At 45.7% G+C, this 143668-nt stretch overlaps 2 protein-coding genes across 4 annotated transcripts; one reads left to right on the top strand and one right to left on the bottom strand.

Moving 5' to 3' along the window:
• The first annotated feature begins 45374 nt into the window (after positions 1–45374).
• PFKP (phosphofructokinase, platelet) lies at positions 45375–103803 on the top strand. Of its 3 annotated transcripts, XM_058669538.1 has the most exons (23): positions 45376–45647; positions 61889–61962; positions 74709–74786; positions 77074–77263; positions 78259–78424; positions 79610–79654; positions 79868–79976; positions 82448–82543; positions 84538–84630; positions 85205–85330; positions 86869–86933; positions 87404–87473; positions 87701–87847; positions 89270–89340; positions 90589–90676; positions 91439–91591; positions 96310–96462; positions 99476–99640; positions 100428–100489; positions 101374–101485; positions 102349–102448; positions 102924–103026; positions 103343–103803. In XM_058669538.1, the coding sequence occupies exons 1-23, from the start codon at positions 45536–45538 to the stop codon at positions 103491–103493; spliced, it is 2529 nt and encodes an 842-aa protein (XP_058525521.1). In that variant the 5' UTR covers positions 45376–45535; the 3' UTR covers positions 103494–103803. The 3 variants fall into 3 exon arrangements, with proteins under 3 accessions (XP_058525520.1, XP_058525521.1, XP_058525519.1); XM_058669537.1 differs by lacking the exon at positions 96310–96462 and having other exon boundaries at positions 45375–45647; XM_058669536.1 differs by lacking the exon at positions 91439–91591 and having other exon boundaries at positions 45383–45647.
• A 1412-nt stretch (positions 103804–105215) lies between these two features.
• PITRM1 (pitrilysin metallopeptidase 1) lies at positions 105216–136775 on the bottom strand. The gene is made up of 27 exons (XM_058669535.1): positions 136718–136775; positions 134406–134508; positions 132344–132450; positions 131885–132036; positions 130790–130904; positions 130613–130709; positions 128141–128301; positions 126179–126305; positions 125824–125912; positions 124751–124879; positions 124113–124226; positions 123815–123911; positions 123145–123279; positions 121965–122103; positions 118057–118173; positions 116072–116204; positions 113826–113946; positions 113624–113700; positions 113187–113352; positions 112794–112894; positions 110949–111069; positions 110396–110467; positions 109858–109970; positions 107369–107494; positions 106393–106538; positions 105745–105847; positions 105216–105648 (listed from the first exon to the last, which is right to left on the bottom strand). The coding sequence occupies exons 1-27, from the start codon at positions 136771–136773 to the stop codon at positions 105555–105557; spliced, it is 3111 nt and encodes a 1036-aa protein (XP_058525518.1). The 5' UTR covers positions 136774–136775; the 3' UTR covers positions 105216–105554.
• Positions 136776–143668: the final 6893 nt, after the last annotated feature.

Raw genomic sequence — 143668 nt, 5'->3', positions numbered from 1 at the left:
ATTCCAAAACTCAGAATTGATACACGAGCATGTACCAGGGTGGCATGAGTAGCAGCAGGGAATGCAGCTAAGGGCACATGGTATGGGCTCAGACAACCTTGCGCCTGCCACTCCTGGTTCTATTACAGTATTCTAGTAAATAAGAATCCAAGTAGGACTTTCTTTATGAGATCACTAGGATAAGTATATGAACTAGAAATGCGTAAATAGTTTTAAACAGTCCAATGTCACAACACTTGAGGGAAAAAAATCCTTCGAGAAAACAGAAAGCTCGATACGACATACTCAAATTGAAATATATACACATTACTGAGATCTAATATTTGCCAGTTCTAATGTAAGATCCTCAGTATTGTTGTGAATCATATTACATCATTGTATTGTACTACAATCATATTAGGCTCTACACATTATCTTTGATACCACTTGCAAACCTTATCAATATGAGCTTGTCTGTATCTTCTACAATAGATGAAGTCTATGATTCCCACTGCATGCACAAACATTTTGTAAACAGAGACTTTAAGGATATAAATTCCTTTCTAGAAAAGAGTTTCAATGATCAAAAGGTCAAATATTTCAGGTGTCTTTGCTCAACAAAGTGGATGGTACAAACCAGTTGGACTATGACTGGAAGTTCTTTTTTGTCACTGTGTGATCTGAAGACAGCTTTGTTTAAGTAGAGAATTCAAGGAATCTGAAGGAGTCACCTGAATCAAAATGACCCTGTTTCTCATGATTAGGAAATTCCTGCTTCAGGAAAAACAGTGAAGATAACTAACTCCCTAATCACTTCGGTTCAACCCTGAATTCCATTTTATCACTAAGTTTACAATTGCAGAATGGTGACATTCTCAGGTTCCCTTTCTAAAAGGGAAAAAAAAAAAAGGTATTTTAAAACTAATCAATATCCCTTAATGATGACATTAAATCCTGGTTATTCCATTAAAAGTTAAATTGGATTGTCCTTAAAACTTTGGACTTTGAGTTGTAAGTTTGAAGTAAGTATTTCTCTTATTTGTCTTTTTCTGTTTTTCTACCTTCATAATTAATCAGCCCAATTTGTCTATAAACAAAGAACCTTCATATCCAGAGGGAGTTCTCAGTACGAAAAGATATTAATCATTTCCAGCATCATCTTAAAGAGTTTGTTCAAGGAGCTTAGAGTAATAATTCACATCTCTCCAAAGCAAGCATTGGCTTCGTTAGATGAAAAGAAACACTTAGTATGGAGTGATGATGGTTATGAAAAACAATGCAATATCCCTGTATACCACAGGACTTCACTCAACGACCATCTTCTAAAGGATCAGATTCCTGAAGGAGCGTTTAACTTAATGTCTTATACTGTTTTTTTCTATATATATAATTTTTATACTTTTATTATTATTATCATTTTATGATACATTTCCATAGCCCCTGAGATTTTTTTTACCCCCTCCCCAAGTCCTTCCCCCCTCACTGAGTTCCCCTACATTGTTACCATAGTATAGTTCTTCATAAACAGTCATATGTACATCATTGCAAGCATGGACAATGGCAGAGACTCCAGCATCCTAGCAGACAGTTTCATTGGGAGTTCATCTTTGATCTGGAGGTAGAGATGCATACTGCATTGCATCCTCACATCTGGATATGATAGTCTCCATTACCATACCTTTGCTTAATTGAAAAGCCACAATATAAAATCAACAACAGGAGGAAAAATAGAAATTTACAACACCATGAAGCTCTCAAGAGGTTTTGACAGTTCAACAGTCCTGAACTCTTGTTGATCCCGCCACTCCAATTGCAATGAGAGGTCTCCAGAACCCACTGGCTGCTGCGGTCCAACTTATACTTTCCATCTGCCCTGGTATTCACTGCTGATGGATGTTTGGTTGGAGTAGTTGATCAATTTGTTCTGTCTTTTCTCCTCTGTCATAGTACCAGGTGACCTCTGGAGGCTTCAATGTACTGCCATATGCTCCATTTGCTTTTGGATAGCTGTCCACTGCTCCGTCTGAGCCACTGAGGAGGCCCAGCTCTGACACATGCACTGACAATCAGACCTTGGAATCTGCAGTTCTCTCCATGGTTGGAGTTCTGAGTATAGCAGTTTAATTGGTAGGAAATCTACAAAAGAGCCTCATCTGAGGTCGTCCTGATTCTTGTGTGTGTTTGCCAATACAGGATCCAGCACAGCCTGTCACCCAAATTAGCCTGTGCACATACTACCATTCCCTGGCCCGCCTCCTTCCAAAACCAAACCATACACTTGCCAAAGGATGAGGCTACTTTGCCCAGCTTGCCCGACCCTTTGTTCTGGACCATATGGGAGCTATGACCCCGTAGGTGAGTTTCCCAGTTCCTCCACTCATGCCACTCCCAGAACCAGATCTCACATGTGCCAGCAGGTGCTAGGCCCTTGCCCGGCATAGCCTGGCCTGGCCCGGCCCACACCCTGTTTTAGGATGCACATAGAGGTGCTGTAACTTAGACCTGCCCAGCCTATTCTTGGCCCCAATACCTGTGAGCATTGGTGGGTTCGTGTTCACACCTAGTTCAGCCCATCACCACCCCAACTCTTTCATTTTTTTAATCCAAAAATTATTTTAATTTTTTTTATAATCTTACATAGTTGATTAGGGCACAAAGGGCCAAGGGCTACAGGGAAGTGGGTAAGACCATTGTTTCCACAGTAATATCATCATTTTCCCCTGTATCTGGGGTCAGGGGAGAAATAGCCTCCCACCCATCCCAGGTCCCCGATGTGGGGCACACTCCGAGGGTCCTGCTCAAGCAGTTTTGATAGTTGAACAGTTCTGAATTACTGCCAATATTGCTGTACCAATCACGATGTAATCTATTCAGAATCCACTGGCTGACATAGTCTCTTCATGGTTGGGGTTCTGAGATCAGCAGTTCAGTTGTAGGGATCTCCAAAGAAATTTTGTCTGAGGTGATCCCAGACCTGATTCTTGTGTGAATTTGTCAGTACAGGGTCCAGCACAGTCCGATGCCCCAATCAGCTTATAAACATGCTGATCGTTGCAATTGCTGGGTCAGTTGTTTCCAGCCCTGTCTTCCACATGAACCAATGGGTTCCTGCTCACTTCATACTTGGCCCTCACATAAACCAGTGGGAGCTGCAGCCTAGTTGGGGCTACTCCCCATAACCCCCACCAGGCCTGTCCCCTACCGGGTTCCCTTGCTTGCCAGTATGTACTGCAGACTTATTCAGTCTGTTCCACATCCCATTTAGCTCTCGTACATGTCAATGAGCATTGAAGCCTAGTTCAACCAAACCAACCCTACTAACCAGCCCACATACATAGTGGCAGGTGCTTTTCTGTCTTGCCACCCCTGCCCCTGTCCTGGTTTTCATGTTCTCCAGTGGGAGTGGTAACCTAAGAGGGAGGTGTCCACTATCTCCCTCCTAGGCCACTCCCACTCCTGGATTATGCACTGTCCAAGTGGTTCTGGAGTTTAACTTGACAGATTTAGCCCCCAGTGTCACTTACTGCCAGCTGATGCTGCGGCTAAGCCCAACCAACCCTCACCCACTCTAATTTTTGCTTGCACCAGTCGGAACAGTCAGCCCAACCTGGATTTTCCCTGATATAGCTCACATGAGGCCCACAGGTGGTGTAGCCCTGCCTGGTCTGGTCTGCTCCCATTCCAACTCATGCTCTCCAGTGAGAGTGAGCTCCAGCAGGGGAGCCTAAATTCCCCCTGCTGGCTTTGCCCCCTTCCTCCCTGGTTCTCATGTGTGCTGTTTGGGCGCTGCAACCACATCTGGTACAGCTCACCCTGCCTTGGCATTCCTTAATGTGCACTGATTTGTGTCGTGACCGAACCTACCCCGACCCAAACTCTGTTCTAGTGCTCGGATTCGCCAGCAGGTGATGTGAACGGGTTCAGCCTGGTCTGCTCCCGATCTATGCCAAATGTATGCCCATGGGTATCTTTCTCTGGCCTGGTCTGGGTTACTCCTTATCATGGTTCTTGCGCTATCACCCCAACTCTTGAGTTAATCAGCGGGACTTATATTTCCACAGGGTTGGGCCCACTTATCCCCCACCAGGTTCTACCCCTGGACCTAGTTCTTTTGTGTGCTGGTTAGTGTCATGGCCCTGCCTAATGTGAGCCATCCCCTGTTCCAACACTCAGTTTGGTGCTGGGATCCAGCTGCTTGACATGCCCCCAGCCATAGCTTTTGTGTGGAGTGGCGGGTGGTGGTCAGTGATGCTCTGAGCTAACAAGCCCACCTCAGGACTCCCATGTGGGCTGGTGAGTCAGTCTGATCCATAGAAATCTTTCAATCTCTTGTCTCAAAATCACCAGTTAGGGTCCTGCACTGTGGCCTAGTGGCTAAAGTCTTCGCCTTGAACGTGCACCGGGATCCCATATGGGCGTCAATTCTGGTCCCAGCTTCTCCACTTCCCATACAGCTCCCTGCTTGTGACCTGAGAAAGCAGTCGAGGACAGCCCAAAGCCTTGGGACTCTGCACCTGCATGGGAGACCCAGAAGAGGATCTGGGCTCCTGGCTTCGGATCAGCGCAGCACTGGCTATTGTGGTTGCTTGGGGAGTGAATCATCAGACGGAGGATCTTCTCCTCTGTCTCTCCTCTTCTCTGTATATCTGACTTTATAATAAATAAATCTTAAAAGAAAAACAGTTCTCAGTCCCCTCACTTACCTACAAGTACAGTAGTTTTGTCATTGAGTCCCCGTCATGATTCATTCCTCACCTACACATACAGTGGCCTTATCCATGGATGTCTCTAGGCAGTAATTGATACTCCCAAGACCCCAGAGCTCACTCCCGGGTGACCAGCAGGCAGAGCCCAGTGCCACTTGGAGCACGGGCTGCCCACAAGCCCCAAACCCTCCCACTACCCAGGAGAAGTAGCTAGAGCGCTAGGGTCCCCAGCAGGCAGCCTGGCGTGGCACAGGTTCTCCCGTCCAGTCACATAACTGGGAGAGTAAGTACCCACTGCACCGCTCAGACTTACCTGGGCTCTGCCCACTGATGTCTTGTATTCTTTTGACATCAGATTCTTCTCTACCTACTGATGTCAACATAGCACACATAAAGTAATTTGCTGAAGTGGGGCTTCCTGAAAACAAAGCAAGAGCAAACCACTTACAGTACACAACAGAATAGAAGCTTTATGGTTGCGGAATAGACTATGAGTGTATGTGCTCCCTGCTTCTCAGTGAAGGAGGAGTGACAACCGTGGTCTTCAAGCACTGCTGGGCCATCTCTGCTGGAAAAGACGCCTGAAGATTACACTGCGTCCATATCCTCTTCATTCCCTGGCTTCATCCACACTAAAAGTCTATTTCCTTTTTCAGTGTTCATTTCAGAGTTGAGTCTTGGGCTCATTCACTTGCTCAAAGTACTGTCTGAATAAATACCCCCTATTTTATAAATTGTGTTTCTCTCTCGCAGGTTTTAGAACATTTTGAACAGAGTTTATATGAATTCTGGATCTCTGGCCTGGGCATAGTGTTATGTCTTCTGTATCCTTTCTAAGGAAGTTGCTTCCCTCTGTCTACTACGGCAAGGAGGGTAGGGTTTTAGACTCACTTTCACAAAGAAAGTCACTTCCTACTGAGAAGAACTGAAAACAAATCCTTGGGTGGAGTAACACCATGCTATGTGTTATGGAATAACACCAGACTTTCTTCTGTGTGTGTAGCTCTTTTGTTTCCTCTGCCTCTTTGTATTCTCATTCACATCTCCCTTATCTCTTCATCTCTGTCTGTGTGTCTCTCTCTTTCTGTCTCTCCCTCTCTCCCTCTCTCTCTGTCTCTCTCTCTCTCTCTCTCTGTCTCTCCAGCACATTCTCTCCTTTTCTTTCTCTGCCTCTTTTATTTCACACACACTCGTATCAGTGTTAATCAGGCCCATCACGGTTCAGTCATCTCACTCTCAATGTCATGTAGGTTAAACGTGACGATAAAACGGTTAGAACTTCATGATTGTCTGTGTATGTCAGCTGGCCAGATGTATAATAGGAACCATTCAGTAATATTATTGCTTAATAATATAAAAGAGACTTTCAATCTACAGCATGGCAAATCACTCCTTTAATTTTCATAGTGCACCACCATCTGTGCTGAGAGCTGGTCCCATTTCAGAGTCACACAGATTTTTCTGCAAATTTGCTGTTCAAGATTGTGAAGGAAAGCAGTGTTTTATATTTACAAATGGCTAATACTATCAGGTCTTATAAATGAAGTCATGGCTGTGTGAGTTATTCTCTGACAGAGAAAAAAATATTTTGTATACACAGATCATGTTAAGCACTGATCAAAAGTGAGTCAATTTATGCTCAAAGTCCATATCTTTTTTTAAAATATTTTTTATTGGAAAGTCAGAAATACAGACAGGAGGAGAGACTGAGAGGAAGATCTTTCTTCCATCTGCTGATTCACTCCCCAAGTGGCTGCAACAGCCAGAACTGAGCTGATCCGGGGGCTTCTTCCAGGTCTCCCACGCAGGTGCAGGGTCCCAAGGGTTTGGGCCATTCTTGACTGCTTTCCCAGGCTACAAGCAGGGAGCTGGAGGGGAAGTGGAGCACCTGGGACGTGAACTGGCTCCCACATGGGATCCCGGCACATGCAAGGCGAGGACTTTAGCCGCTAGGCCACCGCTCCAGGCCCCAAAGTCCATATCATTTAAAGTATTGTTGATTATTTTGCTTGTTTGAGAGATGGAGAGGGGAGACACAGATACAGAGAGGTCCCATTCACTGGTCCACGCCTCCTATGCCTGTAAAGGTTGGGGCTGGGCCAGACCAAACCAGGAGCTGTAAACACACCCTGAGTCATCCAGGAGCCATTACCTGCTGCCTCCACGGATATGCACTATCAGCAAGTTGGAATCTGATGCAGAGCAAGACCTGTACCCAGGCATTGTATTTTATGCAACACAAGTTTCCAATATGGCATCTTAGCGGTTGGAAAAGACCTACCCTGTCATAACAAATATCTTTTTAAAAAGGAGAGAGATTTATTTATTTTCTTGGAAAGCAAGATTTTCAGAGAGAAGGAGAGACAGAGAGAAAGATCTTCCATCTGCTAATTTACTTCCCAAGTGGCAGCAATGGTCAGATCTGAGCTGCCAGTCTAAAACCAGGAGCCAAGAGATTTTTCTGATTCTTCCATGCAGGTGCAGAGTCCCAAGGCTGTGGTCCATTCCCCACTGCTTTCCCAAGTCACAAGCAAAAAGCTGGGTCAGAAATGAGCAGCCAAGACATGAACCAGTGCTCATATGGGCTACTGGCACTTGCAGGCAGAGGATTAGCCAATTGAGTCATTGTGCTAGGGCTATAACAAATATCTTAAAAACACAAAACACAGTAACGTAGTTTGAAACACTTAAACATTCCTGTCTACTTCCATCAGCCAGGAAAGATTGAACACAATTCAGTGTACATTCAAAGGGATATTCTTTAGTAATAACGGAAATGAAGCATTTTTAAGATTTATTTACTTATTTTTATTGAAAAGTCAGATATGCATACAGGAGGAGAGACAGACAGGAAAATCCTCCGTCTGATGATTCACTCCCCAAGTGATCACACCGCCCAGTGCTGCGACGATCCGAAGCCAGAAGCCAGGAACTTCCTCCAGGTCTCCCACACAGGTGCAGGGTCCCAAAGCTTTGGGCAGTCCTCATCTGCTTTCCCAGGCCACAAGCAGGGAGCTGGATGGGAAGTGGAGCTGCCGGGATTAGAACCGGCGCCCATATGGGATCCCTGGGCGTTCAAGGCGAGAACTTTAGCCACTAGGCTACGTCGCTGGGCCCAGGAAACGAAGCATTAATATATGCTGTAGCAAGGATTAGATTCAAAAACATGCTAAATCAAACAAGCAATGCTTCTTAGGGAAAAACAAATGTACATTGCATCTTTTCATTATAAGAACCGTCAAGAAATGGTGAACCTACAGAGATGGAAAAAGCAGATCAGTAATTTCCTTGTGCACTTAGGACATCTTTTTTAGGGTGACGTAAGTGTTCTACAATTAGACTATGGTGACAGTTGTCAAACTCTAAGTTTATTTAAAAATCATTAAGTGGCAAAATAAATTCTGCCTGAATTTGATAGTTCACAGAGAACATGGTGTGCATCATGTCAAAAGGGAGTTCACACATTGTTCCAATTTGGTTTGCAAATGTTTCCCTTATAGAGAAAGAATGAGGGCCCAATGCAGTAGCCCAGCGGCTGAAGGCCTCACCTTGCATGTGCCAAGATGCGATACGGACACCAGTTCATATCCCGACTATTCCATTTCCCTCCCAACTTTCTGCTTGTAACCTGGGAAAGCAGAAGAGGATGGCCCAAAGCCTTGGGACCCTGTGCCCGCATGCTTAGAGGAGGCTCCAAGCTCCTGGTTTCAGACTGGCTCAGCTTCAGCCATTGTGGTCATTTGGGGAGTGAATCAGCAGACGGAAGATCTCTCTGTGTCTCTGTCTCTGTCTCTGTAAATGTGACTTTTCAATAAAAATAAGTGTATCTTAAAAAAGAAAGAAAACGTTTCTGGAGAAATGTCTTCAAAATGGATCTTCTACTATTCTGGGATAATGAATCCGGTTGATGAGAAGGAGTGCCTAATGAGTGTCACACTTCACAGGACAGAGAACAAACCAAGGAATGGTGAGCCTCCTAGAAAACCGTGAGGATCTGCTACGGCAGAAGGGGCAAAGGGAACATGAATAAGAGACTCTTATCCAGGCTTTCTGGGAAGTCAGGAGGTGGGGCGGAATTCCCGGGTTTGTGGTGGGATGGTTTGAATAGTTTCTGTGCACACTAGGGAATAGGCCCGTCTCTGGTACTCGGCCTGATTCCTGGCTCCAGGAAGACTCCAGGCAGATGGGAGCCTAACACCCTGGCAAATGGTACATTTCAGAGTCTTACTGCTGGATTTATTGCTTTGTACATGAAAGCCACATTCCAGGGGCGAGTTGCTTGCTATCTCTAGTGATTAACCAGTACCGGAGGTACAGTCCCTACAGGGTCAGGAAAGTCCCAAGATGTGAAAGCATCACAGTAAAAAGGCCAAGATTGCTATAGCAAGGAGAGTGTAGCAGACCCTCTTATGGTGATTCTAGAATCTCACACATGTGAAGAACATGTCTTCAAGAGAGTGAAAATTGAATTTTAGTGAATGACTTACATGAATAAATTATACCTAAGCTCACAGCTTAAGAGATATTGCAGGAAGAGAACATTGATACAACACTCTGAAATGAAGCCATCCTTTTCTAACAACAAAGCTGATACAACCCTCCAGTGGTGAAGAGATCAGCCTAATGAGAAAAGGGGCATGGTCAGGGTAAACAGACTGGTCCAAAAGCAAAGCCTATGGTGCGACAAGGTATGAGCCCATGAAGTGGACAGTATGGATATGCCTCAGTACTGGCAATTTTACAGTCACTGGAGTCCATGAATTGAAGGAGATCTGATTACAACTAAGAACCAAAACACACAACAACAGTGAAATTCAAAGCCATGGTCGTATCTGCCTACCAAAACCTAAAGATGTATTTGGTAGCATTTAGGCGCAGAAATAGTCACTGTTGGCTGAAGGAATTCTGCTCATTCATAAAGCCAAACAATGTCCCACCTGTGGTGCTGTTATAGCCAGGCAGGCCAATACAGAGAAGTGCCGCACAAGGATTAAGATTTGAAAGTCCGTTGTTGCCAGTGGTGTAGAGGGGCTCAAATCCAACAATCTCTAGACCTCAAACTACAGAATAGCAGGGTTTATTTTTTTTTAAAGATTTATTCATTTTATTACAGCCAGATATACACAGAGGAGGAGACACAGAGAGGAAGATCTTCCATCCGATGATTCACTCCCCAAGTGAGCCGCAACGGGCCAATGCGTGCCGATCCAAAGCCGGGAATCTGGAACCTCTTCCGGGTCTCCCACGCGGGTGCAGGGTCCCAATGCCTGGGCCGTCCTTGACTGCTTTCCCAGGCCACAAGCAGGGAGCTGGATGGGAAGTGGAGCTGCCGGGATTAGAACCGGCGCCCATATAGGATCCCGGGGCTTTCAAGGAGAGGACTTCAGCCGCTAGGCCACGCCGCCGGACCCCAAGTAGCAGGGTTTATAAAGGCAAAATCCACAAACTGGGAGGGGATCACTGAGCTAATGCAGAACTCTTGGGAATGAAACAATTACGAACTTTGAAGCCTTTGTTGCTGTATTAGGTGAAATTCATTCTTTCCCTAGTCATGCTTGAATAGCCTTCCCGAAAACTGAAGCATTCTTGTCTTTCTCGCCAGGGATAGTGTCTCACGGTGAGGGTACCTCCCCCAGCTCAACACACTGACCCTCATGTCGAGGCCATTACTTCAGCACTGCCATCATTAAGTGTCCCTTATCATTCTAATTTTCTAAAATCAACATTTTTATTCAAAATTTCAAAGTTTCTAGCATTTTAGTATTTCCATCTAGAAAAACATCCTACAATCAGACATGATTTTTCTCTCAGATTGGTATTTAAACTAGTGGTATGTCAGAGTAGATGGAATGTCAGAGTTAAGAAAAAGCAGTTTTACTGACATAACCCCCACAAATGAACAAAACTAATTGAGAAGAACACACCAAGTAAACTAAAACTGCAGCCAAATTTCCTTAGAATGCTTTAATGCAACAGGTTCAAAACATGATGCGATCCAGTTTCAGAAAGGAACAAGGTGATGACTCATGCTCCCCTCTTCCAGGATTTACTTTAAATGCCAAAATCATCAATAAAATGCAGTGCTGTGGCGATGATCAAAACAACGATCCAAAGCAGAAGGCACGGAAATAGATTCACACTCACAGGATTCACTGTTTCCAACAAAGTGGGAAGGAGATTTAGAAGCCAAAGAAGACTCGTTTCAACCAATGGTTCTGGAATAGTGCAGCATGTGAATAGGAAAAGAAGATGAGAGTCAACTCCTACTTCATAGGATACTTAAAACTGGAGGTTGGAGAACTGGTACATACCCCTCATCCCAAATAGCAGTTTCCTGCTTCTGTGCATGCACCCTGAGGAGCAGCAGATAGTTGACTCACAGCAGGTGTCTCTGCCACCATGTGGGAAACCCGGATGGCATTCTTGGTTTCAAGCTTCATCCTGGCCAGCAGATAAAAACTTGACTTGTCTCTTGCTTCTCTTTCTTATGAACAAATACCTGTTGGAGAAATGTCTTAGGGCCAGAGCTGTGGTATGATGAGCTAGGCATCCACCTGTGGAGACAATTCACATGCTGGCTGCTCCACTTCAGATCCAGCTCCATGCTATGGCCTGCAAAAGCAGCAGAGCATGGCCAAAGTCTTTGGGCCCCTGCACCCACATGGAAGGCCTAGAAGAAGCTCCCGGCTCCTGGCTTTGGATCAACTCAGCTCCGGCTGTTGTGGTCACTTGGAGGGTGAACCAGAGTTATACCAGCAGATGCTTTCTGTCTCTCCTTTTTTAACATTGCCTTTCAAATAAAAATAAAATAAATCTTGAAAAAAATGGATATTTTACGATTAATCAGGGAGACTAGGTCCAATAGATGAGAAGGACATCTCCTTGTAAAAAGAGCATTACTTACTGTTTACAGGAGGAGAAAGCAAAGCACACGGTGATGAGCCATACAGGGAAGCAGCAGGCTCTGTTGAGGCAGAGGGGCGAGGGGAAACGGGTAAGAGGCTTCAGTGAGGTTTTTCAGGAAGTAACATGCGAGGTGGGGTTCCTGGGAATATGATGGGATAATTTAAATAGTTTAGGCGGACTCCAGGAAATAGGAGCTGTTCCTAGTACTCGACGACTCTGTGTGTTTGTATGTGCATGTGTGCGCACCTGGAAACACTTACACGTTCATACATGCATAATAGACTTTGTCTAGAGCCAAAGCATTTTTTAAATCACCAGTCTAAAGACTGGGAGAGGGCCCAGCACAGTAGCTTAGTAGTTAAAGTCTTTGCCTTGCATGCGCACCAGGATCCCATATGAGTGCCGATTCTAATCCTAGTGGCCCCACTTCCCATCCAGCTCCTTGCTTGTGGCCTGGAAAAGGATGGCCCAAAGCCTCGGGAGCCTGTACTCCCATGGGAGACCCTTGGGAAACTCCTGGCTCCTGACTGAATTGGCTCAGCTCCAACCACTGTGGCCACTGGGGAGTGAACCAGCAGATGGAAAATCTGTATCTCCTTTTTTCTTTAGATCTGTGTTTCCAATAAATAAATGAACCTTAAAAAAAAAAGTGAGTGGAGGCTTGATGCGATGGCTCAATTGGCCAAATCCTTACCTTGCTTGCACTGGGATCCAATATATGTGCCAGTTCATGTCCCAGCTGCTCCACTTCTGATCCAGCCCCATGCTTATGGCCTGAGAAAGCAGCGGAAGGTGGCCGAATGCCTTGAGACTCTACACTCATGTGGAAGGCCTAGAAGAAGCTCCTGGTTCCCGATTTCAGACTGATTCAGGTCCAGTTGTTCTCTCTGTAAATCTGCTTTTCAAATGAAAATAAATCAGTCTTTTTTAAAATGTTTATTTCAAAATCATGACAGGGGAACACGGCGGGGTGGGGGAAGGAAAGAAGTAGGAGGAGAAAAAGAGATCAATGATCACAACAGGTGCATTAGCCAGGAGCTAGATGGGAAGCAGTGTAACCAGGATTAAATATGGTGCTCCAATGTGGGATGCCAGCATTCAATAAGGCCAACTATATTAAATTGTATCTCTTTGGGGTCAGCACTGTGATGCCACTAAAGATTAAAATCCACCTGAGATGCCTAAGGTTTTGGGTTATTCTCCACTGCTTCACCAGCCCACAAACAGGGAGCTGGATAAGAAGTAGAGCAGTCAAGACCACAAACTAGCACACATTTGGGAACCCAGCACATACAAGGCAATGATTTAGCCACAGCCCAGCTTTGCTGTTTTCCCAGGCTACAGCTCCCCCTATGGTATGTGAGGGCAGAGTGTGTGTTGGACAGGGCTGAATTGGGCTGCAGCACCCATTGGTTTGCTGAAGATGGAGGGCAGAACAAACTGATCAACTACTCCAATGAAACTTGACAGCCAATTTCTGGGCCAATGGAGACTTGGAGGTGGACTATGACAACCAACTGACCTCAGAAAGATTTCCTCATCCTTGGAGCAGCGCTATCAGTAGCATCTAAGAACTATCGAAAACACATGAACAGAACTCTCAGAAAATGCTCCAGATTGGGAAGGATATTGGGTGACAGTTCCCCATCCCCTGTGTAATGCTGCGATTCGGAAGCTGGGCATGGTTTCTGCTCCTGTAGCCTTTCCCCCATATACAGGAAGAAGAAAGGGAAGCTGTGCAAACAAGTCTCACCCACGGCCCCCAATCCTCAACCGTTCCCACTCTGATCAACTACATAAACATAATAACAAAAATTTTAAAAACAGGGCCTGGTGCTATAGCCTAGCAGTTAAAGTCCTCGCCTTGAATGTGCGAAGATCCCATATGGATGCTGGTTCTAATCCAGGCCATCCCGCTTCCCACCCAGCTCCCTGCCTGTGGCCTGGGAAAACAATGGGTGCCTTGGGACAGTGCACCCATGTGGGAGACCCGAAAGAAGCTCCGGGCTGCTGGCTTCGGATCAGCGCAGCTCCAGCCATTGCAGCCACTTGGGGAGTGAACCAGCAGACAGAAGATCTTCCTTTCTGTCTCACCTTCTTTCTATATATCTGACTTTGCAATTAAAAAAAAAAATCTTTAAAAAACATTTTAGAGCCCGGCAGGATAGCCTGGTGGCTAGAGTCCTCACCTTGATGCACCAGGATCCCATGTGGGTGCTGGTTCTAGTCCTGGCAGTCCTGCTTCCCATCCGGCTCCCTGCTTGTGGCCTGGGAAAGCAGTCGAGGATGATCTAAGGCCTTGAGACCCTACACCTGTGTGGGAGACCGAGAAGAAGCTTCTAGCTCCTGGCTCCTGGCTTCGATTGGCTAACCTCCAGCTGTTGTGGCCACTGGGGGAGTGAACCAGCATATAGATCTGTCTCTCCTTCGCTCTGTAAATCAGCCTTTCCAATAGAAGTAAATAATATCTTTTTTTAAAAAAAAAAAAAAAGAGTAAGTAAAAGTGAAATAACGGTAACAGAGCCCGCACAGCGGCCTAGCAAGCTTACCCCATGCCTGTGGTGCTGGCGTTTCATATGGCACCAGTTCTAGTCCCAGCCACTCCATTTCCAATGCAGCTCCATGCTTATGATCTGGCAAAGCAGTAGAGAATGGCAAAGTCCTTGTGTTGCTGCCCTCACAGAGGAGACCTGGGAAAAGCTTCTGGCTCCTGGGTTCAGATCAGCTAAACTCCAGCCATTGCAGCCATTTGGTGAGAAAACCAGAAGATGGAAGGCCTAATACACCTTTCATATGAATAATAAATAAATAGTTTAAAATATATTTTAAAAAGAGAAATGGCTGCTTACTCCCAGGCAAAGACTTGGTCAAGACCCTAAGAAACATTGCAATTGTGTTAGAAACACCTGGAAACACCTCTATTATCCATAGCAGCAAGATGGGTGAGCCAATCATGATATATCTGCACAATGGAAGACTTTATTGCCCAGCAATAAGGGGGAAAAGATCACTCATGCATGCTACATGGCTGCATCTCAAAGGCACCATGATGCTGAGTGAGACACTGCCAAGAGTGCAGAAAATATCTTATTCCAGCTTACAAAGTACTAGAAAATGCAAAACTATCTTCAGTGAAAGGAATTAGATCTTTCAGTTGTATGGGAGTGAAGTGCAGGGTACAGGAAAACATTGGGGGTACAGGAAAACATTGGGGGGTGTTATATGTTTCTCTTCTTGATTGTGTTCCAAGAGCCAATGGTACCGGTATATGTCTAATTGCATCAGCGCCTAAGTTGTTTTTTTTTTATGTTTAATGCAGTTTTACTTATAATGGTCTTATATTGTGAGCCACCTAAGAGCAAATCAGCAAAAGTCAAAAAAAAATTTGTCATACTTAGTCCTCAAAACTAGAAAGCCTTTTTAAATTTGAAGATAGATTTATTCTAAAACGCTGAGCTCAGGGATGGTTCTGTAAGACTTGATGTCGCAAGCAAAGTAACATCTTCTAATAAGTTAGTGGCAATGTAAACCCATAAACACAGATGAATGTCAGGAAATTCCTGGGAAAGCATTCCAAGCTACTCTGTGATGGAATTCATTCTTTGGTTAGCTCTTAATCCAGGAATCAACATGACTATTTTTGTGTTTAGTAAGGCTCTGGGGCCATCATGTGGTGACAAAAGAAATAAAGGCACAAGTGTCAGACACCTGTTTTTTCTTTATTAGAGAAAGAATAGAACACACACACATACACACACACACACACATAGACACACATGGCTGCCAATTAGGATCTTCTTTAAAAGCTTTGGTCAATTCACAATCAATAATCCAGATGTGATTAAAGGGCTTCTCAAATTTCTCTGGGAAATTGAATTTCAAGTAAGATCAAGATTTATCAAGTCTCTGAGAGGGGCTTAAATGCTTTCCTGTCTCGTTTCCACCTGGGGATGCTTCATGCAATCCATGCTCAGACAAAAGGAGCTTTGAATGCAGTAAAGAGTTGGAAATTTCTTCCTAAGGGAGGATGTTAATATTATAAGCTAAATCTAAAGGATAACATAACAGTATACTATATTGCACACACACACACACACACACACACAATTTTCCTGATGACAAGAAGGACCTGTGGGCCTATCAGGTGTGAGGATGGCTGGACACAGAAATCTGAATGTCCCCTGCTGAAACTAGCAGGTTTACCTAATAGGAAGCTTACAACACTCTCCCAAAGTTTATAAATCCCTGTGTCTGCTTGATCGGGATTTTATTTTCTCCATATTCCAAGATTGGTAACGCTGAAGCAAAACTTATATGTTTGAAGTCACTTTAAATGGCTATCTGATTAAAATTCCTTTTTGCATTTGCATAAATCTTTTAATCCTAAATTTAGATGGCTAGCCAGGAATACAGCAAAGAGCGTTGTTAGTTCTCTTCCAATAAAAGCAGGACTGTGCATCAAACAGTCAACCTTGGAAGACATTCATGAGTGAGGCAGATATGGGGTGTGTTTCCAAAAAGTCATTTTCATGAAATCTTGTGAAGTTGGTTCACAGAGGAATGGAGTATTTCACTCTCCACACGTCATACTTACAAACTGTTGTTTATCTCTTTGGGGCCTTGTCCTTCCCATAAAGAAATAACAAGGAGGGCCCGGCGGCGTGGCCTAGCAGCTAAAGTCCTCGCCTTGAAAGCCCCGGATCCCATATGGGCGCCGGTTCTAATCCCGGCAGCTCCACTTCCCATCCAGCTCCCTGCTTGTAGCCTGGGAAAGCAGTCGAGGACGACCCAATGCATTGGGACCCTGCACCCGCGTGGGAGACCCGGAAGAGGTTCCTGGTTCCCGGCTTCGGATCGGCGCGCACCGGCCCGTTGCGGCTCACTTGGGGAGTGAATCATCGGACGTAGGATCTTCCTCTCTGTCTCTCCTCCTCTCTGTATATCTGGCTGTAATAAAATGAATAAAATCTTTTAATAAATAAATAAATAAGTAAAATCTAAAAAAAAAAGAAATAACAAGGAGCCATTCTGGCAGGAAAAGAAAGGGGAAGAAGGAGAGGGGGGTGGGGAAAAAGGGAAGGAGTAAGAGGAGGAAGCAAGACAGAAATAGGCGAATCATTTCCTAAATCACTAAGGAACTTGCAGAATCATTTTTCAACACTTTTGTTAGAATGCACATCCAACTTTTAAAAAATTAAATCACACAATGAGATGAATCTTAATTGTTCTCCACACAGCTGTGAAAACTAGTTTCATGGAACAAGCTACTTTGGATGTTTGCTATTCTAGTTCACTGTGATTGAATCAAGAATGCTATTGCTATCAACTGATTCCACATCCCAGTAATGCAGGGGTACTGAAGGGCTACAGTTAACTTACCCACTACTCACCCCGGTAGCAAGCATAAGTCCAGCTTTTGCAATGGAAGTGGGGGAGGATAGAGGTTATTTTAAGCCCCTTTTTCTTTCCTTCCCCTGAAGGAATGGAGCGGGTAGTCAGTACTGTTCATTGGAATCTGCCCAAGTGAGGCCACACAGACACAGGAGCTGCAAGCGGTCAGGACGTCAGGGAGCACCGTCCCCCTGTTCTGTTCCTCTGACCATACAAGGAAGTCCAGACCTCCGCCCCGTTGACTCAGCTACTGATCTGTGGCAGCGGGAGGGTTGGCTCTGGGCAAAAGCTGGCCTCTCCCTGTCAGCCAGCTGTCTTTACCACCGTAGCCCTGATAGGTCCCTGCTTTGCAGTCTGTACTCCCTGTAACAAATAAAGGCAGCCCTGAGAACTGGAGAGCAAGGAGTCTGACTGATTGATTGACGTCAGCTCCAACACCCAGGCACCACATTCAGAGCCCCGGTCTGTCCTGGCATCCCTGGCACTGCCAACAGAGTACTAGGATCTGATGCTTCCCAGCGCCCATGTCTGACTTGACCCCTTTGTCCTCCAGGCAAAATGTAAAGTGGAAACTCACAAGGCGCTTCTGGGATGGGACAGCTACTCAGCTATCAACCTGCTCCCTCCATTTCTACACCGTCCTCAGCATCTGCTCCCTCTCTGCCCTCTCCACCTTCTCACTTGTCCCATCTCATCTTTCTTTCTCTTTTCATTTTTTTTTAAAGATTTATTTTACTTTTATTTGAAAGTCATTTTTTTAATATTTAAATTTTTTAGTGGTGTTTACATAGTTGAGAAGCATGCATGCCCATGTGGGTCACTGAGTAGGGTTGGAAGGGTAAAGCTATGGGTGAAAGTAGATAAGACCATTGTTTCAAATTTTTTTTTTCTTCCTGTGTGTCTGGGGGAAGAGAGGGGAGAAAGGGAGAAGCCGCACCCAGCATTTTAACTCCTTCAGTACCCAGGGATGGCGGAGAGCCACTAACATCACCCAGGGTCACCAATGTGGAGCATGTTCCAAGGGCACTGCTCAAATGGTTTTGATAGTTCTGAAATGCTGTTAATTTTATTGCGCCAAAGGTGAGGAAATCCTACCAAGGTCCATTGGCTGACACAGTTTATCCTACAGTCTCTGTTTGCCTAGATACTTGCCATCAAAACTAGGCTAGCAGAGTTGTTCAGTTTGTCCTGCCCTCCATCCTCTGCCATGGTACTAGATGTCCTCTGCAGGCCCTCAACAAACTGTTATATCCCCCATGTGCATCTGGGCATGCCATCCATTGCACTGTCTTCAGCAACTGACGAGTCCAAGTTCTGACACAGGCACTCCATGATTAGAGTATAGATCCTGTGATTTTCCCAGTGGTTGAAGTTCTGAGTCAGGCGGTTCACTTGGGAGAGTCCCCAAAGAAATCTCAACTGAGGTGATCCCAGACTTTACTCATGTTTGTGCCGCCCAATACAGGGTCCTGCTCACTCCATCACCTACATCAGCCTACACATACACACTGGTGGTCAGTTACTGAGTCAGTTCTCTCTCTAGCCCCATCTCTTGCACAAACCAATAGATGCTGTGACCCAGCCCAACCTAGCCCTACCCTGCCCACCACACGCTAGGCCCTCAGTTACACCGGTGAGAACTGCAGCAACCCTCAAACACCCCTCCACCAGGCCCACCATCAGCATTGATTCCTGCACATGCCGGTATATACGGAAGACTGATCCAGTCTGTCCTTCACCCCATTCAGCTTTTGTACACAGCAATGGATGTTACAGCACAGCTCAGCCCAACCGACCCCACTACCCTGCCTGCACTTATGCCGGTGGGTGCTACCACCTGTCCAGCCAGGTCCACCCTCATCCCTGGTTCTCACACTCACAAGTGGGAGCTGCAGCTCATTGGAGAGGGGGTGCCCACAGTTTCCCTAATAAGCTCACTCCCAGCCACTGATGTTGTACTTTCCAGGTGGCTCTGCACTCTCGCTTGACAGGATTTGCCCCCATTCCCAGCACTTGCCAGTTGATGCTGTGGCAAAGCCCAATCGATGTGCACCAACTACAGTTCATGCATGTGCTGCTGGATATGATTGCTTAGCCCCGCCTGGTTCTCTCCCTAACCCACCACACCTGCAGGCCACCAGGTGTTCTAGCTCTGCCCAATTTGGTCTACCCCCAGTGTCAATTCTCTCACTCACCAGCAGGACCAGTGGCCCAGCAGAGGAGCCCATGGCAAACCCTCTACTGGGCTTGCTCCTTTTCCCTGAGTGTTATGTGTGCTGGTGGGTGCTGTGGCCCAGTGTGGTGTGTTTCATCTCACCTCAGCATTTACCAGTGGTTGCTGTAGCCTGGACCAGCCTGCCCTGTCCCTAGTCCTGACCCTGATGTGAACTGGTTGGTGTTGCAGCCCAACCCAGCCTGTCTTACACTCTATTCTGGTTTTCACATCTACCAGTGGGTGCTACAACCTGGCCCAGGCTGACCTGCACCCAGATCTGACCCACACATATGCCATCAAGTACTATAGCCTGGGTTGGTCTGGGCTGCTCCCAGCCTTGGTTCTTGGGCTCACCTGAAGGGACTGCATCCTGAAAGAGAAGTCCCCCAAGCTCCTCTGTCAGGTCACCTCTCAGTGGCAAATCTTGTGCACACAGTGAGTGCTTGGTGCAGCCTGACTTAGCCCACTTCCTGTGCTGGCAGGAACAATAGCCTTGCTCAACTGGCCCACACCTATTCTGGCTCTTACTGTTGGTGCTACAGCCCAGCCATGCTTGGTTCACCCCCAGACCTAGCTCTTATGTGGTACAGCATGTGCCAAGAGCCAGCCCAGCCTGTTCTACACCTACGCTGGCTCTCACAAGAACCAGAAGGTACTGGAGCTTAACCCAATCTAGCACATCCCAGACCCAGTCCACACCCAAACTGAGGTATACTAAAATCATGTCTAGCCCAGTTCGCCACCCTCAATCCAGTTCTCTTATTCACCAGTGGGAACCACAGCCCAGTTGGGGTGTCCCCTTAGCCCTCAATCAGGCCTGTTCCCAGCCACAGATCTTGTGCATGCTGGTGGTTGCTCTGACCCAACCTGGCACAGTCCATTCCCTGTCTTAGTCTTTCCCATCAGATGCTGCAGTCTGGCCTGGCACAGCCCATCTTCAGTCCCAACTCTCGCAGGTGGGTACTGTAGCCTACCCCTGCCCAGCCGACTTCCACCCCTAGCTTTCATACAAACAGATAGTTGTGATAGCCTAGACTAGCCCAACATAGCCTATAACCCATCCTGGTCCTGCACATGCCAGTAGATTACAGTTTGGCCCTGGTTGTCCCCCTGAGAACCAACCCACACACTTGCTAACAAGTGAAACGACCTTGCTGGCCAGCAGGAGCTACAGCCCACCATAAGATTGCCCCAAGTTTCGGGCCCGGCGGCGTGGCCTAGTGGCTAAAGTCCTCGCCTTGAACGCCCCGGGATCCCATATGGGCGCCGGTTCTAATCCCGACAGCTCCACTTCCCATCCAGCTCCCTGCTTGTGGCCTAGGAAAGCAGTCGAGGATGGCCCAAAGCTTTGGAACCCTGCACCTGCGTGGGAGACCTGAAAAGGTTCCTGGTTCCCGGCTTCGGATCAGCGTAGCACCGGCTGTTGCGGCTCACTTGGGGAGTGAATCATCAGATGAAAGATCTTCCTCTCTGTCTCTCCTTTCTGTATATCTGACTTTGTAATGAAAATAAATAAATCTTAAAAAAAAAAAAGATTCCCCAAGTTTCCCCACTAGGCGCACTGACAGACCCAGATGTCATACATACCAGCAGGTGGTAGGCCCTTACCTGACATAGCCTGCCTCCCTCCAAGTTTTGGCCTTTGTATATGCTGGTGGATGTTGCAGCCCCAGGCACAATTTTTCAGTGCACCTGCGTGGGCTACAACCTGGTCAATCCAGCCTGTTTCCAACCCCAGGACCCATGAGTGTTGCTGAGTTCCATGGTCACACTTAGCTCAGCCTATCACACCCTCGTCATTGAGCAAACCAGCAGATAGTGCAGTCCCAGGGGGATGAGCCCACAAACCCCCCACAGAATCTGCCCCTAGGCCTGGTTCTCTCACATGCTGGTTAGTGTCATGGCCCAGTCTAACAAGACCCATCCACTGTTTTGACATCCACAATGTAATTTAGCCTTGCCGGGTTAGCCCCCAGTCCCAGCTCAGGTCTCCCACGTGGGTGGGTGCATCAGTCTACCCCAGAAAGGGGCAGCCTCTAGCTTTTCTCCTCCAAACCACTCGGCCTCAGCCCCTTTGCTTACCTGCAAGTACAATGGCCTTGTCAGCCAAAGATCCCCCAGAAGTTATTCCTCATTTGTAATGTACGCCTTCAGGGGTCTCCCCTCCCACATATCCTATACCCCCTTCAAGCATGTTGACAAGTCCCCAAGCGCCTTCCACCAGCACATCATGCCAGTATGCCAGTCTGTAGTCCTAGCATCTTCCCTCCTCCCGCCTCAGACCCAAACCTGTGCCAGCGTTCCTAAGTTCACTCAGCTCCACTAGCTCCCCATGCAAGTGGAAGTGAGGCACCTCAGGATTTATTTATTTGTATTAGAAAGGCATATTTACAAGGAGAGACAAAGATCTTCCATCCACTGGCTACTCCCCAAATGGTCCCCTAAGCTGAAGCCAGGAACCAGGAGCCTCTTCTGGATCTCCTACATAGGTGCAGGGCCACAAGGAATTGGACAATCCTTCACTTTTATCCCAGGCCACAGGCAGGGAACTGGATAAAAAGTGAAGCAGCCAGGACACAAACTGACACCTCTATAAGATCCCAGCGTTTGAAGGGGAATGTTGTGACAGGGCCCTTCTTTCTATTTGTTCTCCACCTGTACTCTATCCACTCTTTCTCCACCTCTCCCCCTCTGCTTGATCTCTTTGCACCTGCTCCCTCTCTATTGCCTCTAGCTTTTTCCTGTCCACGTCCTCTCTCCATCTGTCTCCTCTCTTCTAGTTCCCTCCATCCATCCTCTCTCTACCTTCCAGAAATACTGAAGGCTCTAAGTTTCACAAGATGCTCCTAATACCCGCAGAGAATTGAGACAATAGATAAGAAGGAACCAATAAAAGGGGAAAAATAATCAATCTTGAATAAGAATCTCAGGAATGCACGAACACTAACTGCAATTAGCCATCCCTGGCAAAAGTTCCCTAAGAAATGAGTCCCTCCATAGAGGGAGATTAGAGGGCCAATTCTTAAGAAAACTAAAGTCAGTCCTGAAACATCACCAGGAGAGGACAGAAAAACAAGCTCTAACCATAAAAGCTGTATTTTAACAAATGGAGAATAAGAGTGTAACAACCAAAGAATGGTTATCTTCCAGGAAAAAAAAAAATCTGCAGTGCCAAGACACACTAAAAGACACACTCTCTCCAAAACACTTCTATGGAAAAATATTCAGACTCAATACCATCTATGGTTCTTTGGGCAAAAGTGATTAATTGTGGTTTTCTCATATTCTCTTTTCCCATCATCATCTGACACCTTCTTGGGAAATACCCTAAGAATATCCAAAATTGAGGGCCAACATGGTGGTATCTTTGGCCTGCAAGCATTGGCAATGCATGCGGGCACTGATTTGTGTCTCAGCTGCTCCGCTTCCAATCCAGCGCTCCATTTACAGCCTGGAAAAGTAGTGGAGGATGGCCCAAGACTTTGAGTCCCTGCACCATGTGGGAGATCCAAAAGAAGCTTCTAGATCTTGGCTTTGACCTGGCTTCACCCTGGCCATTGCAGACATTTGAGTCATAAATCAGAACATGGAAAATCTCTCCTTCTCTTGGGCTCTCATTTTTCAAATATTGTTTTAAGAAATATCCAACATTTATTTGTACTTATCCCTTGTATCCCAGTTTATGATTTTTACTTGTTTGTGCTTATTCTTCTCACCTAGAAAAACTCACAGTGCTAGAAAGCATACTAGTGGATTATTGCTGTAACTCAAAACTCTGCAGAAATTAATAAAGATATACATAGAAACCCATTAGGCCTTACAGAGAAGCTCAGTATCTCCTTCCCCCCCCCACCCCCATGCTATTCTCCCTCATTTTTCTTCTGTGTTTAGGTCTGAATCTTGGCACAATCCTGACTTGGCAGAGTATATGTGCATTCTACTGCATCCACTGACGTTTGCGTTTGCATGGGATGTGCCCTGTTTTATATTTATCCTTTATGGTAGTGGTGGCTATTGCCTGGCATATAAAGCTATAGAATCCCCAACTAAGGTTGCCATCTTCGAGTCAGGCCTGGAGTCACTGTTAGTTATTTAAAAAGATGTAGAGTTCATAAGAATTTACAATATTATTACGTACGATATTACGATATTCTTACACACAGCTAATTCCTGCAACCTGGTTCCTTACCGTGAGCTGAAAACACCAGACGCAGCGAGGTATCTTAGCAGGTTTATTCCAGCGGGGCAGAAACAGGGTGGAGGGGAAGGGGTGGGGGGAAGGGAGGCCGGAGGAAGAGGGGAGAGCAAAGAGAAGAGGAAGAGAGCCGCACCTGGGGGCCTTGTTGTCTGCCAGGTGTGGGGATGGGGACTGGGAGGGTTTGAGGGCAGGCCCCAGGGGATTGGCAACTGCAGGTGAATGCCTGGGGATGATTGGCGAGTGGGCGGAGTTGGGAAGAGGCTGGAAGATTGGGGGTGGGAGTCTCAGGTGAAATGCCAGGTTACATCTGATTGGTGAATGGCTGGACTGGTGTGAATTTCGTGAGCTGTGAGGAAGAAGAAATGGCGCGGGGTCCAGGGTAGGATATTCGAATAACTCCTTACAGTCACCATGGCCAAGACTCTGTCAGCAAGTGGAGGGGAAACAAGGACGTCTTAGTGCAGCCTGGCTGATGAGAACATTTGGAAAGCAACTGTGTCTTAGCCAAAGACACAGAGGTCAAGTGAGGAAATGACATAAAACAGGGCTTGTTCCTGCCCAGCCTCATGAGTAGGAAAACCAGAGCCAGCATGCTCCAGTCTCCTCTCAGGAGACTCCAACCAGCAGGGAGCTGCAATATAGAGCTGGCCTTCCTCCTCATGTCCGCAGAGATGCTGAAAATGCATTTCTCCTATGTGGTCCTAAGGTATTACACTTGCTGGTTATGAGCAACATTGGTACTTAGCTGAACTTCATTAACTTTAATGGTTCATCAAAAGATTTTATTATTGCTTTTTCAATTGTATTTTTATTTAATTGTTAACGTTCACTACAAAGGTGAGAAAATTGCAGACCTGTGTGAGTCACTTGCAGGGATGGAGGCAGATGGCGAAATGTGTCCGAGGCAGGACTTGGGGGGATTGAGGGAGGAGAGGGTGTACCACTCCTTGTTCTCAGATGACATTAGTGCTGCAGATGGAGTTCTCTTGATATCTGCTAGAGGCCCTCACGGGGGGGGAGGGGAATGTCCTGGGGGTGTTACTTGATTGATAGATAGGTAAGACTGATAGAGAGGGGTGCGGAAAGGTGTGACCTCCTGCCTGTTGCCCTAAGCTGTTTGCATAGTTGTTCAATTCTGACTCCCATTTAGTGAATCCTTATCGCTTGACACTTCTACAAAGGTGACTCTGGCTGTGTCCCATGCATCACCTTGGTTGCTGTAAGACATTATTGGCTTTGTTGTGTAAGAGGTGACATATTCCATCTGCCCTCACATGGGCTCTTCATTGTTCTCTCTGTGTAAATTCTAAGGAAGAGATGTTACTATTTTTAAGTAATTAATTGTTCTTACTATCAGAAATAATTAGCAGTTCTTCAATATGTGTGTTGCCTCTCTGTACATAGACACATTTGGTAATCATTCTCACCTTCATATTAAAGCCTCCCTCTTCCTTTCTCTTTCCACCCATCCTCCCTTCTCAAATAAAACAACTAAAACTAACACACTCACACATAGACACACACGTAAAAGGAAAAAAGAGAATGCTCATTTGGTTTCTAATTAAGGAAGTCTAAGTCATCTCCTCTTCGTTTATCTTGCTTGACAGAGGAGGGGTGATTCTTTAGGATAATGCAAATAAGTTAGACAGTCATTTTAGGAACTGTATTAGGAGACGTCTGTGTTATGGCCATCATTTATAAGGACTTTCCAGCCATAGGATTTCATTGAAGCATCTTTAAAGATGTTAAACTGAAAGCCTCCGCCCCCTCTTTTTTTTCCTATGTAAGATCTTTTGTTTTTTTTTTGTTTGTTTGTTTTTTCTTTTTTGCTTCTTTTTAATCAGAGTGACACTTGGAGAGAGACAGTTCTAACAGCCAGGGCTTGTCCAGGGTAGAAGCCCGGAGCCTGACACTTCATCTGATTCTCTCACGTGGGTGTCAGGGACCCAGACTCTTAGGCCATTTTCTGCGGATTTTCCAACACCACTATCAGGGAACTAGATGGTAACTGGGCAGCCAGAACGCAAAGCAGTGCCTGTAAGAGATGCTGTTGTCACAGCACGCAGCATCATCCACTATCCACAGTACTGATTCCATCCCTTGACTATTCTTTTAAGCTAATAAGAAAAGTCCGAAAAGGAAGGAATAGGATTTTCTAACTAAGATTAACTGTCCAGATGCTCCTAAGTGTTGTGTTAGGTAGATTTGTCTCTGCCACAAAGACCCCTCCTCTCTTACCTTTAGTTTCTTTTTTAGATTTATTGTTTTTTATTTGAAAAACAGATTTTCAGAGAGTGAGATTCCCTATTCACTGGTTCACTTCCCAGATGGCTGCAATGGCCAGAGCTGAGCCAACCCAAAGCCAGCACCCAGGAAACAGGAGCTTCCTCTAGGTTTTCACAAGGATTCAGGGGCTCAAGGGCTTGACCCATCCTCTGCTGCTTTCTCGGGCATAAGCAGGCACCTGGATTGGAAGTGAAGTTGCTGGGACTAGAACTTCTGCTCATATGCAATGCCGGAATTGCAGAGGAGGATTAACCTATGTACCACTGTGCTGACCCCTTACCTCCAGTTTCTTCAATGTGTAAGGTCATGATGCATTGCGGGAGCTGAGAATTGGGATATGGCAGGATATGTGACTGCAACTGCATGTTCTTCAACACCTGCAGGATGCAGAGCCACAGGAAGCAGCACATGCACCTGTTCAATGGGAGTGCTTCCCTTCTCTCGAAGGACCAGGTTTCTGAACAGCCATCTCTCCCAGCAGCATGACCCCAGCATCACTAGTGTCTGTCACAGAGGAACTGCTGCCAAACATCTGAAGCATATATACCCAATAGGAAAGAGAGAGAGAGAGAGAGAGAACTCATGGGGGCCCATAGCCTGGTGGCTAAAGTCCTTGCATGCACTGGGATCCCATATGGACATCAGTTCTAATCCCGGCGGACCAGCTCACTGTTTGTGGCCTGGGAAAGCAGTAGAGGATGGCCCAAAGCCTTGGGACCCTTCACCCGCATGGGAGATCTGGAAGAGGCTCTGGGATCCTGGCGAATCAGTGGATAGAAGATCTTTGTCTCTCCTCCTCTGTATATCCAACTTTCCAATTAAATAAATAAATAAATAAATATTTTTTTTTAAAAAGTGTCCATAAGCATGTGTAAATTGCTTATTAAGTTTCCACAGGCTAGACTCCCAATGCCAGCCTATACAATTTAGAACTTTGTAAGAGATACATCAAGAGGTTAGAATTTGTGACAAAAGGTATAAAAGGTAACTTCTGGTATATTCATTGCTCCTTTTGGAGACCCTGTTGTGTAACTACAAGGAATAAGGACAGGTGTCAAACATGAATGTAACTCCTCTCTGTAAATCTTGTCCTCCACACTGTGGATTGAGACTTATACATTGACACCCATGAGTCCCTGGAACTGTAAGAAAATTGTGTTCTTGTGGATGTTTTCTAGTAAGAATGGAATTTTCAGATAAGGCTCTAACTCAACCATCAGGGCTGTAGATGGCAACACTCCACATCACAGAGTGCGGCTATCAGAATCCCTGCACGCCTGGCTTTTTGTTTTGTTTTCAAAATTTGTTTATTTTTACTGGAAAGTCAGATATACAGAGAGGAGGAGAGACAGAGAGGAAGATCTTTCATCCAATGATTCATTTTCCAACTGACCTCAGTGGCCGGAGCTGAGCTGATCTGAAGCCAGGAGCCATGAGCTTCTTCTGGGTCTCCCACGAAGGTGCAGGGTCCCAAGGTTTTGGGCTGTTATCCACTGCTTTTCCAGTTCAAAAGTAGGAAGCTTGATGGGAAGCGAGGCCACTGGGACACAAACCGGCGCCTATATTGTATTCCAGGCACATTCAAGGAAAGGATTTTAGCCACTAGGCTACTGGATCAGGCCCTCCTGGCAGTCTTCCACTGCAGAGCAACATGTCCTACTCATCTATGTTGGCCTGAGGGATACAGGATGCCCAGCTCCTGAAGTGATCATGCAGACACTCCGGGGACTTCAACTCTTGACACTTACTAAAGGGTCGAGAACAGGACACCTCATTTCTCCCCATAACTGCCCCTCTTTGCCAACAGATCCCTGGGGAAATTCTGTCAGTCGTAAAAATATGCATGTTTATCTCTGCTGTGGATTGAACTGTGCCCACTAAAACCTCCTTTGTTGAAGGTTTAAACTCCAAAGTGATGGGTTTTCTCCTTTCAGAGCCTTAACTTTTAGAAAGTATTCAACTTAAATGACGTCATCAGAGTGCCACAGCAATCTGATAAGATTGGCATTTTTAAACTGGGAGGACCCTCCCTTGTGTTGTGTTGGTGTGTTTCTCTTTTCATTGCCCCACCCAAACTCCCACCTCCTATCAAGCCCCCAGAAGAGTGAAAAACAAAGATCTAATTTAAGCCACTCAGTCTGGAATTCTGTTATGACAACCTGAGCTGATTAACACAGGCCTCGTTTTCCAAGTAGGGAGAAACATTCATCTCTGTTAGACAAACAAAAAAAGGAAAGGACACAAAATCAAACCCAGCTCTTTGGCTAACGGAGGTGGTTCACAGCAGAATCAACTTCAAATTCCAGCTTTGGGGTCCGGCGCGATGGCTTAGCAGCTGAAGTCCTAGCCTTGAATGTGCACAGAATCCCATATGGGCACCGGTTCTAATCCCGGCAGACCTGCTTCCCATCCAGCTCCCTGCTTGTGGCCTCGGAAAGCAGTTGAGGATGGCCCAAAGCCTTGGAACCCTGCACCCGCATGGGAGATCTGGAAGAGCTGCTGGCTCCTGGCTTCGGATCGGCTCAGCTCCAGCCATTGCAGTCACTTGGGGAGTGAATCATCGGACAGAAGATGTTCCTCTGTCTCTCCTCCTCTCTGTATATCTGGCTTTGCAATAAAAATAAAATAAAATAAATAAATAAAGAAGAAAAAAAAGAGGCTTTGATCAAATGGCATTTCCAAGGGTGGTTGGACCTGCAGAGAAAGAGGCAGAACTCATGACACCTGTCCATGTTGCACAGGAACGATGGAGTGTCCCTAGCCCGACGTCTCTTCCGGCCTTATTACATTGGCTTCTGTGCACTCACTCTCCAAAAATGGAGAAAAGACAGTAAAATAATAATAGATATAAGCTTTTAAATTCTATCACATAAAACTGGAATTTTAAAAGAAAGGTCATCCCCAGCCTTAGGCAATTGTTTAGGCTCCTTTGTACGCAGGCAACCGATATACTACTGGGACAAAAACTGTTAATTGCTGGCTGGCATTCTGGGCCTGGATAATGCCAGATTTGTGCTAAAATTATGCTACTATGCCAGCAGATGTCTGTTCTATTCCTTTCCTTCTTCTTGTTCTTTTTTAAAGATTTGTTCATTTTTATTGCAAAGTCAGATATACAGAAAGAAGGAGAGTCAGAGAGAAGGATCTTCTGTTCGATTGTTCACTCCCCAAGCGGATGCAATGGCTGGGGCTGAACCAATTCGAAGCCAGGAGCCCAGAGCCTCTTCCAGGTCTCCCATGCAGGAGCAGAGTCCCAAGGCTTTGGGCCATCCTCAACTGTTTTCCTAGGCCACAAGCAGGGAGCTGGATGGGAAGCAGATCCACCAGGATTAGAACCGGCACCCATATGGGATCCTGGTGCGTTCAAGGTGAGAATTTTAGCTGCTAGGCTACCCTGCCAGGACCTCTTCTTCTTCTTCTTCACCCTCCACCTCCTCCTCTTCTTCTTTTTCGTCTTCATCTTCATCTTCTTTATTTTCTTTTTTTAAGATAAATGAGCAAAGCAGGGAACTTTGGGCTGAACATGCCACCCCAGCCCCCAAGCAAAGTTGCTGCACATTGCCCGGGGAAGGGGTCTGGGCTACACTGGAGTGGGAGCACCTGAGGGCATGGTTGACAGATGAGGAGTGACTTCTAGGGTCTTCAAGGGACTGGGCCATTAAACACACAGGTAGGCAAGGGAGCTGAGATGGAGTGGTTTAGAGGGAGTGCCATGTCTGGGTCAGACCAAGGCAGCCATCCACATGGGAGACCTGGGCTGCGTTAAGTAGAATTGTCTTCCCCCTACTGGCATACACGGAATTGGGGGATTGGGGGCATTGTTGGCTGGTCTAGGCCCTAGTTTCCACTCACCAGTGTCAGAGCAGATGGGCCACATAATGCTAGGCTGCAGTACCCATCAGAATGCTAGAGAACAGGATCTGGGGGCAGATTCTGTAGAGAATTTGTGGGCTCACCTCTGTGGGACTCCAGAATCTACCGCTTTACATGGAGAGCTGCTGATGGGCCAAGCCAGCTGGACCACAGAACTCACCTGACAACCCAGCAGACAGTTGCTGAAGTTGGGATTGAGAGAAGGCCAGGTTGGGACAGCTGGACCAGACTGTAGCACCCATCGGCACATGAAGGAAGACCATTCCAAGCAGTGCCACTGCACCTGCTATAAGTGTAAGATTCACAATTGGGAGCAGGCCTGATAGGTGACTTGGGGAACTCCCCTACTAGGCCGCAGCTCCCACTGGGAGCACAAGAACTGAGACTGGGGTTCGGTCATGCCAGACAAGGCTGTAGTACTCCTAAACATTTGTGAGGGCCGGGTCTCTGGGGGAAGGCTGGACGGGGTCAGGATGCAGCACCCACTGACATGCATGAGAGCCAGAAAGGATATGGGCTGTGCCTGGCTGGGCTAGTCTACAACACCTGCCAGAGAGAGCTGACACTGGAAGCATGCCAGGCTGCGTTGAAATATCCCCCAACACATGCAGTCCTGGGGCTGGGAGCAGACCTGGTAAGGGAACTCTGGGGACTTCCCTGCCAGTCTACACCTCCCACTGGTGAGCATAAGAGCTGCAGCTGTGTGCAGATCAGGCTGAGCAAGGCTGCAGCATCCATCAGCATGCATGTGAGCTGGATCTGAGGATAGGCCAAACTGGGCTAGGCTCCGTTACTTTCTGACACTTACTAGAGCCAGAATGGGTGTGGGCCCATCGGGCTAAGTCACAGCACCCACCAGTGAATGCCAGGACTGCCAGCTGGCCATGTCAATCTGAGCAGAAGCATCCACCAACACATGCAAAATCCTTTACTAGAGTCTGACCTGGTAGAGGAACTTGGGGAACTCTCCTGCTAGGCCTCAGCTCCCACTGGTGAGTCCGAGAGCTGAAGTGGGGAGCAAACCAGACCAGACCAGACCAGTCCAGGCTGGGCTACCATACCCATGGCACATGTGTGAGCCAGGTCTGGGGACACACCAGGCTGGGCCATTCTACAGCATACACTAGCTAGAGTAAATGCCAGGACAGGATGCAGGCTAAGCCAGGATGGACCACAACACCTGCCGGTTCACATGAGGGGTGATGCTGGGAGTGGGTATGACTAGTCTAGGCTGTAATACCTTCTGTCAAATGCCAAGCTTGGGTGCAGGCATCTCAGACTGAGCTGTAGTATCCACTGGCACGTGCAAGACCCAGAACTGGCAGCAGACCTAGTAGGTGAGCCTCCGGGACTCCCCTGTTGGGTCACTGCTTCTACGGATGAATATGAAAACTGAATATGAATATGAAGGCTGGGCTAGACTATAACAGGCACTGGTATGAAAAAGAGCCGTAATTGGTGCGGGACATTCCGGCTAAGCTGCAGCTCCAGCTGGAAAGTGCTAAGAGTCAGTGCAAGTATGTCAGGCTGGATCTCATTACCCCTTGGCAGATGCAGGATGCAGAGCTGGAAGTATGCCTGGCATGGTAACTCTAAGCACTCTTTTGCTAGGTTCCTGGTGGTCAGCGTGAGAGACAGGGCTTGGGGCCCAGTCTGGTCAAGGTAGCAGTACCAATCGGCATATATGTAGGCTAGGTCTGGGGGCAGGGTGGGCTGAGTTGAGCCATAATACTCATGGGTACACACGAGAACCAAACGGATGCAGGTTGGGCCGGGCTAAACTACAGCAGAGGCTGGCATGTGCAAAAACTGGATCTCAGGGTTGACCTGGTAGGGGTATTTGGGGTCACCCCAGCTAGGCTGTGGCACCTGCTGGTTTGCATGAGATATGGGGCGGGGCTGGAACTGACAAGGTAGCTGCATCCATTAGTATGTGCATTGGCTGGTGACAGACCGACCCTGACCCTGAATTGGCTCAAGTACACAAAAGTGAAGTTTGAGGTCATCCCAAGTAAGGTTTCTTGTGGGACTCCCCAGCTAGACCACTGGACTCAGACCCCAGTCACAGGGAAAACTACAATATATGTGGTCATACCTTGCATGTATCAGGACTGGGCCTCCTCAGTTGCTGATGTCTGTGCATTGAACAGCATGCCCAGATGCACACCAGAGACATGACAGCCAGATTATTTAGGCCAATAGGGGATATCAATTTCCTTGTCAGAGGATGGAAAGCAGAGCTAGTTGGACTACTCTCCTGGTCAAGCTTGGCAGCATGTTTCTGGGCCTGGGGATGCACTAAGATAGACTTGGTTTGCCAACAGACCTTGGAAAGATGTTCTCAGCCCTGGTGTAACAAAATCGACAACATCTCAGAAATATTAAAACCACTCAGGTACCACCACCCTTGGTGTAGTGGGTTAATGAGCTAATTAACACTCCTTAAGCGGAGCACTCAGGAATTGGGCCTGCGGCTATAGCACCTGGTCTAATGGCGCCCTAATGGGCTGAGGGAAAGAGTATATATAGGGGTAATAAAGAGAGGCTGGGAAGAGACTTCTCCCACCATCACTGGTCTCCCTGTGTCGGTGCTTGACCCCCAGACCTTCGGCTGACTCCCGGACCTCCACCTGACCCCCGGACCTTCGCCGTGCCCACATTGCCGGCTCTGCTGGCCACGACACCTTGGTATGTATACTTTTCTCCACATCAGGGTCTCAAAGGTGCCATTAAATGACTGCCCCCATCCTTGGGTGCTGATGTTATTTGACAACAAAGAGTAGATCCCTTCCCCTCCTCCCCTGCAAACACAGGAGGAAAAAAAAACGGAAACATTTGTCCCACCTACCTTTATCCATGCCTGAGCCTCTGCACTCTAATTAGAGGCCCACTTGGACATGCATCCCTCTCGACTATGTGAACAATATTAAAAAATAAACAAATATTTTTTAAAAAATGAAATAGGGGCCTCTCGCGGTAGACTAGTGTCTAAAGTCTAAAGTCCTTGCCTTACATGTGCCAGGATCCCATATGGGTACAGGTTCACATCCTGGCTGCTTCACTTCCTGTCCAGATCCCTGCTAGTGTGCCTGAGAAAACAGTGGAAGATGGCCCACATCCTTAGGCCATTGTATCCACCTGGGAGACCAGAAGTCCTGGCTCCTGGCTCCTGGCTCCAAGCTCCAGATTAACCCAGCTCCAGGCATTGCAGCTATTTGGAGAGTGAACCAGAGGATGGAAGACCTCTCTGTCTTTCTCTCTGTCTTTCTCTCTCTCACTCACTCTCTCCCTGGATCTTTCAAATATACAAATAAATGAAGGAAGAGGAGGGAAGGGGAGAGGAGGGGAAGGGAAGGGAAGGGAGGGGAGGGGAAGGGAAGGGAAGGAAGGGGAGGGGAAGGGAGGGGAAGGGAAGGGAAGGGAAGGGAAGGGAAGGGAAGGGAAGGGAAGGGAAGGGAAGGGAAAAGAGGGGCCAGCATGGTGGTGTTTCAGGCTAATCCTCTGGCCTGTGCTGTTGGCATCCAATCCCGTGTGGGCACTGGTCCATGTCCACTTCCAATCTAGCTCTCTACCTATGACCTGGGGAAGCAGCACAAGATGGTCCAAAGCCTTGGGACCCTGCATCCTTATGAAAGGGTCAGAAGATGTCCCTGGCTTCAGTTTTAGATCAACTCAGCTCTGGTTGTAGTGGCCATTTGAGGAGTGAACCAGTGGATGGAAGACCTTCTTTCTCTACCTATCCTCCTGGCTTCTTCCTGGCCCAGCACTGCCTGTTGCAGCCATATGGAGTTTGAACCAAAGGACAGAAGACCTCTCTCTCTCTCTCTCTTTGTGTATGTGTGTGTGTCCCTATTTCTTTGTAATTCTGAATTTTAAATGAATAAATAAATATTTCCACAAATACGAAAGAAAAGTCTCTAGAATTTAACTTATTAGCATGGAAAGCAGAAAATGGGCCAACAGAAACAGAAATTAATTGGTACCTAGTAATAGCAACATAGTAAACTCTGTCATTCTACCAAGTGACATTACAGGGTGGGAGTGGCTCTAGGTCTCAGAGCATTTTCACCTTTTATTTCACTTGATGAGTCAACAGTCTTCTGTCTGTTCCTTCATGGCAGCTGCTGATCTGGGTAGTCTGAGTGACTCAGAACTCAGCAGGACGCCGAGCACTTGGAAGAGGAAGCGCCTCTTCGGATGAAGGTTTGCCGGCTCAGTGAGAATACACCATGCACCTTGAAATATTTGTGAGTCACTGCAGAAGGGCAAGGAGTCCAGAGGGAAGAGGCCACCCCTCTTCTCACAGAAGTCATCACTGAGAACTTCAGTTGGGTAGAATCCCATTTCAGGACAATGGCCTCCCAGCCAAGGTCAAGGCTGTTTCTGTGCATCTGAAACCCTGGCTGACACCCACAAGTCAGTGTGTTTGGATCCCCTTTCTAAGACTGTGTTGAGTCTTTCAATACCTTGAAACAGGCAAGTGCACACTTCAATATCAGTCTTCCCTAATCAATTCCAATGTAAGGGCAATAAGCAATACAGAGTGAGTCATAGAATTCTGGGACTGAACACCCAGTTCATCGCTTAAATGTATCCAAAGACACTCTCTTTAGCGTAAGGCTAAGAAACAAGTGTGAAATCTTAGCTAGCAAGCTCCCTGCTGTGGCCTTTGTCCTGTTTTATCAGATCAGCACCGATGTACAAGCCTCTTCCAGCTCTCCGTTTCTGGTAGAACACAGTTATCTAAGAGTTCAGACAAAGTATCATGAAACTCAAGACTAAGCAAGGTGTGTGCTGCTTACTGTTAGGCTTGCTTGTGTAGCTTTTGTCTCTCTTCACAATAAGGGAGTGTGAAGATGAGAATCTTAAACTATGCAGTGGTCCTGCAAGCTTCATCAGAGAGCCAAGCTCCTATTGTTCCCTCTGCCACTTTTGTTTATTTTTAAATAGAATTCATTTTTTATTTATTTGAAAGGTGGAGTTAAACCCAGGCAGAGAGATAAAGAATCTTTAGCCTTTAGCTCACTCTCCAAACCACCACAATTGTTGGAGCGTGGCCAGCCTGGAGGCAGGGGCCTTACTCAGCCTTCCCACATGAGCGGCAGGGACCAGGCACTTACGCTGTTTTCTGCTGGATTTCTCAGGTCATCTCAGAGAGTTGCATCTGAACTGCTGCCCAGTAAAGATACAGACATCACAGTCAGCGGCTTTACCCACTACACTACAATGCCAATCCCATTCCTCTCCCACTTTCTTGGATGATATTTTATCTTCTACATCATTCCATGTTGCAAGATGCCACTTTAAAAAAATTTTATTGTTGTTGTTTATTTGAAAGGGATATTTAGAAATATATATTTATTTGTTTTTAATTGGAAAGGAAGATTCACAGAGAGGAGAGGTAGAAAGATCTTCCATCTGCAGGTTCATTCCCCAGATGGCTGCAAAGGCCGGAGCTGAGCTGAGCTGATCTGAAGCCAGGAGCCAGGAGCTTCCTCCAGATCTCTCATGTGGGTGTAGGGCCCATAACTTTAGATCATCTTCTACTGCTTTCTCAGTCTCCAAGCAGGGAGCTGGATGAGAAGGGCAGCAACTGTGATACATAACGGTGCTCATACATGTTGCCCAGTGCTTGTAGCTGGAGGATTAGGTAATTGAATTATTGTACCAGCCTCTTGAAAGGCGGATTTATACAAAGAAGGAAAGACACACAAAGAGAGAACTTCTATCTGCTGATTCACTCCCCAAATGGCTACAATAGCCAAAGCTGAGCTGATCTGAAGCTGGGAGCCAGGAGCTTCTGGGTCTCCCACATGGGTGCAAGGATCTATGGACTTGAGCCATCCTCTGCTGTTTTACCAGATCATAAGTAGGGAGCTGGATCAGAAGTGGTGCAGCTAGGATTTGAAACAGTGTCCATATGGGATGCAGGCTCTGGCAAAGGGGGAGGACTAGTTTATTATACCACTGAGTTGGCCCCTAGTATTTCTGCACTTTCAAAGAAGTCTTTCTGCAAGTCCTTTACTCAATAAGTCTACTTCCTTCTTACGGGTGGAAAGAGTGACATGGTTATACTTATCTGCACAGAAGGTCAGGAAGTAGGTCCTCTGATAGGACACATTTGGTTAGCAAAGGAGGGGAGTGGACATTGAACTGTAACAGATGGTGTTTTAGCTGTGAACTATTCTTGGGCAGACTGGGAGAATAATGGAGCAGGTGCAGAGACAATAAAGGAGGGGGTGAATTTGCTGGCCATTAAAAGATTCATTGCAAAGTCTTCCCAGGAAAGACTCCAATGTTTCCATATTCTTTTTTTTTTCTTGAATTTGAAAGATTTTTATGTCAGTTACATCTAATTATAGGAGATTGTCTTCGCGGAGGTGATTAGAAAATATGGCTGTTAAGGGTTGGAGTTATTGCTCAGTGGGCTAAGCTGCTGTTTCCACAATACTGTCATCTCATATAACACTGGCTCAGGTCTTGGCTGTTCCACTTTCGATCCCCCTTTCTGTTAATGTTCCTGGAAAGGTAGTGGAGGGCAGCCTAAGCAGCTGGGCCTCTGTCATACAAGTGGGAATCCTAGCGTCCTGACTTTGTCTAGACCCAACTTTAGCCACGAAGGCCGTTTGGAGAGTAAACCTGTGTTTGCCGTTGAAAGATCTCTTCCTCTCTCTGTGTCTTACCCCATCCTGCCATTCAATTTTTTTTTTTTTTTTAAAGTCAGGGGAATGGGAAGAAAAACACAAGATCCCAGTGGAACAAGTTTTAAGGTTCTTACAAAATAGCCTTGGAAAGAATTACCGGAAAAAGCATCCGCTGGTCTTGAAATGGTTCTCTTGGGCCTGTTAGGAAAGTGAAAGCTGTGCTTCTTCAAGTTGATGGCTGTGCTCTGAAAGCTCTTCCAGGAAATTGTCGTCATGAGCTGGGGTAAGCCTCAGTTGCCAGGTTTTGGGAAAGACCTTTGTTTTCGTTGCCCAGCAGGCACTTACATGTGACAGGTTGCATGGGGCTAATCCAGAATGTTTCCCACACGTGTTTTTGTTGTTGTTTGTTTCAGAAATGTCTGGAGCATAGGCAAGAGCAGTCAATAATTCAGGGTCATAAAACTGCAAAATAAACCACAATATGAAGCTGGAAGGAGAAGCCCTGAAATTCATGCCAATAATTCAGCATTTTATCTTCCACAGAGCCAATCTAAGTGAGAAATTTTTCACTGCAACTGTGAGGAAAGGAATTTTAAAATATTGCTTAGTGGGTAAGAAATGGCTTTTAAAAAATCAGTTATGTGGTGTTCATCACTAAACATTCATGAAATGTCTTTGACATTATCTTTACAGAAACTAGAATATTTGTAGCCTAAGTCCGTGTTAAGTCACACACACACACACACACACACACACACTCACACACACAAAATACAACCAACAGAGAAAGTTTTTGGAGGGAAGTAATAGGAAACAGCATCATAAAACAGAAAAAATGAGAAATAAGAAGAAGTGCAGTAAGTTTTGAAAAAGTGTTTTTATTTATCATTATTTGGAAGGTCAAGTGTCAAAATTCCAGGGAATAATTTCAGACAAGTTAGAACAGAAAAGACAGATTTGAGAGGGGGGTTTAAGTAACAGGACATCGAGCAAGATGTGGCACAAAGAACCCACAACTTCAGAATATTTGGGGTGCTGAGGCAGACAGCTTAGCGGTTACAACATCCACACCCTACAGAGGAGAATGCACGTTTGAGTCCCATCGGCTCTTCATTGCAGCTTTCCACCAATTCAGACCTGGAGCAACAACAATGATGCTTCAAATAATTGGGCTTGTGCCATCCACGTGGGCAGCCTGGATTTCATTCCTGGCCCCTTGTTTCAGCCCAATACTGCCACAGCAGGTATTAAGCAAGTAGACTACCCAACAAATGGAATCAATCAACCTCTATCTTTTCTCTCCCGCAGTAAACAAACATTTCTGGTGTTTATTCAAAGTGCAGAAATAGAATGACAACTACAGTGAGAAAAAAACGGAGGAAATGCTGTATTTTGCTCTGTCTCACAGATCTTTTTGGCTGCCTTGGTTGAATTGATTTGACCTGCTGTGCAAATGACCCCAGAAATCATTTTTCCCATCAGCTCCTGGAGTAGCAAGGAACCAGTCGAACCTGCCTTCAGCCTGTGTCTATTCCTGACCAGAGGCAGACAGCAGCAGCCCCCTAGTCAGCCAGGGGGTCTTAAACAGCACACGCAATGAAGGAACAGGAGTTCAAGAAAGGGGTGGCTCCTATGGCAGATGGCATGCTAAATGACAAAAGTAATTGGTGCTTGGTCTGTTTCAGCAAAAGTGCAAACTGGGAAACGAGCTTTTAAAAAATGTCTCATTCAGTCAGAAGATTTTTTAGGCAACACCATTTTATGCCCCTAATAGTGCTTTAATGATCATCTTTTAAGTCACAGTAACAGCCAGAGCCATTTCTCAAATAGAATAGGGTGAAAAGTCAGGGAGGCAAGGTGAGGCAAGGGGTGAAAAAACAGAGCAAGAAGCAATACCCAGTTCACAAATTCAGGATTGAGGTCTTCTACTTCTTGTCCTGGTAAGTAGCTGCTTATTTTCTGGGATCCTAGGTTTGGCTACATAAGATAAGAGGGACAAGAGCTGCATTGAAGAAACCAGGGAGGCCCAATCCCCTGACCTGAAAACATAGCCCTGCCCTTGCTCTTGACCTTGTCCTACAGGTGGACTCAGCCACCAGCTTGTCATTTCTCTTGAAGTAGGAGAGGCATAGTCGGTGGTCATGTGTTACAGTGCTTGGGGCTAGAGAAGAGATCTGTGGTAACACCCAAGTCTTGTAAGTTTGCACCAAGCAAGATGCAAACTCCTGCTGGCGCCTGGCATGTGCAGCTCAAAGGGATACGGCGTGGGTACATATGTCTGGAAGCTGAAATTTTTGTTCCTAGCTTTGGTTTCAAATATTCCAGCTGGTTTGTTCTTGAATATCTCAGGAATGAAGCAGCTTTGAGATAGAAATGCTTTGTATTTAAAATACAAAAATTTATACCTTATAGTGTATAATGTGATATGCATGATACGTGATTAAATTTTATTGCAGATCATGCTGCATCATGCTGTAACATGTCCTGTTATACGACTAAATCACATGATTATGTGTGAAACAATATGTTTGGTTGATATATGATTAAAGCAGCCTACTTATCATATTTAGCACCTCCTAACTTTAGTTTTTTGTCCTGAGAAGAATGAAAATCCACGGTGTTAACTTGCAAGCATGCAACACATTGTTATTATCATTGGACTTTATTTCAAAGGCAGTTAGAAAAACGGAGGAGAGACAAGGAGAGCTCTTCCATCCTCCTACTCCCAAAGTCACTGCGATGAGCAGGGCTGGGCTGGACCAAAGCCAGCAGCCTGACTGCCATCTGGTTCTCCTACATTGTTGGCAGGGTCCAAGCACATGGGTCATCTTCTACTGCTTTCCCTGGCACATAAGCAGGGAGTTGCATTGGAAGAGGATAGCGGGCCCTTGCACTCATACGGGATACAGACAATGCAGGTAGTGGCTTAGTCCCCTTTGAACCACGTTGCCGGCCCCCATTACTATTAATTGTGTGTTCCATGTTGTATAACAGATCTCTGGAGCACTCCTCCTAGCTTAGGGGATCTTTGCACATTCTGATCAACATCTCTGTGTTTCCCCATCTTCTAGACTCTTAGGAACCACTAGGTAAATCTGCAACGACGACTGAATTTTTTGTTTTTTGACTCCATATATAAGTAAGCTCATATATTTGTCTTTCTGTTTCTTTGTCTTTCCGTAATGTTCTCTGGATTCATCCATTTCAAATTACACTATTTCATTCTTTTCTTATGGCTGAAGAGTATTCCATAGTTTATATACACCATATATTTCTCTGTCCATTCATCTCAAGATGGATACTTAGATTGACTTCATACCTTGGCTATTGTGAATAGTGCTGCATATATGGTGTAGTCAGTAAGATTTCTGGGTCAAATGGTAGTCCTGTTTTAATTATATGAGGAAACCACCTCACAGTTTTTCATAACAGCTGAACAAATTTGCACTCCACTAATAATCGCGTACAGGGTATTCCTTTCCAAGGGGGCTGAGGGAACCTGTAATGATAAATTCAAACACCAACATCCAGAGGTCAGAGGTCTACATGCTGGCATATGCAAAAACAATAATTCAGATTTAGCATTTTACAATGAGTGTACGGGACATATTTTGCCAACTGTGATGCTGCTGAATCTGTGGTTTCTCTAACCAGGAAGTGACATCACAGTTTTTCTATGGAGAGAGGTGTCTCCTTGCTCTCTGAAGCAGCACTAGCAGCTAGGGAGATGTTTTAGCCATGTTCCTCAAAGAACATGTCAGTTTCCTCCGCTGTAACACCAGGTAATAAGCCACATGCCCACTGCTGCCTTCTTATTTCATGAGAAGTGTTGGGGGATGAGGAGGTCTTTGCTCATCAACTTCTATCACAATATTAAGAAGGAAACAGAGTCGTGTGCAAGAGGCCTCAGCGCATACCATTGCTGAAAAGTTCCACAAGAGTTAAAATTCACACTGATTTTTTTTTTCTATCTGCCACATATTAACTTGCGTTGTCTCAGGGCAGCTTGATTTTGTCCCGGAGTTTTGGAAATCAGCCAACGGTTTTATATACAATGTGACTGCTAGACGTGAAACAAAAGTATTCCAAAGGACAAAGAATTTGAAGGAAACTGGAGCAAGAGGTGCTCACTGAAAACAGCACTCCCTAGTCCAGCAAACAGTTTCGCTTATTCTTTGACTTTCCAAAATCACAGAGGGGAGGGGAAGGAGTACGAGGAGAAGGTTGGGAGGAAGCATCAGAGAAGGGAGGCTGCCTGCACCTCTGTGGTTGTAGATTCGTCCAAGGCTGCTCAGTGGTGAGAAGGATGCTGTCCAGATGGAGGGTAGGTCAACAGAGCCTTGGTTCTGGGCCAGTCTGTGTCCCCAGGTGGTGAAGACAGTGCAAGGAACCGAGGGGTTTCTCTTTAGCACCCACAGCCTTTTACACCATTTACCCTTGACCTTGTTTTTAGGGGGAAATCCTGAGCCTAAGGAACTATCACATGAAAAATATAAATTAAAAAAAAAATCTTGTTTTTGTGCAAGTTTGCTATGTCAACGTTTTGTAGATAGCTGAACCAAACTGTCCAGGCTAATCCAACTAGAGAGGAGAATGAGGATGGGAGGAGGGGGCAGTGACTCCAGGGCCCCAATTTCAACGTGTAGCTCAGATTTCCACACAATTCTGTAAGTAATTTTGAATTAAAATGATGGCCAAATAGGAGAATCTGGTGGTATTGGAGTATGAGTGTAGGCTTCTATGTGCTTAAAATGAAAGCAAGAAATGGATCTGAATTGATTAAAACACTGCATGCAAAAATAAAACTGGTCGTAATAACTGATTAGGGACCACTCTGATGAGGGTGGATTGTTTCAGGCTGTATGACAATGGGATATGCACAGAGGCCAAGCATAAAGTGAGTATACCTTGCCATATTCATGAGCTCTTCCTCAGCTGAGGTTCATCCGATCAGTGAGAGGAGTTTCAGGTTAGTTATGTTCCATGGTTCATTCATTCATCCTTTCTGTAAAGTGTCCACTGTGCTCCAGGCTCTGTGTGCATCCTGGGACTGCGGCAACAAACACTGACCTCTGGATTTTTAATACCTAAGACGCCAGTGGGTGAAACCTGCCGAGAAACTTAGTCATCAGGTGACATTTGGTGCACCTGAGATGCTAAATCTTTGGGAGGAAAAAATGGGACTGAAATGAGAGATTGTCGGTCCAAAAAGGGTGAGCTAAGATGGCCTCACCATGAAGGCAACTTCTATGAATGCACTATGCAAGACAGGCAGAAGTGACTGTGGAGGCTCAGAAAAGGGAGAGGGGCTTTGAGATTAAAGTAACTGGGATAAGACAGCCTGGTGTTTGGGGACCCTGGATGCCTTCCTGGTGGGGGGTTCATTACCCTCCATGAATAGGGGTCTGTGGAGGAGAGAAGGGCTCTGGATTTCCATTCAGTAAGCTGACCATGGATTTCACAGCCCTGGAGCTGGGGATGGAGGCAGCAGCAAAGCAGGGAGATGTGGCAGACACCTGTCATTGCATGTCTCATGAGACACAAGGTGATGGAGCGACCCAAGAGAGCATGCCAGCACAACTTTGCAATGGATTTAAACATCAGGGCCAACAGTCACCGGCAGTTTCAGCCAGAGCAGCCAGAAGGAAGGACTCCCCATAAAAGCATCTGAGGAAGACACAAGGGGTACGTGTTCTGGGGCTGCAGAGACCCGAGTTCAATTATGATTACACCAGGTCGGAGGTGCTGAGTCCACACACATGGAAACCACTGTGGGAAGAGGAACAGGCTCAGACTCACAGAGACCCAGCCACCTGGGACGGGCAGATGGACGACCGAGTCCACCGCGGGCACCGTGAGTTACCGTGCCCTACTGGCTGTGGATTGTTTTAGGATCTCAGACTTTGAGAGACACACTGGTGGCTTGTATGGTGCCTGCAGGTAGGAAGTGTCAGGGACATTTTCCACCCACTCATGTTCTATTTCAGCCTGTCCTAGGCGATCCCTTGAAATGGTTCGGACCATTTATCCTTGACCTTGAAAGCTTGACCTCGTCATTTTTTCCTAACAAGTCAGACTGGGCAAAGAGGTTACAGGCTTCTTCCTAGATGAGGTTAAGAAGGCTGTTGTCCACTGTGGAGGCCTTGTTACATTGTAATATTGATGGTGTGGCATTTAGGAAGAGCAGAGGGCATCCTGCAGCCAACATAAGAGAGGAGCTGAAGCCTTGAGCTGACTTCAAGGGAGGGAATCCTCTCACCAGAAGAGTTGGGTCAGGAGCAGCTCGCACTCTGTCGAGCCTTCTGGTAACACTCCAGGCCTGAACTGACACCTACTGAGAGGGCTCCCTGATTTCCTGGCCCACAGCACAACTGCTCCCACGGAGTGCGTGCGTGTGCGTGTGTGGTGGTATTTGGGAGATAATCTTTCAGACAACACTGAAGAACACACAAATTATATTTTACTGTTAAGTTGCTTGGTCCACGTGGAATGTGATTTCCTCCTAATAAATTAGAAGATTTCTAAGGCCAGAATTATAAAACATTCTGTCTGTTGAAGAACTGCTAAAATCTAAGTCTTGCAAAGGGGAGAAAAGAATGGAGTGATGGCTGTTTCTTTTTCCCCATCTTGGCTCATTGTTTCTGGCTGATACTCGGATGCATACAGCCATGAGTCAAAGCTCATTACAACAGCTGTGTGAGAACGGATCTACTTGATTAAGACCGCTCCATAGGTGTAGGCTGCGGTTTTTCAATAATGTGTGTTACTTGGGGGTCTGAAAACTATGAATTTTATTGTTTTTAGACAAGCTATGTTAATGGAAAAAAAACCCACGTTTACTGAAGTAAAAAAAAAAAAAAAAAAAAAAACATAACAGGGCCCAGTGCAGTAGCCTAGCGACTAAAGTCCTTGCCTTGCACGTCTGGGATTCCATATGCGTCCTGGTTTTAATCCTGGTGGCCCCGCTTCCCATCCAGCTCCCTGCTTGTGGCCTGGGAAAGCAGTCGAGGACGGCCCAAAGCCTTGGGACCCTGTACCCACATGGGGAACCCAGAAGAGTCTCCTGGCTCCTTGCTCAGATTGGCTCAGTTCCAGCCACTGCATCCACTTGGGGATTGAATCATCAGATGGAAGATCTTCCTTTCTGTCTCTCCTCTTCTCTGTATATATCTGACCTTCCAATAAAAATAAAATAAATCTTAAAAAAAAAAACCCAAACCATAATAGGCAAAATAAGTAAAAATATTTAGGTTTAGAGCTAAAGGTACCCATCTGTAAACATACAAGCATGTACATTATTTCAAAGTCTGGCTACTCACTCATTTATATGCAAGCTTACCTCAAAAATTGTGGAAAACAGAATTAAAATATATATTTATGTTGGTGCAAATCAATTTTCAAATCTACACATAGCGTGCTTCAAAAAGATCTGCGATGTGGGAGGCTTGTCAGTGATCTGCCTCTCAATGACTCCAAGAGCAGTGGAATATTTTAGTGTCTATTACATTTTATCATAATCTGACACATTGTCACATTCGGATAGATTGTGGTTAGCATTTTCTATAGCACAGCCAATTTGACAGCAGATGACCAATTCTCTTACAAAAGTAATGATATGGGGCTGGCACTGTGGTTCAATAGGCTAATCCTCTACCTGCCAGTGCTGCCGTCCCATCTGGTGCCAGTCCTAGTCCCATCTGCTCCACTTTCATTCCAGCTCCCTGCTGATGGGCTGGGAAAGCAGTGGAGGATGGGTTGCATATTCTTGGGCCCTTGCATGAATGTGGGAGACCCAGCAGTTCCTGGTGCCTGGCTTTACGTTGGCCCAGCTCCAGCCTTGTGCCTGTTTGGGGAGTGAACCATCAGACAGATCTCCTTTCTACAACTCTCAAATAAAAGAAATCTTCAAAAGTATTGTTACAAGAAAGAAGCACACTTAGAAGATTATTCAATGTGCACTATCATTTTTGAACTGCAGTTCAGGTTAGAAAGTCATGGCTATGTTACCTTACTGCACACATCCTGCTTGGGCGGGGAGCGGCTATAGAGACCCCTGTTGGGGAGCTGCTTGGGGCCATGCCTCTCCTGGCGTCTACAAAACACCCACAATCAGCTCAGGCTCAGTCCAGGAAAGCAGCTGCTCTCCAACTTCCCCAGGCATCAGAATAAGCTAGAGAATTTGTGACAAACACATACTCCCTGGAGGCACTGCAGGAACCTGGACCTCATGGCCAGGGGGCCTGGTAACTAATCTGGTTTTGAAAATCGCTCCACCCTCCACCATTCCTGGCCCAAGGCACAGCTCAGACCGTCCAGTCTGCCCACATCTTGGTACTCAGAAAGATGAGCAGCAGGAGGAGGCAAAGAGCCAACACAAACCTTGAGTATCACCATCTTTCAGCAACGTAAACAGCTGATGTAGGATACCTTTCCAGGCCTTCATTCCTTCTATATTCGCTCGACAAACCCCCATTGCGCTGGAAGGTAGCCCCCATTGCGCTGGAAGGCTACCACGCCCCTACTGGTGCAGTCCTTTATCGAGCTGTGTTGTTCAGGGTACACCACTCTCTGTGTCTCCAGTCCTGAGTGTAATAGCTTAAAGACCTCCTTCCCTGTCCTCTCTCCCCTCCGCTGTCTCGGCCGGGGGTCAGTGTGACTCTGTAGGGCCTAAATGCCTTAAAGACTCACTGGTGACTGGGGAAGAAGTTTCCTAACGGCCCAGTTAGCGACAGCCACGGCTTCCTCCTGCCAACCACAGGATTGGCACTTACATCCTTCCACCCAGACCTCTAGCTCGAGGAAAAAAACCTAGAGGGAGAGGCTGGGACGGCCCCCTCCTGGGGTGTCACGCGGGAAGCGGGACTCGCGCCAGTCTTGTGGCTGGCTCTTCTCAACCGCCAGAACGGCTCCCGGCCCGTTATACGAGGTTCTTGCCCAGATGGGGACTGGCAGACCCAAGGTCCCACCTGCGGCGTTCCTCCCTCCAGATGCGAATCCGCCCACCTGCGGAACTCCCGCCCATCTGCCGTCTCCTCCCCTCCCCCTCATCTCCTCCAACTCGCAGCCGCAGCGCTTCCCGCTCCTCCCCCCACTCCACCTGCAGTGCTCTCAGCGGCGCTGCATCACTTCCCACCCCCGGCCCTGCCTGGGGACAGGCCGCGGTCCCCGGCAGCCCCGAGCAGGCCCCGCCCGCCCGCTGGAGCTCCGCCCGCCGCCGCCCATTGGCGCACGAGCCGGGGCGCAGGCGGGGCGGCGGTTCCGAGGCGGGCGCGCGTGGGCCGGGTCCTCACTGCCTGCTGCGCACCCGAGCGAGCCGCTGTCCCTCGGCCTCCTCGCCATGGACGTCAAAGTCTCTTCGACCCCTCGGGGCTCCTATCGGAAGTTCTTGGAGCAGCTCTCCGGGGCCGGCAAAGCCATTGGTGTGCTGACCAGCGGTGGGGATGCCCAAGGTGTGTGCGCTTGGTTTTGGGGAGGTGTGGGGATGGCGGCGGCTGTGGCGGCGGAGGCAGCCGAGGGATGGTGGCAGGGGTGGTTTTCTTGGAGAACCTAGAGCGGCGAGGAGGGAGGAATGCCAGGGAGCTGGGAGGAGGAGGTTCCGTAGAGACGCGCTGGGAAAAGCCACCTGGGAGGAAGCGGTGACTGGAGGCACGGCGACGCCTCGCGGGCCCAGCAACGTGAGGGATTTGGGTGGGGCGGAGTCGGGAAAGGGGTATGGCTGTAGGATCTTCCATGGGGAAGCTCAATGAATTTTCCACCTACAGGTTCATGTATTAAGACTGGCGATAGGACCGCTTCCAACACCCTCCTCATGGGTCGTTGTGCGTGAGTGGCCCACGGTGGGGGCCGGGCGACTCCGTTAAAGCTTGATGGACACAGGACTACCTCTCCTGTGTGCCCAGCCCTACCCTCCTGACTCACCGGAACCCCTGAAATACTGTAGATAACCTAGCCGGGTCCTCAGGCGCGAGTTGCGCCCCCGCGGGAGGTGCACGTGGGATCCCCACTGCTGCATTGCGGGACCCCGCTCGGGACGCCCGCCCGGGACGTTCCCACCTAGTGTTTCTCTGGTAACACCTTAGATGACTCCTGGGAGATTTTTTTTTTTTAATTAAAGATGTTTCCTCGCTCGCGTCGCCTTCCGGCTCGTGACAAAACTGAAAACAAAAATGGGTCACTGTGCCCTCCCTCCGCGCCAACCTCCCTGTGGCCAGGAAAGACCAGGAAACGGGGATTCCGAGACGTCACCCGCGCGCCTTCTCCCCAACGTGGAAACAGACCTCAAAGCTTGTGGGAGCCGGAGGCTGGGTGTGGGGGAGGGGTCCCTAGCCCTGGGCCAAAGAGCAAGGCAGGGCTTGGAGATCATTTAACATTTCAAAGGGCCCGGCGGAGCTCCGGGCTGGGCGGGTTAAGCTGAGGCGGAGCCGGAATCTCCGGACAGACGCTGCGGGGTTCCAGGTTCCTGTGAATTCCTGGTTAAGACGGAGCCTACCATTAAAAAGTAGAGGCAGGCTTCTCAGACGAATTCACCCTTGGAGCCTCGCGGCTCGTCCGGGCTGGAGTCACGCTCCCGGAGCTGGCTTTGATTTTTAAATTTTTCTTCGTGTATTCTCCGTTTCCTTATGCTTCAAATGCGTCGCCCCGCATTGGTGGCCTAATTTCGTAGCTTTTTCACTAGTCGAGGAGGGATGTTCAGAGGCCGGGCTCGGTGCCCTCTTGCCCTTGGCCCACCCATCCCGCGACCTTTCCTTCGTCCTTGGGCGGGGCCGGCGCGGCGGGGCAGGTTGGGGCGCTCTGGGCACCGCCCCGGCCGTGCGCGCGGGTGCCTACGTGATGCCCAGTCCGTCGCCGCCCGTGCGCCTGCGGCCCCCCGACGCCCCACGCGTGACGCAGCATCCCTGCAGCCCAGGGCTTGTGCGGCTCGAGCAGGCGAAGCCAGCCCTGCCAGGTGTGGGGCCGGACAAAAGGGCAGACTGGGATGCTGTTTCCATTACCAGGGGCCTGCCTTCCTGCTCCGCAGGAAGCTAGGTTGTTGTCGAATAGGTATTCTAGTAAAGCAATGCGCCGACGTAAAACGCTGGGATTTAACAAATGCTAACTGATGGAGGAGTAGGAGAGAAGATGACAGGGACCCACAGCACGTCAGCATATGAAGATAGGCATGTAGGTATGGGGTTGGCGTGGAGCCTAGCCTGAGTGGCTTCCTCTGGCGAAAAACTTCGAAAGCACGCTAGTTCCGGGGACATCCGCTAGGAACAATTTAAGAAGTGAGTCTTTTACCTTAACCCGCCGGAAAGAGCTTCCGGCACAGGAAGGGGAACTGATGTATCTGTGGCTACCAGGGCTGTGCGGTCAGAGTTTCAAGGTTGTATCGGAATGAAGATGCTGTAGCTGTTGAAAAATGCATTATGGACCATGCCCCATGTCCCCCCCCCCCCTTTTAAAGAAAATTTTGAAGGGTGTAGTGGCACAGAGAGATCTTCTGTCATTTAGTTCATTTCTCAAATGTCCCAAAGGAAGAAGTTGGACCAGACAGCAATCAGGAGCCAGGAACTCCAGCCAGGAGCCCCACATAGGTGGCAGGGGCCCAGATACGTGGGCCATCTTCCACTGCCTTCTTAGGCACATTAGAAGGGAGCTGAATGGGAAATGGAGTGGCTGGGACTTGAACCCATTCTCCCACGTGGAAGGCTGGTGTTGCAAGCAGTTGCTTGCTGTGCTACATCAGTCCCTAAGGGCAGTTCCTGTGAACACCATGACCAAAAGTATGCTGAAATACTTGACATTCTGTGTGCAGTGTACAAGACAATAGTGCCATTGGCAGAATTGGCATTTTTCTTTTTACTGAACCAGCAGCATCTGCCATGTGTGGGGAGTTACACATATTAAAAATACTAAGTTTATCCCTGTTCACATGAGCGGAAAAGGATGCTGACACCATAAGTGTATGAGAATTGGACCCGGAGTGGTAGCCTAGCAGCTAACATCCTTGCCTTGCATGCACTGGGATCCCATATGGACACCAGTTCTAATCCTGGCAGCCCCGCTTCCCATCAATCTCTGCTTGTGGCCTAGGAAAGCAGTGGAGGACGACCCAAGGACTTGGGACCCTGTACCCAAATGGGAGACCCAGAAGAGGCTCTGGGCTCCTGGGTGCAGATCGGCTCAGCTCCAGCTGTTGTGGCCACTTGGGGAGTGAGTCATCTGACGGAAGATCTTCGTCTCTGTCTCTCCTCCTCTTTGTATATCTGCCTTTCCAATAAAAGCAAAATCAATCTTTTAAAAAGTTGTGTGAGAACATTGCTCATTTGGTATCGTGTCAGGTTAATGGGAGTCTGCCCGCAACCTGGCACGTGATGCCAGATAGCACCTGCTGCCACCTGGACTGCCCCTGGTAAAGTTCACCAACCACCACCCCTGCCTGAGAGCCCTCCCTCTTCAGAACAGAGGTGACTTCCTCGCCTTTTCTGAGACTGTATAAATAGCTAGGTTCGGGCCCGGCAGCGTGGCCTAGTGGCTAAAGTCCTCGCCTTGAAAGCCCCGGGATCCCATATGGGCGCCGGTTCTAATCCCGGAAGCTCCACTTCCCATCCAGCTCCCTGCTTGTGTCCTAGGAAAACAGTCGAGGACGGCCCAATGCTTTGGGAGACCTGGAAGAGGTTCCAGATTCCCGGCTTCGGACCGGCGCGCACCGGCCCGTTGCGGTCACCTGGGGAGTGAATCATCGGACGGAGGATCTTCCTTTCTGTCTCTCATCCTCTCTGTATATCTGACTTTGTAATAAATAAATAAATCTTAAAAAAAAAAAAATAGCTAGGTTCTACCTTGATAGTAGTGGCTTGCACCTGTTTGAAAGTTTGAGATCCAGTTCTTTCCTAGAAAGGTCTGAGATGTACTGGGATGGGGCAGAAATAGATTTACAAACCCTTAGAGTAAGTTGCTCCTTGAGACGTGATAGATGAGAATTCTAATCTTTGGTCATTTTGTCTTTGAGTTATATCCGTACTTGGTTTTTTTTTTTTTTTTGAGACTGTGAATTTTGCTTGTAGCTGGAAATCAGGGAGATGCATTTAAAATCTTAGGGTGGTTTTCTAGTAAGTGTGCAATTCCACGCTGAGAGGGTTGTAGCTCCTGTTTATCGGACACATTTTCTGCAGTTTTATCTCCAGGCATAATTGCATGGCTCCAGGGTATGTATGGATTCTTTTTTTTTTTTAGGGAAAAAATGATACACAAAGTAATAAGTAGCTTAGGTAAGCTTATACATAGTAATGGCATGATTTAAAGTAAAGCTCAGTGAGATCCTAGCCTCAAATTTCCTCCACCAGTTCGTTTTTTTTTTTTCTTTTCTCTTTAAAATTTGTTTATTTGAGAGGCGGAGTTAGGAGAGACAGAGATCTTTCATGTGCTTGTTCATTCCCGGGATTGCTGTGACAGGGCTGGACCTGTTGAAGCCATAACGCAGGACCTTCGTCCCCACAGGGAGCACGGTCCACGTACTTGGCCATCTTCTGCTATCACAGGTGCATTGGCAGAGGGCTGGATCCGAAGTGGAGCAGCTGGCGGTTGTATAAGCATCCTTATGGGATGCAGGTTTAGCCCCTGGATCACGTTCTTTTTTTAAAAAAAATTGTTTGTTTTTTTTTTTATCAGAAAGGTAGATTTACAGAGAGAATAAATGACATATATGCTCCATCTGCTGGTTTCCTCCAAAAATGGCCACAATGACAGTCCAAAGCAAGAACCCAGGATTTGCTTCTGGATCTCCCATGCAGGTGCAGGATCCCAAGGCTTTGGACCATCCTCTACTATTTTCCCAGGCCATAAGCAGGGAGCTGGATTGGAAGTGAGCAGCCAGGAACCCTGCAGACAGAGCCAGTAGAGCTGTGGCACCTATGCCCTCTCCCAGAGCCCTCACTGAGGAGCAGTTTTTTTCTGTGGACCTTTCTCAGTCCTCATCTGAATCAATGTGTTGTTATCAAGAATGCTAAGATTAAATTGATTTTCACTTTAACCTGAAATCGGCTCCGCATTGTTGGACAGATAGGCTAACCATAACAAGTACCCACCCTCAAACAATATTTTGTCACATACCAGAGATGACTAATTGTCTTGGACACCGGCTGTGGCTTCCGGAGGGCCTGGCATATGGTGGAGTGGGGAATGCTGAGAAGTTCCTGTGCATTCTTAGGATGGGGTAGTATGACGAGACGGTCCGTTTTGGCCTTTGGAAAGGTGAATATCAATGCAACAGTTGCAGAAAGTCCTCATGCATTTGCATATGTGTAATTGTCGTGAGAATTGCATTTTGTGACCGCTTGTTGTTCATGAAAACTAATGTTATCCTGCAGGAGCCAGGGAAAAAGTTTGAGATGAGCCGTCTTCGTGGCATTTGCAGAGCTAAGTGGTAGAGTCCGGCCCTGTGTCTGCAGTGAGAAGGAGCCAGACTGGGGTGTGAATGTGTCTGAACCAGGATAGCTCCAGTGTGTTGCAGCTTGTGTGGCAGGTGGCAAGTATCCTTCACTGCCTTCCGCCTGGACTTTCCACTGAGGACGTGGGAAATGACTTGGAGTTCTAGCTGTCTTCCCTGTTCATGAGGTTGTTATGGATGAACAGCTAATCGAAGGTACCCTTTTGGAGACAAGGCCGTGTGTTTCAGTGAGCACGTGAAAGCTTTCATTCATAAATTTGAGGTGCCAATAGACCGGACCCAATGCTGCATTTGTAGAGTTGTCCAGCCTCAGATTAGAAAATATTTGCGGGGGGCCTGGCGTGATAGTGTAGTGGCTAAAGGCCTCACCTTGAACGTGCCGGGATCCCATATGGGCTCAGGTTCTAATCCCGGAGACCCTGCTTCTCATCCACCTCCCTGCCTATGGCCTGGAAAAGCAGTCAAGGACAGCCCAAAGCCTTGGGACTCTGCACCCATGTGGGAGACCCGGAAGAAGAACCTCCTGGCTCCTGGCTTCAGGTTGACTCAGCTCCAGCTCTTGTGGCTACTTGGGGAGTGAACCAGCAGACAGAAGATCTTGCTCTCTGTCTGTCCTCCTCTCTGTGTATCCGCCTTTCTGATAAAAATACGGAGAGGAGGAGAGACAGTTCTTTTTATTGGAAAGGCGAATATACAGAGATGAGGAGAGGCAGAGAGCAAGATCTTCTGCCTATGACTCACTCCCCAAGTGAGCGCAGTGGCCGGCACTGCCGATTTGAAGCCAGGAGCTCTTCCAGGTCTCCCACATTGATGCAGGGTCCCAGGCCTTGGGCCATCTCCGACTGCTTTCCCAGGTCACAAGCAGGGAGCTGGCTGGGAAACTGGCCCGCTGGAATTAGAACGGGCGCCCGTATGGGATCCCGGGCATGTTCAAGGCGAGGACTTGAACCACTACGCTAGCGTGCAGTGCCCAAAATAAATAAATCTTTAAAAAATATATATTTGCGGGAACATTGCATCTGTTCTCATAAAATATGCCCTTTATGATTATTTCCTCAAGAAAATACAGCACAACAGTCATTTGTACAGTATTCTACATAGTATTTGATATTGCAAGCAAAGAGGAGGATTTAAATTAGAAGTATGTACATAGTTTGTATTCAAGTACCTGGCCAGGTTATGTAAGGGCTTCAGTACCTCTGAGAGCCCAGTTAGATATAGAATGGAAACAGAACAGTGGACGTCTTGCCCCCCCCACCATAGTTCTGGGGGAACTACCAGTCCTGAAACTCTTTAATATAGATTTATTATTTAGTAGAATCTCTTTAGTTGAAAATTAATTTAGCAAAAACCAGTAATTTAGCAACAATTGTTGGGTCTAGGGATCTGCGCAGGCATTACCATGCAGTTTCATTATATAATGGAATGTGTCCAATTGCTTCAGTGTTTATGAATGCAAATATTTTGTGTGACAAATTCAGATTCTTATTAGGAGCTAGATGTTTCATCCTCTTGCAAGAAAAGCCTGTTGTCCTCCGGGGGTTGCAGAAAATCAAAGGCTTTTCCTAGAGAACTCAAACCTATTATCTGGTTGAATTGGGGCCATTTAAATAAAGCCTATCAATGTGCTAGACTATCAGCAGCAACTTACATTAGAACTGTAAGAGGTAGCTGAGAGTGACAGGATTCACAACTGTGCATCTACTGCATATGCAGTTATGCTAGACAGGGGCCTGTGGATAAGGAACAGATGGCTGCATGGTCAGGAAATAGTTGAGTCACTTTCTGAGTTGCTCTTCCACAAGCTTTGCCTGGTGCTGGATTTCTTGTGTTTTACAAAGCATCTGCGGGCAGCCAAGCTCTCCCTCACTCCTCAACTGGTCTTCGCATCCCCACTGCCGTGCCCGTGGTTGGGAGTTGCAGTGGTTGTGCTGTCAGGGTAAAGGGCGCAGCAAAACGTGGTCCAGCAACAGTCTGGTCTGGTCCCTGGCTAACTTATCTACGTGTGGTGGCATAGGTTCCTGTGTTACCAGAATCGAATCACTCACTCTGTCTTATCTCTCTCTCTTAAATATGCGTTTAATTTTATTGTAAAGTCAGATAGACAGGAGTAGAGACAGAGAGGAAGATCTTCCATTGTTGATTCGCTCCCCAAGTGGCCAGCGGCTGGAGTTGCGCCGATCCAAAGCCACAAGGCTGGAGCTTCTTCCAGGTCTCCCACGTGGGTGCATGGTCCCAAAGCTTTGGGCCATCCTCGAGTGCTTTCCCAGGCCACAAGCAGGGAAGTGCATGGGAAGTGGGGCTGCCGGGATTAGAACTGGTGCCCAGTTGGGATCCTGGTGTGTTCACGGCGAGAACTTTAGCTGTTAGGCTACCGGGCAGGGCCTCTCCCCTCCCGCCCCCCTCCACCCCCGGCCTTTAAATCCTTGTTCCAACCTCAGTGAAAGTCTGGAGGCCGCAAAGGATACAGAGAAAAGGCAGCATTGTTCTGGCTCTAGTCAACCCTCCCCCAGAGCCCATTAGCTACCTGCTAGGAGCCTGGTGTTGGCCACCTGGGGATCCTGTGAAGACTAGAATGTGTGGATGGAGTCTGAGATTCACACTTGGGAGTTGTGGGGTTGGTGATGCAACTGGTTCCTAGGATGGGGGTGGGGTGTGGAACTCACCCAGTCTGGAAGGGGGGGCAGTTTGCAAACCCAGGCAGATTAGTTTTTGAGAGATGCCCCCCCCAAACAAGAACACTCAAGTAGTTTTGTGAGTGCTTAAGATTCATTAATAGAGGACAGCTTTTCTAAAAATGTGTGCGCATGTGATCTATTACAGGCTTTCCAACTAGATGATTAAAAGGCTATTAGGTATTAACTTAGAGAAGTCATTCTTGTTATAATTGTCATCTGTGGTTTAACACAGCTCCTTTCTGGGAACTCTAGCTCCCCTGGGTGGCGGGGGGCAGGGGCAGAGGGCCCAGCTGCAGACAGTTGAGAAGGAAGCCTGGATTCTGGAGGGCTGCCTCCAAGCCTGGGGGTGGGGACCTTTGACCTGACCTGAAGGAGAGGGAGGGGCCAGCCAAAGGCTGCCTGGAAAGGAAGTTGGGCCTCTGGGGGGATGGGAGAAAGTGGACTGTATTCTATAGGCCACCTGGTGAGGACTTTGGTTTTATGTTGTGCCACCTGGGAAGCCAATGTGAAGATTACTGGAGGCAGCTGATAAGGGTACATTTGTGGAATTCTCATGAAGGGAATCTGGAGTCTCATAAGGAGCTGTATCAGACCTTAGACAAGGCGAGGGGACAAGGGTGGGGCCCACGGTAGGGCACCGGAGTACCTATGGGCTTGTTCGCATGGAAGGGATGTTGTGTCTGAGCAGGGGCTGGGTAGGAACTCGTCCACTCCCGCAAGAAAGACATTGTGAGCAGCAGTAAGTACCAGGTCAGAAAGAGGATACTCTTTATAACAGTGCTGGTAATAGCAACACATGGGAAGCTCAGTAGCAACAAACTGTCAGTGGGAAGCTCCCTGCATTGTGGCACTTGGAATGGCATTTTCTTGAAACTTTGATTGAGTAGCTTTGTGATGCTCGATATGCCATACAACAGGCATTAAAGAAGAGATGGTGTGTGCAAGCTCAAGTGACCTACCTGTCAATAGTGAAGAAAAAGAAATAGGTGAAAATTCATGTGAATAGTAATTGTTCTTTAACCTAGGCTTTCAATGGCTTCTGTTACTGTATTGATTATTCGTATGATAGCTTGCAGTCTTGTTTTCCACACTAAATCTAGGGTAACTGACAACTTATGACCCGTGGTTATTTTTCTGGCCAGTGTGATTACAAAGCAGGGGAGAACGGAGAGTTCAGAGTTCAGGAGAGTTCAGAGCAGACCCTGGAATGCAGTCAATCTCCCGCCTCAGGCCCCCTTTTCCTTCTCTGACCTTGTCTGCCCTTCTTTAGTTCTTTCCCCAGGCGTCACCTGTCTGGGAGGCCCCTCTTAGCTAATGACTGCCTGACTGTCAGGGCAGCCCCTCCAGGCAGGCAGGCAGGCAGACATCCTCGAGGCAACATTCCATCCCATCTTTCTCCACTGGCTCTTTTTCTCCTTAGCGCTTACTGTTCCCCAGTGGGTGCAGTGTGTTTTACTACTGCCTGTAGGTCTCTCCCAAGTGGGACAGGCGCCATCAGAGGAATCTCTTTTGTTTTATAAGTGATGGATCTGACAAAAGACTAAACTGTCCATGTGATTGATGGGTGGGATGGCAATCAGGTGACTGAAGACCCTATTCAGATTTATCTCATACATACACGTAACACTGTGGATCGGGTACCCTGTGGGATGGAGGGGCTCCTGGCTTCATGGCTTGAGATCACTGTAGTATTTCCAAAACCTGTAACTCCGTTCCTAAAGGAGGCTTGGTGGGCAACTGCAGTGGTTAGAATGGGGCACTTTTTTTTGTTTTAAGGAGGAAGCCTCGTGACTTTATTTCTTAAAAATGAATTTTAAGTGTTGAAATGACTCAGTTATCAGTGGGAAAGGTGCTGGAAAAGTGGTACAAGTGTGGTAAAGAGGAGAGAGATTATTCCAGGATGAATCCACATGCTTTTATTATAATCAGTATAATCCTTGTTCCTTTAAAAGAAATCACTGGCTATTTAATTTTAATCAGAAGAGAATTTCAGGAAGCCTTTATAAACAAACCTCTACCCCAAGTAACAATACAAGAGCCTTGGCTCTGGCCTTGCTGACTGGCCCCCTGCTGTGACTCCTTGAAGGGCTGTCTGCCCTCCAGGAAGGCGCTGTCCAGTTGCTAGTTCAACTGCAGGACAGTTCAGTAAGAAACTGTGACAATGCTAATCACATTCACATGTGCTTTCCGCCCACCCATTCCCTGTTCCCTCCTTGGCTCAAAACTCTCACATTTTGGTTCTTGTAGCTAGGCCATACCTTCTCAGGTCTCAGTAGGGGTTTCTGCAAATTATGAAGAGTGACTTCTCAAGTACTGAGATTCGTGCGTCGTAACAGGATTACATTTTTTTTGCACAGAAAAACTTAACCAGCCTTGTTTGGATTCCCAGGTAAAGCATTCAAAACAAATGCAAAGCGCGATGATCGCAGCCATGCCTAAACTATAAACACAGTAAGAGTATGAAGTGATAAACTCAGGCCCTGGGGATAGGGAGTGGAGGGAGGGAAGGGGGTATTTGTGGCATGGTAGGGTAAGCCTCTGCCTGCAGCAATGGTAAGCTAAATGGGTGCTGGTTCATACCTCAGCTGCTCCATTCCCATCCAGTTCCCTGCATATGCCCTGTGAAAAGCAGCAGAGGATGGCTCAAGTCTTTGGGTCTCTGGACCCCAGTGGGAGGCCTGAAGTAAACTCCTGGTGTCAGATCAGCCCAGCTCTGGTCATAGCAGCCATTTGGGGAGTGAACTAGCTAACAGGAGATTCACTCTCTCCTCTTTTTTTTTTTTTTTTTAAGATTTATTCATTTTATTACAGCCAGATATACACAGAGGAGGAGAGACAGAGAGGAAGATCCTCCGTCTGATGATTCACTCCCCAAGTGAGCTGCAACGGGCCGGTGCGCGCCGATCCGAAGCCGGGAACCTGGAACCTCTTCCAGGTCTCCCACGCGGGTGCAATGTCCCAAAGCATTGGGCCGTCCTCAGCTGCTTTCCCAGGCCACAAGCAGGGAGCTGGATGGGAAGTGGAGCTGCCGGGATTAGAACCGGCGCCCATATGGGATCCCGGGGCTTTCAAGGCGAGGACTTTAGCCGCTAGGCCACGCTGCCGGGCCCTTTCCTTCTCTTTGCTAACTCTACCTTTCAAATAAAATTAGATCTGAAAAAAAAAAAAAAGGAAAAGAAAAGAAAAACTGAGAAAGTCCGAGGAAAGCTTGGAGCAAAATAAAAAAAACAGGACATGTTTACTAAGGAGACTGGCCCTTCTTGGCTTTGTTTTCATCCTTCTCCCTTTGGTTTTTGTGCTCTGGTGCTAACCTTAGAAATTTCCCGAGACCCTGTTTCACAGGCCTCACTCTGCAGTGCTGAGCAGGAGCCCTGGTTTTGCACTAATTCAGGAGAGTTTAATGAGTCAACAAGACCTGCCCCTCAGCAACTAAATTAGAATCTGGTCCCAGCAGGTTTGTGTTTTTTTTTTTCCCTGTTAAAATACCCTTTGGAGAATCTGAGATCTGGTCATTGTAGCAGAAGGAATTAGGGCATATTTTAAATTAAAACAAGAGAATGGTTTAAATTGCATTTGTGAATTTTATTGCTTTAGGCTAACCAAGTTATCTTGTCATTGCCTCCCCTTGCTGGAAGGATCAGGCCCTCGGCAGACTTCCGGGAAGATTGAACCCAGCCTGCCTTCTCTTGGCTGCGATGTTCTCCCAGTAGGGTGTGTGGTCCCGCCTGAGCGCTCTCTACTGGCTGCTGAGTTGTAGAGGGCAGCAACAGGGACAGCTCCAGTGGTCTGCTAAGCTGCTTCTCCCGCTGCAGCACCGGCATCCCACACAGGCACCAGTCACAGCTGCTTCCCTTCCAATCTAGCTCCCTCACATGGCCTGGAAAAGCCGCAGGGGTGACATGTGGGTCCCTACACCTGCATCGCAGACCTGGAGGAAGCTCCTGGCTTTGGATCAGCTCAGTTCCGGCTGCTGTGGCCATTTGGAGAATGAAGCAGTGGACAGAAGATCTCTTTTTCTGTCTCTCTTCTGTAAATCTTGCAGACGAAAGCAAATCTTATTTAAAAAAAAAAAAAGAAAGGAAGTCAGGAGCACTGTGTTTGGTGGGAAGGCAAGCTGCAGATGAGTAAAAGCCTGTTGGGCTTGGGCTTGGGCTTGGCCGCCCTGCCTCTCAAAGCTGGAATCCCACATTACCGGGGAACTTGGCAGATTCCCCCTCGACCTGAGAAAGCTTGGGGTGAACCCAGCAGCACACATGATCCCTGTCTTCACCAGACTCAAGGTGAACCAAACCAGGTGCTGCTCCTTCCCAAGCAGGTGTAGGCCAACCTGGAAGAGGCTTGGGGAGATCCAAGGGCTGTGTGTTAGCGGGGAAGTGGTGAGGTTGGCAAACTGCCTGGGACCCAGGTGAGTGTCAGGACATGGGAGTCCCTTGGGGAGTCACTTTCTCTAGCACGTCTGGCTTTGAATACATGTGTGTCTTTGTGCTGTGACTTTTCCATCGTGTCTTTATCAAGGACCCTTAGAAAATGAAGTCATTAGAAGAGTGGGGACAGGATCCAGTGGCTAAATCCTTGGCTTGCAAGTTCTGGGACCCGATATGGGCACTGGTTCGTATCCCAGCTGCTCTACTTCCCATCCAGCTCCCTGCTTGTGGCCTGGGAAAGCAGTAGAGGTTGATCCACAGACTTGGGACCCTGCACCTGCATGGGAGACCCGGAAGAAGCTCCTGCCTCCTGGTTGTGGATTGGCTCAGCTCTGGCAGTTGCGGCCATTTGAGGAATGAACCATCAGATGGAAGATCTTTCTTTCTGTGTGAACTTATCTCTGTAAAGCTTATCTACCTTTCCAGTAAAAATAAATCTTTTTTAAACCGTCCCCCACAACCCCAGAAAAAAACCCAAGAAAGATGGGGATGTAGAGGGGGAAAGGGCCCGAGCAAGGCACTGGTTGTGTTTCTTTGCCATTCAGTTGCCAGTGCTGGTGTGGTGTCAGCGTCTGCTGCTGAACTCATCTGTTAGTGTCCAAGTAGAAAACCCTGGAACCTCCGGTTCTGTCAACAGGTACCAGGAAGGGCTGCTTTTAAATAAGATATGTAGCATAAGAGTTGAAGCACACTTCAACTTGGCCACTGGAAGGTGGCCCAGGTAGGCACACAGGTATGGTGGTGTACCACAGGGGTACGGGCAAGGAGCAGGCAGGAGTCAAGCAGAAGTTGGAAAATTGTCCTGGAAGGAGAAGATGAGCAAGCGATGAGGTGGGGCGGACATAGGTTCAAGCGTGGGAGCCTCCAGGTGCCACAGAGCAGGTAGGAGAGCTTCCATGACCGGGCCTGAGAGCTCTCCGCGAGGAGCTGGGCTGTCCTCCCATAGAACTCGGGGATGCAGGCCAGCAACATGGATACTGACACAGGAAACATCTCAGACCTGTTGTTGAGTGCGAGAAGAAGCAAGTATCAGAATGATGTAGGCAGCCCCATAGCAAGTTTTCCAGTGAAGGAGACCTTACATATGTGGGTTTTGATAACAAGAATGTACTGTAAATTAGCTGCATGGAAACAAAAGAGGAAAAGCTGCTTAAATGATTCTGGCTGTGCCTTGGGTGATGTTAAAGAAGGAAGCGTTAGCGGGGAGAGGCCGGTATAATGGGCAGGTGCTTCAAGAGTAGTCATCATTTCTGTGTTGAGTCACAGAGAAGAAAGTTGTGCTGCTCAGCAAAGAGAATACGGGGGTGGAGACCATTATCAGGGCAGAAATAGGACTTGTCGCATTTGGAAACACTGAGTAAGATAGTCATGAGAAAGAACTATTGGTTAATCGGCAGGTCATAAAAATTCGTTGTAAATAACCACGTTTGAATATGAAGTAGTAAAGCTATGTGTGTGTTTGTGTGTAGAAAGAGATTAAAAATATGTTTATATGCAAGACAAGTACCGCAAAGGTTTTTCAACTAAATGGAAGTTGCTATTCAGAATTGTTTTTGAGGTAATAGAAGAGCCCCTGGATTACAAACCTGCTATGAGAAAATTTAAGATTCAAAAAAATGTTATTTCCGTGTTATGTGAAAGGCAGGAGACAGAGCTACCATCCATCTTATGTTTCATTACCCAAATGTCCACAACAGCTAGGAGCAGGCCAGGACAAAGCAAGCAGCTCAGAACTCCAACCAGGTGTCTCATAAGTTTACCAAGAACCTAAGTATCTCAGCCATCTACCTGCTGTCTCCCAGGATGCAGATTAACGAGGAAACGTGCAGGAGGCCTGGGACTCCAAGCAAGCCCTCAGATATAGGACATAGGCATCGCAGAGGGCATCTTAGCTGCTGAACCAAATGCTTGCCTCTACGTCAAGGTGGTTAACCCTCTTTCTGAGCCAGTTTATCATTCGAGTGTTCACAAATTCACTCTCCTTGTTTGCCAAGGTACACTCCTATAGGACCAGAGTTTTTAAAATTTATTTGCCAGAAGTGTCACTTGGTCTCCCACTGCCCCTAATGTCTTTACGAGGAGGGAGGTTGAAAGTGATGGATGTCTAGGAGTTATTTAGCTGGAAACTCCAGGGTGGTTGCCTTTGAAGGGCACAGGCCTGCCTCTTTCTGGTCTCATCCCTTACGCTTTTTCGCTCCTCTGCTGATTGATCTTAGCTTTTTAGTCTAGATGATGGCCCCAGGCCTATTCAAGCCAGTGTCAGCTTCCCCAGATAGAATCTTTTTTTTTTTTAAAGATTTATTCATTTTTATTACAAAGTCAGATATACACAGAGGAGGAGAGACAAGAGAGGAAGATCCTCCATCCGATGATTCACTCCCCAAGTGAGCCGCAACGGGCCGGTGCGCGCCTATCCGAAGCCGGGAACCTGGAACCTCCTCCGGGTCTCCCACGCAGGTGCAGGGTCCCAATGCATTGGGCCGTCCTCAACTGCTTTCCCAGGCCACAAGCAGGGAGCTGGATGGGAAGTGGAGCTGCTGGGATTAGAACCAGCGCCCATATGGGATCCCAGGGCTTTCAAGGCGAGGACTTTAGCCGCTAGGCCACGCCGCTGGGCCCCAGATAGAATCTTTTTTTTTTTAAAGATTTATTGATTTTATTACAGCCAGATATACACAGAGGAGGAGCGACAGAGAGGAAGATCTTCCATCCGATGATTCACTCCCCAAGTGAGCCGCAACGGACCAGTGTGCGCCGATCTGAAGCCGGGAACCTGGAACCTCTTCCAGGTCTCCCACGCGGGTGCAGGGTCCCAATGCATTGGGCCGTCCTCAGCTGCTTTCCCAGGCCACAAGCAGGGAGCTGGATGGGAAGTGGAGCTGCCGGGATTAGAACCAGCGCCCATATGGGATCCCGGGGCTTTCAAGGCGAGGACTTTAGCCGCTAGGCCACGCCGCTGGGCCCCAGATAGAATCTTAATCGAGAGAAGTCTTGAGTCTAAATGTTCTTACATGATGTTCGCTGTTCGCTCACGTAACCGGCTCCTCATTTCTTTTAACTGAAGTGTCAAAAAATATCCTTGCTTCATACCAGTTTAACTTTTTAGCTAGTAAAATTGCAGGATTTGTTTTTTATTTAAAGTCTTTTCCTAATTTTTGGTTTTATTTGAAAGACATATTTACAGAGAGAGAGAGAGAGAGAGAGAGAGAGAAATCTTTTATCTGTTGCCTCACGTCTCTAATTGCTCCTGAAGCCAGGAGCCTGGAGCTTCTGGGTCTGCCATGAGCGAGGGTGCAGGAGCCCAAGGTGTTGGGCCATCCTCTGCTACTTTCTCAGGCACATTATTAGCAGGAAGTTGGACTGAAAGTGAAATTGCTGGGATATGAACAGGTGCCCGTAAGGGATGCCTATACTGTAGACAGAGCCTTAACCTACTATACTACAGTGCCTGCCCCTTTTTCCTTAATTTTTAATTTTTACATTGGTAGCTGGTGATGAAATAGTTTTTCTAAGATTCTTTTTTTTTTTTTTTAATTTTAAAGATTTGATCGGGGAGGATCTTTGATCTTCTGGTTCACTTCCCAAATGGCTGCCGGGGCCCAGTCATGAGCCAGGAGCCTCATCCTGGTCTTCCATACAGGTGGCAGGGGTCCAAGGACTTGGCTCCAACACAGGCCATTAGCAAGGAACTAGGTCAGAAGAGGAGCATCTGGGACCCGAACTAGCATCCAAACAGGATCCTGGCATTGCAGCTAAGGGCTTTATCCTCCTATCCCACCAGGTCAAGCCCTGAAATAATGTTTTATTTCTTGCACAGATCATAGCGCAATTACTCAGCTCAGTATTAACATCTTGGAATTGGCTAATCGTAAATAAAGACCTATCCTGTCTGTTGGATGGTGATTGGATGGAATGCCCTGCACGTGGAGGCAGTGGTGTTCAGGATCGGAATACCCTGGGCTCCTCAGGGTATGTTGTGGTCTATGCTCGTGTGCTGTGTCTTTCTGAACCTCACAGTAGTTCTGGAGAGTGTGTGGAACCCATTTCCAGGCACTGGGGCCTGGGAGAGGCACGTGGGTCACTGGCGCTGGGCACATTTGTAGTAGAGCCAGAGTTCTTCCTGGGTTCAGTACTAACGGCTGCTACTGTTCTTTCTGCAGGAATGAACGCTGCTGTCCGCGCGGTGGTGCGCATGGGAATATACGTGGGGGCCAAAGTGTACTTCATCTATGAGGTTAGTGTTTCGCTGCCCGTTCCTTGTTTCTCAGAGCCTGGGAATTCAGAGGCCTGCAGTGGCTGAGCACCTCTGCAAAGGGCTGAGCCGGTGGTCTCAACTCCCCAGCCTTTCAAATAAAAAGAAACACATCTTTCCAGAAAACGAGAAGAGAATAGTTTTTTGAAAGAAATTCATTCCTCTCCATTTATGATTAGTATCTTAATCTGATTCCTTCAAGTATTATCTGTCTACATTAAAATTATGAGAATATTTGATATGCTGTTTCTTTTCCTATCATGCCTGTTTTCTGTTTGGCAAGTAACATTCCACAACTGTTGCCTGAACTTGATATCTCGTTGCTTGCCCTTGACTGAGTCCTTCCTGTGCTTGTGTCCTGTGTAGGTTAATTTCCATTTTTCAACTGTCCCAGCCCTGTAAGAGCTGTATAAATGCTTTGAGGTATTCACTGTGTGGTGTCATTACCTCTGTCTCTGGATGCGGCACTGGCTGAGTTAAAAGGGAGGGCATGGTTGATCGTGGCTTGCAGTGTGTCTTGCCAGAGGGATTTCTGTCGCTTGTTCCAGCGTTCGCATGCTTGGGCCATGTCAGGAGCAGAGGAGGTGCCCGGTCACTTGCCAGGGTGTTGAGCCGCATCCCTCAGACTCTTGAGCTGGCACGAGCTTGCAGGTCTCCGCGCCGAATCATTGTCCGCTTTTGTGAAATGGCCGCTGATAGGCTTTGCTCATTGCTCTGTAAGATTGTCGTCACTGACTCCAAAGAAGTTGTGTTTTTTTTTCCTTTTAAATGCTGTGTGTTGATTTCCTTTTTTTAAAACTGTGACAGTTTTTTGATTTGTTATGTCCGCTGGTTGGGCAATTTTAAAACACTGCCTCTAACCATCATGGTTCTAGGTTATTGCCTTACAGTTTTCTAGCTGGATCTTTTTAAGGTCATATTGCCCTGGTGAGTTTCCATCCCTGGGCTCTGGTCCTGCTGGCTGCTGTCCTCTGCTCACTAGTGTGGAAGGCGCGCTTTAGGCTCAGGGCCACCCTCAGGGGCCTTTCCCCCCTCCGCTTTTTACCCATGCTCACATGCAGATGTCGGAGGCAGCCTCTCAGCTGGAACTGTGAACTGATTTTCCACCTTTGTAAAACCTGCCTGGGCTTACTGCATTCCTTTCTTTGTGCAGCGTGGCTTGACAAACGTCTTTGGGGACCAGAGGAGCACCCTTTAAAGATGTTTTTCTTTCCTGTTACTGTTAAACTTAGCTAATTTTTCTTTTCCTTTTTTTTTCAAGATTTATTTATTTTTATTGGAAAGGAAGATTTTACACAGAAGAGACAGAAGGATCTTCCAACTGCTGATTCACTCCTCAAGCGGCCGCAATGGCCGGAGCTGAGCTAATCCGAAGCCAGGAGCCCAGAGCCTCTCTTGGGTCTCCCACATGAGTGCAGGGTCCTAAGGCTTTAGGCTCGCCTTGACTGCTTTCCCAGGCCACAAGCAAGGAGCTGGATGGCAAGTGGAGCAACCAGGATTAGAACCAGCACCCACATGGGATCCCGGTGTGTGCAAAGCAAGGACTTCAAATCACTAGGCCACCATGTCGGGCCTAGCTAATTTTTCTTTCTTTTTTTTTTTTTCAAATTCACTAAAGGATTAAAGTTTATAGACCATTACCATAAGTAACCTGTTTTACATGTACTGGACAGTCCTGCCTGCCTCCATAATGTTGAAGTGATGTGCTAACTGAAGTCCCTTGGGACGCTGGCTACCTTATCTTCGCAGGGGCTTTGGGTGCCAGAGGAAAGGAAGGAATTTATTTCATTTTGTAGTTGAGCAAGCGACTTGTCTTAGATAACTTACTTCCTCTGTGTCACCTGCATGGAGAAGCACATTTGGTCTCTGACTCATGGCCCTCGGGTAGGGGCAGGAATTTTACCTCTAGGGACATTTGATGTTTCCAAACTTTTTTATTAGCCAATTATTGGAGTACAGAATTTATTTCTTAATAAGTTTTTTTTTTTTAATTTTATTTATGGGCCAAGCGTGGCTAAAGTCCTTGTCTTGCACGCAACGGGATCCCATATGGGCGCTGGTTCATATCCTGGCTGTTCTGCTTCCCATCCAGCTCCCTGCTTGTGGCCTGGGAAAGCAGTCGAGGCGAGCCCAAAGCCTTAGGACCCTGCATTGGTGTGGGAGACCAGGAGGAGGAAGCTCCAGGCCATTGTGACCACTTGGGGAGTGAACCAGCGGATCTTTCTCTCTGTCTTTCCTTCTCTCTGTAAATCTGACTTTCCAATAAGAATAAATACATCTTTTGGGTCCTGCGCCATGGTCTAGTGGCTGAAGTCCTCGCCTTAAATGTGCCGGGATCCCATATGGGTGCCGGTTCTAATGCCGGCAGCTCCACTTCCCATCCAGCTCCCTGCTTGTGACCTGGGAAAGCAGTGAAGGATGGCCCAAAGCCTTGGGACCCTGTACCAGCATGGGAGACCTGGAAGAGGTTCCTGGTTCCTGGCTTCGGATCGGCGCAGCACTGGCCGTTGCAGTCACTTGGGGAGTGAATCATCGGACAAAAGATCTTCCTCTCTCTCTCTCCTCCTCTCTCTGTATATCTGACTTTGTAATAAAAATTAATAAATCTAAAAAAAAAGAATAAATACATCTTTTAAAAAAGGTATATTTATTTTTATTGGAAAGGCAGATTTACAGAGAAAAAGAGACAGAACCATCTTCCATCTGCTGTTTACTCCCAAGTGGCAACAACAGCTGGAGCTTAACTGATCTGAAGCCAGGAGCCAGGAGCTTCTTTGGGGTCCCTCACGCAGGTGCAGGAACCCAAGGACTGGAGCCATGCTCTACTGCTTTCCCAGACTATTAGCAGGAAACTGGATGGGAACTGGAACAACCGGGACTTGAACCAGTGCTCTTTTTGGGATGCCAGTGCCACAGGTGGAGACAGCCTACTTAAGCCATGGCCACAGCCCCAGAGTGTGGAATTTCTGTTGACCTCTGGTGTGTAGAGACCAGAGATGCTGACCAATAGTGTGAGGTGGGCAGGAAAATCCCCACCACAAAGTCTTTGGAATTCTCTGGTCCCAGATGTCAGCCTTACAAAGGTTGAGAACCCTTGCAGTTTAAGCCAGGAGCGGGATCTGTAATGGATTGGAATGCTGCTAGTTCTGGGGTAGGAAGATAAGGCTGATGGGTGTGGAAGTACTTGTAATCTTTGTGATAACTGATCAACTCTTAAGTTTCCTAAGTCTTGTGATGGTTGTTTGCAGCTTTTTTTTTTGTTTTGTTTCAATTGGTTACTGTGCCCTGTAGTTGTCAGTCTGTTTTCTCTTGCAGTGCTCAGAGCTAGATCTGTCAGACCTGGCACATTTCAATGTTAAGGCAGTGGTAGGAAACGTGTCTTCCCTGAGATCATCTGCGCTTGCTTTCCAAGTCAACCAGACTTACTCTGTCCCTTGTCAGCTGGGAACAACATGCCCCTGTAGTCTGTTGCTCTCAATAGGCGGTGCAGGTGGTCATTCCTGGCCGTCCCCGGGTGGGCGGCCACCGGCAGCATGGGCTAGGCGTGAACACCACCTCCTGTTCTTTCCCTCAGTGGGGAGCGAGGGAATCCTGAGTGGTCAGATCTTAACTATCTTTTGGGAAGTACATGGAATTCTGCAGCTCGTGCCCCGGGATATTGCTGAAGAGAATTGTTCGCAGATGGCGCTTCAGGACGCAAGCGGTGTTAGTAGAAACTGGTAGCTGGTGGCGGGTGTCTCTGTGGGTGAGCGCTGGACCCCAGAGGATGCCCAGGCCTTCGCACTCCTGACTTAACTGCAGGGACAGGGGAACACTCTAAGTATCAGTTTAGTGGGTCAGAAATTGCTGTACTTCTCTCTCTCAGTCCCCCAAAAGAGACATTCTAACCAGCAATTCCTAACATACCTCCTAGAGGATGACCCAGGGGGACATTGCTCAACATGCAGGTTATTCGCTCAGTTGACAGCAAATATTCTGCAATTGAATTGCGTGAGTTTGGTGTATCATCCTCTCTCTACTTAAGACTGAAGAACCCTAAAACCTGTAGGCTCATTACTCACCTGTAATGAGCCTGGCTGTAACCTTTGCCTGCCTGGCTTGCCGTCACTGCTTGGACCTTTCTCAGTGGAGGTGGCGTTAAGCCGAGCGTGCCCCTGAGAGCCCCAGCTTACCTGTGTGGCAATGTTTGTATTGCTTTTTAGATTCCAGAGCCTTCTGAATCCTGGCTTACTTCCTACTTCACAGGGATTGGGGAGGGAATGGTGGATCTACAGCTCAACTGCTGTGGATGAGTAAATTATGATGTTGGTTCCAGGTCTTCGCCTATCCAATGAAAATAGTAATTGCCCAGCTACCACAACGGGAGGGTGGACCTGGAAAAGCTCTCTGCACTAACGGAGCAAGGAAGCAGTTTGCTGCTCAGGGGGCAGGTTGTGCATGTGCTCGGGTCCATTGGTTTGTGGCCAGGCACAGCGTCCTGGGATACATTCATTTCTTCCTAGACCCTAGGGGAACTGTGCAAGTCCAGTTGTCTCCTTGTCGTGCTCTTGGGCTATAGCCACAGGACCTGGGCAGGATGGCACATGGGGGTGCATGCCTGACTTCCCCCATTGGATGCCAGGGGCAGCCTTCTTCCTGTAGTTGTGACAGAAACATCTCCCGACTTGCAAAATCAAAATTCCTTGGCAGGAATCACTGTTCTAGACCTGTGTGGATTTGGATGTAGAAGATGCCTGACTTTGTAACATGAACAACACGATCTTTTCGATAGTTTCTCGGTTTACCTGGAACACTTTGGGTTACTTGCGGTCTAAACAAGTTGTGACTATCTAAGACTTCTATTTTTCATGTAGAGAGTGTGTGCAAAGGATATGCGTCTGAAAACACTGGTATTTTCTGCTAACCATCTGGCCCCTGGTGATGCTGCGCTGTGCCGTCTGGCTGCTGCTAGCACGCCTCTATCTGGGGCAAGCCTACGTGTGGCGCATGCCAAGCCCCTGGGCTCCGCTCTGCAGAGATGGGAGGGCTGTGCAGATGAACTTGTTCTTTTCTGTACCTGGCGAGCCAACTGCTGAGGATTTTTTCCTCCCTTTTAAGCTGTTTTGTTTTGCTTTGCTTTTCCTTAGAAGCTTCTTTGAGATAGTAAGGACACCAGATGCCTTCTTCAGAAGACTGGCCAGCATCAACTCTCCTGGGTAGGCGTGTCACTCTGGCTGCCACGAACAGTTTACTAGTTGCATTTAGTTTAATATATGGGTTTCATATCCTGTTTTGAAAATTAATTAATTAATTAATTAATGTTTATTGGAAAGTCAGGTTTGTAGAGTGAACGAGAGAAGGAGAGAAAGATCTTCTATTTGCTGGTTCACTCCCCAAGTAACCACAGCAGCCAGAGCTGAGCTGATCCGAAGCAAGGAGCCAGGAGCTTCTTTGGGGTCTCCCACAGGTGCGGAGTCCCAAGGCTTTGGACTGTCCTCGACTGCTTTCCCAGGCCACAAGCAGGGAGCTGGATGGGAAGCAGAGCAGCCAGGATTAGAACCGGCGCCCATATGGGATCTCGCTGCGTTCAAGGCGAGGACTTTGGCCGCTAGGTTATAACACCTGGCCCTCATTCTATTGTTGACAGTTACTCTGTATATTTAAAAAATCTCATAACTACCCACGATAAACTTAACAAACCTCTCCTCAGGACTTTTGCCTGTTTCCTACGATGCTGGACAGCCCTTTGCAAATCTGATTATTAGAGCTCATCTTTGTCATCTTGTACACATGAAAAAAAAAAGCTAGGGAGGACTTCTTCACTTGCGTCATCTCATTATGAAAAGCAATACGTTCCAGAAGTGTCAGCCAGGGTTCCTAGTTGTGAAGACTGAGGGAGATGAGGCCAGCGTGGCAGTTGCTATGTGGTCTGCACAGATGGGCCTGCCTCGCTGTGGCAGCAGCTGCAGGTACTGTGTGGGAAGCCTTAAAGAGCCAGTACTTTGCTCTAGGGGTCCCCAGCCTCACCCCTGGCTGAGTGCCTCTTCCGAGCTGGAGTTGGAAGTGATCTTAACTTTGCTGGTTTGGCCCCCCCCAAGTATTGTGGCTGGACTGAATACACTAACTCACAGGCCTTCGCTTCTCTCCCCAGTAGAAAGAAACCCACTGTTTGCCAAAAAGCACTCCTGCCTCCAGCCTGAACTGGGTGATTTGGCGCTGGAGCCAGAGATGTGGAGGTGATTTCTCGGCAGAAACTTCACAATCCACACACTGCAGGCAAAGGAGGAGGGGAGACAGGAGCTACTTTGTAAGAACAGGCTAGAATATGAGTGCTGACATTTTGGAGACCTGTGTGATATGTTATATATATATATATTAAATATTTGCTTTGTTTGAAAAGCATGGTGACAAAGGGAAGAGGAGACTGGAGGAGTAAGAAGTGTTCTGTCTGCTGTTTCACCCCCTAGATGGGTACAACAGCTGGGGCTGGGCCAGGCCAAAGCCAGGAGCCCAGAACTCCATTCAGGTCTCCCAGTTGGTGGCAGAGTCCCTAGTATTTGGACTGCTCCCCGCTACTTTCCCAAGTGCATTAGAAGGGAGCTGGATTGGAAGTGGAGCTGGCTGTATCACAGGCCGTGCTTAACTTGCTGCTCTGTGACGTCAGGCTGTATTAGTTTTGTTTGTGTTGTTTTCTGTCTTGCCTCTTCTCTCTGTCTCTGGACTTCTTTCCCCAACACTTTAGTAAAGGGCCAAACAAGGCCATGACATTACGCTGAGTCACATCTCTGAGATTTTTTTTTTTTAAAGATTTATTTATTTTCATTACAAAGTCAGATACACAGAGAGGAGGAGAGAGAGAGGAAGATCTCTGATGATTCACTCCCCAACTGACCGCAACGGCCCGTGCTGCGCTGATCCGAAGCCGGGAACCAGGAACCTCTTCTGGGTCTCCCCCGCGGGTGCAATGTCCCAAAGCCTTGGGCCGTCCTTGACTGCTTTCCTAGGCCACAAGCAGGGAGCTGGATGGGAAGTGGAGCTTCCGGGATTAGAACCGGCGCCCATATGGGATTCTGGCGCGTTCAAGGCGAGGACTTTAGCCACTAGGCCACGCCGCCGGGCCCACATCTCTGAGATTTTAAAACATAACTGCTTCGGTATTTCAAACCCCTTCACGTCAGGACTGCTTAGCCACTGCATATCTGTCTGAAAGTAAGAATGTTGATGCTTGACGGTCTAGTGGAGTGTATCGCTGTGCAGTGTCTGGCCCTTTCACTATTGCATATTTACCGCATTGGTAGAAACTCAGTCTGTTCACTCAAAGGCCATTCCTGTGACCTCCGTCTGCCCTGCGAGCTCTGTCTTTTCACTGGAAGGTAGCTACAGGAATGAGCATTATCATTTGCTGAGCATTTTCTCTATGTCGGATCTTATACACACTTCTTCCTGTGTGACGGCCAGCTTAATCCCTGCAGCCGATAACATGCTCCCAGCTTCAGACAGTGCCTCCGCGGTGAACAGTTTCAACTTGTGCAAGGAGTGTGATCTCTACTTGCCATTTGCTGCTTCCTCTGCTGTTGCCAGGGGGAAAAGTAGTTGGCTAGCTGAGCCCCTAGTGAGGAGCTGGGCGTGAAAAACCACCGTACGTATTGCTGGGAGCTGTTCCGAAGGTGGAGAGAGGTGGCTTGCCTGGCTTTCTGCCGTAGCTGTTGAGTTTATAACTTACCCGGAACTGGGTACTGTTAGTTTTGGCTTAAAGAAAGCTGGAGGGCTAAATAGATGATGTTGGCTTAGTATTGGTTTTCCAGTGCCCCAAGGACATGACCATACAATGACTAGTCAGGTTCTAACTTATTTTAGACTGCAACTCATTAAGGACAAATCCTAAAGCTGCTCTATAGGAATTTTCCATGAAGTAATTAAATCTGTGAGCATGATTTTAATCAGGTGGCTGTTAGGTTCTCTGGGTGAGAGCCTGCCTTTAGCTGGGATTTCCCTTTGCTGGGATTTCGACACCTTTTTTTTTTCTTTGCACCAAAAGAAATGTTATCTGTCAGTTCCCATTTCTTTAGGAACCATACACTTAAGACACCTTCAACAAGTGCCTAAAAAGACTATTCAAAATCACTTCTTGGCACACTAGGATCTTCCAAAAGTTCATGGAGAAACTTTGCCTGGATTTCAAATTATTGACACCAAAATATACTTGCTTTTAAAATTCCCCTTTGCCAGGAACTTTTTGCGGTCACGTCATGTAGAACAATGAAGAGGCTGTTTTCATTAACTTGGACCTGGCTCCAAGCAGTTTGAAGCGAAAGTTAAAGTGACTTCAGAGCTAATGGTGTGTTCCAAGATGTGATCAAATGACTTGATGTCAGCCAGAGGATGGCTTGAACACAACCAACTAAGGATGTCTTAGGTTTATCTTGTGAGTTTGGAACAACAAAACGGACAGTGTTGCATTGGTCAAGACCTGAGCATAGCCATAAAAGTTTTATGGTTTGCTTTTCTTAACGTGAGTCATAAAACTGGCTCGGAAGGCAGATTCCAAAAGGCAAATGCTTAGTGCTTTGGTTATGTTAAAACAAACATTCAGCCTTCCTAGGAGAGGCTTCGGTAAAAGGAAACTCATCTGAAATTATATATTATAGTACACTGGGCTAGAATTAATCTTCCTAATTTAGGAACATCTTCCTTGTTGAAAAAGACAGCTTCACACAGCTTTTGATAGTTGTTTTTGAAATGTTGCATTGGCTTAATGACTTTGCAAATTAAAGAATGAGTCATTTCCTAGAAACTTAGCACAGGAGCTTAATAAAGAAGGCACTTGGAAGCCTGTATTGGTGAAATCAACTTTTGGGGGGTAGCATTTCTTAAAAACATTCATTTGCTCATTTGAAAGACAGTGACACACACACACACACACACACACACACACACACACACATATACATGCTGTGGCCTTTGCGCAGCAGCAGAGAGAGGCAGATTATCCATCTACTGTTCCATTCCCCAGTTAGTTGCAACAGCAGAGCTGGGCCAGGCTGAAGCCAGAAGCAAGAAGCTCCATCCAGGTCTCCCAGATGAGTGACAGGAGCCCTAAGCACTTGAGCCCTCATCGCCTGCCTCCCACATGCATTCACAGAAGCTACTTGAGAAGCATATTAGCAGGCACTCCAATGTGAGATGCAGGTATAAGAAGTGGCTAAGGTCCTCCCCTTGCATGTGCCCGGATCCCATATCGACATCAGTTCTAATCCAAGAGGCCCCGCTTCTCATCCAGCTCCCTGCTTGCGCCCAGGGAAAGCAGTCGAGGACAGTCCAAAGCCTTGGGACTCTGCACCGACGTGGGAGACCTGGAAGTGGCTCCTGGCTCCTGACTTTGGATCAGCTCAGCTCTAGCTGTTGTGGCTGTTTGGCGAGTGAATCATCGGATGGAAGATATTCCTCTATCTCTCCTCCTCTTTGTATATCTGACTTTCCAATAATAATAAAAAAAGGGCATACCATATTCTTTATTTTCAATTGCTTGCTTTTTTAGACGTATCTGTGCTACATAAAATAATCAAATTATCTTGGAAAACTTTAGTTTTTAAAATGCGTGTCACGCTTTTGGATCAGTTTCTAGAAGCAAAAAAAAATTGTTTAAAAAATCAGTACTTGATTGTTTAAATCAGTACTTAAATATTGAGAAATACTAAGGGGAAAGCAAAGTTTTCTGTTCCCAATATGGATGTGAGCTAACGAAATGGCAAGCAAGGGCTGGCTGCCTGAAGGACAGTGTGAGGATCAGGTTGTCAGGAATAATGCGAAAGTTGCTCCTAAGAGATGCGCACAGCCGTGGTCCAAAGACAAGCTTGCATTACTTTCTTGGCCTCAGTTTCTTGCTCTTCATCTGGGCCATGCCTGAAAGTGATGGTTTGGTCTGTCTTTGCCTCTTTTTGTCAAAGCCTTATGGTTGGCCCAAAACTACATTCTGCTCTTCCCAAGATGGTCCTGCTTATCTCTGATGTTCTGGGCTCATCCTTTAGTGATATTTTCTGTCCATCTCAGATGTGTGTAAGCCTGGGTAACACATCATTGGTCTACGTAGTGTCTGATTTGGCCACATGGCCTGTCTCACTCCTTGTCATTTCCTTGCCTCCCAGTCTCTGTAGAAATGAACCTCTCAAAGGCAGCATTTCTGTAAATGGTAGTTTATTCATTGTTGTTCTCAGTTCCTAAGCATGGCAGGTTGTTGTGCATGCTGGGTGCTGCGAAATTCTTAGTAATTGGGAGTGGGGTCGATGAAGGTTCTTACGACGGCAGCCATAAGTCTGCCTGGGGAGCTGCCTGTCTTCCTTCCACCCTTCCATTCATCGATCCATTTATCCCAGCCTTTTGTCCTTCCTGTAGCCATCCACACTCTGACCTTATCCATCTACTTATTTTTGATATTCTGTAGAAATAAGACCTGAAGTGAGGATAGGGCATGATTTCGCCTTTACTGAAGCCCCTGTGCACAGACAGCTCACGTCCCAGGATGCAGCATCAGTAACGCTTCTGATGAAAGATTTACAAGGCCCAGATCAGATCTCATTCTTGCTTTTCATCCTCACCCTTCAGGTGGTCAGGTGCACCTGGGATCCATGTACTTCACGTGAAAGAACAAAGTAAAAAGGTGCATACATCGTGTGAGGTTTTCAGCCAGAGAGAGGAGAGCCATAACAACATTTGAAGTGATCCTTAAAGTTAAACCAGTGTGTGCTTAGTGCCACCTCTTTGAGGTAAAGACCATGGGCCAGTTACAGACAGTCTTTTTGTTTAAGGTCTAAGAAGAACATGGTGGACAAGTGGCCAGGGGGATTGGGACCCTCTGCTAAGCACAGATGAGTAGAATGCTTGTCAGCACTGACATAAACCTGCCTAACTTTTCCTTGTTTTATCCCTTCTGTGCTGATTTTTTTCCTTCCTGTTTGTCATGCACAGGGCTGGGGCACTGGATTACAGAGACACAAATGCATATAGAGGTAGCTGAGCGTGCTTCAGCAAGTTCATAGAAACGGAGGATTAAGATTTTTAAAAAAATTATGGAGAAAATATGCATGGATTTTAAAAAAATTGTACTAAAGATAAATCTTTTATTTCCACTTATCACACAGTCTATATTTTTGATAGAAATTTGCATTTATAGATAAAAATATGTATTCGTCAGCCATACAGATATCTGCTACTGATTTTATTTTTAGGAAATGAAAAATGCAGAGATCATTTAAAAAAAAAAAAGAATGAGAGTTGGAGTTGCAGTGGATTAAACCGACACCTACAGCGCTGGCATCCCATGTGGGTGCCAGTTTGAGTCGGCTGTTCGACTTTTGGTCCGGTTATCTGCTAATGTGCCTGGGAAAGCAGCAGAAGATGGCCGAGTTCTGGAGTTGCTGACCCCAACTGGGAAACCTGAATAAAACTCTTGCCTTTAACCTCATCCAGCCCTGGCCATGGAAGCAATCTGGAGAGTGACCCAGCAGAGCCAAGATTTCTTTCTCTCTCTCTCTCACTTTCTCTCTCTCTCTCTCTTTCTCTCTCCCTCTCTGTAATTTTGATTTCCAAATAAATTGGTCTTGGGTGGAAACAAGTATCTACAAGGAATAAGCTTTTCAAACAGGCTTTAAAAATGAAAGTAATTTAAAAAAAATTTTTTTAAAAGATTTTTATTGTTATCGGAAAGCCGGATATACACAGAGGAGGAGAGACAGAGAGGAAGATCTTGCATCCGATGTTTCACTCCCCAAGTGAGCCGCAATGGGCCGGTGCTGCGCCGATCCATGCTGGGAACCAGGAACCTCTTCCGGGTCTCCCACACGGGTGCAGGGTCCCAAGGCATTGGGCTGTCCTCAACTGCTTTCCCAGGCCACAAGCAGGGAGCTGGATGGGAAGTGGAGCTGCCGGGATTAGAACCGGCGCCCATATGGGATCCTGGTGCGTTCAAAGCGAGGACTTTAGCTGCTAGGCCACGCCACCGAACCCAAAAATGAAAGTAATTTTTAAAAATTAAATGCTTTGACTAGTGACCCATGTATATAAAGATGCAAAAATGAACATATTTGTGTTTTTTTCCTTTTCAGATTTGTTTATTATTTGAAAGGCAGATTTTACAGAGTAGCCAGGTCTTGATCCGGAGCTCCTAAGGGATGCCAGTGCTGCATTTGGCAGCTTAATACACTATGCCACAGCTCCAGCTTCCTTTTTTGTGTTTCTTGACCTTGTATATTCTGTAGGAAATAAGTAAGGTCTACTAAAAATGGAGAGGTAATTATCCTTGACTGTTAGGAAAAGTGACAAATCCTCATCACAAAAATGTCCCCTCAGTTGTTACTAATTGGAAGGTAAGGCAGATTAAGTGATTAACCAGCTGCTCTTTATGAAAATTAAATGCATATCTAAAGCAATCTGAATTGCCTTGGCTTCTGTGTATGCAGTATGACTGACAACACGTTTGCACTTGTGTATGTGAAGTTTATAGGTGTTTTACCTTAAACACATTATCCATTTTCAGTCTCAGAAATTATTAGACAATAGGCAGAGTACTCTTGAGTGAGTCTCAGTTTTCACTATGAGAAATTCAGGAGACTTTGCCACAACCTGATACTTCCGTGTTTTGCTCTCTGTTCTAACCATTGGACACTGACACACTTGGATTTATTGCCATTTGTGCTTACCATCACAGCAAAGTTCAGACCCTTTTAAAACAGGTTTTGATTTTTCACCTCCAGGGTTACCAAGGCATGGTGGATGGAGGCTCCAACATTGTAGAAGCCAACTGGGAGAGCGTCTCCAGCATTCTGCAAGTGGTGAGTCCTAGCATGCTGTTGATGTAAGGACAGCTTCTGGTTTTAAACGTTACTCTGAGCGCATGGATGCTGACTGGCATTCTTCTTGGCTGCTTGCATGAAAGAAAGCACCTTGCACTTCAACGATTGCAATGAAAATCTCTGCGTTATGTAGACTTGGGAAGTATCCTTGCGGTACAAAGTTGTTAAGTTTTGGGACATTAGATTTGGCCTTTGCCTGGGTGTAATGACTTCCTTTGGCTCCTGCCTGGCTCTAGTTTCCTGCGAATGCAGATTCAGCTCTGATGGCTTGAGTATTCAGATCCTTGTCTCCATGTGGGAGACGGGGATTCAGTTTCTGCCTTTGGCGTAGCTCTGGCTATTCAGGCTGTTAGGGAGTGAACCACTATCTGGGAATGCTAGCTGTCTGTCAAAAATGAACTTGTTAAAGTTATGTGCTATAGCCAGGGTTCATTATGGTACTTTCAGTAGGGGAATGTTTGTCTTTTTAGAGCAGAGTAATGTGGGGGCCACTTGGGCTGGCTCTTGCTGGGTATGTGGCAAATAACCGTGTCTGTTGAGTTGATGCACATGCCTTGGAGTTAAGCTTAAGAAAGCCTGGGAAAGATTCCATGTGGCAGCCTTCGAGGGCTATGGATCTGTTGGGATCACTGCATCCCATGTTGGTCTGAATCAGACAGGGTTAATTTCCTTGGTGTGTACAGAAGTGAAGCAACTGCCACTTACAGGTGCTTGCTTGGAATTTAATGGGAAGCTGCCCAAGGATTTTTATGCCCGGTCAATTCTAGTGACACTTGGTGAAGGATCTAAAACTGGAAGAAGTACTGAGATGAGGTGGAAAGAATGGACTTCTTTAGAAGCCCTTATGATTTGACCTCTTATAGCATATGTATTAATTTTTACTTCATTTTGAATGCTTTCTAACAGAAAATCAAATTGATTCATTCACTCTGAATATGCTAGTGTTGTTTCCATGTTAGACACAGACTCTGCACTTGGTGGGAGAGATTGAAGGAAACTTTGACAAACGTCAGTCATTAGGTTGGACAATGGCAAATCAAAGTCCGGAGAACAAGGGTATCCATTCTTTTTTTTTTTATTATTCATTAATTACATTGTATTATGTGACACAGTTTCATAGGTACTGGGATTCTCCCCACCCCTCCCCAAACCCTCCCACCATGGTGGATTCCTCCACCTTGTTGCATAACAACAGTTCAAGTTCAGTTGAGATTCCCTCATTGCAAGCATATACCAAACATAGAGTCCAGCATCTTATTGTCCAGTCAAGTTCAATGGCTTCTTAGGTATACCCTGTCTGGTCTGAAGACAGAGCCAGCAGAGTATCATCCTGATCAATTAAAAGCTCCAACATAACATCAGTAAAAATTTATATCATTATGGAATTAATTGACATAGTAATGAGGAGCCAATATGTTAAAAATAAATGTTAGTTCTTAACCACCTTCTGTGAACACCTCATTGACATTTCAATTTTAGTTTAAACACAACATATAACATACATAACATAACATGTTATACATAGCATCATATGGTATCCATTCTTTATACTCACCCTGATCTGCTTGTTTCTTTTTCCTTTGTGATGCCACCTGATTACTGTGTCCTAGTCACATGTGCTAGATAGAGGGTGGGCATTCCTAATGTAAAATCTGAAGTGCTCTGTGATCTGAAACTCTCTGAGCATTGACATGAAATTATAAGTAGGAAAATTCTTACATGCATTGCTTAGACATATTATCTGGTATCTTGGTTGAGCTGCTGCTTGGGCTGTCTGTCGCCCAAATCCAAGTTCCTGCTCATGTTCAGCACTGGGTAATGGCCTTGCAACCCCATGGTAGCTCGAGATCAAGTTCCAAGCCCCTGGCTTCTGCCTGACCCAGCCCTGGCTGGTGCACACATTTGGGAGAGGGAATCAAAATGTAAGAAAGCACTTTTGCACCACCCCTCTTTAGTATTAGTAGTATTGGAAAGATATACAGAGAAGAGGAGAGAGAGTGAGGAAGATCTTCTCTCTTCTCAAGGGCTCTTTTGCGCTCTGTTTATGTGATGGTTGTCCACTGTCTTTGCATATACTACGTGGCCATTCGTGAGCATGTGTCTTACGCCATGGAAATCCAGGATGGGTCCAGTAATGGGGAAATCACAGACTTGCTCGCTGGCTGATGTAAGCAATGGAAGTGAGGAGGCCTGCGTTCATCTTTTAGCCTAGGCACAGGCTGACGACCTGGCTTTCTGCAAGTGAACGTGTTTGCTTCTCTTCCAGGGCGGGACGATTATCGGCAGCGCACGCTGCAAGGCCTTCAGGACGCGGGAAGGCCGCCTCAAAGCTGCCAGCAACCTGGTCCATCGGGGCATCACAAACCTGTGTGTCATTGGGGGTGACGGAAGTCTCACCGGGGCCAACATCTTTCGGAAGGAGTGGAGCAGCTTACTGGAGGAGCTGGCCCGGGATGGTACTAGTCCACTTCCCCTGGGGCCATACTGTGGGTTCCTTGTTCCTTGTTGGTCTTCCCTTGCTTTCAAGGAAGTTCTGGAACCCACACATCTGCTAACATCTGTTAGCAGTTACAGAAGTAGCAGTGCTTATTGTTGCAGCAGATCTTAAAGAGTTCACTGTCTCGGGCCTGGCATGGTAGCCTAGTGGCTAAAGTCCTTGCCCTGCATGTGCCATGGTCCTGTATGGATGCCAGTTCAGATCCCGCCTGTTCCACTTCCCATCCAGCTCTCTTCTTGTGGCCTGGGAAAGCAGTGGAGGATGGCCCAAAGCGTTGGGGCCCTGCACACCTGTATTGGAGACCTGGAGGAATTCCTGGCTCCTGGCTTCAGATCCGTGCAGCTCTGGCTGTTGTAATTACTTGGGGAGTGAGCCAGCAAATTGAAGATCTTTCTCTCCTCCTCCTCTGTATATCTGACTTTCCATTAAAATAAATAACTCTTTAAAAAAATCAGAGGTTTTTGTGCCTCAAATGATGACAGTAATGTAGTTAAGATGAATAATGATTTAGTGACAGTAACAGCAATTCAGGATAATACTTATTTAACATCACTATCTGTGAGTCACTGCTCGAGGGTTTATTATTTTTTAAATTTATTTCTGTTTACCTGAAAGTTCTTCCATCTGCTGGCTCACACCTCGAATGGCCATAATGGCTGGGTCTGGGTTGGTTCAAAGCTAGGATCCTTTAGCTTTCTTAAAGCAATTGCTTGATAAAACAGTATTTTTTTTTTTTTGCTCCCCTATGACAGATCGTGTTTTAGGTCATGACTTTGACCTTTGTCTGGTTTTTCTGTCCTTTACTACCAGGTAGTGTCTACCATTCTGAGAAAGTAAAATGATGACTAGAGAACAGAAGTTTAGGGTAACTGAGGTCTCCATCCCTGGCCCTTGTGGCTCACAGCCGGCAGTTGTGGCTGGCTACGTGACATTGTTGCTTTGTTCCCGATGCAGGCAAGATTGATCATGAAGCCGTGCAGAAGTACGCTTACCTCAACGTGGTGGGCATGGTGGGCTCCATCGACAACGACTTCTGCGGCACCGACATGACCATCGGCACCGACTCGGCTTTGCACAGAATCATTGAAGTTGTCGATGCCATCATGACCACTGCTCAGAGGTGAAAGGACAGTGAGCCGCCAGTGGGGTCGAGTCCATGTTCTGCTAGCTCTAGGAGGTGTCACAGGAGGGGGTCCCTGCTAGAAGTTTTGTAACCGGAGTCTTAGAAATAAGTACAAACAAACTGGTATTTTTTCAATGTTTTCTTTAAAAAAAAAATTGCGATTTAAATTCATTAGTATATAGAGAACATATTTACATGAATTTCATTGGTATATGATTCCAACTGGAGAGTTGGGTATGATATGTTTTCCTTATTTTTCTGGTTCCAAACAAACGCTGTGTTTATGGGAGAGGAAATAGAAAACAGAAGGATAAAAATCTAGTTACCTAGAGGCTCACTGAAAGGTCTTCTGGAGGAACGAATGGCAAAAAGGATAAAATCAGTGTGTGTGTTGCCACATTACTCAGTAGAAACGGGAGCATTGTGGGCGGAGCGGCGCTGTTGTGTCCGAGGTGTTAGCGGACTTAAGATGGACCAGTATGCGGCACTCCTACTGTGGCACCAAGAGTGCCTGGAGACTTCTTGTGACAACCCTATGAAAGCGTAAAACAAAGCCAGTGTCTCCCATTTTGAAGGTGAAGGTCTTGAGACTAGACGTACCGGTACACATCCCTGGAGAGCGGGACTTCCTGGGTCCTCCTTTTGTGTTTTTCCCATTCGCCATACCGCCAGGCTGGTTCTCTCCGCCTGTGCGTGTGTACTCCAGGTGCCACTAGCAAACCACATCATCTCAGAGTTGCATGAATGTGTCTGAGTAGTGGGATTTTTCTATTTCCTGTTCACTGACCATTCACAGAGCTGAGTTTGCAAGACTCATTCTTACATGTTTTATGTGGGTTATATCCAGTTCCCGGTGCTTAACGCAGAGGGAGCCGACCATGGCCTGTACAGTCATGCTGTTGGCAGTAGCATGGGAAGGTCTCCTAGATGTGTGTGGGTTAGGGCACAAGCAGATACATACTATCTAGTGTGTTACTAGAAAGTGCGGTCGTTGGTAAAGCTATGTACTCCTGTAGCTGGAGACAGGGTCGTGGTGGCATTTGCTTTTTTTGTGGGAAACTAACCATTTCAGGGAAAGCTTAGATATCTGCCTAAGTATTTGCTTGGCTCTGAGAGCACTGTTGTCTTTGTTCTTCATGTTCTTTCCAGTGCTTGTAACGGATATGCTTTGTTCTTTTCCAGCCACCAGAGGACTTTCGTTCTGGAGGTGATGGGGAGGCACTGTGGGTATGTATCTGCACATGTGGTTCTGGTGCTAAGAGCCTTGCGTGCCACTTCCTCGGGAGCCTGTGAGCCCACCTTGCCATGGCTGCCGTGTGGGGTTCGCAGGAGCAAGTCCAGTGGTCTTTCTGCCAGAGTTTGGACACCCCCCCCCCCCCCCCGTAGCATTGTGGGCGGTTCTTCTGCTGGGTGTTGATAACTGTTACCATTTCTGACTAGGTACTTGGCTCTGGTGAGTGCCTTGGCCTGTGGTGCAGACTGGGTGTTCCTTCCGGAGTCTCCGCCAGAAGAAGGCTGGGAGGAAAGCATGTGTGTCAAGCTCTCGGAGGTGATTTGCATTGTGTTGGCATTGACCAGCGCTAGTTCTCGGGGGCATTCCTTCTGTTGGTACTGCTAAAGGCCTTTGGGACTGCCAGTGGGGGTTATAAGCACATGAGAACTTGCTGATTATCAAAGGCAGTCCACGTTTGTGGCACCCGCTCATTTGATGCCTGCTCACATCTCTCTCCTCCGAATGTTGCTTAAAATGAGGTAGAGAAACATGGAGACTTCCTTGTATTTCAAAGCATTGGTTCCCAACTTGAGTAGGTTCTATGAGATCACAGCTATTAAATGAGCTCAGACTTGGGGAGAAAATCTGTTTCCTGTTCTGTTCCCACACACTGAGCTTGCACAGACCTGCGTCTGACTCACCGCTTCTAAGTTCTCTAACATAAGCTGAGTCAGAAGCCGGTCCTCTCTCCGCCACGAGGTGTCCCTTGTGTTGGCATTTCAGGTTTGGCCCTTTGCTAATTATTCCAAGTCAGACTCTGGCTTGGGTTGGGAAGTTTGTTGCATGTCCTCTGTCCTTCCTGACAGCGTCTCTGCCCTGGTCTGGGAGGACATTATCATGGCCATGGTCCGATGGAAGCCCTTCAGAGATGGAGAAGCAAACTTGCAACTCACTCTTTGTGCATGGCAGGCAGAAAGAACAATTGTGTTAACGCTGTGGGCTTGGAACATTCATTTGGTTTTTAGTTGCTGATTTTAGTTCTCTGGCTACTTTCGAAAAAACACCACTATATCTGCAAATCTTCTTGTTCTAGGCTTGAGACCATCCGCTATGACCAGAATTGGAGAGTTTGGCATAGAGTTATACCAATATTGTTAACTACCCAATGCATGGAAACGCTTGATATTGCTGTATTCTGCCATTTACGTTTTGCTGGTCATCAGTGTAGCGCTGCAAGAATTTTTCCAAACATCTTGCCGGATAAGCTTGCCTAGGAAACAAACCCCTAAAACATGTATTTTGGTGTCATTATTAATAGAACTTTCCTAGGGCTAAATTTAAGCTATTATTAACTAACTCAGTGGTTTGTGGTAAATAAAATTATCTTCCTATGTCCTAAGTTCCTCATCTATAATATGTGGTAATACTGCTGCCAAATTTTTCCTTTTTTTTAAAAACTCAGTGAATAAATATGTTAGCCCAAATAAAGAACAACAGGGTGTTCAAACTCTAGAGTCAAGATAATACCTCCCCGTATCACTGTATATATATATAGATCTCCCTGTTACTTCTAATCAAGTCCTCAAAGGATTCTTTCTGATGCCCAAGTTCTTCCAAATGCAGCACGTTTATTATCTGTCCAGAACTGACAGGGAGATCCTGTGTTTGTTTCCCCTGAAACAAAGCCGCAGCGAGCCTTGTTAGGCCAGTCCACTTGGGATAGGAGCAGGGGCAGTTCCAGGCACTGGCAGCTCTGGCTCCTCTGCAGCCACACCGACCTCCTCCCAGGCACGATGTTGCGCTTTGCAGCCTTGTAGGAAGCGACTCCATTGGAGCAGTTGCTCCGTTCATTTCGGAACATTTGCTATGGTCACAAGACCCGCTGGGAGCATATGCGATGTCGTCGCAGCTGCCACAGATACTGCCTGGTGTCCTTTGCCTTTCCCAATGGGTCCTGGGTCAGTGCTCTGTCCTCTCCTGCTCCCGTTTCATTTTTCTCTTTTTATTGAAATAGAGTATATATACCAAGACGTGTATGCAACCATATTTATAAAAATGGGCTTTTTTTTTTGTCCGCTTGCTCTCATAAGCAAAGCATTACTGGTACTGCAAGGGTTCTCATTTTCTCTTCCTCGCCTTCTCTTCTTTGAGCATGTGAAAAGGTGTATCGGCATTGCATGGTGTGATTCAGTGATTTTCATTGCTGCCTGTCTGCTTCCAGTACCCATGCACGTTATATGAGCCGTTGATTCTGGTAGAGAGTTGTTGGCCTTGGACATGAGCGGGTGGGGTAAGAAGCTCTAGATTTGAAGGAGGCAGAGTGTGGTTTGTAGGAGACGCCAGGTGGGAAGTCCAACCTCTGTTCTCTCCTGATAAGCACTGCTGTCTGTCAGCCACTCAGCTCCCTTCCACCTCTGTCATTGTATCACTGCCTGTGCCACCAGATGCCCACAGCTGCCTCCCGCTGCTTCACCCGAGCAAACCCTGCCCCCTCCCAGTACCTAACCCCCACCCTCCGCTCACTACCTGCCCCCTCCCGCTCACCCCTGCCTCCTCCCTTGTCCCTCCTGTTGCTCTCACTCTTGGCTCAGTCCTCCCCTACCCTGCCTTTCACCTTCTTTACAAGCAGTTCTCATGAAATGGTGTGAAGATTTCTCTGGAAAGAAGCCAGTATTTAATCTGGGACAGAGTTCCTGGGTGTGTGTGTGTGTGTGTGTGCGCGCGCGTGCGTGTGTGCATGTGTGCACGCACACATGCTGATTGGGAATGGATTACTGATTTGAGCATTTTTTATTCTCTTTGCTTAGAACCGTGCCCGAAAGAAAAGGCTGAATATTATCATTGTGGCTGAAGGAGCCATCGACACGCAAAACAGACCCATCACCTCTGAGAAAATCAAGGAGGTGAATGTGTGGGCCTGGCACCTCCCTGGAAGCAGGAGATGTCGGCACAGTGCCAGGGTTTCGGTCTAGAATGCTGCCTTTTATTAACCCGTATTTTAGTTTCTCTCCCCGCTGTTTAACACTATTTTGGTCATGACCCATCACTTGAATGGCACGGAGTCCATGCAGCTCCTGGTCTCCGGAGTCCCGTGCTTCCTGTGTTCTCATGTCCCGGGGTGTCTGACTCCCCCAGGGGAAACAGCAGAGATGGTGGTGACAGTGAGGGAAACTGCAGAATTTTTTAAAAAGATTTATTTATTTGTTTGAAATGTAGAGTTCACAGGCAGATAGAGAGGGAGAGAAAGAGAGAGCTTCTTCGATCCTTTTTTTTTTTTCCACTTTCCAAATAGCCCTTTCAGTTGCTGCTAGGCTGGTCCCTAAGCCAGGAGTCTTTTCCTGGTTTCCCACCTGGATGCAGGGGCCCAAGGGCTTGGGCCATCTTGTGCTGTTTTCCCAGAGGCTTCAGCAGGCAGCTGGATCAGGAGTAAAGCAGCTGGGACTTGAACCGGTGCCTGCATTGGAGGCTTTCGTCAAAGGCAGTTACTTTATATGCTATGCCTCAGCACTGGCTTCTGTGAGGATATAGCTGTTAAGTATCGCTAGCTTTAAGGATGAGGACTAACTGGGCTGACTGCTTGGCAGCTGGCCCAGCCTTGTCCCTTTATAGCAGTGGAAAAGGGGATGTCCTTCTCTTCCCAGCCTTCCCTGTAACTTCGGTATACATTCTTAGAAGGTATGGGCTTGAGTCCGTGTCTCCTCCTGGCCTGCAGAGGACAGATGCTGGCAAGATGGTAGCCCTGGGGCCTTATCACACTGGCACACGCCATCTTGACGGGATTCTGACACCAAATGACATGGTACATCCCAAAATGAAATCTAAGCAGGAGACGACCAACTTAGACCTTCAGTTACAGCTTACACCAGCAGACCTGACCAAGCTAGCGTTGCTGAAGTGATGGCTTTAGGGTCAGTTCATGTGCAAAATGGGCCTCTCATTGATCCCAATATCAACTCTGCTGCTAGATATTAAATCACTGGCATGCTTGTGAGAGATATCCGCCAAATGTTGACAAGTGGTCAATAAAATTGGGGCAAGTTGAGATTAGATCATGGAATGTTGGCCTAAGGAGGGGTTGTGGAGTTTATATAGCCCAACCTCGTTGTTTTTACAGAGGAGTAAGCCGAGTTTCAGAAGTTTGGTGGCTGGCCTAAGTCCCAGGATAGGATTCTCACGGGCCCAGGATTGGGGCTGGGGGTGGGATTTGCCATGGTTCCACTGTGTCTTGATATTCAAGTCACAGCTGTACAAATTTAGAATGACTCCACGGGAATGTGGGAATGTTTACATTTTGGCAAGATAATAACTATTTTAAACATAAACTATTTAAACAACATTTTCAGAAAATCATTTTAAATATATATATATACACACACACACATATATATTTTCTAGATGGGAAGAAAAAATTTTATTGGACAATAAGAGAATAATGTAACCTTTTTCCCCCACTAGTTATTAAATGCCCCCAAAACAAAATTCAGATATGATGAATTTTACCCATGTAAGGTGTAGAGATTTTTTTTTTTAATTTTTATTGGAAAGTCAGATATTAGAGAGGAGGAAATACATGAAGATCTTCCGTCCGTCGATTCATTCCCTAAGTGATTGCAATGACTTGAACTGTGCTAATCCAAAGCCAGGAGCCCAAAGCCTCCTCCGAGTCTCCCAAGGCATTGGGTTGTCCTAGACTGCTTTCCCAGGCCACAAGCAGGGAGCTGGATGGGAAACAGGGCTGTCTGGATTAGAACTCCATATGGGATCCTGGCGTGTGCAAGGGGAGGATGCTGGGCCCAAGAGGGTTTTTTTTGTTGTTTTGTTTGTTTGTTTTACTGTGCCTTCTACACCTGTTAATCCCGCCCTGGTGCTGTTTCCTAATGGAGCTCTTTGCCCACAGCTTGTCGTGACACAACTGGGGTATGACACTCGCGTGACCATTCTTGGACACGTGCAAAGAGGAGGGACACCTTCGGCATTTGACAGAATCTTGGTAAGTGACGATGGAGGGGCCTGACATCTTTCAGGCGAGATCTTCAGGAAAGAATACATTTCCAGGAATCTGAAGGGACTGGGGCACCATACTGTCAGACTCATCCCTGAAGGTGTTGGTGGTTTACAGCCTCACTGATGCCTTTGAGACTGGCCTAACATGATTTCTCAGAGTGAGGTTGCTGAGATCCTTGGAGACCCCATTCAGTGGGGGTAGGGTTGGGGTGGGTGGATGCTAGGAGCATGAAATCCAGGAGGTGGGACAGCAGTGTAAGTTTTTAGCAAATGGCCCAAGAGGACAGCAGGTATCTGGAGTCCCTATCCTCTTTTCTTAGTATCTCCTACTCTTCAGTGTATCTTCTCACCTTCTCCCCGGCCTCCACCCTCCTGCCCATCTGGCCAGTTCTTATGAGAAATGCCATCTGATTCTTAAAGAGAGGTGGCTAGCAGCAAGAGGGGGACAGGTGGTCACCTACTTACAGACAGCAGAGAAAGTAAACAGGAAATGGATCCCTAGGTAGTCTCTGAAAGCCAACTCATGGGCTGCGTCTCACCACCCTGAACATGGTTTCCAGGCTAGTCGCATGGGCGTGGAGGCGGTCATCGCCCTGCTGGAGGCCACCCCTGAGACCCCGGCCTGTGTCGTGTCGCTGAGTGGGAACCAAGCTGTTCGGCTGCCCCTCATGGAGTGTGTGCAGATGGTGAGCTTGGGGCTTGGGGGCTTGGAAAGGCATACAGAAACTGCCTGCCAGGCTGGACTGGTACCGTGGCAGCTCTCTGCTCAGCTGGTGATTTGGTGAGCAGAGAGTTCTGTGGCTATGTGCGGATGGGCTGGGCGGCCTCGTGGGCAGTGGCAGTGTGGAGCCTTGCTTGTTTTCTAGTCTGCCAGGCACGGATATGCACTGAGGATTGTTCAGTGTCTCTAGGTAGTCCTTTAACAAACCCCAGGTGCTTCAGGGAAAAAAACCGAGAGAACGGGAAAATGGCTCTGCCTGAAGCTTGTGATGCGGTATTTCACAGCTGCATGGTGTGCTGTGGTTTAAAATCCCCGCAGTTTGAACCACTTCCTGTCCTGTTCCTGAGCGCATGCAAACATGGGATAGGATGATGGAGGGGTCTTGTGACTCACCCCCTTGAGGCCACAGGAGTACCTGGAAAAGGACAAAGGAAACATGAGTTTTACTTGCTTTTTAGTGTAAGGTAGGTGGGGTGGTGATGCAGGCCATTGTAGTAGAAACCCTGAGTGTTATTTATCTGCTCTTTCCAATGGACCTGATTATAACTAGCTTTTTATGACATCTTCAGATAAGGGACTAAGGCAGTCAAGGAGCTTGGTGAAGGTAACCTTAGAAACATTAGTTTGCTTGTCCTTGTGCCTGCAGGGTTTTGTGTGTGTGTGTGTGTGTGTGTGTGGTTGGTGTCCTTAGGGACAGGAGACAAGAGGTGGCAGGGGTAGGTTTGACAAACCGTAGTATGTGCCTGTGTGCAATCCGTCGATTCCGAGCCCATTTTTCACATCTTGCACTAGACAAGGGGTAGCTAGAACTTGGCTTGTCCTGCCAGCCACTCTGTTGAGATTTTCTCATTAAAAGCCATATTGAGCTGGTTGTTAAGCACCTGCTTTCCTTCTGCTGTTGTCTTGTCTTCAGAGGCATACATTTCTCTAATCGCCAGAGATAGTACTAGAAGCAAGGATGTTTATTATCTTACAGTGGAGGACACTGATGTTTGCAGGAATCAGGAATTTGCCTGGGAGCCTCCAGTTTCCTGGGACTTGCTCCCCTTTGGTCTTGAGTGGCCCTGGCCTCTCGACACCCCTCAGCCCGTGTGTGTGATCACAGGCAGGTCCCATGTTGGGATTCATCTTCCCCAGAATCAAGTTTCGCGTGTTACGCAGCCTTGCGCTTCTCTGGCTTTGCTCTGGTGCAGTGTAGCCTTTGTGATTTCATGGCCTCAGCAGTAGGTGCCGCCTCCTTTTCTCAGAGGCAGCCCGAGCTGCTTGGACCTCCGACCGCCACACAGTGACAGGCCACTGTCAACCATGCGGTCGGGGGCACTGTGGGCAGTTGGTGTTCTAAGTCCACCCACCTAGGTCCACCTGCCTGGCCAGGTTGGATTGGGACTGCAGTCGGGAACCAGAAATGAAATAACCGGCTAGGCTTGCCTCCCACCTGTTCCCTCCAGCCATGAATAGTCTACATAGTGACACATTCTTTCTTCCTTTCATTATTTCTGAAAGACTCAAGATGTGCAAAAGGCCATGGATGAGAGAAGATTTAAAGATGCTGTACAGCTCCGAGGGAGGTGAGTTGTTTGGAAGAAAATTGTTGTGTTGGGAATGCCTGTGTCTCGTCCTAGCCAGGTAGAAGGTGCCGAGAGATTGGTTTATTCTGTGTTGGTGCATTTCAGAAAGTAAGACAACTGTTTTCTCTATTTGACTTTGGAAGCTCTTTTTAGGCAGGGTAGAGGTTGTTCAGAACTGGATGTAATTAAGGGACATGGTGACACATGGCCAGTGTTTTGACAGATCAATCTTACAAGTGCCACCAAACTGCTGTCCTTTTTTGTTGCCTTCTGAGCTAGAATGAGATAGTACTGGCAGTGCCCATGGGGGCTTGGCAGGATATGGTGGTATCCCAGGGCTACAGCAGTCCACAAAGTGAGCGTTGGCAGAATTACCTGTCTCACGAGACACGGGCCTGGGGCCCATGGGGAGCACCCCTGCTGGTGTCCAGAATTGTAACTGTAGCCCCCATGATCATTTTTTCTTCTAGGAGCTTTGAAACCAACCTGAACACCTACAAGCGACTTGCCATCAAGCTGCCGGATGATCAGATCCCAAAGGTATGTCTTTCATGACCTTATTTCTTCCGCCCTCCTTAGGGCAGGTTCCAGCACCAGTGTTGACCTCTGGAAACATAACCCTTGATGTCTCTGACTGGCCATGCCTTTGTGGCCTGTGTCCCCCGTTCTGTGGTGTGTGCCATGGCATGGGCCACTTCACTGAGTGTGACAGACCGGGGCTAGCACAAACCATGTGACTCCACCGTCTGCCTTCTGCTGCCTTCCAGACTAACTGCAATGTGGCTGTCATCAACGTGGGGGCTCCCGCAGCTGGGATGAACGCAGCTGTGCGCTCGGCCGTGAGAGTGGGGATCGCTGACGGTCACAAGATGTTCGCGGTCTACGATGGCTTTGATGGCTTCGCCAAAGGCCAGGTGAGCCTCCTGGGAGGTTTCGTGTGATCACTCACTCTGGATCGGAGCATCATTTTACAGAAGTCAGCTGCCCCAAACCTTGCATTCCAGGATCCTGTGCCATCATGACAGGAATAACTGATGGCTGCAGGGGTGGGGAACATCCAGCCCGTGGACCTATGGAATCATTGGGTCTGACCCTGCCAAGGCAGCTGTCGGTGTGACTCCAAAATTTAGCGAGTCAATAGCAGGTTAATTTTTAGGTTGATCATATCATGGTACATTAATGATGTTAGAAAGAAAGGTTTCCAAATCCCTGGGAGGATAAGGGATTGCTTATTCTCTTTTAGAATCCCAATCAAAAGTGGACTCCGGGCGTTCGTATTAAGCCCAGGTAGAAGATAGGCTCATGTTTTCTCTCAAGGCACTGGGGGAAGGCGATGTGAACAGAGTCGGACTAAATGTAATGGGGGTCTTGCAAAAATGTGCATGGCAACTGGCTTGTATTATAGTACTCACTGAAGTGGAAACCTCAGTAACACAGTTAACATTTGAATACCTACTCTGTGCACCAGGGCTTGGGTTCTGTGTGCTGAGTCACATGTGTACGCATACGTACATATATGCATATGCACATGAACACATGCTTGGAAAATTACCTGTTTATGTGGGATGGATACATTTGAACCTTCCTACAGTGTCGCAGTGGATCCTACAGCTACTTTACCTAAGACTACATGACTAGAAAATGGAAGAGTTCAAATTTGTGGTTCATGCTTCATACACTATAGAATCCTCCTTATTTAATGTGTTTGAAAGGCAGAGAGTGTGACAGTGATCTTCCACCCACTGGTTTATTTCTTCTCAAATGCCTATTATGACTGGGCTAGGAGCCTTGAACTCCATGCAGGTGTCCCACATGGGTGGACACCTGCTATCTGTCAGGGTGTGCGTCAGCAGGAAGCTGCCATAAGGAGTGGAGCTGCAGCAGAAGGCCAGGCACTCAGATAATGGACACGGACACCTTGACGGCTGCACCATATACCTGCTCGTCTCAGAATGCTCGGTGTGAGGCAGCTTCTCGTGCTTCACCAGTCACCTGTTTTTCCCTTTTCATCTTTTATTTGTGTGTACATCATAATGTTAATTTTCTCTCTTAGTTGCTAGTGACACGAATTTGGACAGTTAAAGTATCCGCATGGCTGAGTGCTTAGGTGCAGAGGTTCCCCATAGGTAGTGAGGAGGTAACCCCACTGGTACTCATCCATGGCTTAACCTTAGGGGTCCACTTCATGTCTGGGCTCCCTGACATCACCAGGCCAACAGGCTCATTATGCTCCACAGACTTGGGAAGGTACAGACATCTTGAGCTACTTTGAAATCTCTCTTAATTCCCTTTCTTTTTTTTTTCACTAGCTGTTTCATTCTGTGTTTGCACATTAGATCAAAGAGATTGGCTGGGGAGATGTTGGAGGTTGGACTGGCCAAGGAGGATCCATTCTTGGGACAAAACGGTAATTTCACATCTCTGCTTTCTGGCCTGCAAGTAAATGCTTGGGTCTTATTGCTGCCCCTTCCAGCTTCTTCTAAAGGAAGAGGCCCTGGGATAATGACCTCTTCCTGTTCCAGGACTCTGAACCTATCTGGGGGGCTGTAGTGAACCTTAAGGCTTGGAGAGAGAGAGGGCAGTTGTAACTTGTGGACAATTGCTTCAGTCATTTTTATCATCTTTTTTTTTTTTTTTTAATTTAGTTTAATCTGCCTAGTATGAAAGGCAGATTTATACAGATAGGAAGAGACTGAGGGGGAGAGAGAGACAGATCTATCTACTGGTTCTTTCCCCAGCTGCTGCTGAGGAGTCCAGAGAGCTCAATCATTTCTCCCAAGTCCCTTGTGACCATTCTCTCACAGAGACCACTGTGAATGTGCTTGACGGCAGAGTTCTAGCTAGAAGCCCATGGCTGAGCCCAAGTGTGGCTGTGTGTTAGCACGGGGCTGGAGTAGCTGGACGGGGTTGGATGGCTGCTTGAGGGGAAAACTGTATATGAGAGGGCTCGAAGAACGATAGATCCCCTAGCAGGTGGAAACTTGCATGCTCTGAATGGCCATCCCCGAATATTTTTGCTCTCCAAATTCTTATACGTCTACCAAAATTACATATACTTGTTTTCTCCGATTAAGCATGAAGGCAGTTGGAGTGGTTTTTCGATAGGATCTTATGTCACAGCCGAATAGCATTTGCCTCGTGGTGCACTTATCAGAGGCATCATTTGAAACATTATAATACAGGAGATGGACCGCAAGTATGAATGGATGTACTTTTAAATAATAATCCATATGCAGGTTATTTGGAACCTGGACATTTAGATGGTTATTGTCAGTAATTGTAAGCTATTCCAGTAGACTTTTTTGTTTTTCAGCTAAAGCAGTTGAATTCTTTTTAGATGTAGTTCTTAAAGCTAAAATGCCCTTTCCCATTCATTTTTTGAAATACCATCTTCTGTGGTGTTAAGGCCTGCCTATTCCTGCCTTGCTCCCCTGGTATATTGTTCCGTCAGCTGCTGTCCTGCCAACCAGGATGGCTACAAGAACGTACCTAGCTGTGTGTGCTGCTGGTTCATGTCCATGTTTGACCATGGGTAGGAGCTGGGAGAATGGTCCTGGGGCAGAATTTTCTAAGATGCTCCCTAGTATAGATTGTATTGTGAGAAGTGGGAAGCTGGTCTATATTTGATGCTATCTTTTGGTTTATCTCTCTTTAGTATTCTTCCTGGAAAGTACTTGGACAAGATTGCTACCCAAATACGTACCCATAATATCAACGCCGTATTGATTATTGGTGGATTTGAGGTAGGCTGCTTTTTCTCTGAAACTGCTCATTAGTTGTGTAGGGGTGAGTGTTAACACGTAGTACTGCTTGCTGCCTTCACAAACTGGGGTTAAAGATTCCCAGGTGCGGTTGCCAGCCAGTAATTGTAATGCCAAAGAATTCTAAGGCCTGGAGTGAACATGCACCCAGTTCCAATAAGGTGACTTAGGCAGGACGTAAAAAGGTGCATCCTTAACTGGGCTGCAGCCATTCAATAGGTCTTTGGTGAGCCTTGTTGTATTGCAAGGCCGTGGAAACAGGTCTGTCTCTTGAAATTTGAATATGGAAATACAGAAACTATTTGAGTTTGAAGTCTGCTGGCCATTTAGAAGTCTGCTGGCCATCTGCGGTTGGATATTTGAAAATTATATACTGAACTGTAACCCTTAATTTTATTTTTCCATGAAGTGGAGATCACTTCCATGATCATTTGCAATGTAATTTAAAGAAAAATAGGAAAAATTTAACCAGGTATATTTGCAAGGGACTTAGTCTTGCTTGTAAGTGTAAGTGTCCTGTTTTCTCCTTTCCCCTTAGAATGTTGCTGCCTCTTGTCTATGGTCTTAATGCATCTCTGTGTTGGTTTTTTCAGTGGTTTCTTGGTGTCCCCCTGTGTACCCTGTGTGCTGGCCTCGAAGTGGCTCTCCCCCAGGCTCCCTCGTGCGCTTCCACTCCTGGCACTGTCCCTCTGCCCCATCCCTGCCCATTCCTTGCCCCCAACGTTGCACACACTTGTCCGACAGGCTTACCTGGGACTCCTAGAGCTGTCGGCTGCCCGGGAGAAATATGAGGAGTTCTGTATCCCCATGGTCATGGTTCCTGCCACTGTCTCCAACAATGTACCAGGTTCTGATTTCAGCATCGGGGCAGACACAGCTCTGAACACGATCACCGACGTAAGTGCCCGGGTGCTCAGCAAAGCAGGCTCGGCTGGTGCTAACCCTCGGGGCCCTGGCCCCTTTATCTACCAGTGCAAATAGAAATGGCCTTTTCCTGGCCACCATGCCAATGTTCTGAATGAGATCATGTTTTTCCAAAAAAAAGCATAAAAGTCCTTTAGGCTCTGAGGAGTCCTTGGTCTAGCTCCCAAGGTTTTTCGAACCACCTCTTTTCCTCGGGAGCACAGCTTGAGATGACTGGTCATCCCTACCAGGACTCATTGACAGCGACCTGCGCTCAGGTGGCACTGATCATGCTGTTGGGTGTTTTGAACTATGATTACAGTTAATTTATATTTTATTTTATTATTTACTTTAATTTTATTTTTTGGTTGATTGTTGTTGAGCCAAATGCACTTCAAGACTGTGATGAATCCTGGATTCAGAGGTCTCAGCCATGATGTGTGAGGCTAAAAACTGAACAAACCACTCTTAATTTCCTTCCTTGACTTGAATGGACTCTGCATTTCTTAAACTTTGGCTTGTGACCATTAATGTTATAGTTCCCCTTGTAAGGAGGGGCCTGTAAAACTGCATCTAAAGCATTAATGCAATTTGAATTCTTTTTGCCAAAAGGCAATCACAAAACTAGAAATACATTCTTAAGACCGTGTTTGTGGATCCTGCTTGGTGTAAGAAACGTGAGAGTTCGAAGGTCCAAATCCACCCAACAGTACCTTTCGTTTGTGAGATGAATTTGCTGTCAATTCAATGTTTGTTTCCCAGCAATTCTCAAGTTTATTTTTTTCTGTTGAGACCTGGTTCTCATGCATATATTTCTAAGCTTTTTTTTTTTCTTTTTTTCTGAAACTCTTGGCATCTAGCTTGTTTCTAGCACTGGTAGATAAAAAAGCTTTTACAGTTCAAACGGTAAGTAATGCTTAGCACTTGCTTCTTATTCGTCTGAACTTCCTAAGCTTTCTGCGATTTCCTCTGGAAAAGAAATACCAGCCCAGTTTTTGCTGTGCTCAGTGGTGCTGGGGCAGCAGGTGTCAGCTGGCGCTGCTATCACTAACCTCTTTAGACACGACTTCAGCTTTCCCGGTCACTGCTGCCGCTGCTTCTCGCTGCTATTGGACTGCTCTGGGCTCTCGGTTGATGGCTATTGTGGGTGGAGAGATGAGCGTGGGTTGCAAAATGCATCTTCCCACTTTTCTCACTGCTCTTTGTTCTTGATACACCTAGATTTGGAGTCTACATAAGCCAGGCTTTCAAGTAGATGCAGTTGGAGTTTCTGTTTGTCTTATTTTCCAAGTAGAACAACCCTGGGGGAGGTGGGTGTGAGTTTTAGTAACTGTCGCTTTCAGTCAGTGGGAGCTTCAGCAGGCAGTGGCCAGGGCTGGCTTTGACCTCTTGTGGATGTGTGATATGAACTTCTGGGCATGAAGAAAACATTGCTCGGCTCTAAACTTCCAGGGGCATCTGCCATCAAGAACTTGAAGATTGATTGATTTATTTGAAGGCATAGCTACGTACAGAGAGTAAGAGGGAGAGAAACAGGGAGATATCTTCTATCTGCTGGTTCAGTCCCCAAATGGCTACAGTGGCTGGAGCTGGGCCAGTCTGAATACAGGAACCAGGAGCTTCTTCTTGGTCTCCCATGAATGCAGGAGCCCAGGAACTTGAGCTATCCAAGGTTCGTATCTCAGGCATATTGACAGGGCACTGGATCAGAAGTACAGCAGCTGGAGACCTTAGCTGGGACTTGTATGGAATGCTAGCACTACAGATAAAGGCTTCACTTGCTATGCCACAATGCCAGGTCCAAAAACTTTTTTCTTGGCAAATGGTAAATTGTAATGCATAATTTTAAAAATTGAAAACCAAAATAGAAATGGGTAAAAACATCTTAAGTTATTTATTCAGCTTTCCGTAGAAAGATTTTGTGATTGATTTATACGATTTGTAACTTCGGTGTGTTACTTACTCATTTGAGTTTCTCAAAGCTCGCTGGCCCCGTGGTTCTCTTTGCAAAAGAACAGGGACGAGTGGGCAGTTCACGGTTTCTGATGGCTTCAGGCACAGTCGTGTGTGGTAAGTGGGTGAGTGTGGTCCACACTGTTCAGTTCTGGGGGCCCTGAGGAGTGACACCGCCACCATATGAGTGATGGAAGCCAGGCTGGACAGGATGATACCCGGGGCTGCTGAGGCCACTCAGGAGCCAGGTGAGGGACATGATGAACACAGCTAATAGTCAGTCCTTGTGTGTGCTTTAAAGGTCAAGGGGCCAAGATCCAGACATAACATCAGTTTATCCTGAATTCTGGGTATTGCAGCCAAAGTGAAGCTGAACCCTTCTAAGCGGTTTTGGATTTGGATCTGAAATAGGGTAGAATGGCCATAAAAATAAGGAAAGGGACCCTGGTGGATGGAGGTGACCCCACTCAACACCAAGTCACCTTGGGTCCCTTCCTGCTGCTGGTTCTTGGGTTGAGAACCTGCAGTAAATTAGTCGCTGTTCACCTAGATGTCGTATTTTAAAAACTCGTCTTTGCATGTGCAGTCATGGTCCTCACCGGGTCTCTACCAGCGTTGATGCGTAGCTTACAGACACATCCCTGAAGATGGATCTCAGTATCTACCATCCAGGGCTTCTGGGGTGAGGAGATACTGATGAAATACCCCAGAGTAGCTGTTTTAGGACGTGCTCATGACATGGCTGAGGGGCATTTTGACGTACATCGCTGGCACATTTCTTTGTTCAGGAAAACCAGCCAAAGCCAGCAGAGTGCAGTGGTGCCTTTTCAAGCTGTGAAGGCGGCATGACCATGAGACTCGCTAGCAGCCTTGAGTTAGGATGACAAAACAATAGAAAACCCTACTGAGGTTGCTTCAAACCCCCAACCAATCTGTTCTTGGTGAGGACAGCTCAAAATGTCTCAGGTGGTGGAATGGATTTTGAAAATCTTCAGAGCTGCCTTGAAAGGGAGGGCGAGTCGCTGCTGCCCTCTGCTGGACCTCACAAGGCAGCAAGGTTTTCCTTTGTCTTCAGAGTTTTATAATTTCCTATGCAGGGACCTTCTCCCACTCTCTGCTTTAGTTTTCTTGGCTATTGTTGAAGGAAACGCCAGGGGGAGGGATGGGGAACGGAAGGGATGCACCTGCAGCAGTTGAACCGTCCGCAGTTTTTAAGATGGGGTTCAGGCACTAATGCCCCTTCCCGACTGCCCTCCACCTGCCCTCCTGGTGCACGTCAAAAAGTGGCTCACGCAGAGCGCTCATTTAGGAGGTGGCTCACTTGCTCCCATTTGACTCAGTCAAGAGCCTCTGCACAACAGAACGGTAGCACTGTGGAGCCCACCAGGCTGTAGAGGTGGGGTCACACAAGCACACACCTTCAGGCATGTCTTTGGTGGTTCTCCTATAGCCTGGCATTTTGGGCCAAGTGCTGCAGTAACATTTAGGCATGCCGTCTCCGAGGCAGAGCCCAAATGATACCACATGCTGAGTTCAGGTGCAGGTGGTGGGCACCAGGGCGCACACACTCACACTCCAGTCACCCGGTGCTGGCTGTCTAACCTTCCTCCTGTCTACCGTTTGAACTAACCCTTCAGCAGGTCCATGACCCACTGTCCAGAATCCTCAGGTCTCAAGGGGATCCAGAGCTCAGGATGGTTTAGATGACAGGAAGGCACTGCAGAGCACGGGCTGTGTATTGTGTAGCCCTCCAACGGAGATAAGAGTCTCCCCACTGTGTGCCAGTGTTAATATCCTTTTATGTCTGGGGCAAAATGTACTGATGTATGCATTCAGCGGGACAAGTAGAAGACTAAATATCGGATTTTGCTGCCCCATGTTGCACACCCCCACTTTGCTGTGTGCTCAGAGCAGCTTGGATTTGGGAGTGATGGGTGAGTGGACCTGTGTCCTGCTACTAACTTGGTTAATATCCTGCGGTAGATGACTCCAACTTGTATCTCCTGCTGGAGAACAGCTGGCCTTTTTGTCCTCAGAGCCAAATGCTTTTGCCTTGGGATTCCGAAGCGATCGATTGATCCGTCGATCCGCTGGATTCTTGCTGAGCTACCCCGCTTTGTGTGTGAGACTTGCCAAGGGCCGTAAAAACAGAAGCTTCCTCCAGAAGGGAAGTGGGTCCTGAGAGCTGGATGCCACAGAGCCAGGGCACCCCCGCTGAGCAGGCCCTAGGCTGGTAATGTCGCTGCATGACGCCATCTCGGGCTGCATGATGCCTGCCTGCAGGTACCCCACTCTGCCTCTGGGTGGTGCTGGTCATTTGATGTCTGTACAGCCCTGCACTTTCTGCGGTTCCCCCCCCCCCCCACACTACCTGTGGTAGGAGATTTGGCCGCTTACTGCAACTTCCCAAGCCGATTGGCTCTTCCCACCTACCCCCAAGTGCCAAGAAATGAACAGCTGTTCCATCCAGTGACTAACACCGATGCCTCCTCCACCTCCCCCCTTGCCTGCTGCCTGCTTTGCTGATTGCTTTGCACTCCCCTCGCCTCCTGTGGGTGGTGGCCAAGAACCGTACCATGTGACCTTGCCGAGGCACACCCTTTGCTTGCTGGTTGCACATCCTGGAATCCCATGATACAGCTTCCCACCGGCGACCCCCGGGTCCCTTCCTGCCATATTCCCAGTGCCACTGCCTGCACCTAGTGACTGGCAAGTGCTGTGCCCACACCCTGCTAACTGCCACGGCCCTGCTGCTTCAGGCTTACCACGGCATGATTATAATGGGCGAGGCACGAAGCCAGCACGAGGAGTTTTGCATCCCAATGTGCCTCCTGCCGGCTACTATTAGCAACAATGTCCCAGGCACTGACATAAGTATTGGTTCTGACACTGGCCTGAATACGGTTGTTGAGGTAAGAGAACTCTTTCTACTCATGACTTTGTTTTTCTGGTGTGTTTTAACTGTTTGTTTCTCTTGCCCTAAGAAGCTTGTCCACCTGGTTAAACTGTCACCCCACGGTCATTTTACTAATTTATTTATTTTTTGATCCCCAACTCTAAAGTAAAATGAGAACCTCATTTAGTCTTTCAGAATGAAGAAGCCAGTTTTTTTTTTTTTTTAATCACATTTTTGCGTAATGGGATAGTTTTTCCTTAGTTTCTCTGGTCTTGGCAAGAGCCCATTTTTATCCATTGAAAATAGGATGTTGAATACAGTCCTTGGGAGTCTATCTCTGTGCCGCTTATCTGAGGTGAGCTGCAGAGCTCGTTTCTGGAGAGTCTAATTTCTCCTGCCCAAAGTTGAATAGCTAGAGGTGTGGCGTGAGACGAAAGTCACAGGAGCGATGCGTGGAGGGAGCGCGGAAGCCGGTGAGTACGGAAGCTGCAGGGAAGGAACCACTGGCTCTGCCCAGTGAGAGCCACGTCCGCCCAGTGGGTGGCTTTATCCATTGCACATGCTTTCAGGAGGGCTTCGTCCGCAGGTCTTGGAGCAGGAGGTCATAACGCCATTGCTTTGCCTGAGACCTGCCATATACTCAAGAGCCCCATTTACTGTGGTCCTTTGCGTTGGATGTGAGAACACCCTAGTAGCTCCGGAGGCCTCCGCTGCAGGAAGTGATCATCACCTTATGGCAGAAAGCATGGTGGCCAAATACGTCACATCCTTCAGACTGTGCCTGCCAGAAGTGCAGCCACTGCTTTTACTTAAGACACTTATGTCCAAGTTGGCACCAGGAGTTATGGGGGGGAAAAATCACAAAGCTGTTGGAGATATACTTGGCATAGAACCTTGGAAAAAGCAGTTGCATTCCAAGTTGTTTTTTTCTTTTGAGTTCAAGTCTGGGCAGAAAAAGGTTCACTTAGGCCCAGCATCCTACACTTTTGAACCTAAGCATTTGATATTAATGTGCATGGTTGGGTGTCTTCCCTGTGCACGTGTTCTTGTGCTGCTGCCCAACAGGGTGATGGCCTTGTTGCTGAGTTACTGGCACCCTTGGGAGCCCACCCACACCTGCCCCCCTTGGAGTTCTATATACCTGATGGAGACAGACCAGGACAATGGCTCCTGGTTGCTCAGTGCTGCTGGGGCTTCACACTCCTTTAGGCAGTGTTAGTGCCTTTGAATCTCTAACCCTGCTCACCTGCATGAAATAATCTCAGCTTACTGATGATGCTGGTCATTGCCCATCTGGGCACATCTAACTTGAGGGGACCACAGTCAGGGAACAATCTTCCTTGTCACTGGAAGATTCCTTTTATTCATGCCTGATTTTTTTTTTTTTAAGATTTATTTATTTTTATTGGAAAGATATTTACAGAGAGAAGGAGAGATGGAGAGAAAGATGTTCCGTCTGCTGGCTCACTCCCCAAGTGGCCGCAATGGTTGGAGCTAAGGCTGATCTAAAGCCAGAAACCAGGAGCTTCTTCCAGGTCTCCTATGTGGGTGCAGGGTCCCAGTGCTCTGGATGGGAAGTGGAGCCGTCGGGATATGAACTGGTGACTTGGTGCATTCAAGGCAAGGATTTAGTGTCGCGGCCAGCTGAGCCGGCAACGTGGGCACGGCGAAGGTCCGGGGGTCAGGTGAAGGTCTGGGGGTCAGGCGGAGGTCCGGAGGTCAAGCACCGACACATGGAGACCAGTGATGGTGGGAAAAGTCTCTCAAGCCTCTTTATTACCCCTATATATACTCTTTCCCCCCCAGCCCATTAGGGCGCCACTAAGGTGCCAATGAGTCTGATTAGACCAAGTGCTGTAGCCGCAGCCCCAACTCCTGAGTGCTCTGCTTAACGAGTGTTAATCAACTGATTAGCCCACCAGAATTTAGCCACTGAGGCATCATTCCAGGCCCTCATGCCTGATTTTTATTTATCTTTCTTAAAGCATCATTGCAGCAAGAAAGTATGGCCCGGAATGTTTTATATAATGACTCATCCTGGCGGTTTCTCTTGGAGAATGGCCCTTAGGCAGTACCAGGCACTGTTGCACAGTGAAGACGGTGGCTGTTCCTGGTCAGTGCAACTTACAGCTTCTTTCCCTTTTATGCTGGGTAGGGGTCCCAGGCCTGTGCTGTGCTTTTCTTATCCGCCCAAAACATGCCACATCCATGTGCCACCAGCATGTGAGAGGGTTAACACTGGTGCCCTGGCCATTCCTTTGTCAGTACTACTTTAAGTAATTGCATTTGACGTGGCTGGCATGGCTTACTATTTTTAGACAAAATTTAAGTCTAGCCTTCAGATATGATCTAGGTAACAGAGGGAGCCGTGTATTAAAGCCTTAAGACAAGTGTTTCAACCCAGCTATTTTGGTTTCTCCAGTCTGTGGCATCCAAAAATCAGGGCTTTTGCTCAGTTGTCAGTTGCACTTGGGTGTAATTTGCTGTATCTCTCAGCAGCAGCTGCCTTTCTGGGTCCTTCTTTGGAGAAGCAGGTACCAAGATGGGCCGTAGGAGAGGGCTTGCTCACTGACAGTGTGCAGGGTTGCACTAGGGCGAGTCTAGTGAGTTAATGACACCTTAAGGTTAACACCTAGGAGAGTTTAATTAGGAAAGTGACTGACATTTGGCTCGGAGTCCTGTCTTTTCCCCAGGCTTTCTCTTAAGGTAGACCGTGAGGTGAGGCTTTTAGGACCTGGCTAAATATGGACAGCCATGAAAACTCCCGGCATTCTGGCACCCTGGCCTGGTCATAGCCATGCCCTGTTTGGATCCATGTCTACCTCTCACGTTGGTGCTGTTCAGAGGCAGTGTCCTTGGTAGCCTTCACGTAGGTTCTTTTCTGCTCAGTGCTCATGCTATATGCTTTGCTTGATGGAAGATTTTGCTGCAGCTTGTAGCGGGGCTGTGGGACTCTCAGCTAGCAAACACCCCAGCACTGGGCAGAGCAGGCTAGGGTTGGACTGATTGGTGTCCGTTTCTGTGACCAGACGTGTGACCGCATCAAGCAGTCGGCCAGCGGGACCAAGCGCCGCGTGTTCATTATTGAGACCATGGGGGGCTACTGCGGATACCTGGCCAACATGGGAGGACTGGCGGCCGGAGCAGATGCTGCCTACATTTTTGAAGAGCCGTTTGACATCCGGGATTTACAGGTGTGTAGATGATGTCTGCTTCCTGCATGCTATTTGCTCCGTGTGGTTGGTGGATTTTTTTGAGGACAGATATGGTGTTTGTGAAATGTGCCAATTTTTCTACACTTGCAGTTATCCATCTTTCTGGATCCAGGTCCATTTACTCTGGCATGAGTAACTATTTCAGTGGATGGCACTAAACAGACATGGTGGGGCATGCCTTGTTTATTCCTGTGTGTGAAAACACAAGCTTCTATTTTACACACCTGTCTTAATGATTGTTTACTAAGCAATTTATACTTTCCTTTCATCTGAGAGAAATGGAATTTCCTTGTTTACTAGAACCTGGCCTCTTGGGAGGCTTCTCCTGGGGAGAAATATTTCCAGCATTTCTAGACTGTTGATGGCAAGTCTTTGAGTCAGCTGTTAGGAAACTTCCTTCGTTAATAGCTAAATGTACAAACAAATATACAAAGTGAAACGATTTCAAGGAAACATTCATTTTGGAAAGCGTTTCTTAGTAAGGTTGTAAGTGGAATTGACTACGTAAATATTCCCAGTCACGTAACTGCATTTGCTCCTCCCATCATTACGCTGTGTGATCTTGTTTTTTTTTTTTTTAATTACCTTTGCATGTATCCCTCCGTGACAGGTTCCTTTTAGTCTTTCACAAAAATAAGCTATAAAATAATTGCTTTCTTTGTCTTCTTTGTTACTTAATTTAGTCCACCACTTATACTATACCTGGCATAGAGTAGCTGCCTAATAAGCGTATTGTCTGAAAAAAAAAACAACAATTCTTTTCTAGTCCAATGTGGAGCACCTGACAGAGAAAATGAAGACCACCATTCAGAGGGGGCTTGTGCTGAGGTAATATTTATTTTTGAATTTGTAATACAAGGTATGGTTGTGCAGACAGCTTATTTTTAAAGAAAACAGAATGGATAGAGAGGCAGAGGCAGGGCAGTGGGAGGGGAGGCGGGGAGAGACCTTTCACGTGCTAGCTCATTGGCCAGGAAGCGGCAGCTGCCAGGCCTGGCCAGCCACCTTCTCTTGTGTCCCAGATACCTTGGAAGGATGCTGGACTAGATGCAGCAGAGCTAGGCAAGCAGCTGGCACTATAGTATGGGATGTGGGGTGAACCAGCTGCGCCACAAAAGGCACCCCAGCAAAATATCTACTCTTGTATTTTAGACCTAAGTTGTTTGACAGCACCTATTTTGTAAACCTAATAAGAAGTTGCCATTATGAATACCGAAGAAAACACAGAAGCAACTGGCTTCTAAAAACTGGCTTTAACATAATTAAAGGGTTTTGAAAGCATTTTTACTTAGTAGTCTTATTTCTTTAAAGTTACCTCTTAATCATTACTATTTTAAAAAAAAAGATTTATTTATCTTGAAAGGCAGAGGGGGTTGGGCAGCATTTGCTGGGAGAAAGAAAGAAAATCTTACATCTGCTGGTTTATTCTCTAAATTGTCAAAGCAGGTGAGGCTGCCCCGGGCCAAAACTCCCTTCAGCCTCCCATATGGGTGCAGGAGCTCAAACACCAAAGTGGAAGGAACCTCCTTGCTCACGGGATGCTGACTCCTATTAAATTTAGACATTAGAGAATGAATTGAGTCATTGAGGGGATGGAGGACATGAAGCAGCCAGTCTGACTGGTGGTCATGGACCAGGTGACAGGCCCAGAGGGCAGAGCAAAGCCTTGCATCCTATTGGTTGGTAACTTGGTTATTTTCCATTTATTACAGAAATGAGAGTTGCAGTGAAAATTACACCACAGACTTCATTTATCAGCTCTATTCGGAAGAGGGCAAAGGAGTATTTGACTGCAGGAAGAATGTGCTGGGCCACATGCAGCAGGTGGGGCTGGACTCCTGCATAACCCACGTGGCCCTCTGTGCTCTCGCCAAGCAGAAGACACAGCCGTCACTCCTGTGACTTCACCCATTTTGAGGAAGAATTTGTTTTATTCTAAGTAAACACAAGATGTTTAAAACCATCTGAAAACAAGTCAAAAACATTGGCAGATAAAAGCAGATGTTATGAATCTCTGAAAACTAGCAACTTTTGACATTTCATTGAAAATTTGTACTCAAACTCAATATTCATTAAATATTGCGGATTTAAAAGATCACAGACGATAAAGAAACTATACAAACCCAGAATGAGTTGGACAGAATTGTAGGAAACATGCCCAGATCCGGATGTCTTCATGTGTCCCGGGTTCCTCAGTAGGGCCAGGCAGGGAAATGGGTGGTCCCAGCGCTCCTGAGTGGCATGCGCATGTTCTTTCCTTTACTTCCTTATTCTTGGGAAGTTTAAAATAAGGGCCCACTAATTCATTTTAATAGGCCCACAAGTCCCCTCAAATCATACAGAGCTGGTGTGTATGTGTTTTTGTGAATGTAGGTCCTAAAAATTGATGACTTATTAATAAAACACCTCAGCATGAGAAATCCTAAAAGAGATTCCAAAACAAGGGACAGTACGTGGCGTGGACAGTTGATTAATAATTCCTGTTTAATTAGAAGCACACACGCAGTGATGCTACTTTCCTAACGTTTGCGTGCCTGCTACAGAGAGTCACAGTCCATTTGTTTTGTTCTCTTCTGGCTAAATACCAGGGGTAGAAACAGGCAACACAAAACTGTGTTTGCTTCTCTTAGAAACAGATCAGTTTTTGTCACGCAAATTTTACATCCTTTAACTTTTACCATCAACAGGGTGGAGCACCTTCTCCATTTGACAGAAACTTTGGAACCAAAATTTCTGCCAGAGCTATGCAGTGGATTTCCACGAAGCTGAAGGAGGCCCCAGGCAAAGGTGTGAGAGGTCAGAGGGGAAGGATGGTTGCAATGTACGGTCTTATCTGCAACTTTAGGCAATTTTCCCATTGTGGTGTACAGTGAAACTTTTCCACCAAAGCAGAGCATGCGTCCTTGCCACGACTCTCATTTTCTGTGCTGGCCAACAGCACCTCTTGCGATATGGGAAATAAGGAAGGCCTGGGCACACACTTGTGTCTGAGAGCAGAGGTGGGCTGGGAAGCTGGGTATGATGCTGGTCATGCTGGGCAGAGGTCCCTGCCACCCATTAGAATTCCACAGCCCACTTGTCAAACCAGGGTTCCTCCCTGGGTGGTTCTGAATTTCTGTCTCCCCTGATTTTGGTCCTTAAAGCTGGCAAACTTTTCTTCTCCCCTCACTGTTCCTCCTTTAATAGGCCATTTCACCATCTGCATAGGTCCACCCAATGTGAGTGATTAGCTTTCTTTTTTATTTTTATTTAACTTCTCCAGGTAAAAAATTTGTTTCCGACGATTCCATTTGTGTGCTCGGAATAAGCAAAAGAAACGTTGTTTTTCAACCTGTGACAGAGCTGAAGAAGGAAACAGATTTTGAGTAAGTCAGTGCAACACTGTTTATCTAAATTCTAATGCCATGAAGACGCTTTACTGTACTTACTGTATAACTCACTTAAGAGTGTTAAGGGATAGTCTTTTCTGAAGCCAAGATAACACTATCCTTCACTTTCAGAAATCGGGCAGAACTTTTAATAGTAGTGGTTTTATTTGACATACGAAATCACTGAGTTTATTTTACTAACACTATGGACCTTTTCTAGCTGGCCTTTCCTCTGCTGGTCAGGGCATTAGAGAACATTGCGAAATTGTCTTCTCACAGCAACTTAGTACTTCCTTGTTGTCTTCTTTAATAGGCACAGAATTCCCAAAGAACAGTGGTGGCTGAAACTCCGGCCAGTCATGAAAATCTTGGCCAAGTATAGGACAAGTTACGATGTGTCTGACTCTGGCCAGCTGGAGCCTGTGCAACAACAAAATGGTCAAGAAGAGCATGCAGCCATCTGAACTCCACCTACCAACCGCACTGGGCCAACACAGGTGTCTAGGCAGACCTGAAATTTACTGAGGACCGTCCTTTTTTGTAACCTTTAAGTTATTTATCTGCGCTTCGTGCAAGCATTGTTAATCAAGTGTTGACAGTAATACCTGATCAGAGAGCACCAGTCACAATCGGATCCTACAAAACCAAGGGCCGTGCTCTGTGCTCATTCCAGTGAGTTGGCTTTCGACTGTATGCTGTACTTTCATGCTTTCAAATGTGTTTCTAGTGGAATTAAATGTTTGCCCCAAACTCCCAACAATACTTGATTTATTGGTTTTCTGTTGCTGTTTAAGTTGGAGCTTAAAACCTCAAGATTTGTGGGTAGCTACTTCTATAACAAAGGGAAACACAATTTCTCTGAAACAGCAACTGTTAACCACGAAATAGAGAATTCCACTTCAGCCGAGGCTGAGTATGGAGAAGAGTATGAGCTGGGAGTGGGGCCTCATTGGTGAGGACCACGGAGTTGGATGAGTTTACTTAACCCTTGCTTTCTCCTTTCAAAATGGGACAAGGTACGTAAAAGTCAAAGATTTTAAAGACAAACATGTGCCTTAAGAATATGTGAATCTTATACATTAAAACCAGTAAGGGGTTTTCAAAAAGAGTCTGAAACTCAGCTCTCTGCAGATGCAGACACTACAGTTCGAAGGAGAGCCTAGCAGAGGACTTGCCTGACAGTTCTGTTGACAAGGTCTAAGGAAAGCGCTTCTACCCCTTCAGTGTGTGATCTTGCCTCCAAAAGGTTATATCCAGATACCGGTACACAAGTAAAGGGGAGAGAGGATAATTTAGAGCGAAGACAGATTAGACAAAAGGCTCTGGGAAATTGGGCGTAAATCGTAAAGGCAACACTGGTATCATTTTTCTATCTCAGTGAAGAAAACCGGAAAAGCTCAAATTTATGCCTATCAGCTACAAGATAGTTCTCCAGACAAACTTGTGAGTTCAAACATGTTGAACTCACATGTATGGAGGGAGGCTTTTCCACAGGATCACAGTGTTAAGTAAGGCAGGCAGAGACTGGAATACCCTTGTTCACTTTTTAATTTTTTTCCTGCATTTATTTTCATTAGTTTGAAAGGTAGAATGCCAGATTGCCCATCCACTGGCTCACTCCCGGAATGCTCACACCAGTTGGCTGGGCCAGGCCAAAGCCAGGTACCTGGAAATCCAACCAGGTACCCACTTGGGTGACTTGAGCCATTACCTGCTGACTTACTCCCATGGTGCACATCAGTAGGAAGCTGGATAGGAAACGGAGCTGAGATTTGTAGCCTGACACTCTGATACGGATATGGGTGTCCAGCACAGTGCTACAAATAGTCCCTTGTTTATCTTTCAGTAAAGACCCTAAAATGTACTAGTTAAGCAAAATGCCACTTTAAATAAAAACTAAGGGGTGGACATTGCTGCACTTGGGACATTTGTATCTCCTGGAACATGGGACAGAGCTCCAGCTTCCTGCTCATGTGTCCCTTTGGGAGGCAGCAGTGGATAACTCAGGAACGCGGCTCCCAACCACCCATGCAGAAGATGCACACGGGGCTCCTGGCTTTTGCCTGGCCCAGTTCTGGCTATTGCCCATACTAGAGGCACACAGACTACTTCTCTATTCATTAAGTCTTTCGGATATGTAAAAATAAATCCTTTAAAAAAAAATCCCTATAAAAAAAGCACACAGGTAATATGAGTTTCCTTTTATTCTTACATTTCTGAAACAATTCTAGGATGAGTAACAAAGTAAGCATATGTATTGTCAGAACATTCAAAAAATTTAATTTGCATATTTGGCATTTGGTACATGATTGTTTCGACCAATTTCTTTACGGTCATATCCTACTTTAAGATAGGAGAATTTCTGTTGGCTCTGTCAGTCAATACCTTTGACACAATTTTAAGAAGTATATAAATAAGGGTGTTGGAAACTACAGTAACATTTCTGACCTTTGAAATTCAATTGAACCCTGAACTTAAATGTATACGGGCTCAACTGATTTCCTGAGTACAGCTTTTATGTCCAGTTATCTTACTATCCATGATGGATCCTTAGCAATCTTTGGATTCTCTGGTCCCAGGATGGCCATTCCATGTGTGCTTCTCCCAACTCCAAGGTACCTGGAAAGAAGGTGCATGTAGGCCCACATTAGCTCTATGCGTTTTTGAATTCCATACTCCCTCAGGGAGCACATTAAGCCAACCATGTTTACTCACTTATTGCTCACGGCAGTCAGTTTGTCGTGGCTGACAGCAAACAGCTGTTCTCTGTGTTCCTGCTTCACCTCATCGGAGAGCCCATACAAAAAGTGGTCCATTCCTAAAAGGGAAACCACAAGAGCAGATGGAGAATTGGGACGGCACGTCCCTCAGTGGGGTCGTGGTGGGATTCTGAAATCACCTCATAGCCATTTTATACACCAAAGGGTAGAGCATGCACAGTTCTGCAGGGCTTTGCTGACTAATGCAGACTCTCACTGTGGGAGTGTGAAGGTCAGGAAGAGTATGAAAAACTGACGCTATTATCTACAAAAATGACTGCCTAGTGCTCTGTTCATTCCTATGGCTTTGTCAAAAGTTGTTGTTCAAAATGATATTACTGTGAGTCACTTGGCTCATCAAGGACTTAGATTATCCAAGATCTGAAGTGCTAACTCTTCTGAAAAGGCAAATATCAAAATGGTCACTGGGTGTCAAGAAGTGTGTTTTTGACTGTCAGTGTTTAGGTTGTCAAAAATGACAACACAAAAGAAAAGCATAGGGAGAAGGAACATCTAAAAACAATATTATTGATTGTGGTTCCACAGACAAAGCAGCATTTGGTACTGCCATTTATGAAGGTTCTCTATTGTTCACTCAAAATACCTTTCTCTGAAGGAGCAACAGGGGCGTCGACGGTGGAAAAAACTGAGAGTTTGGCTTCATCAATGTCCTGCTGTGTGAATTTCCCAGCTTTAGCCCAGTCGACAGCCTTCCCAAAGGACTGGAGCGTTTCTACTGAATTGGGATCCCTAGGGAGTGGCAAGAGTTCAGTATTGAAGCATGTTACTGATGGAACGAGGAATGTCAGTCACGATGGCTTCACAGTTCTTCAACATTCTATTTGCTAATTGCTCAACTACAACGTTCCACAGTCCAATTTATGACTAAATTCATTACTTTTTGTAGCAACTGGAATCTGACCACATACACCCATGGACACACTCCCCTCAGAGGCATGGTCTCTCTCCCCTCCGCTTCACTTGCATTCCACTGCCCAGTATTCTGCATGGGAAGCCATGGAGGATGGCCAGATCCTTAAGACCCCGCATCCACATGGGAAACCTGGATGGAGCTCCTGGCTGTGGCTTGGCCCTATACAAGCAATTGCAGCCATTTGGGGAGTGAAGCAGCAGAAGGAAGACCTCTTTATACTTCTGCTTTCAAATAAAATATTTAAAAGAATGCATATCTTTAGGCAGTACAGCCACAGAAAGTTAAACACTATTCTCAACTCTCAATGAAAGGATAATAGTTTTGTGTGTACAAAAACCCAATGAACCACAGCTAGATTGGGTCTCTACAAGTGAAATAAAATCGGAAAGCTCTTAGATTGCACTCCACTAAACCATGATGGCTGTCACATTATGAGTGACATAAGGCAAAATACTTTCTGGCATAGTGATGTCTCTAATGTTTGCAACACAGAAAATATTGCAGTTAGGTGTTCAAAATGCAGGAGGGAGAAAAAAAGGAAAGCTTTTCCTGCTGCTTTTTAAAAAATCCTTCCTATTAAGATAATGATACTGATAGTGAAATGATGCATTATCTATCCATTCACACAAACTGACTAAGCACTTACCTGTAAGAATAAAGAGTGAAGATTCCATTATGGCTGAGTCTGGCACCTCCACCATAAGCACCCCCCTTTTCTCGAATTTCAGTGTGCAGGAATTTCGCAGTCATCAAACGTGCAAGGATCTTAAGGCTGAAATTAATGATTATAAGATGCAGGTTAGAAGCAATAGAGCTGGGAAGGATACTGTGGCACAGTGAACTAAGCCACTGCTTACAATGTCCACCTCCCATATCGGTATTGTTTCCAATCCAGCTCCCTGCTAAGGCACCTGGGATGGAAGCAGATGATGATCCAAATGCTTGGGCCCCTGTAGCCCATGTGAGAGCCCCAGATGGTGCTCCTGGCCCAGCAGATGGGAGATCTATCCCGCCTTTCAAATAATTTGGGGCAAAGTAATATGGCTGGTAGAAAAAGTATTGCACAAATATCTATATGTTATATGGATATAAATGTATATATATATCCATATTTATATCCACAGAATTCCATAGAAGTGCTGTCGTGTAATTATATAGAAAATTGGCAAAGCTAGATTTCAAAGATAGTTGAACAAAGAAACTGTATGTTCAACATGCAGTCTTTTATCATTATTCCCTCAACAATACAATGTAATTATTGTTACGGCATTTAACATTTTGTTATAGATTATATAAGCAATCTGAAGATGATTTAAAGCATACAGGAAGATTTGTAGGTTCTATACAAAAAAGAAGCCATTCTCACAGGGCCTTGCATGTAACAGATTTTAAGCATCTCAGTTGGGTTACGTGAGTTTGCAAGCAGTGATAGGAACAGAGAATTTCCCTCAACACTTCTAAAGCACCTTCCCAAGGCGGAGGTGGGGGACCCACAGCCCACCTGCCAACAGGGGCTGCACTTTTTACCCAGGTTTTTTTTCCCCCATTTGGACTTCACTATCATTTTTATATGACAGAAAAATGACAGGTTTCCTGTGGGAAAATTGTAAAGTACGAGAGGACTTCAAATAATTCATGGAAAATATGTAGGATGGAAAAAAAAAACACCAGGATCATGGTTTTCAAGTTTTTTTTGCACTAAAATAAACTTATCTTTAATCCCATTTCCCATAACCTTTTCAAAACATAAAATGATTAAAAAGCTGTTCTACCCAGAGGTAGACACTTTTTAGCATTTTAGTGATTTAAATCCTCATCCTATTCAATAGGTGGTTCATGTGTAGCTTACAGAATTATGCTTATTTTCTACAAATAGAAAAAAATAGCTGAGCCACATTACTATGGAATTTTCTACATAGAGACACCCCCTTTCTTAGGCCTCCCAGCAGCTTCCCAGTTCTGTCTACTTAGTTCCAATGTATGCATAACCAGTTTCTCCTCACTGCCTCCCAGGGCACTCTAACCTTCCTCTCACTGTGGCCAGAGTATAATGTGTGGGCATCCTGGTCCCTCTATTCTGACCTGGCAAACCAAACTGAAGCCTCCCACCTGTCTCTTCACTGTGCCACACTCACATTTCCAGGGGCCCATGCATTTCCCCTTGGTTTACTCCCCACGTGGGGAGAGGCACGTCATGACTTGAGGACCCTGCAGATTTGCAAATACTGGTGTCCTAAATGAAGGACTGGTAATTAAGAGATCCTCAAAGGCCTGCATCTGAAGGACTCATCTACAGGACAGCCCCAAGTCGGAGGAAGGATTGCCTGCAGGCTGGTGTTCAGGCCACAGACTTCCACTGGGGCTCCTCCTCAGGATCTTGTCTGACTTGCTTCTGAGCTTCAGCCCTGAGTGTGGAACAGGGAAGGCTGTCAGCTCCTCACAGGAGCTTTGGAACAAAGTTCCTGCTTCCAGGCCACCTGTGTGATGTGCTTGTTTCCAATGCTGCCATCTCCAGCGCTCTGCAAGATCACGTGGCCTAATTCTGGGTTGCCTTGTCCCTCTGAGCAGGTTCTGTAGTTCACACTCCAAGCCCATTCACAGTTCTCAAAATGTTCCTGCTGGTCCCACATCTCACCTGCTATCTCTGAGTTATGTATGATTTTTCTCTGTGTAGTGTTATGGCTTTTTTTGTGCCTTGCTGTTCTGTGGGGTTCTGCGGGCAGGGGAAGGTTCAGCCTGTTACTTTTATCAGAAAACATCCATCCTTAATTTATAAAATTTTTGCCTATAGAGGAGGTGGGTAAATTGGCCATTTTCAAAGGAGCTGTTATTTAGGCCCACTGATATTTAGAAATCTGTACCCTGTAATAGGATTGCTTGAGGGACACATAGTTATTTGCAGAGATAACTATGAAGTTTGGTACTTAGTCCATAAAGGCTCTTACTTAAGTACTATTCAGGAATGTATACTGTGTGGTTTCTACGTGCGACTCCTTATTGACTTGAAGAGTCAGACCGTGTAAAGGAACAGAACTCAGCAAAGTTGTTGCAAAAATTTACGGGGTGTGGACAACTGCTATCCTGTTTTCATTAATACACACACTGAAAAAGCTCATCTACCACCCCAGCCCCTACCTGGCATGATCTGGATCTGTATAGGGGACGGTTCTAACACATTCACCAACGTAATTCACTGGGAAAGGCAGCAGGAAATGTGTCTTCATCTGGCAAGGTTTGAAAGTGGGGTCCTGCAGGGACAAGAGGTACATGGGTCAGACCAGGCTGAACAGGCACAGACACTAACTGAATACTTTTCATGTGACTGTCACTAGCTGGGCATTCATGTTTGAGAGCAAGGCATACAATTAAGTCCTTCCAAACAATTGCTCATATTAACATGAACAGTCACATCTTGACATGATGCTTTCAGAATCAGTGATTATCCACTTGAAATATTTCATCCTTTATCTTTTGTAAACAAACAGTAGTGGATTCCCCAGGAACATCAGTTGCCGTACTCTGGGATGAACTAAGCCAAACACCATCATTGGCACAGACAAGGAAGCAGAAAGGGCTCAACCACCCTGCTAAACCAGAAGTGAACTGACAGGACTCAAGTACTGTAGACTCGATTACAGGTTTGCAAACAAGCCAGGTGGATGTGCCAACTTACTGTGATCAGCTTTCTTATGATCTGGGAGCCATTAACGTGGGTATTCCCACCCAAGCCACTATGTGCTGGTTTCTGAAAATAAAAATGTTTAGAGGACTGAAAAGAATCCATATCTCAGAGACTAAAACCAATTGTGTAAACTGCTCTGGTTGAAGAGACTTAATTGATTTAACTATTCTAGAGAAAAATCCATAAAGTCACTGTCACAATGAAAATGATTGTATCATCTTGCATCATTAGAAACAACAAAAAGGACCACTGTTTAGGGGGACTTTTATACTCCTGTATCCCAAACCTAAGTCAGTCTTTCCTTTTAGGAGACTATCATCTCAAGGCATAAGTAACAATAAGAAAGCCCAAGATTTAAGGCTGAATTCTAACTGGTAACACGGGACATATTGCCTAACCGTGCACATCAGTTTCTTTATTTGTACAATGGGGGATATGCAAAAATGAGAATTAAAATGAGTTAAATCGAGTAAAAGTCAAGAGCTACACCTGGCGCCTGGCCAGGGCTCCACCACTCCCAGGAACGATATTAGTGTATGAGTACCTCGATCACATGCGGGCGCACAGGTTTTCGCTCCTTCTTACTTCGACCTATGTTTCCAAGGAACTTTTCTACTTCTTTTTCTGCCTGAGACATCTGCTGAGGAGTAGTATTCACTGAACACCTATTTAAAAAGTTACACATCTATGAGACCACGATTATGACATTTAAATCCTATTTCACTACTTTATATTTTCCCCAAATTACCACAGAATAAAAAATTATGTAATTGTGGTTTTATATATTTATATTCAGAAATATTACAAACAATACCCAACTTTTGAAATGACGTGGTCATGTTACTGCTATACAGTGCATTCAAGTTATCAGAGCCTTTCACATACATCCCCATGTTACAGCACATAAACAGCCTTCAAGATACAGACAGCATTTCTGACTCTGGATTTAAGTTCTTCTGAAAGGCAAAGAGCATAAAAAGAGTCCTATGATTTTCCAATAGTGCTTTCATGCTTACGTTATTGGAACTTTCTAAACTACTTTCAAAAAAGAAGTAAACATTTTGAGGATGTGAACTGGCTGCTATAATAGAAAATTACTTTTGTCATCTTATTGATAGAAAAAATTCCATACTCAGAAAAGCATTTTGAAGCAACACTCCCAAATTCTTTTGAGTCACAAATAATATTATCATATGAATTTAACTGAGCCCTACAATGTACTGAGCATATATATTTTTTCTTTGGTCCTAAATTCTAAATTTATTTTAGCTAAATTCAGAGCAGGAAACATTAATACTATATTCCAGGCACTATACCAAAAGCTTTGTACACACTACTTCGTCACCATAAACATGCAAAGTAGAGTTTGCTGGAGAAGCAAACAAACCTGAGTGGCTAAGCTGCCTAGGATTACTCAAGGTAGCAGTGGACACAGAGCCTGGTGGCCAGTGCCTGCCGTCCCTTCCTGCCCCACCCCAGACTGTCCTGCAGAACCACCGGTGATTCTCAAAAACTGAGAAGTGGTACCAGAATTCTTCTGACAACAATTTTTAAAAAAACATATTTGGCAAGCAGACAAAGACAGCTCTCATCTGCTAATTCACTCTCTAAATTCCCACAATAGTCAAGGCCGTGGCAGGCCAAAGCCAGGATCCAGAACCCAAACAGGTCTCTGACAGGGGTGCAAGGGACTGCTTGAACCATCACGACTGCCTCCAGGACCTATATTAGCAGGTGGCTGACATGGGGAGCAGAGCCAGGACTCGAATGGAAGTGCTCCAACCCGGGATGTAGGTATCTTTACTGCTAGTCAAAAGGCTGTCCCCAGAATTTTTAATGTAGAATGGCCAGTAACTTAGGCAACATTTTGTTAAGTGTTAGCAAATTCCAAATGAGAATCATTGATAATACGGTGAAAATAAAGCATTATTTACATTTAATGATGCGCACAAATTTGTGAGTACAACACCAACCAGATGTTTTCCCCATAAAATCTTTATTTATAAGAAACTGTACTCCTGCTCTGCTCCTGAAGCAAGCTAACCTTAACTAAGTCTGCCTGATCTCTTATTTTTTGCTTTTAGACTTAATAAAACTTAAACTATGTGCCCTAAATATACTTTGCAATACTAGGATTAGGTTAGCTTATGATTTCGTAAGTTTTATTAAGCTTAAAATGTATATTTCCCTAAAAGAAAAATGATTCCTTAATCTATTAAAATATTTAAAGTCTATATTAAATTCTTTAACTTATACTTGTAACAAATATTGCTTTTGTCTTAAAGACAGATTTATATGTAATTTAACTTTGACTAAAAAAAATCTAAAAACATTTAATGAAAAGCAATAAATCATAAGATCTTTGCTTACAATGAAATCATGAACCCACCTCATATTATCACAATTTAACAGATGTTTTTTGATACGTGGGAGCTTTCTCAGGACTGGCTTCATATCTGTCATTTCCGCAATTCTCTTCATCAGCCTCACCTGAACCATGGGAATCAAAAAACAGACAGGTAGAGACCACAGACTTTGGCAGTGGGGAAACTCGCACCTGTATCAGAACCCATCCTGGGGAGTGGTGGTATTGGAAGTAAGGTGTTCAAGAAGGAAAGTGAGTTAAAGAAATAAAAAAGTATATTGCCTAGGAAATTTAGGAACTCTGGTCTGTTAGAGAGGTGCTCTTCTGAGGCATACAGAATTCATTACCAGTGAACGTGAGCAAATGTGGAAACTCTCTGTAAGACAGAGTAACAGACACCCCATCGCCACTCCGCACCTGATCCATGCCTCCGAAGGTCTCCTGTAAGTCCCCCGCAGGCGTCAGCATCTTGCTGGCTCGGATGGATGCATAGAGATGCCCGGAGTCTGGAATGCCATTGGAGAGTTCCTGAGCAGTCATTTTAACTAAGACTTTGAAGTGTTCTTCTTCTTCAAAACACGGGCTATGGGGCGGGGTGGGGAGGGAATCGTCATAAACTCCTAGAAACCCATCCAGGCCCCACTCCCTTCAATTTCATGAAAGACCAGTGGTTTTATGAACATTTCAAGTGCAAATATAACTCCATCGGAATTATAAATTCATTGGAAATACAAGTAAACTCAGCCTAAGCTGGGAAATCAGCCAAGTATCACTAACATCTCCTACTTTGGAACATTTCAGGCTTAGCTTCTCTGAGGTAGTCCAAGAATGAACATCTTTTGCAAATAACTAACTTGTTAAATATTTCACTCCACAGATGCATCATGTCTGGTAGGTTTCGCTCCAGGCAGAGAGATGAAAAAAGCACACCCTAAGTCAGGAAAGAAAAAAACCAAAAAAATCAAAAGAAGATATTGTTTATGGTGCAATGGAAAACAAACAAAAAGTTATTGCTCAAATTTTGACCACAGCTGTGCACTAAAACCAAAAGGCGACCTGCTCATAGGTGTCCAGGTGGGCCTCGTCAGCGAGCACGTGAGGGGTGACAGTCATGCCCCCCGTTTTCAGTTCCATTTGCTGAGCTTGTTCTCTGTAGTCAAGGATGCCGCAGCCCAGCCTGACACAGCAAAGAAGCAGCTGATGAATTACCAAGGCCATTTTCACTTTCTCATCTTAAAGATTACATATCCGGAATCACAACTTGCTTAGATAATTCAATCAATGCAACTTTATAAATCCTCTGATACTTCAAAGATGATAAAGGTAAATGCATGTTGACTGTATGCCTCCACATACTGTTCACCTAGCCTGTCCTAATGCAGAAACCAGTTTCTCTCATTTGTTGAATTCAGAGTAGCACCCAGGATACTAGGCCCTTAAGCAGTGAGTGTCTAGAGCTAAGAATAGAATTAGAAAATGCTTTTCCAGTCATAGACTTGTGAATGTTTTGAGTGTTCCTTACTCGAACAGCTCTCCTCCAAAAACTTCTGATCTATACTTGGTATTTGTGAATATCTACTAGTTTTCCAGTGGAAAGTCTGAGAAGTCAGCCTTTTTGAGTTTATGTATAGCAGGTATCCTCTCAGCACTGATGTTTTTGGAATAAACATTCTTACTAGCACCACTTTTTTTTAAGGGTTACTCATTTTTATTGGAAGGGCAGATTTACAGAGAGAAAAGGACAGAAACATCTTCTATCAGCTAATTCACTCCCCAGTTGGACATGGGTGAGCCAATCCAAAGCCAGGAGCTTCCTCCACATCTCCCATGCAGGTGTAGTCTCAAGGCTTTGGGCCATCTGTTGTTTTCCGAGGCAATAAGCATGAACCTGGATGGGAAGTGGCATAGCTGGAACACGAACCAGCACTCATATGGGATGTCAGTGCTTGTAGGTAGAGGATTAGCCAATTGAACCATTACACCAGCCCCTCTTACTGGCACTTGTAAATCAACAATTTATGCCAGGGGACAAGTGTGAGGTATTTTCTTTTTTTCAAGACTTATTCATTCATTTATTTGAAAAGCAGAACAGCAGAGACAGAGAGTTGCCAGCTGCTGGCTCACTGCACCACTGGCTGCAACTACTCAACATGTGCCAGGACGAAACTAGGATCCCAGAATTTCATCTTGGTCTCCCACATGGGTGGCAAGGGCCCAAGTACTTAGGCAATTTTCTGGCACATTGGCAGGAAGCTGGATTGGAAGCAGAACAGCTGGAACTAGAACCAGCACTCCGATACAGGATGCGGCATTCTAAGCTTTGATTTTTACCCACTGCATCACAACGTCAGCACCCTGTAAGATGTTTTCTAAAACTGTTATTAAGGGACAGGTAGTAGGACCTATATTAGACATTTTCCGTCTGGTTCCTGCCCAGCCGGGGTACAGAAGTCCCGCAGGCATACAGCTTTCTGCCACAGCCTCTTCTCCACAAAATGAGCAGTACAACAGCAGATCAGATGGGGCAGCAGGAACCCACCATTTGCTGCAATGATTTCTTTTCCGTCTGTTTTCCTCCAACAGGAAATGACGTCTCAGCTCTGTCGAATGCTAGGCCTGCCACCCTTAGCTACTGACTCAGAACAGAGGACAGGGACAGAAGATTACCTGTGCTGTCATGCACCTGCTTCCAAGTCCATTTTCAGGCCCCAACTGATACATCAGAGCAACTGCAAAGTTAGCTCAGTGGGGAAGCAAACTAAGGAAGGACACACAGCGTGCTCACAAGACAACCCCATGCCTGCACTCTACAGCTGAGCTGCTCTCACCCCCTGATCACACAATGATTCCTCTTCAAAATCTTTTTGTTGAAATACCAATGAAATAAAGACATCTCTAAGTGTTTCCTTGTACTCAAGGCTCACAATCATTTCAACCATAATATGCATAGTACAAAATGCAATGTGCATAAAAAAACAAATCCTAAACAAATACAGCATATTCTACTTCCCTTATATATGTTTTATTTAACATTTATATTATATAAATATGTAATTATATGACATCTATTTATATATTATAAAATACACAAATTATATATCATATTAGTTATTATTAGATTGCTACATTTATGATACATATCATACTACAATATATGTTTAATATATAACATATAATGTATAACATAAGATACATAAATTTGTGTATATGTATATGCAGGCATACATTATTTACATATATCTAAATATCTACACGTGTTGAGTTACAAAAACATGTCTTTGTCTCTAACGTGAGACCCTTACTTGGTAAGGACATTGCAGAAGAGTGGCACGTACGGCTTCAGCTCCTCGGGGAGTGTGTTTAAATTGGAAAAGGCTCGGAAATAGACCATGCCGTTGGTGGGCTGCGCGCAATACTGTACAGGGACTTCTCCAGCTGTAAAAGCAAAAGTTGAAAAAAAAAAAAAAAAAAAAGAAAGAAAAAAAGTCATCCTACCAGTAAAATTTTAGTTCTTTATAATGGTTTACACTACTGCTTTGAAAAGACAAAGTTTAATACTTTTACTAGCCAAAAGCTATTATTCATTGTTACATAGTTTATATAAATTTCCCCCATTTCTCTTTTATTACTAAGGAAAAAAAAAGAAAGAAACTGAAACAACCTTCAATACTAACGTGATCCCTACTTTTTAAAGGATGACAGTTGAAGAACATTCATATTCTTTTGGCTTTAGACCTAACCATGCCAGTATTCCACCTGGCTGTGTAACCTACTTGTATCCATCTTACCTTCCTTACTAAAACATTCCCTTTAATTTCTTTCTTTTTTTTTTAAAGATTTATTTTATTTTTTCATTACAAAGTCAGATATACTGAGAGGAGGAGAGATAGAGGAAGTGGAGCTGCCGGGATTAGAACCAGCGGCCATATGGGATCAAGGTGAGGACCTTAGCCACCAGGCCACGCTGCCGAGCCGTTCCCTTTAATTTCAATGAATTTTCGCCGGGTCATCCCGGAAACATCTGATCTTACCAATTCACCCACCCCAAATGCCACTAATCTTCATCAATGAATTCAACCCATCCTCTCGAAGTCCACCAGTTACTGCCTTATCCAGAGCACTTCCCTGCTCTTAGGCTCCCGCGGCCTTGAGGCATCCTCAAGTCTCTCAAGGTTAAGGACCTGGGAGTGTTCTTTTGTACATTCCTGGTTCCTGCCATGTGGCTTCTCGGCCTTTTGCCTAAGATCCAGTGTACGTTCCTGCCACAGTGCTCTAGGCCACAAAAGGGTTAAAGCATTTACTGCTGATACAATCTAAAAGTATAACGGTGTCTTCAGATCACATCCATCTATAAGCACAGTGATAACACCACACATTCCAGGGTAATGGTGATCCAAAGACATGTCTATTTTCTCACCAACCAGAAGCCAAAGTAAAATCAGCCCCTGTGAGAACCAAAAACAGTGACAGACTATAGATGGAAGCACTGGGATGAGATGGCAGTCAAAAAGCACTCTCCACGGCCCTTTCCACCATCTGTAACTCAGCAACACCGCCACTTCAAGAGGCACTTATCTTCCCCAATTCCCTTCATCTGCACCGGAAGCTGGGCTAAGGATTTAGTTTGAGTAAAGGGCTATGTAGGATGCCTAGAAGGGAAGCCTAGATCCTTCAAAAATTGTATTTCCTACTGCAACAGCCTAACTCAAATCTTCATCTGATTCTAGGAGCAGCTAGTTACAGTGTCATATTACTTCAATTCACAAGGAAATTAAAACAGGCTCTTCAGTGCATAAAGAACTCTAAGATCACTAATTGTCAAGATCAACATACAAGTCAGATGAAGAGGGCCTGGTGTGGTAGCTTAGTGGCTAAAGTCCTCTCGTACACACCCGGGATCCCATACGGGCGCCGATTTGTGTCCCGGCTGCTCCATTTCCTTCCAGCTCCCTGCCTGTGCCCTGGGAAAGCTGGCGAGGACAGCCCAAAGCCTTATGACCCTACATCTGTGTGGGAGACCCAGAAGGATCGGCTCAGCCCTTCTACATCTGTTGTGGCCACTTGGGGAGTCAACCAGCAGACAGAAAAGCTTTCTCTTTGCCTCTCCTCCTCTTGTAAATCTGACTTTCCAATAAAAATAAATAAATAAATCTTTAAAAAAGAAGATGAAGACTACAAATCAATGATTTCATGCTTCAATGTTTTCTGACAACCAGAATGTAACTGTTTCTCGTGAGGAAACTGGTATTAAACAAAGGAACCCATGAAAATGATTGTTCACAGTGACCTGCCAGGGCTATGTCCAACTTAGTGAAAGGCATGGTGGGTTCGATATCCGAAACCTTCAATGCTGGCAGACAAGAGGCATCCTGAGGCTTACTTTGTTGCGTTCGTAATTCTAAGCCTAAAAAAAGAATAACAGCACTTAGTTAAAGGGTCATATCTAATGCATCTCTTTCCTGCCTGTCATCTTACACTCAGAATTACGACCGCATTTCAAGTCTTAGGTTTAGAGGCAATAATAAATTTTCCCCATAGGCGGTGCTTATCCTAATTCTCCTTCTTAAGCATTTTACAAAAAATACTTCTGCCAAGGAGCAGTGGTAAGCTCAAGCAGTTTCTTCCTGCCGCTCAAAACCAGGTTTAGAATTTTCAAATCATTTCTTGCTGGATTTAATGATTTTTGGAATCCTCTTTTTACTAACTTCAGTGAAATGTTTGTGTAATCATGAACGTTTCATAGAATTATAGCCATGCTTGAAAATGTATTTCCTGAGCCTAATGTTCCACTCTCTTAACAAGAGGGTGGAATTCTCTTCTGAATCACTGCACAGAGTTCTGTAGTCTATGAGAGAAGAGAACCCAGAAAGTCCATAGCAGTTTTTTGGGGGACAGACCTGAATGGTGCTTGGGAAAAAGAGCCCATAATTTAAAATTCTGTCAACCAGATATACAAATGCATTGTTTCACATACATTATTTATAGGCAATGGCTGCGCCAAGTTTCTCTTAGTCTTAACTCATCATTAGGAATACTCCTGGTGTCTGTCTAGCCGTCCTTAAAAAATAGGGGCTTCCGGTTGAACTTGACTGGACAATAGGATGCTGGACTCTATGTCTGGTATATGCTCGCAATGAGGGAATCCCAAATGAACTTGAGCTGTGGTTGTGCAACAAGGTGGAGGAATCCACCATGGGGGAAGGGTTTGGGGAGGGGTGGGGAGTATCCCAGTACCTATGAAACTGTGTCACGTAATACAATGTAATTAAAGAGTAAACTAATTTAAAAAAAAGAGAGGCTTCCTTAATCCTCCATCTACACTTATTTGAAGTGCCTTGAGAAGATACGATTACCAATAGACCCCCTAGAGATGGGACTTTGAAGTCAATCAATATTCCATGTAATAAATTTCCATGTACAGGTATTGCTGTGCCCAAATTAAGAGTAAAAGTTGGACCTTTCCACTGTTTCCAGCTCTCCAGGAATATAAGCATGGACAGACTTAAAAAAAAGGTTTTAAAGGGCCAACACTGTGGCATAGCAAGTAAAGTTGTGGCCTGTGATGCTGGTATACCATCTGGGCACTGGTTCAAATCCCAGTCGCTCCATTTCCAATCCAGTTCTGTGCAAATGCTCTACACAAGCAACAAAAGATGGCTCTGGCTATCCATTTGGGAGACCTGAAAGAAGCTCCTGGTTCCTGGCTTTGACCTGGTACAGTCCTAGCCATTTAAGTCATCTGGAGAGTGAACCCGCAGCTGGAAGAGCTTTCTGTCTTTTCCTCTCTGCAACTCTTTCAAATAAATAAATAAATCTTTTTTTTTTAAAGGTGTTAAAAAACCTTTTGCTCATCTTTTAACTGGGTTGTATTTAATCGTTACTAAATTATTAAAGTTCTTAATATATTTTGGATGCATTTTCCAAATAAGTTATTGCCCACACAATTTGTAAATATTTCACTGGAGGCCAGATGGCTCTTGACTGAAAATTAATCTGAATTTCTCCCTTTTCTCTTCTTGCCACCTGTCTTTCTTCCTTTCTTTCTAAGATTTTTTTTTTTAATTCTTATTTGAAAGGCAGATTTCACAGAAAGGGAAGGGTCTTCCCTCCACTGGTTCACTGCCCAAATGGCTGCAATGGCTGGAGTTGAGCTGATTTGAAGCTGGCAGACAAGACTTTTTTCCATCTCTCCCAAGTGGGTGCAGAGGCCCAAGGACCTGGGCCATCCTCCACTGCTTTTCTGGCTCATAAGCATGGAGTTGGATCAAAAATTGAGCAGCACAGTGAAATAAGCCAATCTCAAAAGGACAAATATCACATATTATTTCCTATATAAGGTGACTATCATGCAAAATACAAAACAGACGGATATAGGCAAAGTTACATAAATATTATATTATATACATATATATATTCATCTAGAGGAACTACATAATGGAGACTAGTATACTGAGAATATACAGTGCAGTGTGCATCTCTGCTCTTGAATAAAAAATGGACTTCCCATGAAACTGTTACTTATATCCTGACATGAGGAGGTTGCACTTTCTATCTGTACCTCCAATGTAGGATATACTTAAATGGTAGAATGATGGACTTGTGACTATTGTTAAAGAACTACACTATTGTAGTGATATATGGAAAACAGTGTGGCGGAGGAGGGAGTAGAGAGGGTAGAAGTGCAAATCCTTGAGCCTATGGAATTGTAACATGAAAAATAAAAATTAAAACTCCAAAATAGGGCCCAGTGGCATGGCCTAGTGGCTAAAGTCCTTGCCTTGAACGCACTGGGATCCCATATGGGCGCTGGTTCTAATCCCGGCAGCTCCACTTCCCATCCAGCTCCCTGCTTGTGGCCTGGGAAAGCAGTTGAGGACGGCCCAATGCATTGGGACCCTGCACCCGCGTGGGAGATCTGGAAGAGGTTCCTGGTTCCCGGCTTCAGATCGGCGCGTACCGGCCCGTTGCGGCTCACTTGGGGAGTGAATCATCGGACGGAGGATCTTCCTCTCTGTCTCTCCTCCTCTCTGTATATCCACCTTTCCAATAAAAATGAATAAATCTAAACAAAAAAAACCTCTAAAATAATAAAAAAAACATATGGAGCAGTAGGAACAAGAAGGAGCATGAATCGCCACCCATATGGGATGCTGCCACCGTTGGCAAATCAGACTTTCTTTTCTAAGGTCTTGCTGTTGCGCTTGTTTTTAACAATGTCTCCTTTTCTTTCTCTTCCATCAAAAATTTCACCACTGGGGCTAGCACTGTGGCACAAGCTAAGCCACTGTCTGCGATACCCTCCATCCAATAACGGGCATTGGTTCAATTTCTGGCTGCTCCACTTCCAATCCGGCTCCTTGCTGACGGCCTGGGAAAAGCAGCAAGTGATGACGCAAGTGCCTGGGCCCCTGCCACCCACATGCTGCGGGAAGAAGCTCCTGGTTGCTGGTGTCAGTGTGCCTGAGCCCTGGCCATTGTCATTTGAACGTGAGTGAAACAATACACCGAAATTCTGTCCTTCCCTCTCATTCTCTTTCAAATAAATAAATACATCTTTAAAACAAAATAATATCACCATTATATTTTTCACTGCCTTCCTAATTCTCCTGGCTTAATAAATGAAGTGCATATACATCTATCAGTCTTACAGTCAAGGCCCTTCTCATTCCGGTCTCCAGTTGGCATCTCAGTCTTTCGTCCACAATCTCTTTTCTCTATCCTCACCGGCCAGTCTTCTGTGGCTTTTCCATCCCCATCTTACACAAGTCCTGGCGGTATCCCACAGCTAGCTCAAGTCCTTCAAAGACTCAGTGTGACTCGCTTTTGCTAAAAACAGCTTATGCTGTTCGTACTGCTCACTGGGCAATTACTCTTTATTGCAACACAACACAAATTTCATTGGCACACTGCATCACTTGATAAATGGAAAGCATTTGAAATCGGCCAAGTGAATAAATCTCATATAGCTATTGCTTTTTTTGATTAATCCCATCTTTCTAGATGAACTACAGTGTGAATTTCCTAAGAACAAAGTCTTATCTTAAGGTTGAATTCACTACACCAAGTGAAGTAGGGATTATAAATTATAAATATTTGTTGGTCCAAACAATATCTGCTCCAACGATTAACTCACTAAAAGTTCACCAGGTCAGGGCGAAGGTTAGGGAATAACAAGCACACGATGGATGAGCTGACCTTTTTCATAGATCTGCTCCTTGTCTTTTGCAGACAGGGAATTGACCTTTTGCTTCAGTTTTTCTGCTTCCAGTTGTGCCTGCTTCTCATAATACTTCTCATCCGGATTCATTGATAAGGTCAGCCTGTGCCGATTATTCTGCAACAACAGCAACCGAAAATTCAAGATACAGCTAGCTGTTGTTAAAGCTGGACATGCTGAGCTGGCCTCTGCTATGTGTTCTTGGTCCTCAAGTTCCATTTATCCAATTTGAAAAATAGCATCAGAAATCACCTGCAGGTCTGTTCTACATAAGCCATGTACCCTTCTCATACTCACACCTAGTAAGTGAGCACAGAATTCATGCACACTGCTATTACTGTTAGGGTTATTAGTGCTACTACTGTCACTACAGCTTAATCATAAATACAACTGCCAACATTTTGTCTTCATGTTAATTGCAAAAAGAAACTGTACTTCTTAATATATATATATTTTTTCATTTCAGTCAAACCTGAAGACGATAGAATTCTGAGTTCAGTTCTGCCAAGTGCTTACTGGATTATTAATTTCTGAGATGTGAGAACTAAATTTTTCACTCAATATTTTCAGAAATTGTAAGGACAAAATAGGTCTTAATCTAATGTAAAATAAATACTAAATTGTTTAGGTATTTCTTTTAACTTATTCCACTAATTACAAATATCACATATGCATAAAATGTTCAGCTGTACTATCAGAAAGTTACAATAATTAGATTAAGAAAAACATAATGTAACATAACTTTAAGAAACCACAGGTTATATCATCAAATTATGTCCCATGTCCCCAAAATGGAAAACATATTGAAACAGAGAGCCTTCAAAACAAGCAATCTAAACCCAACATCATAATATTTTTACAAAGTTCTAAGTATGACTGAAGACACAGCAGGAAACATAAAACCCAAACACAGATGCCAACAAAGTCAGCAAAATAATGAGCAAAGATGAAAAGAATTTGAACATAAAAAATCCAAAGTATTCACTATACTCTGTGGTGACTGTTCTAATATTTTACAGTTGATGGGAGCACTTCAAGTTTTAATTGTAAATTGTAGAAATCATGTCACCACTCGTTAACAGAAACTGACTTCACACGTTCATTTTATTATAAAATCCAGCATCAAAATTGTGGAAACAGATCCTCCAAATTTCTCACCTTAAAATACTGTTTCACTTTTTCCTGTAGAAATTGAGGGTTTTCCTTCAGGCACTGTCTGAATTGAGCCAGCTGGTTTCCTATCTTCAGCAGCTCCACGGGGTCCCCATCATGATTCCAGCAGGAGGCTATATACTAGAATGGCAATTTTAAATGCGTATATTACACCACAAACGCTGTACCACCCTTTAAGTACTGTATCTCCATTACCTCAATAAACATCAAAGGCATACGTATTAGTATTCTTGTTTCCTGATTTAAATACACCAAGCCAAAGTCAAAATCAAGTTATTATTTGGAAAAAAAAAAATCAACTCATCTTGACTCCATTTTATTCTAATCACATTAAAACCACAGATTTCTGAAATATTACATAATTAATAAATAACCAATTTTTACAAATCCCTACCCATTTGGTCTTAATGTAAATCTCTTTCACATAAAAACAGATAAAAATGCTGACTAAAGTAATAAAAAGAGAAAAAAAAAACCCACTATGTAATTAAAATAAATTTGCATCATATCCAAACAATAGAACTTTTAAGGTTCAAATATAAAGTGTTACCAAACATCAATCAGCATTTTCAGTCTGTCAAGAAGGACTTAACTCCACAAGTCAAAGAACAAAACAAAACAAAAATCAAGGAAGCTGAGAGGTTGAGTTACATACTGAGGTCAGGGCAAGCCCAAAGCTGGTGGACTGGTGCTTCATCTGAATTTCAATTTTATGCAGCAAAGCTTCAATTCGATCATCTTCAAACCCTTTCCTAAATAACACAATTGACAACTGAGTGTTGAAATGACCTAAATGTTCTAGAAACACAAGGTCAAACAGATAATAACCAAATATGAACCTGCTATGGTACACAAAGAGGAAGATAAATGTGAAGAAAGCTCTATCTCCTCCCCCCAAAAAGCATTCATGAATGAAGAATGATAGCAAATCATTGGAAATAAGCCACACTTACTCAACTACTTCATCAATTGTTTTGTCTACAAGGTTTCTGACAGTCTGGATGTCTTTCTGTGCAATGCCCTGCAGGCCGACGCTGAAGTAGGCCTCCCTTGTGTAGCCATTGTAACTAGTGCAAAGTCAGAGAGAATACATTGGAATTCACACACTTCAGTCACTCACGTGTAAGACAGGCTTCATTTAACAATCAGTTAAGAACTTTAAACTCCAGGCCCTTTACTTTTAAAATATGTTCATAAAAAAGGTAAAATTTTGAGTTACGGAAAAATAGAGTGATTTCAAGAATCAGAACTGCTGAGATTCTACAGAATTTGATGACCTCAAAGAATGTTTACTTACCTGACTTTTAAAGCACACAGCAGTGCAATATTCTGGGACTTTGGAAAAGCTGTGTGTTTTGTGTGCTGTTTTGCTTTTTTTGATTACAGATCCCCTTCACGGTGCCATAATCTAACCCACACAGGGTGGCCCGCTGCACTGTGGCCCCAGGGGCATCCCCGCACCCCACGTACTACATGCCAATGACAGTCCCTGCCATTTGAAAAACCAAAACACATCCCAGATTACTAACTGTCCCAGGCAGGGGGAAGGCAAATCACCCCAAAACTAAAAACTACTCATCATAAAGCTTACCCAACATCAGGAGAAAAGTCTGTGCCAAGTCCAGATTCTATTAAAGCCTTGTAAAAGGGAGAGTTGGGGCCGGACACCAAGAGGGAAGACAGCAGGTTTAACGTGAAGGATTCAAAAGTGTCAGTGATACTTCGTTGCAAGGGGAAAAAAAATGGAGAGAAAATTATTGGCCATTATAATGTTTACATGTTTAAATCATGTAAGGTCACTACTGAAGTAATACTTCTGCCACCAAGCAAGTTCAAGTTCTACTAGAAATTCTTGCATTTCAAACTTTAATTATTATATGACTACAAAGAATTCTAAAATTACATCTGGAAATTTGGGGGGAGCATCAAACCACAAAATTTAACAGCTTACTGTCCTGTGTAATACCTGGGACATTTTTTTTTTTTGTTATAGCAAAAATATCAACCCCAACAGGGTATGTCAAAAAGTTCCCAGAAGAGCCATGTAAAAATAGGTTTTGAGGTAAAAATTTCTAAGCATAGTCTTTTTTTTTTTCAGAATGCAATTTTCTATGAACTGAGATACTCAAGTACAAAGTAGACAAGGAACAAATGAGGAGATGGAGTGACGTGTTCCACAAGTGTAGTTAGAACCTGGCAGACAGAGCCTGGCTGGGCTGACGAGGCCTTTCCCCCAATAAAAAGCTTCTGCAAACACCTGCTAACACGGTCCCCACAAAATCTACAGCACTGCCAAGCTTGGTATGTGTACATTTTCCGAAGGAAAGTGATCACAATGTTCTCACACTCAGGGAATTGTGACTCCCAAGGTGCACCTGTCCACATGTTTTCTCTAAGAAAAGCAAGTTTTTAAGCACAGTAAGTAGATACATTGCATTGCCTCTAGGTGGCGCCCCAAACGACCGCCCTCTAAACTCATCTTGGGTGTCATGAGTCTTTGATACTTGATACATTCTCCCTTCTTGAGACCCGCTTGCCTACTGCAGCCTGTATATGAATGATACTTAATCATAGAATTCACTAGAATTCACATCCTTTTCCAATTGGGTATTGTCCTTTTTTTTTTTTTTTTGACTAGTGTGAACTTTAACAAGGTTTACTTACTCTGGTAAGAGGAAGCTAACGCTGATTGTTGTTTGTTTAGAAGGATCCGTAGCAAATGAATCCGGGCCACATGTTATCTGAAATTCTCTCTGTAAAATCATGTGATGATTTAAGTGGGAATACAGCCAAAATGATTTTAAACAACTATAGGTTATCTGGATAGATAAAAGGGCTTGTGACACGCTTTTCACTGTTCACTTCATTTTGAAACAGTTACTGCTCCTTAGTCTTCCAAAGCTTTTACAAACAATGGACAGTTCCATATTCCACTTTGAAATCTTGTTACTAATACGTAGTTCAAGCCTCATTTAAGAGGCCAGAACCAAACATGGATAAAAACAGACAGGGCACTTACAGGCTTGTCCCAGGGCTTCTGGGGTGGCACTGAAGTGCTTGGCTCGATTTTCTGAAATTTACTCAGTGCTTCTTCATGAATTTGTTTCAGGTGCTGTTCTAATTGAAAATTGCCATAAGTGAAGAACCTACAGTTTGAGCGGATATAAATTAGTCTATTTTTCCTCCAACGACGAGGTGTCAGCAGATTCTTTCAGCATGAAAGGGAGCATATACAATATATAACAGCTATTTTCCATATTGCAGACAACTTTAATAAGGTAAATACTTTCATTTCATTTAGTTTAACTGCAAACATGAGATAAAAGTGTTTGCTTTTGCCATTTACTAAATACGGTTCAAACAAAACAAAAATCATGTAGAAGAACTCAATTAAAACTGAAAAATCAACATTTGTTAATTTAAAAAAAAAGATTCATTTATTTTTTATTGGAAAGACAGATTTACAGAGAGAAGGACAGACAGAAAGATCTTCTGGTTCACTCCCCAGGGAGCCACAATGTTGTAGCTGAGCCGATCTGAAGCCAGGAGCCAGGAGCATTTTTCAGAGCTCCAAGAAGGGAGTGGGCACAGGGTCCCAAGGCTTGGGGCCGTCATCTACTGCTTTTCCCGGCAACAAACAGGGAGCTGGATGGGAAGAGGAGCAGCCAGGACATGAACCACTGCCCAGATGGGATTTCAGCACACATAAGGTAAGGATATAGCCACTAGCCCATCGTGCTGGGCCCAATATTTGTTAAATTTTATACCTTTTCTAAACACTTACAAAAACAAATGTGTTATTTGTTCTAAATACTTTGAAGAACTCCAAAAACTCAAAATTTAGGCTAAAATCTCAGATTACACATGTTTTTAAGACAATACACTTCTTCAAACTGAGCAAAAAGGTTATAATGGCAGAGGGGAACTTTTTCTTTACTGTGACATTTGTTTGAGCTATGGTTTGGATTTGGGGGTCTAGTAGCTGAAAGATATTTAAAAGGTTTACTCAAGGATTTAGAAGCATGTGTACACTGTAAGGATTTAGTTGATGCAATAAGCAACCCTAGCACCCAGACACCAATCTTCGAATGCCGTTTCCCATTCAGTCACAGGATCCTGCGGGTGGGGTGGTTATGGGTTAAGAGCTGATGTGAGAAGAGTCAAGCTATGTTTCTAAAGGGGACAGAGGCAGAAACCAAAAAGTCACAGAAAAGTGAAGCCCAGCCAGAAAGGAACTCTTTCAGCTCACAGCTCATGTATTTTGAGCATAAAGATAAATACATCAATGCATATCACTTGGTCACACAATCTCAATGTGTAAAGATTTCCTGTATGACCATTAAGGTACTAGAGAACAAGCCAAAGAAGGCTCAAAGAAAGAAAAAGATTCGTTTCATCACCTGTCAACACCGGAGGGAGGCAGTGTCATCATCTCTCCCCCGGCACAAGGAGGACACCAGCTGCCTTTCCCATCAGAGTGTATTTTAGAATAACCCAAAAGTTCCAGCTGATAGAGCAACCACTGCAGATGTGTAAAATGAACATCCTGGGCAGGAGTTTGGCACAGGTTTGTGATGTTCACATCTAGTAACAGACTCCCTGGGATCCAGTCCTACTCCATTCCCAAGTCTAGCTTCCTGCCATGATGTGCACCCCAGAGGCAGTAAGCGATGGCTCAAGCAGTTTGGTCCCTGCCACACATGTAGGAGACACAGGGTGAGTTCCTGGCTCCTGGCTTTGATCCTGGGCATCTGGGGAGTGGACCAGTGAACGGGAGATCTCTCTCTGCCAAAACTAATAAAACAAATCATTTTTAAAAAAATGAATGTTCAAATAAATTCTTTAGGCAAACCTAAAGAATTTTATTAAGACATATATTTCAACAAACATTTCCTTGATAAATGAGAGAAGTCACCATGTCATTCAGTATAAACACACAAGTAAGTCCATCTACCGTTACACTTGTACAACATAACATTACCTAGCATTACTTGGGTGATAGTGAGTAGCATGGAATTCTTTTAGCTGTTCCCATGTGAGCTCTGGGATGCATAATGGATCACCACCGGAGATCACTGAATATGTATGGTCAGGAAGAAGTCTGTTCTGAAGATGCTGTGAGAATATCTTCTCATTATCTGTCTTGAAATGAAAAAATATATATTTGTAAAATGCAGTCGTGCATTTTGTCAATGACATTTTGGTCAATCGGGGACGACATAAGTGATGGCCATCCACTAAGACTGTAATATGGCCTAGGTGTACGTTTCGGTAAGAACACTAACGCTCGCACAAGGAACAAATTGCCTGGTGACACTTCTCCATATGTATTCTCACTGTTAAGTAATGCATGGCTAACACACATGACCATGTAAAACAGAAAAGTAATCACACTCCTTGAGCATAAACATAAAACATCTTGCATATAAAACTGCTCTGCAACCCATTGCTAAACTGACAGAACCAAATTACCACCTATTTCTATTAATGCTGAATGTAAACGGCTTAAAGTCATCAATCAAACGTCATAGATTAGTAGACTGGATTAAAAAACAAAGCCCATCTATTTGTTGCCTACAGGAGACACATTTCACCAACAAAGATCAGCAGAAAACTAATGGATTTTGATTTTTTTTGATAGTTTCATCTCTTCAAAACACTTTCTGATTAAATTCTTCAATGACTCATAGATCATACAGCAGCATCATTTTCTGCAAGAAGGTTCTTGATTTTCATTTCTTCAGCGACACAGTAGTCATTCAGCAGCATGTCAGTTCACTTCATGGTGTTGTTAATTTCTTTTCTTCCTGTTGTTGACTTTGTTCTGTGCTTTTCGTTTAAAGGGGAGGTATAGTAGCTGTGCAATGGAGACTGTCACATCTAGCAGCATGTTAACTTCATGGCATTGTAAATTTCTATTTTCCTTCCTGTTGTTGATTTTGTTTTGTATCTTTTCGTTTAAGGGGATGTATAGTAGCTGTGCAATGGAGACTGTCATATCCAGATGTGAGGATACAATGTAGTATGCATCTCTACTTCAAGACAAAGATCGACTCCCAATGAAACTGTTCACTATATCTTGACAACAGGATGCTGGACCCTGCCATTGTCCATGCCTGCAATGATGGACATATGACTGTGTATGAAGAACTATACTATAGTAATGAAGTAGGGGGACTCAGTGAGGGAGGAGGGAATTGGGGAGGGGAAAAGGGAAATCCCAGGGCCTAGGGAACTATCATATAATGAAAATAATAAAAAGAAGTAAAAAAAAAAAAGATTTAAAAATCAATCAATCAATAAAATTGTTCTAATGATAAGCAATGACATCCTGCTGCATTCAATTTATTCATAATCTGTGCACAGGACCCAGTAATGGTTCTTGGAAGAAAAGAAAAACTTGTTTTCAGCATGAACTGGGTAGATAACTGGATAGCTGCAGGCAAGGGGAAGGGCATAAGAAATGAAAACTAAAGTAGTAGGATTCCTTTTGTCTGGTGGCCACAAGGGAGGGAGGGGAAAGTTGCTACACTAATTTCAAGACGGTGTCACAGAAGTGACTTTCATATCGCGTAGCAAAGGGTAAGAGGTAGTGTGCACGCTAAAAGAGGTCACAGAAGTTAGGGAGTAGCGTGGAAGCCAGGCATTACTTCCTGCACCTCAGGGAGACCAGTTCGGACCAGAGCAGGTCTTCAAAGCCAACAGGGGCACTTGCTGATACAGGTCCAAGACAGCCGTTCTCAAGCCACAAAGATCTCAAGAACCACATGCACAAAGTTAACAAAGCCCCCAAACATTCTGGATTAGGAGGTTATTTCATTATGTAGGTATCTGCCTGTATGTAATATATGTGTGTATATGCTTTACACATATTTTTCCTCCACTCTGAAGCTGAGGCATTTCCAAAATAGTTATGAACTTCATCCATCTTTGCATGTTAAGAAGCATTTTTTAAAAAAATCTCATACCAAAACAGAAACATGATTGGGAAGAATGGCATTGGTTTGCATTTTTTTAGACACCTCTTCAATATCTGGTTCACTAGCAGACAGCTGGAATCTCCTATTTGCCTCCGATTGCGGTACACTGTGTGTCATGCATCATGCTTGGTGGTTAGTGGAGTAAGAGTGACAGTGAACAAGGCCACGTTGTAGCAGTAGTGGACAGGTGTTTATCTTGCAGAGCCGCTGCAGGTCACCCACCAGGGTGCCCAGACACAGTCCGAGAAGCTCTGACAGTGAGGTTCTAGGACACAGAACACCCAGGCCCTTCCGTCTCCTAAGGATTCTGCTCACAGCATGGACTTGGCAAAGTCAAGAAACTTATCACATAACATGAGACTATTAGCATCAGAGTAACTGAATGTCAACTCTTTCCTTACCGGATCTGTCTTAACATTTTGCACAGATAACTTCAGCACAAAAGAAAATGATGAGGGAAAAAATGAACTTACAAATGCTCCCTTCATCTCATTGAAGACAACTCCTTTAAAGATCAACGGCGTCTGGGGGTCGCTCGGATTCTCGTGTTCTAGTCGCCATCCTTCCTGCCTACAGGACGGTAAATAAATCAGTCAAAGTGACAGTGATTCTATTGCTGAGATTAAATCAAGTAATTAATGATGACTTACCAGAAGTCTAGCTCCCGCAGGCATGGAAAAAAGGTTGCATCCAAATACACGGACAGGAGGTTCTGAAAATCCTTGGGATTTTGTGTGGAAAATGGATACAGAGTGTAATCACTAGCTGGGTACAAATGAAAAGAAAGATTTTAAAATACTACAGACTACTGCAAAAATTATTTGCTTTCAGGCCTCATATCACTGCGACAGTACGTGTTAACTATCGGTTAACAGAAGGCTCAATGCCACACTCTGCATCTGTTCTCTGGCCACTCTGAGGTCCAACCTGCCAAGACTTAATATTAGCACTTAACAGACACTAAAACTAATTCTTCAGCGAACACTTTTACACAGCTGAAGATCTGGTAGGGAGGCTGGGATGTGTGGTGCGATGGGACAAGTACTGGCTGGGGATGCATGTATCATACATTGGGGTGCTGTTTCGAGAGCCCACTGCTCGGTGCTTCCAAAACAGCTTCCTGATATTGTATCCTGGAGGACGGCAGATGGTGGACCAAGTGTGCTCGGGCCCCTGACAGCCATGGAGAAGACCCAGACGAAGTTGCACGTTTCTTATGTTGGCCTGTCCCACTCCCGGCTGTGACGGGTATTTGGGGGAATGAACAAACAAATAGAGCACTGCTCCCTCTTTCTGTTACTCTGCCTTTCAAGTAGATGAAAGTAACTACATGATTCTTTAAGACCCTGTAGAGGCATCAGTTCCAGGTAGAAAAATCCACTCCTTCTGTGAAAGCATAGATTTAATTTGTTTTTGGATTTCAGTCTTTCACAGGTTGTTTTGTTCTCATTACCAGCCCAGTTACTATTCTCAAATTTAATAAAAGGAAAACTGACTCAAATAGAATAATGCAAGAGGCCTAATGCTGCAGCAATATTCCCCAAAGGAAACTGCTTTGAACTTTACCAGAAAAGGAATCTTTTGAATTTTTTCCAGAAAAAGAATCACATACCTTTTTTCTTCTAAGGATCTGTCAAAATGTATCCCAGTGCAATTATTAATCGCCAACTATTGATGCTAACTGAATTCATCTGGGTGTGTTTGGCAAAGTCAACAGCAGCCCCAGTTGAGACTATCAGTCTTACCTGTGAAGGCATTCATGAAAGTGGATAATGATCTGTTCAGCATTTTGAAGAATGGATCTCTACACGGGTATTTCTGAGAACCACAAAGGACTGTATGCTCAAGAACATGAGGAACACCAGTACTATCCATTGGAGTCGTTCGAAACTGTACACTAAGGAAAAGGAAAAAAAAAAAAAGGATAAACGGTGGGGATGGTTAAGCATAGGGTTACGCAATAGCATTCTTAAACACACGTTACCTCAGATTACTAAAAACCCTCATTTTTAACATGTCCATCTTTCAAAAGGATGTTTCCTAACTGTGACATGTGAAGTCACTGATTCACACTGGGCTAACTTGACTTTTCTGAGAAGAAGATACAAAGTCACTTACATTGATGGGGAGCCTCAACCAATGAAAACAATAATGACATACTTACAGAAGCCATCCCAAACATGTTCTTATGATGCACCCCATACCTGAACAAATTATTGGTGTCTTCTCTCGCCAGATGTAAATATCTGGCTCCCGTGCTGTCATGGCTGAGCTTCACTGCAGTCAGGAAGAGCTCAGGAACAGGTGTGACCTGAGTGAAGGAGAAAGCATCCGCGGCTAAACTCATCTTCCACACACGGGCAGGACCAGCTTTTCTGTCTTAGATAGTACCAGAAAGCCAGGAGGCACAGCTAGAAGGAACATACCACGTTGTCTAAATCCCTGACCTAATGAACAGGAAATAAAGCTCTAAGGAAGGCAGATGAGAACGCTTGTTTTTTTTAAGTGCTCATACTTGCTAGTTCTAAAGATGTCACACATGGCCCTGTGAGAAGGACACCCTTATCCCCATCTACAGACAAAGTAACGACAAAATCGAAGCTCACGTGGTGAAAGAAGCTGCGCACACTCCTGAGAGCTGGGCCTTCCCTGCTGCCTACACTCCTCCCCTTAGCTTACTCATGGCTCATCCTTCAGATGTGCACCGTGTGCCTCTTGCTCTTACACCCACCACACAGAGTCAGAACAACCATGCATACAGTGAATGTTGGGGCAAGCTAAGCCTGCAACAGAAGAAAATGTTCCTAGGAACACACCTGCTCCATTCAGCTTGAGGTCCGGGTGGGAGGACCACTGCACCCACAGGCACAGCCTCCAGAAAAGTGGGAAGCGCTCGGAGGGCAGAAATGCCCCAGGGAAGCCAAATCGATCCTCACTGGTGGGCAAGGTGGTATGGTGCTCATCTCCTCTCTTACTTTTGAAAACCCTCCGTCTGTGCATTACCCACAATTCTTGGTGTTAAATGACTCACCTGGTCCTTCAACTATGACGGGAGTAACTTACACTACAAACCCAAACTTCGTTAAGAGACTTGACAGATGCTCTGCTCCATTCCAACACCTTCGTCACTCACTGCTCCTGACCTCGACTGGAAATGCCCACGTCCCTGCCCTTGATCAGCCCAGCCTGGAGATCCAGCACCATTTCTAAACTGTCGTCTTCAGCATGAGTGATGTCCCCTTCCCCCAGAGGTGGTGGTACTATCACTGCTCCTCCCTGCCTTTGCCGGAGATACTTCTGCCAGAGGCTTAAGTTTCAGCTCTGGATGAGTCTTTCTGGATGGCAAGTCATGTGTATTTGTCACAGCATCAAGCAATTACAGAATGCCAAATATTTTAGTGGTTAAATCAAAAAATATTGTGAGGGCCCAGCGGCATGGCCTAGTGGCTAAAGTCCTCGCCTTGAAAGCCCCGGGATCCCATATGGGCGCTGGTTCTAATCCCAGCAGCTCCACTTCCCATCCAGCTCCCTGCTTGTGGCCTGGGAAAGTAGCCAAGGATGGCCCAATGCTTTGGGATCCTGAACCCATGTGGGAGACCTGGAAGAGGTTCCTGGCTCCTGGCTTCAGATCAGCACAGCACCGTTGCGGCTCACTTGGGGAGTGAATCATCGGACAGAAGATCTTCCTTTCTGTCTCTCCTCCTCTCTGTCTCTCCTCCTCTCTGTATATCTGACTTCGTAATAAAAATAAATAAATCTTAAAAAAAGTAAATAAATAACAAATAAAAAATACTGTGAAAAGCCTGCTCAAACACACACACACACGACCCAGGTCAACATATTTTTAACACAGGCCTAAGTCAGTATTGATCCACAATTTCTTCTTTTCAATTCCAAAACCCAAGTGCCTCAGAAAACAGTGTTTCTACTTAAGAACACACCATTTGATGGAAAAATCTGAATGAATATAGGGAAGCAGATCAGGACTGATTATACTCGTGAATGAACCATCAGGGTTGGCTGCAGAGATTCAATGTGTTGGACTACAAAGATCCCGCTGGGAGTACCAGTTTCTAAAATCCGAAAAGATTTCAGGATTCAATGAATGCAAGTAAAGAACTGGGGAATAATCCGTTCAGCTGAGCATGAGAGGGGGTCTCTGTCAAGGCCTGGAAACTCAAGGATGAAAACTCCAGGTTCAGCTCTGAGTCACCCTCTGCTCCACAAACCGACTCGTTTCAGCAGCACACAAAGATGGCCCCATACCTGGTTGACGGTGAAGCCATGGATCTTTTCACCCACTTTATATTGCAGGGCTCTCTCACAAGCTGGCTGGCTCTTCCACCGACATATCATGTGGTGTGCAGAACTGTATTAGGAAAATCATTAAAGTTAGATGATTTGTATGAAAACTGGTTAACAGAACTAAGCAACACAACAAAAATATCACCTGATGATGAGGATATTAAAGAAAAATTAAATCTTGCATCCTCCAAAATCTTGATTTTATCCCAGAAAATTAAGTTCTTAAAAAGTATTTGCCCTTTAACAATCATTTATGTCAACTCAGTTCATGTTTCATAATATCAATTTGGTATGCTTGGTGAAGCTTTTGCCCACAATGCTGGCACCCCAGATGGGTGTCTGTTCATGCTCTGGTTGCCCCATTTCCAGTTCAGCTCCCTGTCAAGAAGCAGAACATGGCCCAAATGCTTGGACCCCTGCCACTCAGGTGGAAGACCTACGTCCCTGGCTTCCTCCGGGTCCGGCTCTGGCTTTGGGGCTATTTGGGCAGTGAACCAGTAGCTGGAAGCTCTTTCCATCTCTCCCTCTCACAGCACCTTTCAAATAAACACATAAATCTTAAAAAAAAAAAATTAAATGTTGTAAACATTTTGCTAGCCCACATTTGCAAATAACACAACCCTATACAAATTTCATTAATTGCACAAAGATCACTACAAGATGAAAATAGCATATTTCCATTACACCAGCCCTATGTCTAGCAATAAACTGAAACTATCTTAAATAGGTCAAAGTTAAAACATGTGGACTACAGGAACTGCCATTCTGGGCTGGAGTGCAAATTTAAATGTCCATCAGGACAAATTGGGAATTATTCACTCAATAAAAAAACCCAACAATTTAAAAACAAAGTAACAAAGTTGGGGTCCCATCACACTGACCAACACCATCAAATTACAAAGACATATTCTAAATGGATATAACCCAGACATATAATGCTGTATTGTAAGAATGCATATAGATATTAAAAGCAAAGAAGAAGCCAAGAAAATAATTTCTACAAGGCAGGAGGAGTAATGACATGAACAGAAGGGAGAGTGTTAAGGCTAGCAGTGGTGTCAGGACCTATGTTTTAGTAATTATTCTTTCAAACTGCATTATTTGTATTAAGGAATTTTTTTTCCCAAAACTAAACATGCTTCACAGAAATATTTAAGGACGATATACACAGGAGAAAAGCCTGTCACTGGCAATATCATGCAGTTATAAATAACCCATATTTCCTTACTCATTCAATAAATTTTAGAATTACGAGATAGAGGATTTTAAGAAGTTACAAATCCTCAGGAACACAACAGTATAAAAATCCTGAAACACCAGGATTTTCCTCCCACACATTTTTCTGCTAACCTACTAATACATATAAACAATGTTCTGCTGTCAAACTCAAACACTCCAGAAGCTACCCCCCAAACAACTTACACCTGTATGTTTCCTCTCCTAGATTAAGGACACACACCATCTATAGGAACTGGTTTTGTGAGTCAGCACAAAATACAAAACAAAACTTTTCTTTAATGATCTTTTACCCCCCTCCCCAGGCTACAGTTTTATTAAGAACACAGCAGGTGCCAAGTCAGTTCTAGGATGTGGGCACCCTGGGTCTCTCTGCTTGCAACAAAAAAACGGAAATGGGGCCAAACCCTATTATGGAAGACCTTAAATGGCCTGTTACTTTCATTACATCTATTAAAAATCACATCAATGACCGTCTCCACTTCAAGAAGCCTGGGCAACCCACACACTGGGCCACCCACACTGGGATCAGCTAAGGTCTCAGGAGAGTCCCTCTCCCCCACCGGCCTTCAGCGCTGGGACTTTGTGGAACCCCTCATCCCGAACACGGTAGTTGGGACAGGAACTCACGGTGGGGATTAAGCCTGCCATCTCCGAGGGTTGAAGAGCAGCTTGTCATGCTCTAAGAGACCCTGGGACTAGGATTGGAGATTTCAGGGTACAGCAATCTACAGAAGAGGGGTTTGGGGGTACAGGCACTACAGACGAGGCCTGCCAGGAAACACTAGCTCCGGGCGAAGCGTGTGGGGGAACCCACTGAGGGCCTAGAGGTGCAGGAAGCTCCCCCAGGAGGAGTGTCGTGCTGCGGGAGCCCCCATCAGAGACTTCGGGGTGCGGAGCCCCAAGAATGGGGAGCTGTCACCTCTAGGCCCTCCCACCCGAGGATGACTGATCCCTCTGATTCACATTCAATCCCCGTCCCGCCCTACTCATTACCCCCCTACACCCCCGTGACCCTTGCACCCTCAGTTTCTCACCCGCTTTTCAGTCGCCACAGCGCGCCCACGAAACGCTGGCCGCCGCAGCGCCACATGGTGAGTGACTCGCTGAGGACCAGCTCCCGCAAGCCTTACTGCGACGCACGGCGCGGGGCGGGACTCTGCTCGCGACTGCCATTGGTCAGCGTGCGCGGCGACGTCCGCTCCGATAGGTTGGCTCGGAAGAGGGCGGGTCCTTCCGAGGAGGGGCGGGCCTCGCAGCGCGGAGCTGCGCCGTTTCCGTGGGGACCGAGCCGGCTGCGGGAAGATGGGGCCAGACTGAGTCTGTGGGGTAGCCAGGTGGGGCGGGATGTGTGCAGGTGACCGGCCCAAGCCTGTGAAGGTGCGGGTCAGGGTGTGGTGAGCAGGGGGATCAGGCCTGGTGAGCCTGCGGTCCTCTTGGGCCGGTGTGTGGGCTTTGGTCCCCTTGGTTGTTTGGTCCCCTCTGGTTGTTTACAAGCTGTAGAACCGAGGGAGTAAGGTATGACCAAATGCTTTCACCTCTGGGGCTGGAGGGCTACGTGTATGAGGTCTGCGGACTGTTGGCGAGCACCACGGTGTTTAACTGCATGATGTTAAGCGTATTTAAGCTATTAAGCATATTAAAAAATGTCCCCAGCTTACTATAGGACACAATTCATTGCTCCTGTATGTGCTTATAGTTCGCTGTCTTATTCCAGTCTCGTTCCTGTCTACATTTTTCGTGAGGGAAGACCACATTTCTGCTTTCTAACATCTCCAAGTGCCTCGAACCCCTTTCTTGGAAATGCAGGGAGAGATTTAAGGGAGGGTGGTGGTGTGTGTCCGGCCATCTGCTGTTAAGGGCTGGAAGAGACATCTGGGATTAACCGCACCTGGGAGATGTTTGGGTGGAACTTGCAAGATGTCAGAATACAAAACTAATCTCAATTTTTCAAAACCCTTCTCTCTTCACTCCTGTCCCTTTTCACCTAGCCCACAAATGCAAAGAAACTCAAATCCACCTCCGTCCAGATTCTGTGAAGAAAAATGCTAAGTGGACATTTACAGTCTATTTAAACATGTAAAAGTTTACTTGGAGAAAAAGCCGCAAACCAGACACCTAACACTCCATGGGGCAGCGATTTCTGAAATTAAACAAACACCTTCCTATTGATGGATCCAAATGAACCAGGGCAAATGGTAATGAGAGGCTAGTTACAAACACACGCTATGTATGACTCTTTCTTCTAGGGGTACTTGGGGTGATACATATTAACGAGTCATCACATCTCTGTGATCTTGAGGAGATGCGGTTGGGGGTTATTAACCCTAATATAAGTGTGAAGGTAGCTGAGGCAGTGGGAAGTTACAGTAGCTTTCTCTCTGAAGTTTGCCTGCTGTATAAATCCAGTAATTACTGTTTACTGCGTTGCTCCCATAGGACACAACCTCGCTAATGGGTAACCTAGATATACACAACCAACATGTATGAATTTTTTTAGCAGTATTCAACCGAGTTTTAACACTTATTTGGACTCTTAATTTACATGAATAATTTCAATGTAGATTAAAAATTGTCTGCAATTTTCTGTTACAAAAACATGTCTTGAGTAGTGAAGCTCATTGTTATAGAACATTAGCAACAGTTAAAATCAGAATCAACTTGATTGGGACTTAGAAGGACAATCAACCAAATACTAGCATGGCAAGGAATTAATTCTATCTCCCCTCCCCGCCCCCAGAGATCCAATATTTCAGAATTTGGAGAAAGGAACATTTATAGAGGCTTTAAAGCCAAAATGAGGTCATTAAAGGTGAGCCTAATTCAGATACGACTGGCATCCTTATAAAAAGGGAAAACTTGGATAGAAAGACAACATAAAAATGGGGAAAACACTGACACAGCGTGTGAATGTAAAGGTGAGGATCAAGTGATGTTTCCACAAACCAAGGGCTACGTGGGGGAAGGCATGATAGGTTCTGCCTCGTAGCCTTAGAAACAACAAATCCTGCCAGCACCTTGAACCCAGGTTTCTAGCCTTAGAACTGTGAGACAATTTATTAAATGAATTTTTTTTCCACAGAAGTTTGTCACAGTATCCCTGGCAAACTGATAGAGAGGTATGAGGTCCTTTAATTCAGGAAGAATAATAAGAAGTGATGTAAGCTAATAAGGCATTTTCCAGGGTTGTGTGTCACCAACATGCTTTTGGAAACCTGTCATTTCTGAATCCATCCGAAATCACAAGTGGATTGGCTTTCACTCTAGGATTACAGAACTTTTTAAAATGTTAACAAACCCAGTAGTTATAGTCTAACAAAAGGAGAAGGAACTCCACATTTTCAGACTCTAAACTCCAATCTTAGAATGCATTAATCCACTTCTTTTACTCACCAAGTATCTGTGCTGTAAGTGTGCCAATCACTGATATTTGCTGTTGCTGAATCTGAACAAACATCTTGCCTTTCTCTTGAATGTGTGATTTTCCTTATATATTTTTTTAAAAAAATATTTATGTAGTCATTTGAAAGTCTGAGTGAGAGAGCTGAGAGGGAGACAGAGATCTTCCAGCCACCATGGTCATAACAGCTGAAGCTGGCTGAGGCTGAAGCCAAGAGCCAGGAACTCCACCCAAATCTCCCTGGTGGTTGGCTTGGGCCCAGATATTTAAGCCATTCCTGGCTGCTGTCTCAGGTACATTGGCTTGCAGAGGAATCAGAAATGGAGCAGCAGAGATTGGTACCAGAGCTCCCATCATGGATACCATTTTCACGAACAGCGGCTTGACCTGCTGTGTCGTAATGCCAACCCCAGACAAGATTGACAGTTACCATAGTTTAGTAACTTCAGGTCTGTCTGATAGCAATGCTCCCATGACTTCAGCATTGGCTTCAGCCCTCAGTTTTAGTTTCTGTTTGTTTAAAATGGGAGATTTAAGTTTTACCTCATGAAATTCATCATAAAGCTATGCTCTCGTAAGAGTACAGCATCCCTGCAGAATCTTTTACCGTAACAAATATAGAACAAGAGAAAAATCTACGAAGTAGCATTTTCTAAAATGAAATATGGTAGTCAAATGGATAATTTTAAAAAAAGATTTATTTTTATTATTTTTATTGGAAAGGCAGATATACAGAGAGGAGGAGAGACAGAGAGGAACATCTTCCATCTGTTGATTCACTCCCCAAGTGTCCACAATGACTGGAGCTGCGTTGATCCGAAGCCAGGAACCAGGAGCCTCTTCCAGGTCTTCCACACGGGTGCAGGATCCCAAGGCTCTGGGCTGTCCTTGACTGCTTTCCCAGGCCACAGGCAGGGAGCTGGATGGGAAGTGGGGCTGCTGGGGCTAGAACCAGCGCTCATTGGGATCCCAGTGGGTGCAAAGCAAGGACATTAGTTGCTAGGCTACAGCACCCGACATAATTAAGTATAATTAAGTACATAAATTAAGTGCATAATTAAGTACTATGCAAATACTATAATGGAGACATATAATCTGTAGATATGCTACAAGTGATAAGTGAAGGAAGCAGGAATATATTTAAAGTATTGAACATGTATACTGTGTGTGTATTTTTATGTGCTGAAATTATTAAGTGGGAAAAATATTGTTTTTTGACTCGCGAGAGTTCTTAGGAGATTTAAATTTTGAATTTAAAATAAATTTTAATGAAAAACATTTACGAGAATTTCAATAAACAGCAAATTACTCTACGTTTGTAGACGGGAGAGCATGCTATAATACCAAGTTTTTCCCCTTCTTGCAAAAATGCAGAGCAATTGCAGTAGGAAATCCTAACGGATTAGTAGTACAAACTGATCCTGAATATATGGAGGAGAGATTTGTTGATTTGAAGGTGAACAGTGAGGGAGTATTATTTTCCCAGACAATATTTCTTATTATGGTTTTATTTCTAGAGACTAAATTTTACAAATTATGGTAAATAAGATGGTATAAAATTGGTACAGTTAGGGATGCAAAGAAGCTAAAAGCAGAGTAATGTCAAGTGACGGCCAAGCACCTACAGAGGACACACTCGTAATGCAGCCGGGTGGCATAGGGCAGAAGTAGATCCTTGGAAAACAGATTCAGTCAATGTTATAGTGTACATGGGAAAGTAGAACTGTCTCTTTAATCTTGGTTCACCTACACAGAAAATCTGGCGATACTATTTTATACTGCTTCTGAGCTCAGAAAGTTTCACTTTTTTCACTCATATTTTTAATACATGAAATTAGAACTTTGTTTCTGCTTCATAGAAGAATTCATAGCAATAGGAGGGGCCTCGAAATGAATGCCTAGATTGAAGTCTTTATGTAAAATGCGATGTTCAGAATGCAGTTAAGGCAGGCAAAGAATCTCTGAATGCCTGTCTTCCTCCACAGGTATTTGCTGGTGCTTGAAATACTTTAACAGGGCATAAAATCCGTGTTCCACACTGAGAAAATACTTAACATGTAAAATACTCATTGACTTAAGTTCACAGTAACAGGGAATAAGGTTCTAATGAAAACTGTTAAAAGGGCAGTAGGAAGCATTTGGGAAATGGACAGGAGGAAATGTTGGAGAGGGAAAAGATTGGGCAATTACAAAAAAAAATTATTGTAAAAAATGTTTCTTTTCAAAGGATAGTCATTGTTCAAATTAGGTTCAGTGCAGGATGTTCTAACAGAGACTCAAGGTAGTACTATTTTCATTGTCTTAATTATGCCTATTAAAATGTTAAAAAATTCTTTTATTCTGAAATATCAGAAAAAATTTTTAAGTGATTTATTTTTCATAATGTTTACACAGTTGAGAAGGATGCATGGCAAAGATTAGGACTGAGGATTAGGGGGAAGTGAATGAGATCCTAGTTCTCATTTTTCTTTTTCATTTTGTATCTGGGGGAAGGGAGCAAAATGTCACACCCACTCTCCTAAATGTACCAGCACAGGGATGGGGGACGGTCACCCGATGTCATCCCAGGGTCCTCAGTATGAAGCATGAAGTGTGAAGTCAGTCGTTCTGAAATGTTGTTGATCTCATTGCTCCAAGGATGAGGAAATACTTCCAAGGTCCATGGGCCAACACAGTCCATCTCAGAGTCTCCATTCGCTCGGATACTTGCTGTCAACACTTGGCTAGGAGAGTTGTCCAGTTTTTTCTGCTTTCTCTTCTCTGCTGTGGTACTAGATGTCCTCTGCAGGCCCTGGTGACTGCCATATCCATATCCCCCATGTGCATCTGGGCATGCCATCTACTACACTGTCCTAGCAACTAAGGAAGTCCAGTTCTAACACATGCACTCCACGGGCACACCACAGATCCTGTGATTCTCCATGTTGTTGGCATTTTGAGTCCAAAGGTTCAGTTTGGGGTGGGGTCCAAAACAGACACATCATCTGAGGTGACCCCAGACCTGACGTGTGTGCTAGCTGCTGTGGGGTCCGGCTCAGTCCATCACCCGTGTCAGCCTGCGCACACACTGGTGAGTGCTGTTGTCTGGTCAATTCTCTCTCCAGTCCCATCTCTTACACAATCCAGTGGATGTTACATCCAGCCCAACCCTGACCACAACACATTCGGGCTTCAAGCACACAAGTGGGAACCGCAGCCCAGTTGGCGCGACCCTTAATACTCCTCCACCAGGCCTGCCCCTATCCCTGCTTCCTGCACATGATGGCATGTGCAGCAGACTGGTCTGGTCTGTCTGTATCCCACTCAGCTTTTGTACACAACAAAGGGTGCTGCAACACAGCTCAGCCCAACTGACCCCATATCCTGTCCACACCTAGGCTGGCAGGTGCTATCACCTGTAGTAGCCAGTCCTGGTTTTCATGATCACCAGTGGAAGATGCAGCCCATCCAAGAGGTGTCCACAGTTTCCTTACTGGGTCTACTCCTAGGTCCAAATTTTGTACCTTCCAGGTGGTTCTGCAGTCTAGCCTGACAGGGCTTGTCCCCATTGCCAGCTAATGCCCATCAGAAAGGTGCTCACAGTTTCCCTACTGGGCCTACTCCCACATCCTGTACTCTCCAGGTGGTTCTGTAGTCTAGATTGACAAGACTTGCTCCCTGTCCAAGCCCTTGCAAGCCTGCACTTATTTTGGCTCATGCATGCACCAGTGGCTATGGTTACTTAGCTCAGCCTGATTCTTCCCCTAACCCAGCTCATATGCAGGTTAATGGGTACTGTAGCTCTGCCCAGTCTGGTCATCCCCTGGTCTCAGTTTTCTCACTCACCAACAGGAGCAGTAGCCCAGCAGAGGATTTCTTGTAGCCCCTCTCCCCCACCAACCGTTTGTATCTTTTGGATGCTGCAGTCTAGTCTGGTGTGATTGAGCTCATCTGGGCATTCGTCAGTGGGTGCTATGGCCTGGCCAAGCCCAGCCTGCCCCCAGTTCCAGCTTTTGCTGGTGTGTGCTGCAGTCTAGCACAGCCCAGCCAGCCCAACTCCCAGCCCTAATGTGAACTGGTTGGTGGTGTACTCCAACCTGCCTTGTCCTGCATCCTGTTCTGGTTCTCAGATCTGCCAGTGAGTGTTATGAACTGGCCTAGCCTGGCTCTCCCCAAGACCTGACCCACATATATTCTGCCGGGTATTGTAATCAGGCTTGGTCTGGGCTGCTTCCAGCCTTGATTCTTGTGCTCACATGCAGGGACTGCATCCTGACAGAGGAATACCCCAAGCTCCTCTAGCAGATCTCTTCCCAGTGCCAGATCTCGTGCACACTGGTGGGTACTTGGCCCAGTCCTACTTGGACCACCTCTTATCTTGGAAGGAAAATGGCTTTGCCAGACCAGACCAGCTCATACTCTTTCTGGATCTTACTGTTGGGTGCTATAGCCCAGCCATTCCTGGTCCACCCACAGACTCAGTTCTCATGGGGTTCAGTGGGTGATGCAAACTAGCCCAGCCCGTTCTTCGCCTAGCAAGCCCAGGCTGGCACACCTCGGGCCCAGTGGCAGGAGATAATGCAGCCATCCCTAGCCCTGGTTACCATCC

Source organism: Ochotona princeps, chromosome 10 (assembly GCF_030435755.1).
Source record: "Ochotona princeps isolate mOchPri1 chromosome 10, mOchPri1.hap1, whole genome shotgun sequence".
NCBI classification, from domain to species: Eukaryota; Metazoa; Chordata; class Mammalia; order Lagomorpha; family Ochotonidae; genus Ochotona; species Ochotona princeps.
This window is presented reverse-complemented; position numbering and strand designations above follow the sequence as displayed.

Bases quoted from the DNA above. Each gene is read 5' to 3' on its own strand.
- PFKP (XM_058669538.1), top strand. From the start codon at position 45,536: ATGGACGTCAAAGTCTCTTCGACCCCTCGGGGCTCCTATCGGAAGTTC. The intron at 79,977-82,447 runs GTGATTTGCATT...CTCTTTGCTTAG, and splicing joins TGTGTGTCAAGCTCTCGGAG to AACCGTGCCCGAAAGAAAAG. The intron at 103,027-103,342 runs GTAAGTCAGTGC...CTTCTTTAATAG, and splicing joins AAGAAGGAAACAGATTTTGA to GCACAGAATTCCCAAAGAAC.
- PITRM1 (XM_058669535.1), bottom strand. From the start codon at position 136,773: ATGTGGCGCTGCGGCGGCCAGCGTTTCGTGGGCGCGCTGTGGCGACTG. The intron at 125,913-126,178 runs GTAAGTGCCCTG...ATGATTTTACAG, and splicing joins AGAAGCCCTGGGACAAGCCT to AGAGAATTTCAGATAACATG. The intron at 105,848-106,392 runs GTATTTTGAGTG...TTTCCCTTTTAG, and splicing joins TGTTGCTCCTTCAGAGAAAG to GAATGGACCACTTTTTGTAT.